The sequence below is a fragment of the Heterodontus francisci genome, chromosome 38 (genome assembly GCF_036365525.1).
Source record: "Heterodontus francisci isolate sHetFra1 chromosome 38, sHetFra1.hap1, whole genome shotgun sequence".
In the NCBI taxonomy this organism is placed as follows: domain Eukaryota; kingdom Metazoa; phylum Chordata; class Chondrichthyes; order Heterodontiformes; family Heterodontidae; genus Heterodontus; species Heterodontus francisci.
The window spans coordinates 41,701,510-41,845,688 of record NC_090408.1 but is presented as its reverse complement, the minus strand read 5'-3'; the positions used below and the strand labels follow the sequence as shown (position 1 = coordinate 41,845,688).

Sequence of the window (144,179 nt, the reverse complement as noted above, 5' to 3'; positions counted from 1 at the left end):
CCATACAGTATTTCAAGATTCTGAGCGTGAAGCCATGTGAAATTAGTCTCACCTGACGTCACTGAGGTTCGTTGGGGTGCAGTTCAACAGTGGGGTGGGAACCCTCTGATACCTTCCCAAGCAGCCATTCTTTACATATGAGCCACAACTAGGAGTGCCACAGGGTATTAAACAAGGATAGCATTGCAGTCGAGTTACCCTTCTTCCATCTGACACTTGTGATCCTGGAACACTTCCCTCCTGGTAGCTCAGGCTCTGAGGCTAGTTGTGGCACAACTACTGCTGGCACATGTTTTTTTTTTAGAGATACAGCACTGAAACAGGCCCACCGAGTCTGTGCCGACCAACAACCACCCATTTATACTAACCCTACAGTAATCCCATATGCCCTACCACCTATCTATACTAGGGGCAATTTATAAACAGCCAATTTACCTATCACCTGCAAGTCTTTTGGCGGTGGGAGGAAACCGGAGCACCCGGAGGAAACCCACGCAGACACAGGGAGAACTTGCAAACTCCACACAGTACCCAGAATTGAACCCGGGTCCCTGGAGCTGTGAGGCTGCGGTGCTAACCACTGCGCCGCCCCTATGTTATGTGACTCTTTAGTACTACATGTGTTGGTAGTGAAGAAATTATTTGAGCTTTCTTTTGTGCTGTGACCTGCTTCCTATGAAATTAGAAATGGGTCAAAGCAAAAGCTTCCTGGCTCCATGTCTGTGTTTTGGGGCTAAGCCTGCATATGTTAGGTTAGCAATTCTATGTTGTGCTGGCAGGTACAGTGGCGCCATGTTGGACCAGTATAGTTCACTAAACTTAATCCTGCTGTCATCTTTGGTAATGCTCAGACATCCCCATTCCTGCTTTATAATATATAATGCATATTCTTGAAGTTTATAAACCAATTGTACTGCCTCACCGTTGTTCCTCCATTCACTGTGATATTTCTGCATCTGCACTTTTGATGGCATTGTACAGAGCAAAACCTTGACTTTCTCCCACCCCAGTCATTCCCCCTTGTATGGCTCCTATCTCCCCAAGTCCAAGGGTGCAGACTTGAGTGTATCTGGTGCACAATTTGTTTAGCTCTGTATCACCAGGTACCCTGCCCACTTTCCCAGGGTCTTCCTGGAGAGCAAAGATAACCCTCTCTGGCTTCCTTCCTCCGCAACCAACCATCTCCTCAAAAAGCTTTCCAGGCTCACCTTCAACAAGTATGAAGAGCTCTTGGACTACTTTCTCACTAAGATTGAGACCATCTGTTCTGCTTTCTTCCCTATCCCCTTGTCCGCCAGTCCAAACCTCCCCTGCTCAAACACTTATTTTCTTTACAAAAGAAAAATATTGTGGATGCTGGAAATCTGAAATAAAAACAGAAAATGTGGGCCAGGCAGCATCTGTGGAGAGTGAAACAGAGTAAAGCTTCAGGCCAGTGACCCTTCATCAGAACTGGAAAAGGTTAGAGATATAACAGGTTGGAAGCAAGAGCAGAGAGAGAGAAATGTGGTTGGGGGGAGGTGGGGAGGGAAGGTAACAACCAAAGGGGAGAAAGAAAGACGTATTTCTGTAGTGCCTTTCACAACCTCGGGATGCCCCACATTGCTTTACAACTAATGAAGTACTTTTTACGTGTAGTCACTAGTGGCAGCCAATTTGTGCAGAGCAAGCTCCCACAGCAGCATTGTGATAATGACCAGATAATCTGTCCTTTTGTAATGTTGAGGGATAAATATTGGCCAGTACATCAGGGATAACTCGCCTGCTCTTCTTCGAAATAGTGCCATGGAATCTTTTATGTCCACCTGAGATGGCAGACAGGGCCTTGGTTTAACATCTCATCTGAAAGATGGCACCTCCAACAATGCAGCACTCCATCAATACTGCACTGGAGTGTCAGCCTAGACTTTTGTGCTTAAGTTCTAGAGTCGGATTTGAACCCATAACCTTCTCACTCAGAGGTAAGAGTGCTACCAACTGAGCCAAAGCTGACACAGTGATAGGTTGGAAGGCAGGAGTGATTAAATGACAAAAACGATAATGGTGGAAAGCAAAAGGGGGTGGTAATGGGACAAATAAACAAACAAAAGATGGGTCTAGAGGAGTTGTAAATGGCAACAGCAGAGCCATTGCCAGAACCTACTGTCCAATAAAATGGGAGCAGTGGTTTTGATGCAAAATTATTGAATCTGCTGATGAGCCCAGAAGGCTGTAAAGTGTTTAATCGAGAAATGAGGTGCTGTTCCTTGAGCTTCTATTGAGCTTCATATGAAAAATGTAGGAGTTTGAGGACAGTGGTCAGAGTGGGATGGAGAATTAAAATGGCAAATGACTGGAAGCTCAGGATCACTCTTGCAGACTGAATGGAGGTGTTCAGTAAAGTGATCACCCAATCTACTTTTGATCTCCCCAATGTAGAGAAGGCTACATTGTGAGCAGCAAATACAGTACTAAATTGAAAGTACTGCTGCTTCATCTGGAAGGAGTTTTTGGGCTCCTGGATGATGGGAAGGAAGGAGGTGAAAGGGCAGGTGTTGCAATTCCTGCTCTTGTATACAAAGGTTTTGTGGGAAGGGCAGCAAGTGATTGCAGAGTGGACCAGACTATTGTGGAGGGAATGGTCCCTTTGGAATCCTGGGAGGGGAGGGCAGGGGATGATGTATTTGAATGTGGAGGTTGGTAACCTGGAAGGTGAAGACAAGAAACCCTATCTTGGTTCTGGGATGGAGGGAAGGGGTGAGCAAAGTTGTGTGGAAAATGCGATAGATGCAGTCGAGGGCCCTGTCAGTCACAGTGGAATCCTTGGTAAGGAAAAAGACATATCAGAAGCACTGGTGTAGCAGATGGCCTTGCCAGAACAAATGTAACTGAGAAATTGGGAGAAGAAATGGAACTTATTTCCTTTAATTTGCTTGCGTTTGGTGGTATTAAGAATGTAAAGTAACATGTTTTAATGGAATTTTCTGTTGGTGAATGTGGAGACTTCAATCAATTTTGGGCTGGTATGTAGGTGACTATATTCCTGTAATACTTGATGCTACTAAAATGCTGAATCTGAAAGGCACTTGTTGGGCAGCAAGATGGCATAGAAGCAGAGAAAATAGGAGCAGGCGTAGGCCATTTGGCCCTTTGAGCCTGCTCCGCCATTCATTATGATCATGGCTGATCATCCAACTCAGTAGCCTGTTCTGGTTTTCGCCCCATACTCTTTGATCCCTTTAGACCCAAGAGCTATATCTAACTCCTTTTTGAAGACATTCAATGTTTTGGCCTCAACTGCTTTCTGTGGTAGCGAATTCCACAGGCTCACCACTCTCTAGGTGAAGAAATTTCTCCTCATCTCAGTCCTGAAAGGTTTACCTTGAATCCTTAGACTATGACCCCTGGTTGTGGACTCCCCCACCATCAGGAACATCCTTCCTGCATCTACCCTGTCAAGTCCTGTTAGAATTTTATAGGTTTCTATGAGATCCCCTCTCACTCTTCTGAACTCCAGCGAATATAATCCTAACCGACTCAATCTGTCAATCAGGCCCTGGGGATTTATCGGCCTTCAATCCCATCAATTTCCCCAACACTATTTCTCTGCTAATACTGATTTCTTTCAGTTCCTCTCTCTCACTAAGTCCTGTGTTCCCCAACATTTCTGGTATGATATTTGCGTCCTCCTTTGTGAAGACAGAACCAAAGTATGCATTTAGTTGGTCAGCCATTTCTTTATTCCCCATAATAAATTCCCCTGTTTCTGACTGTAAGGGACCTATGTTTGTCTTCACCAATCTTTTTCTCTTCACATACCTATAGAAACTTTTATAGTCAGTTTTTATGTTCCCCGCAAGCATGCTCTCGTACTCTATTTTCCCCTGCTTAAATTTCCTCCTTTGCTGAATTCTAAACTGCTCCTAATCCTCAGGTCTGTTGTTTTGCTTGGCAAATTTATATGCCTCTTCCTTGGATCTAATGCTATCTCTAATTTCCCGTGTAAGCCATGGTTTGGCTACCTTTCCCGTTTTACTTTCGCACCAGACAGGGATAAACAATTGTTGCAGTTCATCCATGCGCTCTTTAAATGTTTGCCATTGCCTATCCACCCTCATCCCTTTAAGTAATGTTTCCCAATCCATCATGGCCAACTCGCGCCTCATCTCTTCGTAGTTTCCTTTACTAAGATTCAGGACCCTTGTCTCAAAATCAACTACGTCACTCTCCATCTTGATGAAGAATTCTATCATATTATGGTCGCTCGTCCCCAAGGGGTCTCGCACCACTAGATTGTCAATTGTTCCTCTCTCATTACACAATACCCAGTCTAGGATGACCTGTTCTCTAGTTGGTTCCTCAATGTATTGGTCCAGAAAACCATCCTGTATACACTCCAAGAATTCCTCCTCTACGGTGTTGTGACTACTTTGATTTGCCCAATCTATATGCAGATTAAGGTCACCCATAATTACAGATGTCCCTTTATTGTATGCTTCTCTAATTTCCTGTTTAATGCCATTCCCAACATCACCACTACAGTTTGGGGGTCTATATACAACCCCCACTAACGTTCTTTGCCCCTTAGTGTTTCTCATCTCTACCCATACAGATTCCACATCGTCAGCTAATATCTTTCCTCACTATTGCGTTAATTTCCCCTTTAACCAGCAATGCAACTCCACCCATTCTAGCCTAACCCCACTGAGCCTTGGTATGCCCCTACTGTTATTTCTGGCATCACCTAACTAGGGACAGACTGAGGATTGAATCTATCATGGTTCTGTTTGGCTCAATATCAAATTGAGTAGTGTATTTGCTCACTAACTTAAGAAGGCAGCCTGCCTGTATATATATTTTTTAAAGATCCAAGTTGATGGTTGAATTATGATATCAGTGTCCTTTCATCCACAAAACCATATTGGAGCTGGGAGAAATTACTGCTGCAGGTTTCCCCCATGACATCAGGTGTGAACAATGTGATGTCTTCACATGATTAAAGGATTATGAACTTACAGCATTGTTAAGCTGTTTTGTGTTCACCAAATATTATTAAACAAAAAGATTTCCCTTTAAGGCAGATAGTCCATTTATCATCAGTGTTTGCTTAGTGTTGTGGTCTTGTTTTTGGTGTGTATTCAAGTTCCTTCAGGTTATGAAGCTATAACAGGTAGTTTTGCTGCTGGGGCCATCAGGACTCTCTCTTAGTATTAAAATGCAAGTTTCTACAAAGCAGTTGATATGATTTTTTTTCTCTCTTGCTCGGTGGCACATGATTTGATTCCAGGTTACTGTCAGCTACTTTGTATTTGGCTGTGAAAAAGGCTCCCAAGAGCTGATGCTTTGTGTCTGTCATTTAAAGATACTACTACTGTACAGTGCTTTGAAGTGTCTGCATGCTGTGCTCTTCCCTGAAATTGTAACCTTCCACATTTTTGTATCCATAGTGTGTACACATCTTATTCTAAACGTGGTGTTCAGAATATGATAGGATGAAGAGGTGACCCTGTTTAAAACCTTGAGAGTTGTAGTATTTGGATCAAGTCTTATTCTAGCCAAATCAAGACAGGAGGGTTTTTTTTTCTTTTTCTCTTGTTTTATCTGAATGCTGGTATGAATCCAGTGAAAAACTGCAACTCTTAAAGTGCATTGTAATGTTTTGAATTAATTTTATTTAAACTTTGGTGCATTGCTAAAATATAAACCCTTAATATACAGCAGAAATTTAATATTTATATACAACTCAGCTGTCACTTTGGCAATATTGGCTGAAAGTGTTTATTTGAAAGCCCTATGTAACATTCAGATGTTCAGTTTTAGAGGGGCTCTGACAATACCTATACCTTTTTAACTGTTTCAATTTTTGTTTCTATACAAACTAAAAGCTAGTGGACAGGTACAAAAGTTATTAAAAAGGCTAATGGAATGCTGGCTTTTCTCTCCAGGGGGCTGGAATACAATGTGGTGGAAGTTATGTTGCAGTTATATAAAGCTCTGGTTAATCCTCAGATTCCTGCTCCCCCTACAAAGCTATAGATACTATTAAAGGTGTGCAAAGGAAACCCGACCCTAGTTCGAATGCCGGACCTGCAAGCCAGACATGACCTGGCCCGAACCCGACACGTGTCGTCGGAACCCGTCGGGGTCAGGTAGCAGGCCTTTACATCAGTACGTGGGTAAAGGCCTGCTACCCGACCCGACCCCGATGGGATCCGATGACGTGTCGAGTTCGGGCCAGGTCATGTTGGGTTTCCGGGTCAGGCATTCAGGCTCTATCTGGTTTCCCTTGCATCGCTTTAGATACTAGGTCATATGAAAATTTCAAAAGTGAGATCAGTATATTTTTGTTAGGCAAGAACATTAATGGATGTGGAACTAAGGTGGGTAAATGAAGTGAAGTTACAGGTAAGTTGTGATCTAATTGAATGGTGGAACAGGCTTGAGAGGATGAATAGCCTGCTGCTATAATCTTACATATATGAAAAACTAGCTGGTCCATCAAGCCTGTACTATCACATATAATTCAGCTGCTCAAACCATTAACATGGCTCAGTTCTGAAGGAATTAATTAGTTAGAGTAGGATAAGTGGAAACAAGTAGCTACAGTAGGACAAGTGGAAACCAGTTCAGACTAGTACAGAGTAAATTGAAAACTAATATTAAGAAGCTTCATAGAAAGAGTGACCAACATTTGGAATGGTCTTCCAGATAAATAGTAGTGAAAATCCTGGTATCATTTAAGAAACCATTAAATCCTGAAGTGGAGGGGGAGGGAATTTCCACATGTTTCTGGATGGATGAATTAAGATGGGCCAAATGCTTTTTATTATCTGTAATTATATTGTGGTCTTGTTTCTCCAGCACTTGAGGGATCAATGTAACAGCCAAATATAAGAGTAATTTTATAACACTTGTATTAACATATTCTACATGACCCCCCCCCCCCCAAAAAAAACTCTGGCCCACCACTGGCCAGTTCACGGCCCAAACCCCCCAGCCCATCCTGTTAGATGACTGGCCGATTTATTACCCTCCCAGAATTGGCGATCTGCAGCAGGCTGCCTGTTTGGCACCAGTAGCATGTTAATGTGCTCGGGCTTGATGATTGCCTCCCATGAGACCAGGTGTAATCTATTGGTGAATTGGGTACATAAGATAATTGGACTGGGCGTGCAGACGTAATACACACCCCATTTTAGAGTCTTACATTTTGCCCCTGAATTAATATTCCCATTAAAAATAGATTTTATTTGTTCATGAGATGTCAGCATTGGTGGTAAGGCTGGCATTTATTGCCCATCCCTAATTGCCCTGGAGAAGGTGGTGGGTGAGCCACCTTATTGAACTGCTCCTGTCCTTGTGATGTGAATACATTCTCAGTGTTGTTAGGGAAGGAGTTCCAGGATTTTGACACAGCAACAATGAAGGAACGGCAATATATTTCCAAGTCAGGATGGTGTGTGACTTGTAGGTGAACTTACAGCTGCTGGTGTTCCCATGTGTCTGTTGCCCTTTGGTATTCTAGGTGGCGGGTTTGGAAGGTGCTATTGAAGGAACCTTGGTGAGTTGCTGCAGTGCACTTTGTAAATATGTATATATTTAGGAATTGCAAATTTTCTGACTGTTTTTGAACATTTGCAAGAGTCAAGAATTGTGGCTGGAGGTCTACATGATGCTAGTGTGCATTTGGTAATATAACCATGAATGTTTAACATCCTGTTTTAAATTGGAAGCAGGGCACAAGAGATGCCATTTCTACGGGCAAATGGAAGTTGTGGGCCCTGTACAATTTGCACTTGGAGCTGGAAATGTCAGGCACAGCCAAGACATTAACAGGCACAGTCAGTTATTGTAGTCAACCTTTATCTGATTCTTTAGAATCAATGTTAGTCATACCTGAGTGGGAGTTGATCTGTTTTGAGATTTTTATAATTGGTATTGGATATACTTGGGTAAAGTTGTATGTGTCCGATATTTTTATTTTGACTAATGAATTAACTACTAAAGAAGCCAGTGGAAGGTGGAAAAAAAGCTCCAAATTTGGTGATTGAGGTTGAAAAATGTACAGTTTTTATTCATTCATGGAATGTCAGCCTCGCTGGCAAGGCTGGTATTTATTGGCCACCTCCTAAGTGCCCTTGAGAGGGTGTGGTGAGCCGCTGCCTTGAACTGCAGTCCGTGTGGTATCGGGAGTTCCAGGATTTTAACCCACTGACGGTTTGTGACTTGGAGGTGGTGGTGTTCCTGTGCATCTGTACCTTTTTCTTTCTAGGTCAGGGGTCTGCAATCTTTGACCTGAAGAGCCTTTTTTAAAAAAATGCCTAAAATAAAAACTATTGGGAGCTGCAAGATGAAAATTCAGCATTTCTAAACCAAATACTTGGCAGATTGCCAAGTGTCTCTGATAGAATTAATAATTTGCATATATAATAAGTGTTGAATTTATGCATCAATAGGAAAAAAAATTTAAATTAAAATAGACCCAACTTGGTTATCACATTTTTTGATCTTTTTTACTATAATTTTGTCAGTAAAGTCATCTTTAAAACAAACTTTAACTTTAATTTGCCAGGCAAATTTATAAACAAGAATTGGCCAGCTCTTTAAAAAAGAATTGAGGTTCCTCCCTTTCTCTCCCTTCCTTTTCTCTCTTCCTCTGCCTTGCTCACCCAGAAAATATTTTTTCCCTCACTTCCCTGCATCACTCATTGTTCTCTGACTGGACAAGTGACCCAGGCTTCTGTCAGTTCTGGTTTGTATAAAGTTATAGTTACTGGGAATGTCTCTTCTATGGTTTTCTGTTTGTTTTGGAAAGTGCTGGCTATCCTCTGAGTGCTTTTGTGTGGGTGGTGGAATGAGAAGGAAGGAGAGGAAGAGTAGTAGCTTGCACCCTACCATTGTGGTTTATCAGGCTGCTGCTTGCAATAGATGGCAAAGAGCTTGCACTGCCAACTTAATCTCTTGGGTAAATATTCACAAGTAAAACTTCCACAAAGATGAGTTGAATTTTCTCTAACCCCAGGGTGTTACTAGTACAGTCCAAGATGACTCTGCTCTGAATGGTTGTATTCCACTAATAATGCACCCAACAGCTCTGCAACCATGGAATTCATTAAACTTGTGTAATTATAACTCCTGATGGTATACAGACCTGTACTTAAACAGATATTCATCCAGGTCCTTTGAAAGAGTTAATTGGCACATTATTAATTGTAGTTGATAGGTGCTGAGCTACCTTGTTTGAAGCTTAATGTAATCTCAAAGTGCTGCTTGAAGATGAAGTGGCAAAAATGGCAGATTGTTTTAAATATAGCTCTAAATCGTGCTATATATTTGTCCTAAAGACTGATAGTGTGATTTTGGTGACAGGAATATGGTACACCTGTGATCACCAACATACTATTTCAGGTAATCTCTCTTCCAAAGATACTCTGGACCCAACTTTTCTTGAATGCTGACAGTAGAGGTGTGATAAACAAACTTGCTTTTTTGAGTTTCCAACATGCCACATAATCATCTGCAGCATATGAATGTTGCCAATTAATTTTTAAATTCAGTTGTGTCATGGACAACTTTGGCCTTCTGGTATCTGCTTGATTATCGTAGGAAGTCGCAGAGGAAATTCCTAGAATTTGTCTTCACTGGACACAAGCTTTGTCGTAGATTTGCCTCTCCCAGTGAGGTTGATGTACAATGTTACACTGTTCATTGGATGGGGTGAGCTTGCTGGAGCTGACTTGACTTTTCTCACCCTTTTTGGAAGTTGGATAGGTGAAAAGGAGAGAATGACAATCCAAGACTGCGGGTCTTCACTTGAGCATCACTCTACAAGAACCCTGTGGAAATGTAGAAGAGTGTCAGTTAAAGCTATTTGTTCACATGGTAATCAAATGCCTTTTCATAAAACCCAGTGCTGTACTTGATTATCCTTATTGACAGCACTTGCTGGTGGGTACTTTCAGTAAATGGTGGACCATAGCCAGTCTATTAATGCCTGCATGACCATTGTCAGCAGTTCTTATCCACATCATACTTTACCAGATGTATATGCAGATTAAGTTCTTTTTTTTACCTTTCACTTTTAATCCAGTTCCCTTTAAATAATGCCAAACTATCCTGCACTGGTCATTTGGCCTTGCAGCTCTTAGCAAATGTTATAGTGTATTGGAAATGCAAAAAATACAAGAAGTTAGTGTGAAAAGTTGATGCATTATTTTCCTCATTTTCTTACGAACATACAAATTAGGAGCAGAAGTAGGCCATTCTGCTCCTCTAGCCTGCTCCGTCATTCAATAAGATCATGACTGATCTGTTTGTGTCTCAAATTCCACACTTCCATCTACTCCCGATAACCTTTGATTCCCTTGCCTAACAAGAATCTATCTACCTCCACCTTTAAAATATTCAATGACCCCGCCTTCTCTTGCTGTTCCTCATATGACTCCTGTTGAGGAACTGTTCCACAAGGATTGTTCGTAATGGGCATGAGCTTGCTGCCTGCAATGGCATCCACACCCAACTTATCATGGGCTGCAAGAATTGCTGTAGGAGATCCTGAAAAATGTGATCTTCCTTTCTATTGGCTTTTCATTGCACCAGCTGTAGCAAGCTGGCACTGAAGAGGAAAATCTCTGCATAGACCACAAGTTTTGAGTACTATTTTCCTTTTGTACTAATATAAAATTCTAGAGTCATACATGGCACAGAAGGAGGCCATTTGGCGCAACAAGTCCATGCTGGCTCTTCACAGTGCTATGCAGTCAGTCCTGCAACCCCGGCTCGATTCCTGTAACCCTGCAAGTCTTATTTCTCTCAGGTGGCCATCCAACTTCCTCTTAATTGATCATTGATCATCTCCACTTCCACCACCCGTGTGGGCAGCGAGTTCCAGGTCATTACCACCCGCTGTGTAAAAGGTTGCCCTGGGAAAGCTCTGCATTTGTGTCCTGGCTTTGTTTTAATCAGTGCTAGACCATCCCAATTGGTGATTGATATTTTCAAAAGGTCAGACTGAGGACCATTTTCTGTTCAGAGTTTTGCTATTGGTGCATTTTTTTGAAAATCAGATAATTGTGGTTGACCTGTTTTTTTGTTTAAATGACTGATAGTGACCCTTGTCAAGGGTGGTAATTTGAATGAGTCACTGAGTCCAATAAGTGTGACAGTATTAAATTATTGGTGGTGAACTTCACAGTACTTTGGTGCTTTTGTGTTTTCAACTGTTGTTGTAACAGCACAAAATCCTCACTGTACAGCAGCTCAACATTTTTATTTTTTGATATGGATAAAAAGAATCCAGTATGAGCTTATGTCCAGAAAATGTACATTAACTCAAGTGTGGAGAGTTAAAAGGAGTTGAGCTACTGTTGAGAGCTTCAGCACCTTTTCAAAATTCAAATCACATATATTAAATGGATGGGAGCTTCTTGGGTGCCCTATGATTAGACAAGAAATGGTATTGAATTTTATTTTAACAGTTAAGTATTGTATCTCCTGTGTATTATATGAAGATAGGGTGGCACAGTGGCGCAGTGGTTAGCACCGCAGCCTCACAGCTCCAGCGACCCGGGTTCAGTTCTGGGTACTGCCTGTGTGGAGTTTGCAAGTTCTCCCTGTGACCGCGTGGGTTTTCGCCGGGTGCTCCGGTTTCCTCCCACAGCCAAAGACTTGCAGGTTGATAGGTAAATTGGCCATTGTAAGTTGCCCCTAGTGTAAGTAGGTGGTAGGAGAATGGTGGGGATGTGGTAGGGAATATGGGATTAATGTTTCTTTTGGGCCTCCTTATCTCGAGAGACAATGGATACGCGCCTGGAGGTGGTCAGTGGTTTGTGAAGCAGCGCCTGGAGTGGCTATAAAGGCCAATTCTAGAGTGACAGGCTCTTCCACAGGTGCTGCAGAGAAATTTGTTTGTCGGGGCTGTTGCACAGTTGGCTCTCCCCTTGCGCCTCTGTCTTTTTTCCTGCCAACTACTAAGTCTCTTCGACTCGCCACATTTTAGCCCTGTCTTTATGGCTGCCCACCAGCTCTGGCGAACGCTGGCAACTGACTCCCACGACTTGTGATTAATGTCACAGGATTTCATGTCGCGTTTGCAGACGTCTTTAAAGCGGAGACGTGGACGGCCGGTGGGTCTGATACCAATGGCGAGCTCGCTGTACAATGTGTCTTTGGGGATCCTGCCATCTTCCATGCGGCTCACATGGCCAAGCCATCTCCAGCGCCGCTGACTCAGTAGTGTGTACAAGCTGGGGATGTTGGCCGCCTCGAGGACTTCTGTGTTGGAGATACGGTCCTGCCACCTGATGCCAAGTATTCTCCGGAGGCAGCGAAGATGGAATGAATTGAGACGTCGCTCTTGGCTGGCATACGTTGTCCAGGCCTCGCTGCCATAGAGCAAGGTACTGAGGACACAGGCCTGATACACTCGGACTTTTGTGTTCCGTGTCAGTGCGCCATTTTCCCACACTCTTGGCCAGTCTGGACATAGCACTGGAAGCCTTTCCCATGCGCTTGTTGATTTCTGCATCTAGAGACAGGTTACTGGTGATAGTTGAGCCTAGGTAGGTGAACTCTTGAACCACTTCCAGAGCGTGGTCGCCAATATTGATGGATGGAGCATTTCTGACGTCCTGCCCCATGATGTTTGTTTTCTTGAGGCTGATGGTTAGGCCAAATTCATTGCAGGCAGACGCAAACCTGTCGATGAGACTCTGCAGGCATCTTCAGTGTGAGATGTTAAAGCAGCATCGTCAGCAAAGAGGAGTTCCCTGATGAGGACTTTCCGTACTTTGGACTTCGCTCTTAGACGGGCAAGGTTGAACAACCTGCCCCCTGATCTTGTGTGGAGGAAAATTCCTTCTTCAGAGGACTTGAACGCATGTGAAAGCAGCAGGGAGAAGAAAATCCCAAAAAGTGTGGGTGCGAGAACACAGCCCTGTTTCACGCCACTCAGGATAGGAAAGGGCTCTGATGAGGAGCCACCATGTTGAATTGTGCCTTTCATATTGTCATGGAATAAGGTGATGATACTTAGTAGCTTTAGTGGACATCCGATCTAGGATGTAGGATGAGCATAAATGAGTGGTTGTTGGTCGGCACAGACTCGGTAGGTCGGAGGGCCTGTTTCAGTGCTGTATCTCTAAATATAAATATAAAAATATGGTTAGGTGGCTGAGAACAGTCTAAACATACTCGTGGTTATCTAAGTTCTTGAATATTTGTTTCCACCACCCCCACTCTGTTTAAAGAATAAACCATATGCAAGTGTTGAATTAGTGTGCTATGCACATTTCCACAGATTTATACAGTCTTTCACCCTAGCTCTAATAATCTATGTGGATAATACAGGCAGGCAATGTGTTCTTCCTGGAGAAGCCAATGATAATCCTAACTCAGGTGTGGTACTGTCGAAAGTATCCTGATGTTGTATCCTGATTTTGTTTGTCTTCCTTTCCCCTTTCTTTCTCTCCCCCACTATCCACCCTACCCCGCCCCTGCTCCCCCAGGGAAGGGGTGAAAGCCCAGAATCCATTCTGAATCTCTTAACTGCAGAATTACACACAAGCTGCCAATTAACATACAGTATGGTAACTAAAATTGGGGCCTTTAGAATAGTAAACCCCCCCCCAAAAAAAAGTTTTTAATATTTAATTGCTGGGTTCTGTACTCAAATTTGTTATCTGTAGTAATACAGTACCCTTTGAATCATTGACCCAGTGTAAAACAATAGTTTTAGAGTGTTATCATGCCTTCCTGCCATCTCCTGCTCCAAGTTTTTCCTCTTTTTTTCCTCAAATTTAGGGATATAATTAAAGTATCATATTTACTAGATTGATGTTGACCTTTTTTCTCAAGACTTGTTTTTAGCTATCACTTGAAGTTTCATCAGCTTACTAATAATTTCATTAACGTATGTGGGGGTAGGTCTGCTCATAATACCTGTAAGGCAGAAACCCACACATTGCAGAATGGAGTCTATGAGGGAGGCAAGAGTGAGTAAGAGGCCTCGGGTTTCTGAGAAGCTTTCTAAATAACTGATTTTATGAAACTACTTTGCATCAAATGTTTCTTATGACAACAAACTTTTAGGAATTCTGACATCCTTGGAAAACTGCCTGGTACTGTTATGAGGTGTCCATGTCATAAGAGTCATTTACAGCATTGGAGGAGGCCATTCAACCCATCGACTCCATGCTGGCTCTCCTCTGAGCAGTCCAGTCAGTCCCGCTCCACTGCTCATTCCCCGTCATAGGGATCTCAAATTTGGCTTTAGTGTTTGAAAGAAAAATGCAAGTTGGAGACAGCTCAAAAGAAAAAAAAAGAAATCTCCTACTCAGTGTTTAAGAATACTAATTGATTGAGTTTGTGTACAGATGGGGCAAGTCTACTTCCCCATTTTTGCAAAACTGTTTAAACGCAGCAGTTTTAGTAGCTGTTAATACCTAAAACTCATCATCCCAACTCAATCTGTCACGATGACAGGGGAAGGGTTCAATGTCTGTGGCAGCTGTATCGTGTTTACTTCTGAAAATGAAAGTGCCTGTTCCTTTCAACTTGTCTAAACTTGTCTTGTAAAGCTGAGGCAGGTGACTCAAATCCTGCCCTGGATTGCAACTTATTTCTATGACGCACATTTTTATGAATGAGTTCCACTCTATTCTAAAACCTGCATGTTGTAATCATAATTTTCATTGTTGCTCAAAAACCAGTTTCAGACTACCCTAGTTCCTGTCTATGCATTTGTAGTGAGTCACATCAGGAAAATCAAAAACATGCACAAATGGTCGACCCCATGTTGGCACAGCTTTTCCAGCCTGAGCCATCTGTAAATGACCCTGACGTCAAGACACTGGGAGAGACAGACCAGATGTTTTGGCATAACATCTGTGGCACTGCAGCTCTACAGTTACTAAAATATGATGGATTAATGAAAAAAATCTAAAGCTTTTTTGCCATATCCGTTTTACTTCAGCTGTCAGATATGAGCCATTAGAACAGCTGTTCTTAATTCTACAGATTCCAGTATCTTCCAACACTATACTTAGTACTGCAGATCTATCTGCAACTTCTGCAGAGTTTTTTTAGTGGGCATAACATTTTTGGAAAGTGACACATCTTCGTGTGACTGTAGTTCATTTTTATTCCTCGGAAGCTTGCAAAAGCACTTGCATTTATGAATTTATTATTACGCTTCTTTTGCAGTTGGATTTCTCTCTTTATTTTAGAAATGATATTGGTATGCAGGCTGAATACTTATTCTAACCTATGTAGGAGTGACAATAGGATGTTGACACTAGGATATCTAGGAATATGCTGGGAGTACACTATATTAATAACACTGGCATCGAACTGTCAATTGGTTTCTGTATTGACTGTGGTCTCTACAGTACTGAATCAGTCAAAATAAACTAACAAAATATTGCCCTGATTAGTTCTTATATAGTTATGAAAAGTCTGTGCTTGAATAAATTGAGCTATAAACATCAGTTATTAAGCATCACATCTTTTGCATTTCTTAGGTAAATGTGGATGACTTGGTATGGAATCTAATCTGGGAGCTTGGGATGAATCTATATTAAATCTCTTCTTTCCTCATTGGTTAATTGCATGCGCACTCTGACTCATTTCTATTTTTATCTTTTAACTTATTCGCCAAACACTGCATAATATAAAATTTTGCCCCAATGTGGCAGGAAACTGTTTTTGAGGAATAGCTGCCCTGACTTTTCCTACCTCGGCTAAGATTGAGAGGAAGTGCCAGTTCTGAACTTGGCTTGACAGGGTATAGTAGTGTAGTGGCTAGCACGAGGAAAAATGACTAGAAGCCAGAAATTGCAAGTTCCTATCCCACCATGGTAAGTTAGGAAATTGAATTCAATAAATCTGGCTATTTGAAGATTAGGACCAGGGGGAGAAAATTATCATGAAAGCTTGTGTAAAATTACAAGTGGTTCTCTAATGTCCTTTAGGAAAGGGAATCTGCCACCCCTACCCAGCCTGACCTACTTGTGATTCTAGTCCATTTGATGGTGAACTCAAGTTGTCAGGGCAATCGTGATGGACAGTAACTTCAGCCTTGCAGATATTGCCTACTCACCAAGAAAATCTTTTTTTAAAATCCCAATAGGAGATTTTTGTATGTACATGTGTGTATATTACATATGTATGTGGGCATAAACACATACATCCATAAATATTTGTGTGCAAATAAGTGAAGGGACTTAACAAGAAATTAAGTGCAGTATAACTAAATCTGTGTGTGTCTTAGAACTGTCAACCTTCTCTATTTGCTTCAAAATCAGATCCACTTTGATGACTTGCTTCTAATGGTAACAATCCTAGCAGCTTTTGTCTAAAGTAACTTGTCTGTCTCAGTCATTGTGATGAATTTCATTCCCAACATCAAAAATACTACTGCTGATGAACTCATTTAAACATATGTGTCTATTTTTATTTTTTAACAGGCTCTTGGCCTCAGAATGCATTATTTATATCCAACCTCCATGAGGCACTAGCCCAAAGGCTCATAACTTATCCACCACCTGAGCTGTTGATTCTCCATGCTTGACCTTTTTTCCAGCCTTCCAGCAACACCATGGGAGATCTTCTAGTTTAACTAAAGCTTACACCTTGTACATCATGCAACAAAAACAGGGAGAGACCTGAGTATGGTGCATCACTTAAACATGTCACTTGCTTTAGCTGTGCATTGCAGTTTCAGTAAACTGTGTTGTGCAGTTGAGCCTACTGGCCTTTCGTTTGGGTGTTGAATTTCAGCAAGCGTGCTCATAGAAAAAGGCCTTGGGGGGTAGAAGGTAGGGCTGGCTTTGTGTCACCAAACTCATACTGTAAAAATGAATAGGATTATCGAATCATATAGAACAACAGGAGGCCATTCGGCCTGTCATGTCCTTGCCAGCTGTTTGAAAGAGCTATCCAATTAGTCCCTTTTCCCGTAGCCCTGCAAATTTTCCTTTTTCAAGTATTTATCTAATTCCCTTTTGCAAGTTACTATTTAATCTGCTTCACCTGCCCTTTCAGGCAGTACATTCTGCATCATAAGTTACTGCATTAAAAAAAATTCTTCTCGTGGAATCTCTGGTTCTTTTGCCGATTATCTTAAATCTGTGTTATCTGGTTACTGGCCCTCCTGTCACTGAAACAATTTTCTCCTTACTCTGTTGAAACCCCTCATAATTTTGAACACCTCTATTAAATCTCTTCTTAACCTGCTCTACTTTAAGGAGAAAATCCCAGCCATTCGTCTCTTCACATAACTGAAGTCCCTCTTCTAAGACTTTGGCACCATTCCTAAAGTGTGGTGCGCAGAATTGGCCCCAATACTCCAGCTGAGTCCTAACCAATGGTTTTTCAAGTGTGCATACGATCTCTAGAGTCTTATTATCTCAGCAGTCGTGGGGTTAGGGAATTTTGGTGGTTCTATATTTGGTCTCACTTTCTACTGGAGATTGATACTATCTCTTCCCCACCTACCACCCACCCAACCAAGAGGAGAAAAGTCTGAAACCATTATCTGTGTATCCTCCCTGCAAAGTAACTGCTTTGTAGCGGCTTTATGTGGGCTGAATTGCTCCTCTGTATCTCAGTTTTGCATTTATATGCCAGATCATCATCTTGTAAATGGACCTTGCATCCTCTATGCACTAGAGTGTGCATTTATCTGCCCAACATCTAAGTAAATGCAACAAGACGTTGGGTTTAGCTTTGCCACTATACTCCTGCTGATGAGTATACTATCCTATCATGTGATCTGATTACTGCATATTCATCCACCTATCAGGCTGAGGCTCAGCCTATTAACCAATAGAAAAACCTACTTAATGCTAATTTAGTGAAGAAATATTGCTCAATGCAAAACAGTATGTTTGCATTAATTAGAATGTTTACTATTCTGTGTTAACTTTTGATGTAAAATTATCCTTGAAACATGCTCAGTCACTTGTTGCATGGTGAAACACTTGCCTAGCTCTGCCTAGTTCACTTTTATTGCTGACTTTGCATTGACTGGTAAGCTCAGCTGGGAAGCCAAATGTACACTCACAATTGAAAGCTGTGAGGCACAGAGCTGGGCATGAGGATATACAAAGAATCTCTAACCCTGCCTGTCATAGACCCACATTTTCAACACATACACTCATTGAAACAAAGACCCCAGGATGTCACATAGAGGAGTTTTGGCTTGTTTCCATAATCTATGCCAAAATAAGTTGAGCGATCGAATAGATGAGTTTCTATCCATGTACGATCTGAGTGATCAAACCATGCATTCCAAAGATTCCATGATCTACACATCTCTGTCTTGCCCTGAGATGTCAATATGAGCCAGACTGTGACTTGTAATGCTTGCAGAGACAGCTGCCACTACTAGCTTTAACCTCTTTTGTGTTCTGTGGTCACGAAGAATCTGATAAATAATCTAACTGGCAAAGATGCTTCATTTTTGTAATGCCCTATATTTAAAACAGAGCCATTGTTGTGCAGTAACTGAATCAGTCAAATTCTGTTTTCATTACACAGGATTTCTGGTGTTTTGAGGAATGTATTGCACGATTATGTCCTTGTTTCTATGAAAAGTGCACAATGGTCCAATACACCGAATAACTGAGGAGTCCAACTCAATCAGATGTACAGGAATTTCAAATGTTGCTAAGACTTCGAGAAATCTGCAAGTACTGAACACGCGCACTGGACTTCCATGAACTGAATGTGTACACTTCTGTGTCAAGAGTCGACAGGTTCACTCAGTATGCAGAATCTGAGCCTAACATGTAAGAACTTGGGGTGAAGATTCATACTTTGAGAGACCGAGGATGCCCAACCTTTTGGAGCTGGGGCTCAATGCACATGTCACAATCAGTGAGTGGGTTGCATATTGTAATGCAGCAATACGAGACTACCCCCCTACCCCCACCGCACCCCCATCATTCTTTTAGTCCTCATCTTTCTCATCCTTCAGATAGTTAGAATTTGACAAGTTCTCCAGTCCCGAGATCTTTAAAACGTTGAAGTCCAAAGCTGCTAAGTTGTGGTTTGCACACAAGCGTACAGGCAGTCAGGAGCTTCATGGAGCAGTTCACAGGAGCTCGCAGGTTGCAATTGGATTAATGAGCTGTCCTTGGATTCTCTGTTGGAGGAATCCCATGTAGTCAAAACTGTTCAGTCAGAGTAATCAGAATAAAACAATGCTCTTAATAGCTCCTTAAAATTTAGCTATAAGCAGGTTGTATGTAGGTGGTTAGCTGTGGTGATGAAGGGATTAAAAATGAAGGTGGTTGAGCATGTTTATCCAGTGAATTGTTGAATTATCCAGTGATTCTTGCTAGAAAGATGCATTTGATGACAGGGTTGGAATTGTCTGTGATTGTCTGCCTTGGTAATAGAGAAGAACTAGATTCATTTGTGAATATTCAATGGCTGCATGTGGGGGATACTTGATTGTAGCAATAGAGCTGCACCCAAGCATGACAGTTTGTGGGGGGCAGGGAGAGGGTTTTTTTTTTCTTTTAAATGGGAGAATGTAAATGCTGCAATTATTGGTATCCTACTTGAATACCTTGCAATAACCATGCTCGTTACATAAAACTTACGGCACAGAAACAAGCCATTCGGCCCAACAGTTCCATGCCAGCTCTGCACGAACCTCCTCCCATCCTTCTTCAGCTGACCCCATCAACATATGCTTCTATTACTTGCTCCCTCATTTGTTTATCTAGCTTCCCCTTAAATACATCTCCTCTGGTCACCTCAACCGCTCCTTGTGGTAGCGAGTCCTACATTCTAACCACTGTGGGTAAAGAAACTTCTCCTGAATTACCTACTGAATTTCTTAGTGACTGTCATATTTATGGCCCCTAGTTTTGGTCTCCCAGCAAGTGGAAACTTGTTCTCTATGTCCAACCTAGCAAGCCCTTTCACCATCTTAATGACCTCTGCCAGGTCAACCCTCAGTCTTCTGTTTTCTAGAATTACCTTGGAAATTTTAGATGCCATGATATGACAGCTATTGACAGTCTGAACTGGCTATTTCATGAACATGTTTGTTTTCTGATTGTTGCTGTCATTGTCATGATTGACTGACTAACCACCTACTCTACATTGAAAGGTCCATACTGGAAATTGTGCTTATTTTTATTTGCTGCAATGATTTTTTTGTATAATTTTCCTCTGTGACTTCATTCTAATTGTCTCTGGTGTGTCGATTTTTTTATTTGTCTCTGCATTTGGTGATTTTGTAACGTGTTTGCTGTATACTATTGGAAAAATGTTTCCTTTAATGATATCACTGTTTACCAGGAGGAGTTGAAGCAGACTTTTGGAAGTTAGAGTGAGAGGGGTGGGCGAGGGAGGCATGTTGGAGTGTCAGTACTTGTTACAGGTTCTCCACACAAGAGGTGGAAAGCTATAACTTTAAAATGTCTGTTTTTGGTCCAGATCAATAATATGTTGTTAGTCTGTTGCATGAACCGCACAAATCATGTTTTCTGCTAACTGCTCTTGTTAATGCAGCTAATGAAACATAACAAAGCTGTATCTTATTGTTTTGTGATAGTGAAAGTCATTGGTAAAATATGATCAAGTGTGTCTACTAAAACACCTCATCAAAGATTGGTGACAATTATCTAATGTGTGTTTCATTGCACTCTGAATTCTTCACCCTGGTTCTAATTCTTTCTGTTTCTAGGTTTCCCACCACGTGACTTGACTTGTTTCTGTACCGTGCTATTCACCTCTTCATTCCCAATGCCAAAATAAGCAGCACTCCTGTCCTGCACTATTTTCTTAGACTGTAAGTAAAATTTAATTCCCTGATTTTTGCCCATCAGTGTGGTGTTTCCTTTGGGAATGGCTCTGAAGGAACACTGATAACTGGAAGGAATGTATTTACAGAAGTAATGCTGCCTAATTTTTCTGTACTTTATAATTGCAGCACCAAAATTAAGACAGCTTAATATGAATAAAAATTACTTGTCACCCCAGCGTGCTTCGTTGAATGATGATTTTCTTTAATCCACTGACTGGAGACCTGAATTTATATTTTTTTTTAAAGAAGTTTAAAAATGAACTTTTAAAAGATGACGTTGCTAGCAGCTTAAGAGGGCCACCTGATTTGCAACACTGTAGCCTACATTGCAAGGCCTGTGAGGTGGAGACGAAATGACTGCTCATCCCAGCAAGAACCAAGATTCAGGAAGTTTAAGGGAACTGCCTGTTCTCTTTAACAAGAAGAAATACACAGCCAACTACCATGCTTGAATTACTGGGTGACTGTCATGTGACAAGCCCCCCCCACAAAACCCATCTGTGGTTTTAAGCTGGTATTTCTCTGCCCCAGGTTGAGAAGCATTTGGACTCTGACGTGCAGACCCAAGTGGGGGTCCCTCCCCCACCCTCCCTCTCTCCATTCCAGCTTGCAAGCTTCAAATGCTGCCTGCTGACTGACCGCCTCTACAACTTCTGCTACAATCAGAAACCCCTTTGGAGGAAATCATCCACATTGCTGTGTGAACCTCTAATATGTGTGTGCGTATGAAAGTTTGCATGCATTTTATTATTTTACTTAGTTTGGTTTAAGTACAATAAAGGTAACCTCTTTCTTTGTTAAACTCAAGAAAGCCTGTCCAATGGGTTCTTGTTATGATCATTGCAAGTAAGTAATCAAACACCTGCTGAGTTGGCCAGTACACCCACTTTAAAAAAAAAAAGAATTAAATCTGTTGTGGTCAAGCAAGGAAAGGGAGAAGAGGGAAGCCCTTCAACCCCTCCTCACCTGACCGTAACAGTCTTCATTGATCTATATGGTTTTCTGACTCAGTTTAATACAATTTCAGTCACTGGACTGGCACACATAGATTCAAACATTGTTTTGTACCCCTCTGGCAGCTGAGTTTTAAGTCTTGAACTGACTTTACTTGGTACTACATAGTATTTACAGCACAGAAACAGGTCATTCTGCCCAACTGGTCTCTGTTGGTGTTTAAACTCCACATAAGACTTATAGAATCAAAATGTTCATGTATCCCCAGTGAAAGGAATTTTACACCTTTGTCTGCTCAGTTGAAACCTGGAACTCCCTTCCTAACAGCACCGTGGGTGGACATGAACTGCAGCAGTTCAAGAAGGCAGCTCACCACCACCTTCTCGAGGGCATGGCCACCAATGGTGGAGCGATTAAGTTCGGGCATGCTCAAGGGGCCAGAATTAGAGGAGCACAGGTATCTCTGAGAGTTGTGGGGCTAGAGGAGATTACAGAGACAGGGAGGGGCAAGGCCATGGAGGGTTTTGAAAACCAGGATGAGTATTTTAAAATCAAGATGTTGCTTGATCAGGAGCCAAGGTAGGTTAGCGAGCACAGGGATGGTTGGGAAACTGAACTTGGTGCGAGTTAAGACATGGGCAGCACAGTTTTGGATGACATCAAGTTTACAGAGGGTAGAATGTGGGAGACCTGCCAGGAGTGTGTTTGAATAGTGAGTAGAGGTAACAAAGGTATGAATGAGGGTTTCAGCAGCAGCTGAGCTAAGTTACAGAGGTTGAAATAGGTGGTCTTTGATGCTGCAAATAAGGTCAGAAGCTTATCTTCAGGTCAAATATGACACCAAGGTTGCAAACAGACTGGTTTAGTCCCAGACTGTTGCCATGGAGAGGGTTGGAGTTGGTAGCTAGGGAGTTTTGGAGTGGGGATTGATAACAATGGCATCAGTCTTCCAATATTTAATTGGAGGAAATTTCTGCTCATCCAGTACTGGATGTCAGATAAGCAGTCTGATAACTTAGCAACAGTGGAGGAGTCAAGAGAGGTGGTGGTGAGATAGAGCTGGTTGTCGTCAGAGTGCATGTCACTGAGGGGCAGCATGTAGATGAGAAATAGAAGGGAGCAAGGATAGATCCTTGGGGGGCCACCAGAGGTAATGGTACAGGAGCAGAAAGAGAAACCATTGTAAGTGAGGCACTGGACACAAGTAGATAAGAGAGCAGTCATACCCCACAGCACAACAGTGGAGGAGGATGGTATGTTCAACTGTTAAAAGCTGTAGAGAGGTCAAGAAGGGCAAGGAGCTGTTTTGGTACTGTGGCAAGGGCAGAAATCTGATTGGAGGGATTCAAACGTGGAGTTCCAGAAAAGATGAGAACGGATTTGGGAGGTGACAACACATTCAAGGACTTTAGAGAGGAAAGGGAGGTTGGAGATGGAGCGATAGTTTGCAAGGACTGTGGGGCCAAGGGTTGGTTTTTTGAGGAGAGGAAGAAATGCATAGACCCTTCACCAAAAATAGCAACTTCCATGTCTTTAATTTAGCTGTAGCTTGGAAATGAGTTGGCTACAGTGATCGTGGAAATGGGAATAAAGGAACCTTTAACAAGGATGATTCATGGACTCAAAAAATTGAGTACTTACTGAAACATTTTTGCAATTGTAATGGAAATGGGGCATGTATTTCACAAGTTGAATGTTATAAATTACTCCACTTGTAAGGGATACTCCATAATGTGCATCAAAAAAACCTACAAAGCTGAAAAAGGGCCAACTTTGATTGGTACATAGTCTTGCCAAGCTATTGCTTTCTCACACAGTTCAGCTACCTTTGAATTCCACCCCACCCAACTTATTTCATTTTTTCAGGCACTTAATTTTCAACTGTTTCTTGTATTTAAAATCTATTACCTTTATATTTTAATCTGTCCTTTTACATTTATATTTTTGAATATTTTGTGGTTGATTTGAACATTATTTTTGTTTGTATGTTTTATAAATCTAAAATAGGCAATTTTGTCACCTCTGAACAGCTTAGTTGGAATTGTGTGGCTCTATTTTATTAGTGAAATGCTTGTGTGTTGATTTTGGGAGTGATCATATTCATATATAGATGAATCTCGGTATCTAGACCATTAATACTTCTATTTTCAGTTCTTCGACGGCTAAGGTTGCTCATCAGCAAACTGATGAAGGGTGTTATCATTTTGTTAGGTAGCTGACATTAGTGGTGTCTTGTTAACCTGTTTGAAAGATTGAAATAATACCGTAGTGGAGTCTGGTTTGACATGTTAACCTGTTCTAGCAATTTCACTGTACTGTCTCATTATACAGAAAATCTGATCTAGGTATCTCATAGCTTGAAAGCATTGTGGTACTTATCAAAACTTTTATGTAGTTGATAAAACAAAGATGTTCGTTATTCATGTATTGCCTTTGGAGCTCAAAAAAGAGTGACAGAATCAGACCACCATAATCCAGCAGCTGAAAGCAAATGATTTTGTTTTGCATCAAGTCTATTAATATAGCAAAACAGATTATAAAAGCTTTATATTCAAGAATGTCAGGAGGTGTTTAGTGCGAGGAACTAGAATGATTTTACTGGGCCAGTTCACCAGGTCTCACTTTCACTGTCACAGGTTCCATGCTGACTTTTGCATGGATTGATCAGTTGAACTGCCAGTGACTTTTGTGTCCATCATATTCATTTGATAACTAATTTCGGTTATATATTTTTCCTGTTTCTGCAGTTGTACATGTGACACCTTTCGAGAATGAGGCTGAGAATGCGAAAGGCTTCTCAGCAGACAAACCTTGTCCATGCATCACGAGCAGAAAAGACAAAGCGGAAGCGCTCTGATGTGGACGATTCGATACCTGTTATGGGGGCAAAACCACAGAAGAAGGAAACTGGTTTACTCTCATCAATTAAAAGGCTTATCCGAGGAACTGCAGCAAAGGTATGATAATCGAATAGCTGTTGGACTAGTGCTGCATGTCATAATCTGAAAGTTTTAGTTATCAGCCAGTCAGCTTATAAAACAATCTCCACTTTACACTGGAGCTCTGTAGGCAAACCAGAGTATAAGGAAGAGCTGGAAGGAAAAACGGACTGGCAAGGACACTAAGATAAATGTAGCCTGCAATATCTTAGTGCTGTGTTCAGTTGCCTTTGCTGCAAGATGTTTCTTAATCTTCTGTTTATGAGTGCTTTTAACCCTGGTTATTCACCTCTGTTTGGAAGTTAAATAAACTGGAGACATTCTACATCAGTGCAAATTTTGCACAGTACATTGGAAGGAAACTGTTTAGTCAGCTTGCCTTTTCTGATCCATGGTCGCTTTACCGTTTACCATTGCATTGCAGTATCAAAGTGTTAGAGGTGTACAAAGGAAACCCGACCCAAGTCCGAATGCTGGACCCGGAAACCTGACCCGACCCGAACCTGACACATGCCGTCGGATCCCGTCTGGGTCAGGTCGGGTAGCAGGCCTTTACCCATGTACTGATGTACAGGCCTGTTACCCGACCCGATCCCGACGGGTCCCAACGACATGTCGAGTTTGGGTCGGGTGAGGTCGGACTTCCGGGTATGGAATTCGGGCTCGCATCAGGTTTCCTTTGCACACCTTTACGAGGTGTTCTGTCATCTATCCAGGCGCTTGGTCAAGACCATAGTTAAATAATTTTTTTTTGTTAATTTATGTGCTTAATGTGGTGTGAAGGATTTCAGGGTTGGGGAAATGGAAGCCTTCCATTTTGGCTTCTTGTGTCAGGTACCAGGCTCAAGTGGAGTTGAGTCCTTTTCTGACCCAATCAAAAATGTGAAACTGACATTTGAGGAAAGTGAATTTTTCCAGTTTCTGTACCATACAATAAGTGTTTTTATAAACTAGTTTATAAAATAAGTAATATTGCCAATTAATTGACCTTTTGAACTGTAGTCCCCTATCCACAAGGAACATGCTTGGAATTGTTCATTTCTCATAGGACCCTATGGCCAGTAGATAGAGCAAACTTTCATCCCATCACTGAATTGGGTTTGAACTCCAGTCTCAAAGGAAGAAAGCTGTTATCAGGAGTTTTAACTAAGGTTCGGTCATAGATGCTTGCCTAGTGTGTACTGTACTCTTCCATCTCATTCAAGGCATGAATAGAAAAGAAGAGCTTAACGAGATGGGACAGTAGAATAATAATATTTGCAATGTTATCCAAGCTCAAACAAGAGAGGGGTAGAATTAGTGCCACAAGTCTGAAAAATCACTTCTAAGTGATACTGATAATTTTACAGAATTAAAAATTTGAGGACTTTCCTCCCAATTGCCACACATACCTCATGGTCCATCATTATTGATTTGTCTTGAATTAATTAAGTGGTTTTATTGTGGTTCCCTGTGTGCAAATTCTGAGAGTCAGCTGAGGAAGGCAAGCACATTTCCCAGAAAGGAGGAAGGAAGTTGAGAATGCATGCCAGCTTAGCCTACACTCTTATTGCTCCAAGCAGCCTGTTACAGAGTCACGTTGGATGCTGCAAGAAGGTTGTTTCCCTGTCCCCTTGGCTGGGGGCGGGTGCATATTAAAGGGAACTCTTCTAGCAAGAAAAGGGAACAAATTATTTCAATTTTTAAAAAAAAACATAAATTGGACGTTGTGATTGGAATGGGATGTTGTAAGATGCAGGAATAATTTCTTGCTGCAAAGTGATCATATTGCATGCAGCAGAGAGAATTTGATTTATTGATAGAATGAGAAGTCAGACAGTTCCAGATACTAGATTTTGGTTGCCTAATAATATTTTTGCAGTTGTGAAGCAAAAAAAAAATGCCTTTGATTAAGTTTGCTGAATGTAATCCATTTCTTATTTGGCTTTACTTGACCCATTTCTTGGCAGGATTTTGATTGAAATTGGACATTGCAAAAATGAACCGGAACTGAGTTTGTCATTTTTAAAAGCTAGCTATTGGAGAAGGTTATGTTTGGAGAACTGTGCCATAGATTGGCACTACACAGAGATTAAACTTAAGAGGAAAATTTAGCAGAAAGCATTAAAATCTTTGCCCTGAGTGCCTTTGGTATTGACCTGCTTATTTATACTGATTAAAAGCCTTGGAACTTAATCAATGCTGCAGCTTTTTTATTATCTTTTATACATAAATGCTTTATTGCATTATTTAGATGAAGGATTTAATCATTTGATGGTTAATAATATGAAATTCTATTTTAATCATGCATGATACTGTTAGTGCCATTCATCTCTGTGTGCATGTAACCCTGTTTAAATCAAAATATGGCAGAAGCTTATAGATATTGCAACACAGAATGAAAGCACATTGGTTAGTGACTTTTGATCCCAGTTATATTCAACTGTGCTTTTGCAGAAAACCTAGACTTCTCCCGCATCTTCCTTCACTAGTAGGAGAGGGAAAGTCTAGAGAGTTTAGGGCGGCACAGTGGCGCAGTGGTTAGCACCGCAGCCTCACAGCTCCAGGGACCCGGGTTCGATTCCGGGTACTGCCTGTGTGGAGTTTGCAAGTTCTCCCTGTGTCTGCGTGGGTTTTCTCCGGGTGCTCCGGTTTCCTCCCACAAGCCAAAAGGTTTGATAGGTAAATTGGCCATTATAAATTGTCACTAGTATAGGTAGGTGGTAGGGAAATATAGGGACAGGCGGGGATGTTTGGTAGGAATATGGGATTAGTGTAGGATTAGTATGAATGGGTGGTTGATGTTCGGCACAGACTCGGTGGGCCGAAGGGCCTGTTTCAGTGCTGTATCTCTAATCTAAAAAAAAGAGTCACTCCAAACTATGCTCAAATACCATGCCAGTCTCAATGGACTCGCATGCAGCCATCCTGTTGGAGATGGCTTGGAAATCGAGAAAAACCTTGAAAAGTGCATCTCGTTCCAAGTGCTGTTGGGGTAGGGGGAGAAATAGTTAAAAATTCTCATTGACTTTCAGATTGCCAGAGTTGTCTTCTATAATTTAAATCAAATAGAATGAGTTGTCTGGAATTTGGGAAATTTGAGACTATTTAGATACTGTATGTGACTGTGTTTTTGCGGTTGCTCTGGGTTTAGCTGAGGAGCCATGTGTTCATGTTGGAAGTGTGTTTCTGAATGAGGCGCAAGTAATGCCAGAGTGGGAGTAAATCAAAGCTCATTTTTGTGTCCAATCACAGGCAGAAGCAGAGAATCCTCCGAAGAAAAAATGTAGACTTGACTGTGACCTAGATGATAACATGATAACGTCAACGCCCCATACCGGTTCAAAACCCAACAAACCAATCTCCAGAGTAAGGCGGAAAAGTCAGGTGAATGGAGGTTAGTGAGGCAATTTCTCTTACTCAATGTAAATGTTCATGTCCATTTCATAATGACACAGTAGAACCATCAGTCTGTGCAGTCTCACAGAAGAATGACTTGCAAAGTTACGAGGTAGCAATATTCTTCAGTATTTACAGCATAGAAACATTCGGCCCCATAGGATCATGTTGGTGTTTTTGCTGCACACGAGCCTCATCTAATACCATCAACATCTCTGAAGAAGACGTCTGATCGACTTGATTGGATGTATCAAGGGCCCAGCAGTGTGGTGAACAAAGAAGAATACTTGCTGGGTAGACCTATTGACAAGTATGCTACAGATAAGATGGTGGATGAAGAGTCTGGGCCGCTTTCTGATACTGGGTTGCTCCATTTTTTTCAGCAACGGGGGCTAACTCTGCATTGGATATGGCTTCTAAAATATCGTGAAGATCCACTTTTTATGATCAGGAAGCATGAGGAAGAGAAAAAGAGGGAGGTTTTAACTAATCCCATGAAAATGAAGATGATCAGACAAATGTAGCACCGCAGCCTCTCAGCTCCAGCGACCCAGGTTCAGTTCTGGGTACTGCCTGTGCGGAGTTTGCAAGTTCTCCCTGTGACCGCGTGGGTTTACGCCGGGTTCTCCGGTTTCCTCCCACAGCCAAAGACTTGCAGGGTGATAGGTAAATTGGTCATTGTGAATTGCCCCTAGTGTAGGTAGGTGGTAGGAAAATGGTGGGGATGTGGTAGGGAATATGGGATTAATGTAGGATTAGTATAAATGGGTGGTTGTTGGTCGGGTGGGCCGAAGGGCCTGTTTCAGTGCTGTATCACTCAATGACTATAACATATCCACCTTCCTTCCTTCCTCATGTGTTTATTTGCATTTCCATAAATGTATCTATACTATTCACCTTAATTACTCCTTGAGATAGCGAGTCCCACATTCTAACCACTTTCTGGGTAAACAAATTTCTTCTGAATTCCCTGTTGGATTCATTCGTTTTTTTTTTATTTCCAAAATATACTTTATTCATAAAAATCTGTAAAAATTACATTCCCAAACAGTTTAAAACAGCATCAAGTCAAAAAATACAAACGTTGCAAGTTTCCTTCAATACAATCATGAGTTGCTTCACAACCCTTCCATTTCACATTTGTCATGCCAATTACAGTTTTACATTTACAGCAAATGAAAATTTTCCCGATACAGTTCGAGGGGTTTCCCATGGATCCAGCCCCTCAGTTCAGCTTGGTGGGGGGACCTTACACTGTGGTCTTTCCCCATTGAGTCTTTGCTGCGGCTGTTGGATTCATTAGTGACTATCTTATATTTATAACCCCTAGTTCTGGTCTCCCCTACAAGTGGAAACATCTTCTCTACGTTTACCCTATCGAACCCTTTCAAAGAAAGTAGAAGTTGAGTAGGTGAATTTTTGTTGGTGTAAACCATCTGCCTTTTCACATATTTTAGATTATAATCTCTTTCCAATGTTTATATTTTCCATTTTATTTATATTTTTTCTCATTCTTTACATCTTTGATTTGTTTTATTCTCATTAGAATGAAACATGGAGCATTTTCCACTTTAAGCACTCCATTCCAATATTGAGGACTCCCAGGATAGTTCTAACACCACATATGTGTAGAGTAAAGCTTGCCTTAGTATAAAATTTGCACTGTTCCAAAAAGAATTGCCTTAATTCAAACTACAGAAGAGTATCACTTACTAAATGACATCGATTTTGTACTCTAATCATCCTATGTACCATGTTAAATTTACCACGTTACGTTTGAATTTGATATATCTTTGCTCCATATTAGGTTATGTATATTTTTGGGCAGGGCTTTAGTGTTGCAATTGGAAAAGAGTGGTATAGAACATCTAAAAGAATTGTGCCAACCCTTTGAACAGTGGATCTGAAGGTGGTACCCCACTTACAAAGTTACACAGCTCCACAACATGGTCATTGACTACAATCCCATTTATAAGTTATCATCAAAGTATAGGTCATGCTGTCTGAGGAAGACTGGATGTACAGCTCAAGAAGGCAAAATCTACCTTTTGACTCCTGTACTGAGTAAGATGTGTAAAGGTTTCGCTGCGCGTTGAGGCTGGTGACCCAGCTCTAAGAAAGAGATTCTGAAATTGAGAGAATATGTAGAATATCTGTATTGCATGCACTTGGTAGAAGATTACAGTAGCTTAAAGATGTTCCAGATGACCATGACCTCACAACCACTTAAAGTGAAATTTATTAAAAATAATTTTTGTTATGCCCTTTAAGTATGAAGCTTGGGAATATATACTTGTGTTGTGCATGTTATATGTTCTGTAGGTTGTACAGTCCAGTGCAGCGTAGCAGCTTCAGTAGTAGTTGGAGTAATTAAAGAGGATTGCAGTCGGAAAAGTTTTGTGGGCACTCACAACATAAGTGAAACCACAGTGTTGATCAGCTGGTAGGCTGGTTTAGATGCAACAAGATTTTGCCCTCATATTCTCCCCTGCCAGGTACCTGCCCCATTGTGACGATTTATTCAGAGATTGCTCCTTACTTTACTGGCAAACATACCCACTATTTTCCATGGAGTAAAAACATGCTGCACAGAGTTTTATACTATAAATCCTGTGTTTAATTAAGATGCACATGTTGGCCAGTTTTTTCAACAGTCAACATGTTCTTAACAGGGTTTCTGTCTTCCACTATCTGAAACCAAGGCTGACATCTGAGAAAGGAAATACTAAGCATACGGATTATCTGCACATGTTAGCTTACAGCTCTGAATAACTGTCCCAAAACTAAATATAGTCTGACCAACAAAGAAGTTTCCCTATCCTACGTGCTGAATGAAAAGAGCGGCCCACAGTATTTGGTTCTGCTTCTTGTTTATAAATCCACCAGACTTGGAAATTAAACTTACTGAATGTTTTACTCGAGCAAGTTTGTTCTGTGTAAATATTCCCTCGTTCATTCAGTAATGCTTAAGGTGCTGTTAAAAGTGAGTTACATTTGTTGTAAGCAAGCTTGTATCCCAATTGGACTGCATAGGCTGTTACCACAGACTGCGCAGTTCAAGAAGGCAGCTCACCACCACCTTCTCAAGGGCAATTAAGGATGGGCAATAAATGCTGGCCTTGTCAGTGACAGTGATCCTGTGAATGAATACATTAAAAAAATCAAAATATCTAACTAAATCCCAACAGATTTTGCCATAGCTTTTGGAGGTTGCTGTGTTTTCTTTCAAATTAACACATTGTAGGTTGGATAAAATCTTACGGTAATTCCTGATTGTGTTTGAACCTCAATAGTGAGCGTCTGAAATGTTTTAGTTGGGAGGTTTTCAGTTGGTTAGTAAAATGTGTGGGTAAATTCAGGATTTTAAAATTTCCACGGTAATTTTTTTAATAGACCAACTATAATTGACCTTTTTCCTCAGAATGATTGTTGCTTATCCTCTCTAGATTGTACTGTAAAACTGGTTGGCATCCTGTAGCATTACTTACAAAGATTAAAAATAAGTCTCCCTCATTTGTCTTCATCTTTTTCACCCAAGTTGTCTGACCTCTCTCTGTACCACTTACCATAAACCTTTCCTACTGACACCCCTTCTATGTGCCTTACACATTTCCCCTGCTATATGTCTCCCACTCTAAATACCTTGCATGTGTAATCTGTCAGTGAGTGATTCCATATGTTGAGTCAGCTGTCATTTGATTATTCCATACATGCAGTCTGTCAACAATATAATAAATTATTCTATATGTCTGATCAGTCAGGTGAATATCTTGTGTACCGTCTTTCACAGTCAGATGATAAATTCTTTGTTTTTAAAAGAAAACGAAGGACTTGCATTTATATAGCACTTTTTATGACATTGGACGGATGTCTCAAAGCGCTTTAAGCCAACGAAGAACTTTTGAAATGTAGCCATTGTTGTAATGCAGGAAACGCAGCAGCCAATTTGCACACAGCAAACTCTCTCAAACAGCAATGTGATGATGTCCAGATAATCTGTTCTTGGTGATGTTGATTTGAGGGATAAATATTGGCCAGGTAATTCCCCTGATCTTCAAAATAGTGCCATGGGATCTTTTACATTCACCCGCGCAGGCAGCTGGGGCCTTGGTTTAATGTCTCATCCAAAAGACAGCACCTCTGACAGTGCACCATTCCCTCAGTACTGACAGTCAGCCTTGATTTTTGTGCTCAAGCCCTGGAGTGGGACTTGAACCCAGAACCTTGTGACTCCGATGTGAAAGCGCTACTTAAATAATGAACTCTTCCAATGTTTGCAGTCATGCCAGCTGAAGGTCTGGGGATGGGTGAGCAATGGTTTAGGGGACCCCCCACCCAGACATTTCTGAGCTTTGTGCTATTCTATAGTAAGCAACCACACTCTTAGATGTTTGAGGAACTTTGGGCTAGGCGGGCAGTCTGTAGCCAGGCTCTCGGATGGCTCTGTTTCTGAGGCCAAGCTGTATCAGAGTGGGAGAAAGTTGAGGGCCGTCACAAACAGTTGGTCCACAAGTGTGTAATATGGATCCCCAGTGCGTACATGTAGGATTGGAGCAGAAAGAGAGTAATAGCCTAGCAACAGATACCAGTTGGAATGGAGATGTGAACTTAATTTAAGATTTATTAATTACAGTGTGCAGTTAACTAATTTACAACTATGTTAAATTTTGCCATTAAATAGTGTTATCTATTTAATAGTGGTCAAGATACTTGGTACTGTCATTATGGTTGGGTGTCATAGATGGATTTTTGATAGAATGTGTGATTGGTTCAGTCTTAAACAACGAGTGATAGGCACCAACATGTTGCATCACGGACACTTGATAGAATTATTAACTCAGCCAAGGACATGGGGGCAATTAAATTGTATATAAAGTGTATTGCCAACCTAATGCCATCAAAACACAATCCTGTTTAAAATGCATTTCTCCCTATTTAGTGAGTACCAGGCATGGTTTTTTGCTTGCACAATTAGACAATGTCTGCCTTCACACTTGGTGTAGCGATGCAGCGAATCCAGATAGATGTCCATCTGTTCCCCACCCCCACCCCTCTCTCTCCTTCCCCCTCTCTCTCCCTCCCCCTCCCCCTCCTTCCCCCCTCCCCCTCCTTCCCCCCTCCCCCTCCTTCCCCCTCCCCTCCCCCTCCTTCCCCCTCCCCCTCCTTCCCCCTCCCCCTCCTTCCCCCTCCCCCTCCTTCCCCCTCCCCCTCCTTCCCCCTCCCCCTCCTTCCCCCTCCCCCTCCTTCCCCCTCCCCCTCCTTCCCCCTCCCCCTCCTTTCCCCTCCCCCTCCTTTCCCCTTCCCCCCTCCCCCTCCTTCCCCCCTCCCCCTCCTTCCCCCCTCTCCCTCCCCCTCCTTCCCCCCTCTCCCTCCCCCTCCTTCCCCCCTCTCCCTCCCCCTCCTTCCCCCCTCTCCCTCCCCCTCCTTCCCCCTCTCCCTCCCCCTCCTTCCCCCTCTCCCTCCCCCTCCTTCCCCCTCTCCCTCCCCCTGACAGTTGCAGAGAGCGGGAACTCTCCCCAGAGCAGCTTTGTGATTGGTCACTTTTAAAAACAAATTCACAGCCATCAGTTTCACAGCTAACAGGAACTGGAACAGCAGCGACCCAACTCAGGACAGGTTCTGGGTTTTTAGCAAGCTTTTTTTAAAAAAAAAATCAGATTCCACCAGAAAACCCCAAACTTGTTCCCTCTCCCAGCACCTGTTGGTGTGAAACTGAGACTGCCAGCTATGAATTTCTTTAAGTCGGACTCTGGAAAGAAGTAGTCAATGGGAAATTTCTCGTTCTTAAAATTACCAGTCACGGACTTCTTTTAGCACGGACACTGCTGACCCCTGCAAACAGCTGTAACTAATTAGTAATGATACTGGGATTTGATAGGTGTCTGACCATGTTGTTAATATGGGATGTTTTACTACAATATAAATTCAATTTGCTGTTATGGTGCAATGAGCAACATTTCTGGTTTCCCACAATCCTGTGTTTCTACAGATATGTGGTAATGTGAATGTACATGGAGCCAGAAATCTTAGGTTCCCAAGTAATACAAGTATTGTACAAATTTAATATAAGAAATACGAGCAGGAGTAGGCCATTCAGCCCCTCAAGCCTGCCCCGCTGTTCAATAAAATCATGGCTGATCTGTCCCAGGCCTCAACTGCTCTTTCAGGCCTGCTCCGCATACCCCTTGAACCCCAAGATTTCAAAAATCTATCTACCTTCTCCTTAAATACATTTAGTGACCTAGCCTCCACAACACTCTGAGGTAGAGAATTCCAGAGATTCACCACCCTCTGAGAGAAGAAATTCCTTCGCATCTCAGTTTTAAATGTGTGCCCCCTTATTCTGTAACTGTGTCCCCTAGTTTGAGATTCCCCCACCAGTGGAAACATATTCTCAACATCTACCCTGTCAAGACCCCTTGAAATCTTTTATGTTTTAATAAGATCATCTCGCATTCTTATAAACTCCAGTGAATAAAGGCCTACCTGTTTAATCGTTTATCCCAGGAATCAGCCCAGTGAACCTTTTCTGAACTGCCTGCAATGCTAGTATATCCTTCCTTAAATGCGGGGACCAAAACTGTACGCAGTACTCCAGGTGTGGCCTCACCAACACATATACAGTTGTAACAAGACTTGCCTATTTTTAAACTCTAACCCCCTAGCAATAAAAGCCAAAGTTCCATTCGCCTTCCTAATTACTTGCTGCACCTGCCTGGTAACGTTTTGTGTTTCATGTACAAGAACACCCAGATCCCTCTGTACTTCAGTATTTTGTAGTTTTTCTCCATCTAAATAATAATCTGCCTTTTTATTCTTCCTACCAAAGTGAATGACCTCACACTATCCCACATTACACCTTGCTCATCTATTATTGTTGAGATGTTTATAGTGTCCTCCACCGTGAAGACCGATGCAAAATATTGGTTTTAATTATCTGCCATTTTCCTGTTCCCTGTTATTAATTCCCCAGTCTCATCCTCTAAGGGTCCCACACTTACTCCTGCTACTCTCTTCCTTTTTATAGAAGCTCTTACTGTTTGTTTTTATATGTTTCTTGCCAATTTACTCTCATAATCAATTTTCTCCCTCTTTATTAGTTTTTTAGTCATCCGCTGCTGGTTTCTAAAAAAAAATTCCCAATCCTCTGGCCTACCACTAGCTTTTGCCGATTTGTACGCCTTTGTTTTTGATTTGATACTCTCCTTAACTTCCTTTGTTATCCACGGGTGGTTCATCATTCTCATTGAATCCTTCCTTCTGACTGGAATAAATGTTTGCTGAGTGTTATGAAATATCTGCTTAAAAACTGCCTCTACTGACATTTCCTGTAGTCTATTTTCCCAGCCCGCTTTAGACAACTCTTAGAAACAGTCCCTGATGCACTCTACAAATTCGTCTTCCATGCTACCCTTGCCAATTTGATTTGTCCAGTCTATATGCAGATTAAAATCACCCATGATAATTGCAGTGCCCTTCTTACACGCCTCTATTATTTCCTGATTAATATTTTGTCCTAAAGAGAGGCAACTCCTCAGGTGCCTATAGACCACTTCCATCCATGATCTCTTTCCCTTGCTATTCCTTATTTCCACCCAAACTGATTCTACATTCCGATATATTACGCCTATATCATTACTCACAACTGCACTGATCCCTTCCTTTAACAACAAAGCTACCCCACCTCCTTTTCCTTTCTGCCTGTTCTTCCGGAATGTCGTATTTCCTTGAACATTGAGTTTCCAGTCCTGGTCGTCCTGTAACTATGTCTCTGTGATAGCTATCAAATTATATTCATTTGTTTCTATCTGTGCCGTCAGCTCATCTATCTTGTTACAAATGCTACGTGCATTGAGATAAAGAACCTTAAGCTTTGACTTTTTACCATTTTTACCTACTCTGGTTCTAATTTCTGCTGTACTCTTATGCTTGTATTCTCTGTCCCTGCCTGTCACGCTCTGATTAATGTATGCCCCTTCACTACCCTGCACCTCTGCTCTCGCGTAACTTTTCGACTTTTTAAACTTCCCTTCAATTGCACCCTCCCCCCACTATTTAGTTTAAAGCCTTATCTACAACCCTAGTTATACAATTCGCCAGGACACTGGTCCCAACGTGGTTCAAGTGAAGCCCATCCCAATGGAACAGCTCTCTTTCCCCAGTACTGGTGCCAGTGTCCCGTGAATCGGAACCCATTTCTCCCACACCATGCTTTGAGCCACGCATTTACCTCTCTAATGTTATTTACCCTATGCCAATTTGCATGTGGCTCAGGTAGTAATCCGGAAATTATTACCTTTGTGGTTTTGCTTTTTAATTTAGCCCCTAGCTGCTCATAGTCACTCAGCAGAACCTCTTTCCTATTCCTACCTGTGTCGTTGGTACCTATGTGGGCCACGACAGCTAGATCCTTTCCCTCCCACTCCAAGTTCCTCTCTAGCCCGGAAGAGATGTCCTTAACCTTGGCGCCAGGTAGGCAACACAGCCTTCAGGACTCTTTATCTTTGTTTCAGAGAACAGTATCTATTCCCCTAACTATGCTCTCCCCTATTACAACTACATTTCTCTTTTCTCCCCTCCCCCTTTGAATGGCGCTCTGAACCATGGTGCTGTGGTCAGTTCGCTCATCCTCCCTGCAGTCTGTGCCCTCATCCACACTGGGAGCAAGAACCTCCTACCTATAGGGTAAGGGCACTGGCTGAAGTTCCTCCCAAGCTAAATTCTGGATCCCCATACCTGCCTCACTCACAGTCACACCCTCCTGTCCCTGACCATGGTGCAAATTGGATGTAATTAATCTAAGGGGTGTGACTGTCTCCTGAAACACAGTGTCCAGGTAATTCTCCCCATCCCTGGTGTGTCGCAGTGTAAAGGCCTGCTCAGGTCGGGAAAAAGAAACGGATCCAAACCCACCCGATCCACAACCCAACCTGAGCCCGACCCGACCCAAGTCCCTTCAATTCTGACCCGACCATCCCTTTCCTTACCTTCCGACTGGGAAGTTCCACGAAGCTGCAGCGCATGCGTGATGACGTCAATCGCTCACTGAGCAGATTCCGTTTCGTCCCGGACTCCCAGCTTAGCTAAGTTTTTTATTTTTAATACTTAACGGCAGAGCACTTACCGTGTGTGTCCAGCCCGACCCAGACTTGGCCCAACCCAATCCAAGCCCTAAAGCCGAAGGAAGAGGGGCCTGACCCCACCCGAACCCGACACGTCATTGGGTTCAGGTCGGGTAGCAGGCCTTTATCGCAGTGTCAGCAGCTCAGACTCTAGCTCACCAACTCTGAGCCGCAGTTCCTCGAGCAGCCAGCACTTGCTGCAGATGTGGTCACTGTGGATCACACCGGCGTCCACCAGCTCCCTCACTACAGCTGCAACACATCGCCTGCCAAGCCATCTCTATTCTATTTAATTAATTAATTTGGGTCTCCGTATTTTTTTTAAAATGAATTATTTAAGTGTACTCTTAATCTGTAATGTCTCCTGGTTTAAATCACTCGGCCAAAATAAAAAAGAGACGCGGAAGAAATACCCACCAGTCACTTGCCAGCTCTCTTGTGACATCACACTTCGATTTTGTTGGTCAAGCAGGTCCACTGTTCCGCTGAACAGAGCACTCTCACCACCGCTGCTGCTTCTGGTCTCGGGCCTCGGGACTCTGCTGTTTATATCCCGGCTCCCCTGTGCTGTCTTCTTTTTCTCCCCTCTCCCTGCCCCCATAAATATGCTTTACTTTGTTTCATGGAAGACTGAAGCAACAATTAACAATCATAATCATTTGCCCCTCTGCAAAGATTATGGCACATATTAAATCTTATTATTTTTTTTTTTTAGAGACTGGAGGCTACAGCAGTAAACAGAATGGGAAACTACCGATTGTTAATGATGTGGTCAGCCCTCCACGAACTGCCTTACTGGGGACCATCTTTTCTCCAGTGTTCAGTTTCTTCTCACCAGCAAACAAAAATGGTAAAGTATTAAGTACCTGTGTCTTTGGGGAAAGGGGCACATGCAAAGTCTTTGTCCGGCAATATTAAATGAAGTAGTGTAGTGAATTTGTACAGGTTTGTTTTAAAGTGTCTTGGCAATGTCAGGAAGCAGCACATGTAACGTTTCTTTTAGAATATATTTGATGCAGTGGACTTTAAGTACATTAGGATCATACAGCAGAGAACAAGGCCATTTGGTCCATACTGCATGTGCCAGCTCTTTGAAAGTGCAATCCAATTAGTCCCACTCCCCAGTATTTTCCCCATAACCCTGCCGTTTAGTCCTCTTCAAGTACACGTCCAATTGCCCTTTGAAAGTTACCTAGGAACCTGATTCCATCAAACTTTCAGATAGCGCATTCCAGATCTTCTCATTTCCCCTCTGGTTCTTCTGCTAATTATTTTCAATTTATGACCTCTGGTTACCACCAGCTTGCTAGAAGAAATAGTTCCTCCCTGTTTGCTCTGTCAGAACCTCTCATAATTTTGAATGCCAAATTATTTGTATGATGAAGTGGTAGGATATTTTCTCCAAGTGGGAAGTTCCAGTTCTGGGCCTTATTGTTACATGCCATGTGTTTCCTGGAGGAAGAGAGAAGGGATTTGGAGAGTACAGGCTGCTGTAGCACAGCTCCTAGTGGCTAATTACAGCAGTGGCAAAGGTCTGCGAGTAGGTCAACTGCCAGCTCAATTGGTTGGGGACAGTATGCTGGGGGGAAGTAAAGAGAGAAAACGTCTTTTCTAAAATTTAATTGTGTTCATGAGGCAGTGAAAAGCTTTGTGTTGTAGACTGTGCTGTAATTGGAGATAATCTAATGAAAGGGGTACGCAATTTTTAACAAAGAAATAGGATAATTCTTTTCTTTCTTAGTCTTTTTATCTTATTTTTTTTTCCTTCAATATAGCAATTGAACCAGGGCTAGGAAAGATCATTTTAATGCAATAGCTGCTTCTTTGGCCAATGACTATGGAGCCTCATGGGTTGGTTGACTGATTCCAGCAGTACAGTCCTGGGGCTAACTCTGAATTTGTTTCTTATAGCTTTTTCTTTTACTTTTGAAGCATCTTGACCATTTTATGAGGCAAAATCAGATTGATTCAATTTTTTTGGCACTGTTTACCAGAAATAAATGTGATCAAACATTCTGTCGGTCAAGATAATATATATCTAACTTTGTACTTTTAGAATATTGGTGGACCACCCGCATCTGAATTTTGCAACAGTAATTGCACCTGTAGTGCAAACACAAAGACACACTTTTCAGGAAAACCCCTCTGCACATTTCACAAAATGTGTGTGAACTAATTTTATACTTGTAATTCCCAAATCTTTCTAGGACTTTGGGCATCCAGAAAACCAGTGTCCTTGTGTAATTTGATTTTTTTTTTTAATTGTAAAGCAATGAATGAAATCGAAATTCTTCATTAATTCTTTCCCAAATACCTGTTCATTCATTGAATTGTAATATTTTTGAATGTAAAATATAGAAAATGCTAGAAGTACTCAGCAAGTCTGGCAGCAACAAGGGTTAACATTTCAGGTCTATGATCTTTGGTCAGAATTGGTAAAAGTTAGAAATGCAACAGGTTTTAAGTAGATACAGAGGCAGGGGAGGAGGACAAGAACAAAAGGGAATGCCTGTGATAGGGTGGGAGGCAAGAGAGATTAAATGACAGCAAAATACTGCGGATGCTGGAACTCTGAAATGGGAACAGAAAGTGCCGGAAATGCTCAACAGGTCTGGCAGCATCTGTGTAGAGAGAAACAGTTAACATTTCAGGTCTGTAACCCTTCATCAGAACCCATGAAAGGTGATATCAGGTTGCAGACCTGAAATGTTAACTCTGTTTCTCGCTACACAGATGCTGCCAGACCTGTTGAGCATTTCCGGCACTTTCTGTTCCCATTAAATGACAAAATGGCTATGCAAGGCAAAGGTGGATGGTAATGGGACAAATAAAGAAAGAAAAGATGGGTCTAAAGGAGCTGTAAATGAGAAAAACAGAATCATTACCAACAGCTGCTGTCCAAAGACAAAACCAAAAAAAAGAGAAACAAAAAAAATGTGAACAGAGGTTATGATCTAAAATTGTTGAATTCATTGTTGACTCCGGAAGGCTGTTAAGTGCCCAGTCAAAAGGTGAGGTACTCTTCCTCGAGCTTCCGTTGAACACCATTGAAACAGTATAGGAGGCCGAGGTCAGAATGGGAGTGGGCGGAGAATTTTTTGTTGTTGGACATTCTTATTGCTTCCTATATAGTGTGTAAGAGAAAAATTTTAATTTATAACATTGTTATATACATTCTCCAACATTGTCTCAAAAGTACTTAAAAGTGACATAACTTATGTTGGCAAATGTGCCAGCAGTTTTGCATAAAGCAAGATCGCACAAATTATTGAGGGATTAGTGCCCAGCTTGACCTTTGGGTGTTCTGGGAGGATTTTGTCCCAAGATTTCTAGACAGACTGATCATCTTTGAATAGTGTCATGCGATCAGCTCATCTGAAGATCAGTGCATGTGACAGCTCACCCATGCTGGACATATGAACATACGATTAGGAGCAGAATTAGGCCATTCGGCCCTTCTAGCTTGCTCTGCCATTTAATAAGATCATGGCTGATCTGTTTGTGTCTAGAATCCCACACTCCCATTGACCCACAATAACCTTTGATTCCCTTGCCTAACGAGAATCTATCTACCCGGTCTTAAAATGATTCAGTGACCCCGCCTCCGCCACCTTCTGAGTCAAAGAGTTCCATAATTGCTTAACCCTCTGAGAGAAAACATTTCTCCTCATCTCCGTCCTAAAAGGGCGACCCCTAATTTTAAAACATTGCCCCCTAGTTCTGTCTTTTGGGCCTCCTTATCTCGAGAGACAATGGATACGCGCCTGGAGGTGGTCAGTGGTTTGTGAAGCAGCGCCTGGAGTGGCTATAAAGGCCAATTCTGGAGTAACAGGCTCTTCCACAGGTGCTGCAGAGAAATTTGTTTGTTGGGGCTGTTGCACAGTTGGCTCTCCCCTTGCGCCTCTGTCTTTTTTCCTGCCAACTACTAAGTCTCTTCGACTCGCCACAATTTAGCCCTGTCTTTATGGCTGCCCGCCAGCTCTGGCGAATGCTGGCAACTGACTCCCACGACTTGTGATCAATGTCACACGATTTCATGTCGCGTTTGCAGACGTCTTTATAACGGAGACATGGACGGCCGGTGGGTCTGATACCAGTGGCGAGCTCGCTGTACAATGTGTCTTTGGGGATCCTGCCATCTTCCATGCGGCTCACATGGCCAAGCCATCTCAAGCGCCGCTGACTCAGTAGTGTGTATAAGCTGGGGATGTTGGCCGCTTCAAGGACTTCTGTGTTGGAGATATAGTCCTGCCACCTGATGCCAAGTATTCTCCGAAGGCAGCGAAGATGGAATGAATTGAGACGTCGCTCTTGGCTGGCATACGTTGTCCAGGCCTCGCTGCCGTAGAGCAAGGTACTGAGGACACAGGCCTGATACACCCCTAGTTCTGTACTCCCCCCATAAGAGGAAACATCCCGCCACATCCACCTTGTCAAGACCGTTCAAGATTTTATATACTTCAATCAAGTCTCTTACTCTTCTAAACTCCAGTCAAAACAAGCCCAGTCTGTCCAACATTTCCTCATAAGACAATTTGCTCATTCCACGTTTCAATCTAGTAAGCCTCCTCTGACCCACCATCAACACATTCACATCCTTCTTTAAATAAGGAGACCAAAACTGCACACAGTATTCGAGATGTGATCTCACCAATGCCCTGTATAACTGAAGCATAACATCCTTACTTTTACTTTCAATTCCTCTTGTAATAAAGGATAACATTGAAATAGCCTTTATTACTTGCTGTACCTGTATGCTAACCTTTTGTGACTCCTGCACTAGAACACCTAGATCTCTCTGCACCTTGGAGTTCTGCAGTTGTTCGCCGTTTAAGTAATACTCTGCTTTTTTTATTCTTCCTGCCAAAGTGAACAAGTTCACATTTTCCCACATTATGCTCCATCTGCCAGATTTTTGCCCACTCACTCAACCTATCTATATCAGTCTGCAACCTCCTTATGTCCTCTTCACAACATACTTTCCTACCTATCTTTGTGTTGTCAGCAAATTTAGCTACCATGCCATTGCTCCTCTCATCTAAGTCATTGATATAAATTGGAAAAGGTTGAGGCCCCTGCGGTACTCCACTCGTCACATCCTGCCAATCAGACAAGGACCCATTTATGCATACTCTGTTTTCTGCCAGCCAGTCAATCTTCTATCCATGCTAATATGTTGCCCACTACACCATGAGCAATAACCTTTTATGTGGCACCTTATCAAATGCCTTCTGGAAATCCAAGTACAGAACGTTAACGGGCTCCCCTTTATCCACAGCACATGTTACTCCTTCAAAGACCTCCAATAAATTGGTTAAACCTGGTCTGCCTTTCACAAAGCCATGCTGACTATTCCCAATTACCTCGAATTTTTCTGTGCCCAGCCATAGCCTCCTTAATGATCAATTCTAACACTTTCTCCACAACAGACATCAAGCTAACTGGCCTATAGTTACCTGTTTTCTGCCTCCACCACCCCCACCCCCCCCCCCCCCCCCGCCCTTTAATAGAGGGGATATATTTGCTATTTTCCAGTCTGATGGAGTGTCAGCTTTGATTACGTTCGCACATCCTGGAGTGGAACATCTGACTTGGAGGCAAAAGTGCTATCAACAGACCAAAGCTTTTCTAGTATTGTTTCTTCTTGTCTATCGTGGCTACAGTGCTTTAATGAATACACATAGTTTGTGAAGTCTTAATTTCATTCAAAGAGTGATGACACTGCAGTGAGTAATCTTTCTTTTTTTTTAGGAAATGTGATTTAACACTTATGATTGTATTTGCAGGAACATCAGGTTCTGACTCTCCAGGTCAGGCAGTAGAAGCTGAAGAAATCGTCAAACAGCTGGAACTGGAACAGGTGGACGAGATCACCACCAGTACGGCAACGTCGGCCACTGGAGGACTGTATTCTGGCCAAGCAGTGACAGCGCAATCACCGTCTCCTGACAGCAGTTCAGATGATGCAGAGGATGAAGTCACCAATGACCTTCACCCTATGCCAGGTACAGTAAACTTTTTAAGTGAACAGTTCTTTGCATTTGCAAATTCTGGTAGAAAATGAGCCTTGTGGGCTGCTGGGGGGTGTTGTAGGGAAGGAATCATACTACACATATCCACCTCAGAACCCAAGTGACACAAGACTACCCTCATGGATGTGTTCTGAAACCTCTTACCTGTGGTGCTGTCTGTAGTCAATTTGGCCAGGCTGCTGAGTGATTGGGCATTTTGCATGCGTGCATACAGTATTGCTGTAAAAGTATTCGTACAAGCGGCTCTTTAGAACTAGCAGTTAGAATCAGTAGTTTGTTGATTCCCATCACTGAGTTTAGTGAAATGTTAAATTCGGAGTTGCTGGAATTAGTGAAGCAATGATGTTATGGCCCTAGATGTTTGTTCATGTGCTGTCAGTGTTATGCAGTGGTTATTGAAGAATTACTGGCAGAGCATCAGTAATAAACGTTTTTTTACATTTGGCAGATTGCCCAGTACCTTTTGATTTTTTTCTGATCAACTGAGACATGATGAAATTCATCATCATGCTTCAGAATCCCAAACTACTGAGAAATCCACATGAGTTTCTGTTTGCCTGACCTGCTGTGCACACCCTCTGTCCCCATAGACCCAGAGCCTACTTCTCTCAGCCTAGAGAATTTGGCTACAGTTTGGCAAGAGCTAAGACTTGAGGACCCCTAAATATACTGAGCAAGGTACTGCTGGAGTTTATACTGTTAAAGTTGCAGGTTACTAGCACAGCTGTTTTAGAGCAAGGACCACGCTTCCCATTCAGGTGTTGGTTTGCAGGGTTTATGAACTGTTTCCGGCGAGAGCCAGCACTGGCACTGGGCGAAGGAGGAATTGCAGCTATCAGTAATAGATCTACTCTGCAGGCACCACCAATAAACTAGACTGGCTGGTCAATTGTCCACAATGAGTTGGAGTGCTGTGGACTTTTCTACCTCATCTGTTGGATTGCCAAGTCTCATGTATATAATTCATACCCTCCCAATTTCATTCAGCTCAACCACAAAGACTTTGCTTACCTTCCACCACCTCCACCCTAAAAAAGAAAATTGAATCACGCAGCACAAAAGGAGGCCATTCGGCCCATTTTTCCTGTGCCAGCTAGAGCTATCCAATTAGTCCCATTCCCCTGCCTTTTTCTTTCCCCATATTGCTCCAAATTTTTCCTTTTTAAGTATATATCCAATTCTGTTATTACACTGCCTGAAGCAGATTCAATAGTATCATAACTCGCTGCATTAAAAAAAATCTTATCTTCCTTCCTTCTGGTTCTTTTGGCAATTCCCTTAATTCTGTGTTTTCTGGTTACTGACCCTCCTGCCAGTGGAAATAATTTCTCCTTAGATACTCTATTGAAACCCTTCATAATTTTCAACACCTTTGTTAACTAGTCTGTAGTGGTCATTGGACAGCTGACGAGAGTAGATTTGTCTGTTTCCTGGAGATCTTTAGGTGCCAAGTAGACCTGCTGAGGAGTACAGTGAGCAGCTGAGCTTACCATGGGCTGTGTAACTGTATCGTCTCACCACAGCATGCACATGTGTGTGAATTAATTAGCTGACTTAGCACTGGTCTAGGTTCCTGTTCGTACTGCTGGCATAGAGCGCATTAAACATTTTTACACTGATAGTACAGTGTAATTTCTAAGCTACAGACTATTCAGAAGTATTTGTCCTGTAATCAGAAGTGCATACATAAAAATGAGGTGTCAGCCTGGTGAAACTACAACACAGCACTTCTGGCATGACAAACAGGGGAAGCAGCATGCGATAGGCAGGGCTAATTGATCCCACAACCAACGAATCAGATCTAAGCTCTGCAGTCCTGCCACATCCAGTCGTGAATGGTGGTGGACAATTAAACAGCTAACAGGAGGAGGTGGCTCCACAAATAGCCCCATCCTCAATGATGGGGGAGCCCAGCACATCAGTGTAAGAGATAAGGTTGATGCATTTGCAACAATCTTCAGCCAGCAGTGCCGAGTGGCTGATCCATCTCGGCCTCCTCGTGAAGTCCCCAGCATCACAGATGCCAGTCTTCAGCCAATTCGATTCACTCCACGTGAAAACAAGATGTGACTGAAGGCACCGAATCCTGCAAAGGCTATGGGCCTTGACAACATTTCAGCAATAGTACTGAAGACCTGTGCTCCAGAGCTTGCAGCGCCCCTTGCCCAGCTGTTCCAGTACATCTGCAACCCTGGCATCTACCCAGCAATGTGGAAAATTGCACAGGTATGTCCTGTACACACAAAACAGGACAAATCCAACCCATCCAATTAATGCCTATACTAGTGACAATTTATAATGGCCAATTTATAATGGCAGGTTGATAGTCTACTCTCGATCATCAGTAAAGTGATGGAAGGTGTCGTAGCTATCAAGTGGCATTTGCTTAGCAATAACCTGCTCAGTGATGCTTATTTTGAGTTCCGCCAGGGCCACTCAACTCCTGACCTCATTACAGCCTTGGCTCAAACATGGACAAAACAGCTGAACTCAAGAAGTGAGGTGAGGGTGACTGCTCTTGACGTCAAGACAGCTTTTGACCGAGTATGGCATCAAGGAGCCATAGCAAAACTGAAGTCAATGGGAATCAGGGGGAAAACACTCTGCTGGTTGGTGTCGTACCTAGCACAAAGGAAGATGGTTGTGGTTGTTGGAGGTGAATAATCTCAGCTCCAGGACATCACTGCAGGAATTCCTCAAGGTAGTGTCCTAGGCCCAACCATCTTCAGCTGCTTCATCAATGACCTTCCTTCAGTCATAAGCTCAGAAGTGGGGATGTTCGCTGATGATTGCACAATGTTCACCATTATCCAGCCATGGGCCTGATAAGTGGCAAGTAACATTCGCGCCACACAAGTGCCAGGCAATGACCATCTCCAACAAGAGAGAATCTAACCATCGCCCCTTGACATTCAATGGCATTACGATTGCTGAATCCCCCACTATCAACATCCGAGGGGTTACCATTGACCAGAAACTGAACTGGAGTAGCCATATAAATACTGTGGCTCTAAGAGCAGGTCAGAGGTTAGGAATCCTGTGGCAAGTAACTCACCACCTGTCTCCCCAATGCCTGTCCACCATCTACAAGGCACAAGTCAGGAGTGTGCCTGGATGGGTGCAGCTCCAACAACACTCTAGAAGCTGGACAGCATCCAGGACAAAGCAGCCCGCTTGATTGGCACCCAATCCAGAAGCATTCACTCACTCCATCACCGACGAACTGTGGCAGCAGTGCGTACCATCTACAAGATGCACTGCAGTAATACACCAAGGCTCCTTCGACAGCACCTTCCAAACCTGCGACCTCTACCACCTAGAAGGACAAGGGCAGCAGTTGCATGGGAACACCACCACCTGCAAGTTCCCCTCCAAGCCACACATCACCCTGACTTGGAAGTATATCACCATTCCTTCACTGTTGCTGGGTCAAAATCCTGGAACTCCCTTCCTAACAGAACTGTGGGTGTACCTACCCGACTTGGACTGCAGTGGTTTAAGAAGGTGGCTTACCACCACCTTCTCAAGGGCAATTAGGGATGGGCAATAAATGCTGACCAGCCAGCAATGCCCACATCCCATGAATCATGGGAAAGCCACACACCATCCTGATTTAGAACTGTAATGCCGTTCCTTCGCTGTCGCTGGGTCGAATTCCTGGAACACCCTTGATAACAGCACTGTGCGGTACTTACACCCCAAGGACTGCAGCGGTTCAAGAAAGCAGCTCACCACCACCTTCTCGAGGGCAATTAGCAATAGGCAATAATGCTGGCCTAGCCAGCGATATCCACATCCCACGAACAAATAAAAATCAGTAAATAATCTCTTAATTCAAAGTTGCTGAATTCAAATTTGTTGTACTAAATTCTCAATTTCTTTTAGCTCAATTCACATTATTGGATAATTCAGACTATTTCAATGTAGAAAATGACTGATTAAGGTTGGACTAACTGCTACTCAAAAGATGTTGTCCCTGATCCAGTCTGATTAACGGACAGAGTGCTTCCTCGCTGACTAATAGAATACCAAATTGTACTTTGAGAAACAAAGACTACACAGTAGCTCAAAGGGGTTCAGAGCTTGACAGATGACCAGATGTTCATGAGACAAGCTGAGACAGGGTACTGCCTGTGTGGAGTTTGCAAGTTCTCCCTGTGTCTGCGTGGGTTTTCTCCGGGTGCTCCGGTTTCCTCCCACAAGCCAAAAGACTTGCAGGTTGATAGGTAAATTGGCCATTATAAATTGTCACTAGTATAGGTAGGTGGTAGGGAAATATAGGGACAGGTGGGGATGTTTGGTAGGAGTGTGGGATTAGTGTAGGATTGGTATAGATGGGTGGTTGATGTTCGGCACAGACTCGGTGGGCCGAAGGGCCTGTTTCAGTGCTGTATCTCTAATCTAATCTATATACCTTAACAAATATACTTATTTGGGTGCGTTGGTAGACCAATTACACTATCGGAATTACTATAATGTGGTTTGCACTGTAAATGTAGATCACTTCGTGCCAAGAGGTGAGAGACAAACTCCAGGGAGTAAGCCCTCATTAAGGTGACAATGCAGTGGTTTTTGTCGAGGTTCATCCCAAGCAGCTCTGTAACACAGGAGTCTGTGCTCTACGGGCTGTTCCCAGGGACGCACACCGAGACAAACATCAACTGCTGCTGGAGGACTATCAATTTGGTGAAAGACGCCCTTTGGTCTGCCCGAAACTTGCTGGTCTTCCAGCGCAAATGGTTGTCCACCACCGAATGTTGCAGACTGGCACATTCCAAGGTCCAGGACTACGTGCTGAGGGACGCACTAAAGCTTGGGGCAGTCGCAGCAAAGGCTCAATGGGGAAAGACCACAGTGTAAGGTCCCCCCACCAAGCTGAACTGAGGGGCTGGATCCATGGGAAACCCCTCGAACTGTATCGTTAATATTTTCATTTGCTGTAAATGTAAAACTGTAATTGGCATGACAATTGTGAAATGGAAGGGTTGTGAAGAAACTCATGATAGTATTGAAGGAAACTGATCTCCCTTGCAATGTTTGTATTTTTTGGTGCTGTTTGAAACTGTTTGGCAATGTAATTTTTACAGATTTCTATGAATAAAGTATATTTTGGAAATAAAAAAAAAATTAAGGTGACATTAATGTGGGCTTGCTCCCTGAAGTTTGTCTCTCACCTCTTGGCATGAAGTGATCCACATTTAGAGTGAGTGCAAACCACTTTGTAGTAATTCTGATAGTGTAACTGGTCTAGTTAAAATCTAGTTTTTGTTTAAGCTCATCAGTGTGCCTGGGAACAAATTTTAATTTGAGTGGATTCAGCCCTGTAAAAATGTAACTAGCTTTTAGCGGCTTGAGAATTGGACTTCTTCACTTGGCTGCAAGAATAATTTCCATAAAGTGAACGCATTTTCCATATGTTTTGCCAGCCCAAACAGTGCTTTTTATCGCAACTTAGCCAAGCCTGGGTCCCTGGAGTATAACAAACTCCTGAGTTGACTTTTAGTAAAGCCTTTCAGTGAGTTATTGGTTCACCTAGTTTCTTTTGTAACCCTCCTCTCGTGATACTTATACATCAAAAGGCAAGATTAGAATCCGAGCACAGTATGTTAGTATTGAAATGCATTGTGCTTCTTAGTGGGAGATGGATAGGCCTGACCTCTACATGCAGTTGGGGAATTATATGGATGAATAAATTTCCTCAGAATCCATATCTACATGGTTCTAAAGGAGTGGCCATGAGAAGCAAATGCTGGATAACTCCTTTACTGTCGTCTTCTAAGTGCTAGGCAGTAACAAAATATTTCCATTCTAGTGCTCTGACTGGTAGAACAAGCATGTCCTATGTCAATTGTACTCTATATTGTTGAGTCATTTAGAGGTCTGGTTGGACCGTTTTAGCTGCATTGGCCTACTTTAATTGTACCTTTTGGAGAGAGAAATAAAATTGAGAGAGGACTAGGGAGGTATGCATTTTGCAAAGTTGTTAGGTAAAGCAAATGTTAAAGGAATGCGTTATAAGTATTTCCTTTAGATTGAGTAATTTCAGGCAGTATGCTGTCTTCAAAACATTTTTAACAGCATTGAAAAAATTTGTAATGTTCACTTCTTAATTTTTAGCACCAGAATTGAATGTGTCGAATATAGAACTGTGCAAGACAATATCTTCTCCTGACTCTTACCCAGAGCCACCTGCTCACCCGGAGGCAAGCTATGAAGAGGACTGGGAAGTTTTTGATCCGTAAGTGTCTGTCAACAGTTGCCTGTTAGAAGTTGCACATCATTTATAAATTCTGTAATTCTGAGCGCATTGGCTCACTTGCCTCTGAGTCGGAAGGTTGTACATTCAAGTCTCACTCCAGGACTTGAGCAGAAAAGTCAAGGCTGGCTCTGCAGTGCAGTACTGTGGGAGTGCTGCAATGTTGAAGGTGCAGTTTTTTGGATGAGACATTAAATCAAAGCCCTGGCTATTTCTCATGTGGATGTAAAAGATCCCATGACATTATTTTGAAGAAGAGTAGGGGAGTTACCCCTAGTGCCTTGGCCAATATTCCCTCAATCAACTTCACAGAAACAGATTATCTGGTTGTTATTACATTGCTATTTGTGGGAACATGCTATGGACAAATTGGCTGCCACATTTCCGACATTACAACAGTGGCTACGCTTCAAAAGCATGTCATTGCCTGTAAAGTGATTTGGGATGTCCTGAGGTTGTGAAAGACGCTATATGAATGTGAGTCTTTCTTTCTCGGGGTCTTTCTTTCTCGGGGTCTTTCTTTCTCGGGGTCTTTCTTTCTCGGGGTCTTTCTTTCTCGGAGTCTTTCTTTCTCGGAGTCTTTCATAAGAACATGAGAAATAGGAGCAGGAGTAGCCCATTCAGCCCCTCAAGCCTGCCCCGCCATTCAATAAAATCATGGCTGATCTGTCCCAGACCTCAACTCCTCTTTCGGGCCTGCTCCGCATACCCCTTGACTTCCCGAGATTTCAAAAATCTATCTACCTCCTCCTTAAATACATTTAGTGACCTAGCCTCCACAACTCTCTGAGGTAGAGAATTCCAGAAATTCACCACCCTCTGAGAGAAGAAATTCCTTCGCATCTCAGTTTTAAATGTGTGCCCCCTTATTCTGTAATTATATCCCCTAGTTCGAGATTCCTCCACCAGTGGAAACATATTCTCAACATCTACCCTCTCAAGCCCCCTTAAAATCTTATATGTTTTAATAAGATCATCTCTCATTCTTCTAAACTCCAATGAATGAAGGCCTAACCTGTTAAGTCGTTCTTGATAAGACAACCCCTTCATCCCAGGAATCAGCCTCGTGAACCTTTTCTGAACTCCAATGCTATTATATCCTTCCTTAAATAAGGGGACCAAAATTGTATGCAGTACTCCAGGTTTGGCCTCACCAACGCCCTGTAGAGTTGTAACAAGACTTCTCCATTTTTAAACTCTAACCCACTAGCAATAAAGGCCAAAATTCCATTTGCCTTCCTAATTAATTGCTGCATCTGCCTGGTAACGTTTTGTGTTTCATGTACAAGAACACCCAGATCCCTCTGTTCTGCAGTATTTTGTAGTCTTTCTCCATCTAAATAATCTGCCTTTTTATTCTTCCTACCAAAGTGGATGACCTCACACTTTCCCACATTGAACTCCATCTGCCAAGTTTTTGCCCACTCACTTAACCTATCTATATCCCTTTGCAGATTCTTTGTGTCCTCGTCACAACATGTCTTCCCACCTATTTTTGTATCATCAGCAAATTTGGATACACTGCACTCTGTCCTCCTGCAGGTCATTGATATAGATAATTAATAGTTGAGGCCCAAGGACTGATCCTTGTGGCACCCCACTAGTTACGGCTTTCCAACCTCAATAAGACCCATTGATCCCGATTCTCTGCCTTCTGTGTGTTAGCCAATCTTCAATCCAAGCCAACACATTACCCCAATACCCTGAGCTCTTATTTTGTGCAGTAACCTTTTATGTGGCACTTTATCGAATGCCTTCTGAAAATCCAAATACACTACATCTACCGGTTCCCCTTTATTGTCTCTGCTTGTTATATCCTCAAAGAACTTTAACAAATTTGTCAAACGTGATTTCCCTTTCGTAAAACCATGCTGACTCTGTTTGATTGCATTATGTTTTTCTAAATGGCCTGCTGCTTTTTCCTTAATAATGGGCTCTAGCACTTTCCCAATGACAGATGTTAAGCTAACTGGTCAGTAGTTCCCTGCTTTCTGTCTCCCTCCTTTCTTGGTAAGGGGCGTCACATTAGCATTTTTCCAATCCGCTGGTACCCAACCGGAATCCAGTGAGTTTGGTATATTATGACCAATGCCTCCACTATCTCTGCAGCCACTTCTTTTAAAACCCTTGGATGCAGGCCATCAGGTCCTGGCGACTTGTCTGCCTTTAGTCCCATCAGTTTGTCCGGCACCTCTTCCCTCGTGATAGAGATTGTTACAAGTTCCTCCCTCCCATTTACACCTTGCTTATCTATTATTGTTGGGATAGTGTCCTCCACCGCGAAGACCGATGCAAAATACTGGTTTAAATTATCTGCCATTTCCCTGTTCCCTGTTATTAATTCCCCAGTCTCATCCTCTAAGGGTCTCACACTTAGTCCTGCTACTCTCTTCCTTTTTATAGAAGCTCTTACAGTTTGTTTTTATATATTTCTTGCCAATTTACTCTCATAATCAATTTTCTCCCTCTTTATTTTTCAGTCATCCGCTGCTGGTTTCTAAAAAATTCCCAATCCTCTGGCCTACCACTAGCTTTGCTGATTTGTACGCCTTTGTTTTTGATTTGATACTCTCCTTAACTTCCTTTGTTATCCACGGGTGGTTCATCATTCTCATCGAGTCCTTCCTTCTGACTGGAATAAATGTTTGCTGAGTGTTATGAAATATCTGCTTAAAATCTGCCACTGCTCCTCTGCTGACTTTCCTTGTAATCTATTTTCCCAGCTCGCTTTAGACAACTCTTTCTTCATACCTCTGTAATCGCCTTTGTTTAAGTTGAAGACGCTGATTCGAGACCCAAGTAGCTCACCCTCAAACTGAATTTGAAATTCTACCATGTTCTGATCGCTTCCCCCTAGAGGATCCTTAACTCCGAGATCTCTTATTAATCTTACCTCATTACACATTACCAAATCTAAAATAGCCTGTTCCCAGGTAGGTTCTGCAACATATTGTTCTAAGAAACAATCCCTGATGCACTCTACAAATTCATCTTTCGTGCTAACCTTGCCAATTTGATTTGTCCAGTCTATATGCAGATTAAAATCACCCATGATAATTGCAGTGCCCTTCTTACACGCCTCTATTATTTCCTGATTAATATTTTGTCCAACAGAGAGGCATCTCCTCAGGTGCCTATAGACCACTCTCATCCATGATTTCTTTCCCTTGCTATTCCTTATTTCCACCCAAACTGATTCTACATCCCGATCTATTGCACCTATATCATTGCTCACAACTGCACTGATCCCTTCCTTTAACAACAAAGCTACCCAACCTCCTCCTCCTTTCTGTCTATTCTTCCGGAACATCGTATATCCTTAAACATTGAGTTTCCAGTCCTGGTCATCCTGTAACTATGTCTGATAGCTATCAAATTATATTCATTTGTTTCTATCTGTGCTGTCAGCTCATCTATCTTGTTACAAATGCTACGTACATTCAGATAAAGAGCCTTAAACTTTGACTTTTTACCATTTTTACCTACACTGGGTCTAATTTCTGCTGTACTCTTAATGCTTGTATTCTCTGTCCCTTCCTATTACACCCTGATTAATGTATGCCCCTTCACTACCCTGCACCGCTGCTCTCTCGTTATTTATTGACTTTTTAAATTTCCTTTCAGTTGAACCCTCTCCCCCACCCCGACTGCCGCCACTGCTTCTGGTCTCGGGCCTCGGTTCTTTTATATCCTGGCTCCTCTCGCCTGTTCCCGCTGTCACCGCTACCGGCCCTGCTTCTGGTCTCGGGCCTCGGTCCTTTATTTCCCAGCTTCTCTCGCCTGTTCCCACTCTCGCCACTGCTGCTTCTGGTCTCAAGCCTCAGCTCTTTTATATCCTGGCTCCTCTCGCCTGTTCCTGCTCTCACCACTGCCGCCGCCATTCTCGGCGTCTCTCATTCTCGGCGTCTCTCATTCTCGGCGTCTTTCTTTTGTTCGAGTCTTTCTTTTTCCAAGACTCTCTTTTAACACATCAGTTGTGATACTTTTATTTTTTTATTCGCTGATTTGAAAGAAGGCTGGATTATAAAACTGTAACCTGCAACAAGCTGCTGTTAATTATAAAATTTTACAGCATAGAAAGAGGCCATTCAGTCTATTGCACCTATACTAGTATTCTGGAAGAACTATTCACTTGGACCCCACACCTTTTTACATTTTCTTTTTCAAATATTTTGATTGAATATGCTTTAGGTTATTGTAAAGCCTCTGGTTCCGGGGTCAGTTCAGCCATGATCTAATTGAATTGCAGAACAGGCTTGAGGGGCTGAATGGCTGGCTCCTGTTCCTATGTTCTCTCATCTTGAACCAAAAAGTCTCTTTTGTGCCTACAGAAGACTTGGGCATAACTGGGTCATAGACTTAGAATAAGGGATTGCCCATTTAGGATTGAGATGAGGAAAGATTTCTTCACTCAGAGGGTTGGGAATTCTTGGAATTCCCTAACCCAGAGAGCTGTGGATGCCCAGTCTTTGAGTATAATCAAGACTCAGATCCATAGATTTTTAGGCACTATGGGTATGGGATAGTGCGAGAATGTGGTGTTAAGGTAGAAGATCAGCCATGATCTTATTAAATGGTGGAGCAGGCTCAAAGGCCATGTGGCCATTCCCTGCTCCTATTTCTTATAATCTGGGTGCTATAGATTTTAAGGCAAAATGGTAATTCTACAGGCCTATCAGTGTAACTATAGTTAAGCTTTGCGTTATTGTAAGAATTGGACACTGAAGTGGTGCTATCTAGTGGCCAGTGTGTGCACATATTTTGCAAGGTGAATTAGAAACCATCATTGTTGAATGTGAATTAGAATATGTAAAACACTTTAAATAAAGTCACATCTGACCTGCATTGTTTTTTTGGAGATTGCAGCAGTTTGGGAGCAGAGAGAAAGGTAATAAGGTTACTACAAAAATGTGTCATATGGTGCCGAGTGTCTCTTCACTCCACCATTTGTTTTGGGCAGTCCCATCATTTCAGTTTTTGTTGTGCTGAGCACTTATGTTGAGGGTCTGCATTTCTGTGGCAAATGTGAGAGAGGCATAGATTTTCTAACTTTGTCAAGCAATTGAGACTAGGAAAAATCTAAGGTTCTTCAAAATGAGAACAGAAAATGCTTGAAATGCCTATCAGTTGTTGAAATCTGGAAGAAGAAAAAAAGTCCTCTTTTGAATGCTGTTGGTCCTTGTTTGTGTTTCCAGCATTTATTAATTTTCTTTTGGTGAAATTGAAGTGCTGTGGGATTTTTTTGTGCATGCAAAAACTAGTGCCAATTCACAGTGAGGGCTGGGATTGCTGCTGTCATTATAGTAAGGTCTGGAGCTGTGGACTTTGACCATAGTGCAGCAGCAGTGAAGTAGCTAACATATAGTGCACGTTGCTTTAAAAAAAGGATGTGATTAGATTAGATTAGAGATACAGCACTGAAACAGGCCCTTCGGCCCACCGAGTCTGTGCCGACCATCAACCACCCATTTATACTAATCCTACACTAATCCCATATTCCTACCAAACATCCCCACCTGTCCCTATATTTCCCTACCACCTACCTATACTAGTGACAATTTTTATAATGGCCAATTTACCTACCAATCTGCAAGTCTTTTGGCTTGTGGGAGGAAACCGGAGCACCCGGAGGAAACCCACGCAGACACAGGGAGAACTTGCAAACTCCACACAGGCAGTACCCAGAATCGAACCCGGGTCCCTGGAGCTGTGAGACTGCAGTGCTAACCACTGCGCCACTGTGCCGCCCCATTTATAAGAGCATTTATAAGAGTGCCTCTTGTGACTTCGGGACGTCCCAAAGCACCTTACAGCCAATGAAGTACTTCTGAAATGTGGTCACTGTTGTAATGTAGGAAATGCAGCAGCCAGTTTTGTGCAGGGTCCCACAAACAATGTCCAGATAATGTGTTTGTTGTGATAATTCTCCTTTCTTCTTTGGAATACTCCCATGGAATCTTTTACCATGACCTTAAAGAGCAACTGGGGTATTGTTGTAACATTTTATCTGAAAGATGACACCTCCAACAGTGCTACACTCCTTCAGTATTGCACGGCAGTGTCAGCCCAGCTTTTTGTGCTCAAGGCTCTGGAGTGGGACCTCTACTAACAACCTTCTGACTTAGAAGCAAGAGTGCTATTAACCGAGCCATGGCTGACATAGGAGTTTAGGAACATAACCTGTGTCTGATCTGGCAGCCAAAGCTCAGAAGCATGCCTGCTGTTGCTGCAATTTGGTACTTAAAGAACAGTGACTGAACTTGTAGACAAATTCCTGTGACTAATTTTAATTGTGTTAGTAGTTAACCATGCTTAATCTTTTGCTACAGTCGATCAAGTGAGTCGAATTGTGGCTCTGATTGTCTTTCCTGTCCGTTTACCGTCTCCATCATGCTATCAGATTCCTGACCTGCTGAGCGTTTCCAATATTCCCTACTTTTTATTTCCAGCATCTGCAGTATTTTGCTTTCCGCTTTTAACTAATCTTCCCAGTCGCCTGTTTTCATTAGGCCATTTATGGCTAAACCGAGAATCATCACAGTAACTCATCTCAATTTATTTTCTTTCCCTTTCATCAGTGGTTCCTGCACCATGTGTTACCTCATCCTAGGTTGCTGCTAATGCTGCTAGCTGTTTGGAAGTTAACACAAACTGCTTGTAGTGATTGATATGTTTCCTCTGTGTGGACAAAAAACTGTCTGCTGCTCAGCAGCTCCTGATGGTTTAAATTATTATTTAGCATGGATGAAATTGTGGATGCTCATCAGGGCACTATTTGCCCTACCTCAGTCATCTTAAATAAAAAAGCACTTTGAGCAAACTTCTGACTTTCTTTCACAAACCTTTGAAATTAGTGATTGGTGATATAGTCTTTTGTAGACATTATCATGTCGCTGAGTATTCCAGAAAAACAAAATGGTCTTCTGTTTCCCCTCCTGACTTTTTTTAAATTGACCATGAAAGGTAGTACTATTGTTGTACTGAATACATTCTGTATCCTACAAGGAGGTCGTAGTATTTGATGGATTCCATAAACATATGTTCACGTACTGACTTTAGTGTCCCAGCAAGCAGTTTCCACTTCACTGATGATGTGACGCTTATGGCTGTGTGTAAGCATTGTCAGATCGTTAATCTCATCAGGAATTTTAAAATGAAACCCTTGGCACCTGCAGGTTTTTAACTCAAACTCCTAGTGAAAACATGGATACTCACAGCGAGTTTGAGTGATTTATTCTCTGCAGTGTAAATACGCCCTAAGTGCCCAGTTATTTTTGAAGTTGCCATCTGGGAGTTGCTACCTACTGGGCTTAATTTCCATCAAATGAATACTTTTTTCATGCGTTTTAACCATTTGTTTTTGTTTGCTTGTTAGTTATTTCTTCATCAAACATGTACCACCACTAACAGAGGAACAGCTAAGTCGGAAGCCAGCCCTCCCACTTAAAACCAGAAGTACACCTGAATTCTCTTTGGTCCTAGACTTGGTGAGTGAAATTGTGCTTTAAAGTGTATGTATATGTACATTATATGCACAACATTTTAATGAATAAAATAATACTAAGTTTGATTTATAAAATAAAAATTAACAGACATTGATGCCCAGTTCAATATGTAAAACATCAACATCATAGAATATGGTACCAATATTCTAATTACCTGTGTGATTTAGCTTTTTGTATCTGTAAGATTAATGAGTTTAGTTTTTTAAAACCTATGGAAAAAATGGGAAGGGGTACTGTCTGCCAGCATAGGCATCTGTGACCTCAACCAGCAGAACTTCTGGATCCAAGTATGTTCTTGAGTTGTTTCCTCTTCTGTAGTTGATTTGGACTGGAAGTATGGGAGGTTGGTTGTATAATCTTTAATTGTTAAAAAAAAATCTACCATCTTTTTAATTGGACTTCTCATGACACATTCTGGCTTGAGTTGCAGTTTGTTAAACTGACGATGTGCATTTACTTTCCACATTCCCTGAAGTTTCACCACTGTTTTATGATTCTTGCAAATGTTCTTTCCTGGCAGGATGAAACATTGGTGCACTGCAGTCTCAATGAACTGGATGATGCAGCACTTACCTTTCCTGTCCTTTTCCAAGATGTAATTTACCAGGTAAAAGAAACTTGTCCAAGTCTAGCTGGCAAATTTGGGAAATGCCTGGCTGCGTTTGATCTTTTATGTTCCTCCTTCAAATTCAAAAACTGCGTCTGCTCGTTCACGCTTGACAGGTATCTCTGAAGTCAAGATTCAGCAGTGGGCAGCCTAGCATGTTTCATTGGGATATCCTGCACGTGGCATTACTGAATATTGTGCAGGCTTCCACATAAACAGTCACCACGTAGGCCAAGTAGCCGAGCAGGAGATCAGTGCCTGCAGAGAGGAGAGGGAAGAAAATGTTTTAATTAACAATGTGACAGTAAGGATGTCTGATTTGTACTGATCGAATCATGCTTCACCCAAGCCATTTCTAGGTTGTATGAAGGAGCCCCTGAACTCCTAATTATCTCTATATAATACGTCTCATTTTAAACCTAGCATTATGGGGCATATTCAAAGGAAAATGGTTCACTTTAAAGACCTCATATTTTCCTTCATTTTCCTACTCTTCCTCCCTCATACCCTGAAACTGATATATTCTTATGGCCTTTAAAGAAATGACTTATCCATTGGTTATAGTACTCATGTTACTTTAGTCCTTGGTATGTAATCCTTTATGTATTTTTATTTAAATTGTCACAATACTCACTAACTTTTTCACGTCGTGCTGTAGGTTTATGTACGGTTGAGACCCTTCTTTCGGGAATTTCTGGAACGAATGTCTCAGATTTATGAGGTAAATTTGAAAGAGTTCTGTAATGAATAAAAAGACGCTGTATGGTCAATTATAGCAGTCACTTGCCCTTAGATCATTTAACATCACTTCAGTATGTTGCGACAGCAGAACTGCACAATCCTTTTTTAAACTAATAAATTTCTGCAGCTTGGCTTAAAATAGCATACTAGGAAACTAAGCAATATATTTTCAGCAGAATGCATATTTTGAGTTTTGCAAAGCAGTTACACTTTTTCAGGTTTCTATTCCCTCTTTGCCCCAGATTCCCACCCAAGGTGTTTCTCTCTACGTTGCTGGTTTACAACAGCTATGTAGCCACCATATAAATTGAAGGTTGTGCTTGTGAAATAAAAGGGTGTTCCGTAGGCTACTTAGAAAATCAGACAGATGCAAGAAATCTAGTTTGAAGTTCCAAATTGAGGGCCTGAAGGTTCCTGGATTGCTAGGTGGCCTATTGATCTCCACCATGATATTGGTGATGAATTCTTGAAAAATCTCTATATTTGCATATTCTTTAAGATTTGCTTTGCTCTTGGCTTAAATTGATTTTTCATGAAGTTTGGATAAAGTTTCTTGCATGTAGCATTTAAAAATATTTTGAAAGCATCTACTTGTACTGTATACGCTATGTTCAAGGCTGTTGTAAATTATTAAATACAGAAAATCATACATTAGCAGATGCAGCATTGTAATGTTTCCTGATCTTGCAGATTATTCTGTTCACTGCCTCTAAAAAGGTCTATGCAGACAAATTGCTGAATATTCTGGACCCTAAAAAACAGTTGGTCAGGTAAGTGTTTCATTAAATGTTTGTGGTATAATGAAAAAGAATGTTGAAGAGAAAAGGAGCAGTTGATATTCTCGTCATTGTTGTTCATCCCCATCTTCAGCCCCTGCCCTCCACAAATAAATACTGCCATCAGGATTGGAGTCTTTTAAATATCTTAGAATGATGCATTCCTCTGTCTTGTAACCTTTCTATCTCTGTAACCTTCTCCAAGATCTCTGCACTCTATTTCTGGTCTCCTGTGCATCTCTGATTTTCATTGTTCCACCGTTGACAGCCATGCCTTCAGTTGCCTGGGCCTTAAATTCTGGAGTTCCTTCCCTAAACCTCTCCTACTCCTTTAAGACGTTTCTTAAAACTTACCTCCTTGATCAAACATTTTGGTACCTGTTCTAATATCTTCCTATGTTGGTCATTATCAAAATTTGTTTGACAACACTGATGTGAAATGCCTTTGGGATGTTTTACTATGGTAAAGGCGCTTATTTATTTATTTAGAGATACAGCACTGAAACAGGCCCTTCGGCCCACCGAGTCTGTGCTGACCATCAACCACCCATTTATAATAATCCTACATTAATCCCATATTCCTCCCACATCCCCACCTTTCCTCAATTCCCCTTCCACTTACCTATACTAGGGGCAATTTATAATGGCCAATTTACCTATCAACCTGCAAGTCTTTGGCTTTGGGAGGAAACCGGAGCACCCGGCGAAAACCCACACAGTCACAGGGAGAACTTGCAAACTCCTCACAGGCAGTACCCAGAATTGAACCCGGGTCGCTGGAGCTGAGAGACTGCGGTGCTAGCCACTGCGCTATATAGAATAATAGAATGATTACAGCACAGAAGGAGGTCATTCGGCCTGTCGTGTCCATGCTGGCAACTCTGCTCGTCCCGCTTTCCCTGATGTTCCTGCAAATTTTCTCTCTTCAGTTCCTTATCCAGTTTCATTTTGAAAGCCACAATTGAATCTGCCTCCACCACACTCTCAGGCAGTGCATTCCAGATCCTAACCACTTGCCTGAAACACCTAAAAACATTTTTCCTCATGTCACCATTGGTTCTCGAGCCAGTCACCTTTAATTAGTGTCCTCTGGTTCTTGACCATTCTGCTACCCAGAACAGTTTCTCTCTATCTACTCTGTCTGGATCCTTCATGATTTTGAACACCTCTGTCAAATCTCCTCTCAACCTTCTCATCTCTAATGAGAACAACCCCAGTATCTCCTCATCTCAGCAACCATTTTCATAAATATTTTCTGCACCCTCCTTCCTGAAGTGTGGTACTAAGAATTGGACACAATACTCCAGTTGAGGCCAAACCAGTGTTTTATAAAGGTTCATCATAAGTTCCTTCCTTTTGTACCCCATGCCTCTGTTTATAAAGCCCCGAATCCCATATGTCTTTTTAACCACTTTCTCAACTACCTTTCTGCCATCTTCAACAATTTGTTGTCATATACTCCCATGCACCCACAAATAAATACAAGTTTTTGTATAATGAAATAATTGAGGTTTTGATTGTTGCTGGTTTGTTCATGGCAACTAACCAAAATCTGCAGATAAGTAACAAAGTTCCATCAGAAGATCAATACTTTTGAGTATTGACATGCAGGGTTTGGAGTGAAGTGCTAGGATTTTTGGTGGGGCTGTGTTTCATTTAACTGGAACCTGGAACAATGATCCCAACTTGCTATTCTGAATCTGCTGTTGTAAAGCAGCTTCAGAAGTACCCTGCCTAACTCCACTCTGTAAATGATAGCCTCAAGAATACAGTCAAGTAGGTTTTATCTTTTATCTTTTGTTATTTTTAAATAGGATGATGGAGTTAGCCAAACTGACAAATAGATTAACTGTTAGGAAGCTTGTACTTGGCTTGCAAAGCTGGAGGTTTTTTTTCCCCTTCTCTCTATCCACTCCTCACACGCCATTTTCCTCTTGAAAGTGCTGAAGTTTACTGAGATTTGCATAGTGTCCTTCCTCCTTGCAAAGTGACCATTCTTTGCCTGAACTCAAACTGCAGGTTTGATTGGCTGTTTGGCCACAAAGCGCCACACTCAATCCTGTCCTTGCCTAGTGTGCACTGTTCAAAGGTCAATGAGGTAATCAATATGGTGTTAAACCTGGCTGATTTACATCTGATTTTAACCCCTGCAGGCCTTGTTTTCCACTGATAATCAAGTGTGGCTTTGTGTTTTACTCCGATCTCCAATTGTGATTAATTGGCTGAGACACCAGTGAGTTTCTACCCCAAGGCTTCTCCCAGTGCTGCTCTTACTGCCTGCCAGGAGAATTGCAGGACTGGCTGGGACAACTTGCTACCTGTTTTCCCCATCCCCCCTTACAGAGAAGCAGTTGGCCCCAGGATGACACAATTGCAATTCAGTGCCTTGTAGAGGATTGAATTTACACTTTCATCATATTGGAATATGAAGAAAGGAAGATCTTGCACTTGTATAATGCCTTTGATATCCTCCATGTCCTGAAGCGCTTTGCAGCCAGTGAATTATCACTGTTGTAATGTAGAAAATACAGCAGCCAACTTGCACAGAGCAGGGTCCCATAAAATGTGAGATAGATGAACCAATAATCTGTTAATGTTTGCTGAGAGATAGATGTTGGGTAGGGGACACTGGGAGAACTCCCTGCTCTTTGAATAGTGCCATGGAATCTTTGATGCCCACCCGCACAGCGTCTTGATGTAGGATCATAGGAAATAAGTGCAGGAGTTGGCCATTCGGCCCCTCGAGCCTGCTCTGCCATCAAACTGATCATGGCTGATCATCTACCTCTAGGCCATTTTCTTTTGATTTCTGTCTTGAACATGCTCAATGATTGAGCTTCCACAGCCCTCTGGGGTCAAGAATTCCACAGATTCACCACCCTCTCAGTAAAGAAATTCCCCCTCATCTCAGTCTTAAATGGCCTGCCCCGTATTCTGAGACTTTGTCCCCTTGTCCTAGACTCACCAACCAGAGGAAACATCCTATCCACAGCTACACTGTCACGCCCTGTAAGAATTTTGTAAGTTTTATTGAGATCTCTTCTCATTCTTTGAAACTCTAGAGAATGCAGGCCCAGTTTCTGAAATCTCTTGTCATAAAACAATCCTACCATCCCAGGGATTAGTCTGGTGAACCTCTGTTGCACTCCCTCTATGGCAAGTATATCCTTTGGTGACCAAAACTGTACATAATACTCCAGGTGCGGTCTCACCAATTGAAGCAATACGTCTTTATTCCTGTACTCAAATCCCCTTGCAATAAAGGTCAACATACCATTTGCCTTCTTAATTGCTTGCTGCACCTGCATACCAGCTTTTAGTGACTCATGAACAAGGACACCCAGGTCTCTGGACATGCAGACGATGCAAATTATAGCCGTCTGTCAGATAGCGAGGAGGATAGCTGTAGGCTGCAGGAATGTATTGATGGTCTGGTCAGATGGGCAGAAAAGTGGCAAATGGAATTCAACCCGGAGAAATGTGAGGTGATGCATTTGGGGAGGTCAAACAAGGCAAAGGAATACACGATTAATAGGAAAATACTGAGAGGTGTAGAGGAAGTGAGGGACCTTGGAATAAATGTCCACCGATCCCTGAAGGTAGCAGGACAGGTCAATAAGTTGGTTAAGATGGCATATGGAATCCTTTCTTTTATTAACCGAGGTATGGAATATAAGAGCAGGAATGTTATGCTGGAACTGTATAACTCATTGGTTAGGCCACAACTTGAGTACTGTGTGCAGTTCTGGTCACCTCATTACAGAAAGGATTTAATCGCACTAGAGAGGGTACAGAAGAGATTTACGAGGATCTTGCTGGGACTGGAAAAATGCAGCTATGAGGAAAGATTGGATAGGCTGGGGTTGTTCTCCTTGGAACAGAGAAGGCTGGGGGAGATCTGATTGAAATGTACAAAATTGTGAAGGGCCTGGATAGAGTGGAGGTGAAAGGCCTATTTATCTTATAAGAGAGGTCAGTGACTAGGGGGAATAGATTTAAAGTGATTGGTAGAAAGATTAGAGAGAAGATGAGGAAAAATGTTTTCACCCAAAGGGTGATGGGGGTCTGGAACTCACTGCCTGAAAGGGTAGTAGAGGCAGAAACCCTCAACTCATTCAAAAGAAGTTTGGATATGCACCTCAAGTGCCGTAATCTACAGGGCCATGGACCAAATGCTGGAAGATGGGATTAGAATGGGTGGATAATTTTTTGGCCGGCAGAGACACAATGGGCCAAGTGGCCTTTTTCTGTGCTGTAAATCTATGATTCATTGAACGCTTCCCAACCTTGCACCATTTAAGAAATACTCTGCTTTTCTGTTTTTTCTGGATCACTTCACACCTATTCACATTATATTCCATCTGCCATGTTTTGCCCATTCACTTAACCTGTCTAAATCCCCTTGAAGCCTCCTCCTATCCTCCTCACACTCTCCTAGTTTTGTGTCATCTGCAAATTTGAAAATATTACAATTGGTCCCCACATCCAAATCATTTATATAGATTGTAAACAGCAGTGGCCCAAGCATTGATCCTTGCGGTAACAACCTGCCATCCTGAGAATGACCCATTTATTCCTACTCTCTGCTTTCTGTCTGTTAACTAATTTTCAATCCATAGCAGTATTATACCCCGAATCCCATGTTAATTTTATTTACTAACCTGCGTGGGACCTTATCAGAAGCCTTCTGAAAACCCAAATACAGCACATCCACTGGTTCTCCTTTATCTATGCTACAAGTAACATCCTCAAAAAGCTCCAACAGGTGACATCTCATTCATTGTTGACAATGTAGCATTCCCTCAATGCTGTTTTGTGGTGTCCACCTAGATAATGTACTCAAGTCCTCAAGTGGACCTTGAACCCATGACCATCAGACTGGGAGGCAAGAGTGCTAACACTGAGCCAAGGTTGACAATAGACGCTAAGTGGTAGAGGTATGGAGCAAGAGAATGGAATTAGAATAGGTTAATGGTGGGTAAGTTCTGATACAGGCTTGCAGGGTTGAATGGCCTGTTTCTGTACTAACAGTCTATGATTCTACAGTACATGGTAGCCTGTTGGAACATTGTCTTATGTCACCACCCATTTTATTGTCCTGTTTTAGCACAGGACCATTGCAGACTAGAAGTGCACAGTGTAGCACAGGATTCTGTGAGTGTGTAAAAATGTTTGCATGCGTACTTAGGCATGCAAGATATATTTTGGGCGCTAGTGCTACTGTTTGCACAAACTGCACTTTACTTTCTGCAAATTTGCCAGCATCTAGTGCAGTTATGCACATGTGATAGGCTCACTGTCGATATACATGCAACAGGAACCACACTTCATGCCTTGGATGATTAGTTTTGTGTCTGTCTTTAAAATACATGTGCATTCAGGCTTGGAGATTTTTTTCTCTTTTAAAGTATCCTCCTCTTAATCTTCACTCTGGTTTTAAGTTTGTTGTTACGCTTAATCGGCAATGTATTTTGTTACCTAGGCACAGGCTGTTCCGTGAGCATTGTGTGTGTGTGCAGGGAAACTACATAAAGGATTTGAATATCCTTGGAAGAGACCTTTCAAAAACAATCATCATTGACAACTCTCCACAAGCCTTTGCGTACCAGGTCAGTGCAAGAATCATTGGACAGGGGTGAGAGACAGAAGGCATAGAGAACTCAGTGTTGTGTTCTGACTATTTTGGTGCATACTTCGTAGTATGAAAAGAATTTAGTTTCCAAATGAATAGCTGAGTGCCCTTGTGAGGTTGGAAATGGCAAGTGGTACGGCTCTTGTATCTTAAGCATAATCCTATTTCCCATCTATAACGTTTTCAGTTTTAAGTTTTCATCTGACTGCTAAAGTTTCTTAGTGGCACAGGTTCCTGATCCCAACTAGGATTCTGTGGGGAGACCAGGCTTCCCACCCGAGAGATGTCCAAGAAATTTCCACTAGCCTGCTATCTCACAGCTGGCAGCTAGCTACAATTGGCTGTGATCTGCAAGTAACCAATTTCCTTAAATTCATGGGTGCAAGAGGCATGGAATTGAGGGGAGGAAAGGGGACGAAGAATACACAAAAATATTTCTTGTCTTCAGTGGGGACAGAAAGGGAAAAGTGTCCCATTGTCCAAAATTAAAGCTTTTATTTTTCACCCTTAAGATGTGAGCTCAAAACTTAAATCTTTTGAATATTAATTTACAGATTGCAATCATCTATATTTTAATTTTTCAAAAATATTTTGTGGCATAATTCCCTTCTATTAGTTATGTTGCACTAATTCCACTGGTTGGGATGGCAGGGCCAGTTGAGCTGTTTACTGCAAAGTAAAATTTGTTGCATTAACAAACCAGGATTATGAAAAACCTTGCCCAGAAGCCACCAATGTCACAAAAGGTTGCAGCTTAAACCATATACCAGTACTAAGAAGACTGAGGGGTGACCTGGTAGAGATCTTTAAAATTATGAAGGAATTGACAAGGTAGACATAGAGAAGATGTTTCCACTTGTGGGTGAGACCAGAACTAGGAGCCATAAATATGATAGGCACTAATAAATCCAATATGGAATTCAGGAGAAACGTCAGGAGAGTGGTTCGAAAGTGGAACTTGCTACTACAAAGAGTAGATGAGGTAAATAGCATAGATGTATTTTAAGGGGAGGTTAGATAAGCACATGCGGGAGAAGGGATAGGATATACAGACAGGGTTAGATGAAGAGGGAATGGGAGGAGGTTCTTGTGGTGCACTAGCACGAGCATGGATCCGTTGGCCCAAATGGCCTGTTTATGTGCTATATATACTTTGTAATACCATTGTATCTTTAAGGGGAGGGAAACTTGGGTCAGGTGTCTGCCCACGCGTGCACATCATATGGGGGCAGTTAGTGTTGGCCTTGCAGTCGTCTCTCGCTGCCTTCCTGGTTGGGAATGATATGGCATGGGGGGAAATAGAAGAAAAAAGCCATAAATTGAGCTTAAATCCTAGGAATATTCACTGGTTTTATGAGGGTACTATGATTTTTTTAAATTTGCACACATGTTGGTCCCTTTTGAGTGAAGAACTTGGCTTGTCCAGTTGAAGGTATAATTGGTGTGAAAGTCGGGAGTTGTTGTAATGCAGCTATTGCTGTAGTTGGTGTAATACCTGACGCACATTGCAGACATGGTAAAATGTTCTTTCACTCCTTTTCTATCAGCTGTCCAATGGAATTCCAATTGAGAGCTGGTTCATGGATAAGAATGACACGGAACTTTTGAAACTGATTCCATTTTTAGAGAAACTTGTAGAACTGGTAAGTTACGATGCCTGTAATTAGGTCAGTTTGATTTTAAATTTTAAAAAATTCTGTTTTCATACAAAAGAATTCCCTAATAAGAGGAAGATCCCACATTTGATAATTGGTCTTTGCCGAGTTAACTGATCCAAGCTGGGTGGTATTTGAGCACTTTAGTTGGTCTCACTGCATTTGGATGATGGGAAAATCCCTCAGTGTCTCTGGTCCTGATTTCTACCCAGTGACCCTTACTGGAAATGCATATAGGGATGTTCAAGGGCAGATTTGGACTTACTGTGCTGCCCTCACTGGTCGAATAGTTCTGCTGGGATCTGTGGAATCATATGGCACAATAAATAAATAAATATTCGCAGAAGTAAATGAGTACTCTTTAAGGAAGGCTCTCAGATTATATTTTTTTAGCCATCTGGCGTTTGTCAAGGCCATGCACATCTATATAAGATGTTAAACTTGCTGTTTTTGCCACAAAGTACATATTTGGGCATCATTCATTCCTTGATGCTTGCAGCTGTACACTTCAGTCACGAGATGATGCTTCATAAACTCCCCAAACCTACATTAGAAGCAGCACCGAGGCACTTTGAGGGAAGTTGCTTTGACCTGAACACCCTTCCCCCCTACTCCAGGAGCAATTCCACAGGAGATTCCACTAGCTGGTAATGGAGCAGAAGTGTTACCATCAGAACCAAATATTAAATTGACCTCATTCTTCTTTAATATACTGTTCTCAGAATGAAGATGTTCGACCTCACATCAGAGAGAAATTTCGTTTGCATGATTTGCTCCCTCCGGATTAAGAACTTGTTGCCAACACCATCTCTGAAGGGGGCGGAGAAGACAAAAGCAGGACCCTTTGGACTACAAGACATTGCCATTACTGTTGAAATTTGCATTTTTGTACCTCGTCTTGCTTTTCTTGTCTTGGGCACCCACAGTTAACCAAGGGGTTGCAGAAAATGAACTCAGTCTTGAAGTTTTAGGTGGGTCTGAACAGGAAAGGATATTGCAGGGTTTTTTTAATCAAAAAGGAAATGGGATATGCAGTGCAAAATCCGAACACGCAGATCCCAATAGCACATATATAGCACGCAATAGATGTTCTGTTGTCCCAGTTGGTGTGCTTCTGAAGACTGTCTGCTGGATAACAAGTGTGAAATGCTGTGGTCTGTTGCAATACATGTTGATGAGACTTTCTGACTGTATCAGCTATAAATGGTTGGCGCTTTTCTTTGTGACATACAAAAATCAACACTTTCTGTTTCTGCCACCAGCATTTTGTTTAACCTGTATTGTCACAGGTTTACATAAGAGGAGAAAACTGATTAAATGTTTCCTCTGTGTGGTGCTTTTTAAAGTGGGTGTGTAGCCGCACTTTAAAATGTAGGTCTCATTTCAACAGGAATGGCCAGTATATTAAAGAAATACGAAATTTTACAGTTCAGGTTTTAGGCTTTTATATTTTTCCTAGCATATAAAATAATATCCAATTATAAAAGCATTCCTTTTAACTATAATGTATTGTAGATTCCCCCTTCAGCTCCCCTCCAAAACAAAAGAGAATCTTGCCTAATTTGAACCATCACCTTCCCGCTTTGTCTGCCTGTGAAGTAATGTACATTTGTTAAAATAAAGAATCTATAGGTTAGTCGAAATTAAATCGGATACGTAACATACGAGTTTATTTATATTAAAGAACAGAAGCATTCACCCATAGTAGCTATAATCTTTTAAAAGATGGGGTGAAGGCACAAGAAAGAGGAGAGACCGATACAGAAATTCTAAGTATAGCAATGAAATTTTAGTCACAATTTGAAATTCATAAACTGCACAGTCTCTGCTCGGCTGTCAATTGTACTTCAATTTTTTGTAGAGGGGGTGGGGAGAGAGGACTTAGGGCAGGGAAGAAATGAAAGAAATTATAACAAAATTAACAGGCTCAAGATCCTCTAAATGTCTGATCTGCTTTTCAATATCTGTACTATTGCAATACAACATTCGTGCCACTGTATTTCAAAAATTCATCAGGCAAGCATGATGGAAACAAAGACACTGGTGACAGGTTCAGCGGGAGAGTGGCAGTGTGCTAACTAAACTTGTGGGCCTATTTTCTGTCTGTTCTTCTCTCTTCTCCTCAACTGCTCTTTTCATCCCCACAATCCCCAATCCAAAAAATTACCTTGTTGTAGATCCCAGGCATCTGGTCCCCTGTAAAAATGTATCCACCCCAGTACATTTGCTGGCTTACTTTTTCCGCAGTATCGTTTTCTCACAGGAACATAGCATGAATTGCCTCTAGACTGCATCGAAATGCCACAGGCATCGCCATGGATTCATTTCCTAAAAGGAATTTGGAGAAAGTGGCACTTTTTTTGTGGAGAGGAGCTAGATGTATTTTCTTTGGTTTAAAACTCTAGAAGATTGTTCAGGACGAGTATGTGGTCGCAAAGAAAAGGTGAGCAGCACATGAATGAGGATGCCAGTTCAATTTTTTTATGTATATTACCAGTTTACCTGTACAAAACTTTCTTGTACAAAACTACATGCAGCTTCATTTAAAAAAATCCTTAAAATAAGGAAAGATCTTTTTAAAGAAAGCGGTTTAATTTTTGTATTTTTGATTTTACAAAAGGCATGAGTTATGTCTACTTTTTCAGTGTATTAATGAAGATTTTAACTTTTCATCAGGTTGAGCGTTTTTCTTACTATTATCTATTGTGTATGTAGTTAGCACATTGTGACACTGAAACGTTAAAAGCTAGCATGTAGAAATAAGCCTGTTTTTTGTCGGGAGGAAGAAAACCCTTTTATCCTTCATTAAAATATTTTAATCATGGCAGGTTTTTCTGCAGAAAATAATTTGAAAAGCGTTTGCATTTCAGAGAAATACTGATTTTGTATTTAAAGAAAGGTATTTTGCTTGCAGGAATCTATTTACTACAGATTCACTTTAATGATAACCTTTGAGATGTATTTAAATACCTTAGGGCATCTGGGCATCTTTCTTTATGCTGTTTGTCATTTTGTCTTTATTGAAATAAAAATGTACAGAACATTACTTTTACAAATGTTACAAACGTTTTGAAGTTTTACAAACTCTGCGTCAGAGTAATCCAGACTTAATTCCACGGCCCCTTCTATCTTCCCTTAACCCTGTATCATCTTCCTCTGCTTCAAATAACCCAATTTTTCTTCAAAAGATGCTATGGTCTCAGCCTCAACTGTTCCCTGTGACAAAACATTTCATGCTCCAACTTTGTGTTTTGCACTTAATGCCTTAAGTAGGCAGCAAAAGTAGGAAGATTGACGATTTTCTTATTTAGGGTTGGGGCAAAGAGTCAACATGAGTTAATAAGTTGCCCCTTTTTGGGGTGGGGGGAATGACAGGGAATTTATCTCCTCTTCACTCCCCTCACTTTAACCTATAAAAAGTTCTGCTAATCAGCTGCATGGATGGAATTCTGAATGCTATTGATATTAATCTGGACTCAAATGCCGAGACTGCTCCTTTCGTGGTGAAGCATGCTTTATTCAGTGTGTAGCTGAACTAGATAGAACATGGACATCCAATGGTTTAATTTCCCTGTTCGATGTCAATTAGCTATAGTGGTGGGTTTGCTGCAATTGGCCTTAGTTTTGAGCCACCCCATGAGTTGTTGATGAAGGGGTCAGAATCACGCAAGGTTTCCCATTATCCAGAAACATGAGCTGGAATTGGATGTAAGTGAATGTTTGAGGGCTCTGATTTGTTCCACCTTTGCCAACACTCAATAGTCACAGCTCCATCATGAATAATGGGCACCCAGCAGAGGTACCATTTGTGTGTTCACGCTGGTATTTGGAGTGTGTTTGAGTCCTGCTGAAATCAGACCTTGAGTTTGTTTACATTTGAGTCACGTTATTAATTAGTGGAAGCTTCATGTAAAAGCACCTTGTGCATCTGTTTCATTCCAGGACCGAGTTGAAACTGTGCCAGATTCCGAATACCGATCACAGGCTGGTGTATGCAGGGTGTAAAAATTTCTCATACAAGTCTGACTTAGTCCCTTGGAAGTTGGACACTAATTCTGATTGAATTATAGAATTACATAGAATGAACAGCATAGAGACAGGTCATTTGTTGCAACTGGTCCATTCTAGTGTTTTTTTTCTCCCACCCTACATCATCTAAAATAAAACAGGTTCATGGTTCCTGAACTGAAACCCATGTTATGGATAACTATTAAAACTTTTCCCAAGTTTCTCCTGCTCTTCAAAAGCCTTCACAGGTGGTTGCAGGTCGAGAAACTTGCATGGAGTACATGTACTGGGGGAATCCTCGTTCCCCTGATAGCTTGATGATTAGCCAGTGAGCAGATGACTCACGCAGACTAGGTATTGTTTGTGTTCAGTTAGAGGGGGTGGGAGGCGTGCAAGTTGCCCTTAATGAGAAAAAGGAAAATCATCTAGGGTTCCTGCTCTAATAGCTATCAACGTGAGTGTGGATGTCTGATGAAAGCCGGATTGGCCTTGGTTGGTGGTGCTGACCATCATTGAATAACCTGCAGGCTCACATGTAATATTCACTTAGGCAAAGTGGTGTGGGATTGTAGCCCATCAAGGAGTTAACATCTTGAGGGATAGTGAAAAAAATATTGTTGAGGCTAAAAATAAAAACCATAGAGAGCGAGTGAAACCCTTCATTCAGACTCTACCATCTTCCTTTGCCACTCCAGGACTAGTTGTGACAGAATTTTTAAAATCTTTTTCTTGCCCTTTGTATTTGCTAATTCTGATGCTTTGCTTTAGCTACTTTGTTTTAAGAATTATATACTGCTTTTCATTTCTGCAGGCCATCTCTACAAACTAACATCTAATTAATTTTAAAGCTGTTAACTTTTCACGCCTTTTAACTTGACTAGGAATTCCAAACATCTTTGGTACCACTCATATACTTTGTGCTGGTTGTTCTTGGTAGAACATTTGGCAGTAACTTGAGACTGTAACACTGGCAACAGTGAATATAAAACCTGGATTAAGGAAAAGATCAATCAGTTCATCCTTCCAAGAAATTATGTTTTGCATCGACGTGGACTCTGCAACTTTACCCAACAAAGGGTGAATAGCCACAGGCAAACTGCTGAGCTTTCCGAACAATGCTGTCTTCGTGGAGTAATCGAACAAAGTCCATGATAAACAATGTTTGCTTTTGTTTCTATTGGAAAGTATATACGATCAATAAATTTTTTTAATGAAAGACTCCTGCTTCCTCACTCACTATGCCTTTTGTTTTATTCTGATTGTCACCCTTTTTTGGCTTTACATTGTCCTCAGATTTGAAGAGCCATGGCTCAGTGGATAGCACTCGTCACTGAGTCAGAAGGTTGTAGGTGCAAGTCCCAATCCAGGGTCTTGAGCACAAAAATCTAGGCTGACACTCACAGTGAAGTACTAAGTGCATTGTCAGAGGGTGCTGTCTTGCGGATGAAATGTTAAACCAAGGTCTCTTGGGTGAATGCAAAAGAGTCCATGACTACTTAGAAGGAAAGCAGGGGAATTCTCCCCATTCCCATGGTCAATAATATCCTTTAGTCAATATCACAAAAACAGATAATCTGGTCACTATGTTATTGCTATTTTTGGGAGTTTGCTGTGCACAAATTGGCTGCCATGTTTCCTAGATCACACATGTGACTACGCTTTTTTTTTAAAAAAGTGCTTTGTGACATCCTCAGGTTGTGAAATGTGCTATAGAAATGTAACTTATAGTTCAGTCCCAAGGAGGATGGTAATTAGAGGAACTAGTTAAGTGGGGTAATTGAAGTTAAAAGCTTGGAATAAGTAATTCCACATGGTTTGCTGTTGAGATTCCAGTAACCGTTTTTCTGTTTACTCGTATTCTTTCATTGGAGATGTTGCACCATCTAGTGGTATAAATTAAATTCTTCAATAGAGACCTGTCCATGTCTCACGTATTGATAGTTCCATTGCCACAAGGAAACCTGTTGGAAAATGAAAGGCTATGCGGTCCATTAAACCTGTTTGAGAGGGATATTGATGGTGACATGTAATTTCTCTTTGTTATCTGGCACTTACAGACAGAGTGATGGACAGATCTGCAAAGGCAGCTCATAAACAAGTGCTATCAGCTCTCAATGAAAGTTGTCACAAAGAAGAATACTGTTACTAGTGCACGTAAGCTATGTGAAAGCTTGATCATTGGTTATGTTTTAAGTTTCCTCAATGACCTGCTGGTTAAAGGCAGTGTCATGTTAAGGCATACAGCTGATCAAGACAGCAAATCTTAGTAAAGGGGACATCCTGGCTGTGTATGATCCTATTCTCATCTGGTGTCTGTGCAAATGTACTTGCTGGTCGGAATCACTTGGTTAGTGCTTTCATTGATGCTTTTCCTCCCTCTCCCTAGGGTACTGAAGCTAATTATAGCACCCCAAGTGCTGTTCCTCAGAGAGCAGGTCAATAAGCAAACCTGGGATCTCATACATCTCCACCAATTACTGCCTTCATCCACTGAGCCCTGAGGTTTATAATAACCACAAGCATAATCTTCAATGACTGCTGTGCAGAATTTTTTAAATCACAAAATGGAGGTTAATTTTCATAAGCTACTTGCTGTCATTTTAAATCTACAAAGGGAAAACCAAATAGAACAAAACCTGTGTTGGACAACATGATGAATGAAAGAAGTCCTGCCTGGTCTTAATTCCTAATCAACACATCACAAACCTTCTAAAATAAACTCAGCTTCACTCCAGTCACACAATTTGCAATTAGTTTACTAATGGACAAGTTCATTTTGACCTGTCACCAGTACTGTTGTCAGTTCAGGTTCCACCCTTTTCCAATACTGAACTGTTAACAGTACATGAGGACAGTGAATGACTGCTAGCAAGTTACAGACCCCTTTCCGATCCTGAGTGGCATGAAACAGGGCTGTGTTCTCGCACCTACACTGTTTGAGATCTTCTCCCTGCTGCTCTCACATGCGTTCAAGTCTTCAGAAGAAGGAATTTTCCTCCGCACAAGATCAGGTGGCAGGTTGTTCAACCTTGCCCGTCTAAAAGCAAAGACCAAAGTATGGAAAGTCCTCATCAGGGAACTCCTCTTTGCTGTCGATGCTGCATTAACATCTCACACTGAAGAGTGTCTGCAGAGACTCATCGACAGGTTTGCGGCTGCCTGCAATGAATTTGGCCTAACCATCAGCCTCAAGAAAACGAACCTCATGGGACAGGACGTCGGAAATGCCCCATCCATCAATATCGGCGACCACACTCTGGAAGTGGTTCAAGAGTTCACCTACCTCGGCTCAACTATCACCAGTAACCTGTCTCTCAATGCAGAATTAAACAAGCGCATGGGAAAGGCTTCCTCTGCTATGTCCAGACTGGCCAAGAGAGTGTGGGAAAATGGCGCACTGACACAGAACACAAAAGTCCAAGTGTATCAAGCCTGTGTCCTCAGTACCTTGCTCTACGGCAGCGAGGCCTGGATAACGTACGGCAGCCAAGAGCGATGTCTCAATTCATTCCATCTTCGCTGCCTCCGGAGAATCCTTGGCATCATGTGGCAGGACCGTATCTCCAACACAGAAGTCCTCGAGGCGGCCAACATCCCCAGCATATACACACTACTAAGCCAGCGGCGCTTGAGATGGCTTGGCCATGTGAGCCACATGGAAGATGGCAGGATCCCCAAGGACATATTGTACAGCAAGCTCGTCACTGGTACCAGACCCACCAGCCGTCCATGTCTCTGCTTTAAAGACGTCTGCAAACGCGACATGAAGTCCTGTGACATTGATCACAAGTCATGGGAGTCAGTTGCCAGCAATCGCCAGAGCTGGCGGACAGCCATAAAGCAGTCTCAAACCATCATCTGAACCTCTGTACTTGGGGTCTTTGAAGGGCAACGTTATAATCCAGCATATTGCAACTCCAATGTGTTGTGATACAATAAAGCTTACATTTGTGGTTCCAAACATAGGGAGGCATAAGTGTCAGCTGTGGCTTAGTGGGTGGCACTCTGACCTGAACCTGAAGGTTGTGGGTTTAAGTCCCATGCCAGAAAACCCAAGTTGACATTCAGTGGAGGTACAGTTTTTCAGATGAAGTTTCAAACTGAACCCCTCAGGTGGACATCCCCTGGCACCATTTTGAAGAAGAGCAGTCGAGTTCTCCCTAGTCACCTGGCCACTATTAATTCCTCAATCAACATTGATAAAAACAGATTATCTGCTTGTTATCACAATGCTGTTTGTGGCCAAATTCGCTGCTGTGTTTCCTACATTGCAAACAGTTATTACACTTCAAAGTTATTTATTGGCTGTAAAGTGTTTTGTCACATCCTGAGCTTGTGCAATAGAAATGGAAGTGCTGCTCTTTAAAGCACTGACTGCCAGTTTGACTGATAGCATCATATCTGCTCCTCACTGCACACAGGTGCACTTTCTGACGGAGGACCCCAGAAAGCAGGAAGACCACTAGTTAGTAGGGAGGGTTGCTAAATAGCAATCAGGAGCAGGAACCCTGGTTGACTTGACTTTCCTCCTCACCAGTCAGATTGCAGTATTGGATCTGTATAATACCCTTAGCTAGACCAGGGAACAACCCGGGGACTATTTAGTTTTTTTCCCTTCTGAGAGGCTTACTTGTTTAAGTTTCAGGTTGTGATCACCTTCTATGGGACAGGAGCAGCTCACAGTTGGAAGGCATAAAAAGTTCTCGTTTTTTTTTCAAAACACAAAGTAAATAGCATCATTTTAAATACACAGTTTCTCAACCCTTCTTCCAACTCATTGGATTACATGTCAGATATGAGAAATCACTGTTTAATATTTTAAGCAGTTCCTCTACCTTCTGTCCTGTCACCTGATAGTCTTTTTTTTAAATAAAACTCCATGCAATTAAGACAAATGAAAGCTAGAAGAACTCAAGTCTGTAATCATTTTGTCATAATTTACAGAATTTTAATGAAGATGCAAAAGACAAATCAGTGGATAAACTTAATCATGTTATTGTGAAATGTATTATTTCTGTTGAATTTTTACTGCTTAAAACCTTATTTCTGACATGTAAATTGCCGTTACTGAGGGGAAAAATTGACTTTTCAGAAAATAATTTGATTTTTATGGAAAAGGTAACACTGCACTGACTGGGGATCATAACAGGTCAGTGTTGGCACTTAACATTGGAATTCCCATCAGACATATTTACATGGTGATTTTCAATGGTGAACACACTAGGCAAGATTTATTGTCAGATGTAGTTGGAGTCAACTTTTAATTTTTTTAAAAATTCATAAGTTTATTTTCAATAAAATGTTTATCTTGTGCAACAAATAGAATCATACATATAGAATCTAAGCAGGCTATTCGGCCCATTGTGCCTGTCCTGGGTTTTTGGTACAGCTATCCAATTAATCCCACTCTTGCTTTTTTCCCATAGCCCTCTACATTTTTCCCTTCAAGTATTTATACAATTCTTTTTTGAATGTTGCTATTGAATCTGCTTCCAACACCCTTTCAGGCAGTGCGTTTCAGATCACAACTCGTGGTATTTTTATTTTTAAAAAGGTTCATGATATTGCCTGTTCCTTTGGCCAATCACCTTAAATCTGTGTCCTCTGGTTACCAATCCTTCTGTCAGTGGAAGCAGTTTCACCTTATTTACTCTTATCAAAACCGTTCATAATTTTGAACACCTCCATGAAATCTCCTCTTCTCCTCAGAGCAGAGAATGTTAATTCCAGTTTCTCCAATCTCTACACTTAATTGAAGTTCCTCATCTCTGGTACCATTCTAGTAAATCTCCTCTTCACCCTTTCCAAGGCTTGGACTTACTTTCTAAAATGTGGTGCCCGTTTATTGAACACAATACTTCAGCTGAGGCCTAACCAGAGCTTTCCAAAGGTTTAACATAACTTCCTTGCTTTTATACGCTATTCCTCTATTAATAAAGCCAATGATCCCAAATGCTTTTTAACAGCCTTTTCAACTTGTCCTGCCACCATCAAAGATTTGTGTCCATACACCCCCAGGTCCCTCTGTTCCTGCACCCCCTTTACAATTGCACCTTTTAGTTCATATTGCGTCTCCTCATTCTTTATCACTTTACACTTCTCTGTGTTAAATTTCATTTGCCGTGTGTTTACCCTTTTCATCAGTCTGCTATATCCTCCTGAAATCTGTTGCTATCCTCCTCATTGTTTACTACATTTCAGATTTACGTATTGTCTGCAACCTTCTAAATTATGCCCAAGTACAGTTCATTAATCTATCTCAAAAAGAGGAGTGGTACCAATAATGACTCCTGGGGAAACCACTGTATAACTTCCTCCAGTCTTGAAAGCATCCATTCACCACTACATTCTGCTTTCTGTCCCTTAGCCAATGTAGTATCCATGCTGCCACTGTCTCTTTAATCAAGTGGGCTTTCATTTTGCTAACCAGTCAGCTATAATATATGCATATATATGTGCACACACACACCTCAAAGTATTTACAGCACAAAAACTGTCCATTTGGCCCAGCTCATCTAAGCTAGTGTTTATGCTCCACATGAGCCTGCTCCCACCCCTCTTTATCTCACCCTATCAACATATTCCTCTATTCCTTTCTCCCTCATGCACTTATCCAGTTTCCTCTTAAATGCTTCTGTGCTAGTCACTTCAGCTACTGCCTGTGATTGCAAGTTCTATGTTCCAACCACTCTCTGAGTAAAGACGTTTCTCCTGAATTTCTGATTGAATTTATTAGTGACTATCTTATATTTATGGCCCCTAGTTCTGGTCTCGCCTATTAGTGGAAACATCATCTGTACATCTATCAAACCTGTTCATGATATTGAAGATCTCTATCAGGTCACTCTTCTCTTTTCTAGAGATAAGAGTCCCAATCTTTCCTGATAGGTATAACCTGTCAGTTCTGGTATCGTTCCAGTAAACCTTTTTTGGACCCCCACCCCCCACTCTCCATGCCTCTATAATCTTTTTATAATAAGGAAATAGAACTGTTCACAGTACTCCAGAAGTGGTTGAACCAAGGCTCTATCCAAAAAATTTTGATCTATTGCGTCCAGTGACATTTCTAAAAATGGTATTACCTCACCTTTAATTTGTTACGCTGCCCCACCCCTCCAATCCTTAGATACACTGGTGATATAAAATACAGCCAACTATACTTGTGTGTATATATACCCACACACAAACAATGAATGGCATTAAATTAGGTTGAACCTGAGCTTTCGAGGGGGAGATAGTATGTTCTGAACATCTACAGGCAGTGTTGGGATATTGTGTCTTAATCATCCCTCAAAACGCCACAGGCTAATTATTGCACGCTCCACGGTGCTTCTCATTTAGACTGCACTACACCTTTTAAGACAAGGGTGCGACTCTTTGGCTCGAACTTGCTGTTTGGCTCCTTTTATGTTTTAATCATCCTGAAAACCGACTGGGTTACAGTTTAACGTGATATCCTTCCCATTAGCCCTGGAAAAGAGGCTATTGAGAATGGGGTCAGAAGCAAGTCAATGTATTATTCACATGTCGCGTTTTGTAGCTGCCTTGCTCATTCAAAGCATCTTTACAGCTCATCTCTGGGTTTAATTAGCTGAGGTTAGAATTACGCCATGTATAAGATTACTTTATGTAAAGTCAGTAATTGTTTCTTTTTCCAATCTCCACTTTACATCCATGTTAAATGGGGCGAGTTTGTTTTTTTCCACCTGCTGCAGGACTTGATCCTTAACATTGGATCACATGATGTCAGAAATAATTTTCAGACAATGGCACTTAGTAAAAGGGTCTGAGAATGGAAGCAGAGGGGACGGACTGGAGCCCGCCAGCTGGGAGTCTGCAGTGCTGATCTTAGCCAAATCCAGAGTAACACTAAACAAAATCATCTTCTGTCTGGGAATAATCATCACTTCTGCCTTGAATGTCTGAAACAGGCTAAATCTTTGGTGAGTTTTTTTTTAGGCTCACAGTTTAAATTGGGTTAAAGAAGAAATAAAAAATTAACAGTCTTTCTAATTTTAAGTTATTCTTGGGCAATGGGAGGTAAGTTTTATTTTATAAAATACCCTTTTAAATCGTTTGAGCTAATCTTCCCATGCTTTGTGGATAAGGATAAGAGTAGTCCTCGGGTGAAGGTGCTAAATTGGGGGAAGGCTAATTATAACAATATTAGGCAGGAACTGAAGAATTTAGATTGGGGGCGGCTGTTTGAGGGTAAATCAACATCTGACATGTGGGAGTCTTTCAAACGTCAGCTGATTAGAATCCAGGACCAGCATGTTCCTGTGAGGAAGAAAGACAAGTTTGGCAAGTTTCGGGAAGCTTGGATAACACGGGATATTGTGAGCCTAGTCAAAAAGAAAAAGGAAGCATTTGTAAGGGCTGGAAGGCTAGGAACAGATGAAGCACTTGAGGAATATAAAGACAGTAGGAATGAACTTAAGCAAGGAGTTAGGAGGGCTAAAAGGGGTCATGAAAAGTCATTGGCAAACAGGATTAAGGAAAATCCCAAGGCTTTTTATACATATATAAAGAGCAAGAGGGTAACCAGGGAAAGGGTTGGCCCACTCAAGGACAGAGATGGGAATCTGCGTGGAGCCAGAGGAAATGGGTGAGGTGCTAAATGAGTACTTTGCATCAGTATTCACCAAAGAGAAGGACTTGGTGGATGATGATCCTAGGGAAGGGAGTGCAGATAGTCTCAGTCATCTCATTATCAAAAAGGAGGAGGTGTTGGGTGTCTTGCAAAGCATTAAGGTAGATAAGTCCCCAGGGCCTGATGGGATCTACCCTAGAATACTGAGGGAGGCAAGGGAAGAAATTGCTGGGGCCTTGACAGAAATCTTTGCATCCTCATTGGCTACAGGTGAGGTCCCAGAGGACTGGAGAATAGCCAATGTTGTTCCTTTGTTTAAGAAGGGTGGTAAGGATAATCCAGGAAATTATAGGCCGGTGAGCCTTACGTCAGTGGTAGGGAAACTATTAGAGAGGATTCTTCAGGACAGGATTTACTCCCATTTGGAAACAAACGAACTTATTAGCGAGAGACAGCATGGTTTTGTGAAGGGGAGGTCATGTCTTACTAATTTGATTGAGTTTTTTGAGGAAGTGACGAAGATGATTGATGAGGGAAGGGCGGTGGATGTTGTCTATATGGACTTTAGTAAAGCCTTTGACAAGGTCCCGCATGGCAGACTGGTGCAAAAGGTGAAGTCACACGGGATCAGAGATGAGCTGGCAAGATGGATACAGAACTGGCTCAGTCACAGAAGACAGAGGGTAACAGTGGATGGGTGTTTTTCTGAATGGAGGGATGTGACTAGTGGTGTTCCGCAGGGATCAGTGCTGGGACCTTTGCTGTTTGTAGTATATATAAATGATTTGGAGGAAAATGTAGCTGGTCTGATTAGTAAGTTTGCGGACGACACAACGGTTGGTGGAGTTGCGGATAATGATGAGGATTGTCAGAGGATACAGCAGGATATAGATCGGTTGGAGACTTGGGCGGAGAAATGGCAGATGGAGTTTAATCCGGACAAATGTGAGGTAATGCATTTTGGAAGGCCTAATGCAGGTGGAAGGTATACAGTAAATGGCAGAACCCTTAGGAGTATTGACAGGCAGAGAGATCTGGGCGTACAGGTCCACAGGTCACTGAAAGTGGCAACGCAGGTGGATAAGGTAGTCAAGAAGGCATACGGCATGCTTTCCTTCATCGGTTGGGGCATAGAGTATAAAAATTAGCAAGTCATGTTGCAGCTATACAGTACTTTAGTTAGGCCACACTTAGAATATTGCGTGCAATTCTGGTCACCACACTACCAGAAGGACGTGGAGGCTTTGGAGAGGGTACAGAGGAGGTTTACCAGGATGTTGCCTGGTCTGGAGGGCATTAGCTATGAGGAGAGGTTGGAAAAACTCGGATTGTTTTCACTGGAACGACGGAGGTGGAGGGGCGACATGATAGAGGTTTACAAAGTTATGAGCGGCATGGACAGAGTGGATAGTCAGAAGCTTTTTCCCAGGGTGGAAGAGTCAGTTACTAGGGGACATAGGTTTAAGGTGCGAGGGGCAAAGTTTAGAGGGGATGTGCGAGGCAAGTTTTTTACACAGAGGGTGGTGAGTGCCTGGAACTTGCTGCCGGGGGAGGTGGTGGAAGCAGATACGATAGCGACGTTTAAGAGACATCTTGAAAAATATATGAATAGGAAGGGAATAGAGGGATATGGGCCCCGGAAGTGCAGAAGGTGTTAGTTTAGGCAGGCATCAAGATCGGCGCAGGCTTGGAGGGCCGAATGGCCTGTTCCTGTGCTGTACTGTTCTTCTTTTATTTGTGTATTGAAGGTGTTAGAGGTTCCAATAGAGTGAGATTCCCTCAGTACTGATCAGCACAGAATTCACCAGAATGAGATTAGGGCTTAAAGGGTTCCGAAGAAGGGTCACTGACCCGAAACGTTAACTCTGCTTCTCTTTCCACAGATGCTGCCAGACCTGCTGAGTGAATCCAGCATTTCTTGTTTTTGTTTCAGATTTCCAGCATCCGCAGTATTTTGCTTTTATTGTATGAGATTAGGGCTTAAAGGGTTAAATTATGAGGACAGATTGCATAGACTTGGCTTGTATTCTACTGAGTTTGGAAGGTTGAGGGGTAATCCAGTTGAGGTGTTTAAAATGAAAAAGGAATTTGATAATTTTAAAGGGGCTGCAAAACATGTACACAAATCTTTGCAGGTGGCAGGACAAGTTAACAAAGCAATTAATAAAATATATGGAATGCTGGACTTCCTAAATGTAGGCATAGAGTAAAAAGCCAGGACGTTTTGCTAAACCTTTATATAAAACATTAGTTCAGCCCGAGCTGGAATATTGCATACAGTTCTGGGCACCGCACTGTAGGAAAAACATGAAGGCTTTGGAGAGGGTACAGAAGAGGTTTACTAGAATGGATTTCAGGAATGAGGAATTACAGATGCATGGATAGACTGGAGATGCTGGGGTTGTCTCCTTAGAGCAGAGAAGGCTAAGAGGAGATTTGATAGCGCGTTTAAAATCATGAAGGTTTTAGATAGAGTAAATAAAGTGAAACTGTTTCTAGTGGCCGAAGAGTTGATAACCAGATATTTAAGGTAACTCGCAAAAGAACCAGAGACGACATAAGGAAAAACATTTTTATGCAACAAGTGGTTAGGATTTGGAATGCACTCTTGATAGGATGGTGGATACAGATTCAACAGTAGATTAGATTAGATTAGATTAGAGATACAGCACTGAAACAGGCCCTTCGGCCCACCGAGTCTGTGCCGAACATCAACCGCCCATTGAAACTAATCCTACACTAATCCCATATTCCTACCAAACATCCCCACCTGTCCCTATATTTCCCTACCACCTACCTATACTAGTGACAATTTATAATGGCCAATTTACCTATCAACCTGCAAGTCTTTTGGCTTGTGGGAGGAAACCGGAGCACCCGGAGAAAACCCACGCAGACACAGGGAGAACTTGCAAACTCCACACAGGCAGTACCCGGAATCGAACCCGGGTCCCTGGAGCTGTGAGGCTGCAGTGCTAACCACTGCGCCACTGTGTTTCAAAAGAAATTGACTAAATACTTGAAGGAGGAAAAAAATAGCAGGGCTATGGGGAGTGGGTCTAACAGGATTGCTTGAAAGAGCTGGCGCAGACTCGATGGGCTGTATGGCTTCTGGCTTTGTTTCTGTGTTCCATTAGAGGCACTACATTTTGCCCCAGTGTCTTAGATACTTCAGTGGCATTTTTAAAAAAAGTTCTAAACTCTGATGGCAGGGATCATAGCAACACGAGGAGGCTACTCAACCACCTTTTAATTAGATTGTGGCTGATATGTACCTCAACTCCATTTTTCTATCTTTGCTTCATATCCCTTGATACCTTTATCTTAGTCTGAAAAGCATCCCCAGCCTTTTGGGGGAGAAAATTCCAGATTTCCACCATCTTCCTGATTTCTCTCCTAAATGGCTTGGCTCTAACTTTAAGATTGTGCTGCTTTGTTCTGGACTCCCCTGCCAGACGAAATAGCTTCTCTGTTTCTACCCTATTAAATGTCTCAGGGTTTATATTCCTGATTGCTATTGAATGACTTCCTGCAGCACGTGTGTATGTACATCACGCGAGCAGGAACAGACCCGGAAGGAGAGGTGGAGAGGTTTAGAGAGGGAATTACAGAATTTAGCACACAGGCAGCTGAAGGCATGCGAACCGATGGTGGAGCGATTAAAATTAGTGATGTGTATGAGGCTAGAATTGGAGCAGAGATCTCGGAGGGTTGTAGGGCTGAAGGAGGTTACAGAGGTAGGGATGGGTGAGGCCATGAATGAATTTGAAAACCAGGCTGAGAATTTTAAAATCAAGGCATTGCCAGACTGGGAGCCAATGCAAGTTATGAGCATGAGGGTGATGGGTGAATGGGACTTGGAATAGCTGAGTCTAGAAGTAATAAAGGCATGGATGAGGTTTTCAGCAGCAAATGAGTTGAGGCGGGGGTGGAGACAGGTGATGTTACGGAGGTGGAAGTAGGTGGTCATGGTAATGGAGATGACATGGGGTTGGAAACTCAGCTCAGGGTCAAATATGATGCCAAGATTGTGAACGGTCTGATTTAGTCTCAGTCAATGGACACTTAAAGGTGCACGAGCACATACACATAAAAGTGTGTGTGTGCATATGCTGTGTTTAATTTATTGTCTTGTCAAAATACCATGTTAGTAATTTTAGTAGCTGATTGCAAGCAGTTTCATTAGGAAACATTCTACTGAAAGAGCATTTATCTGGAAAAGAATAACTGTCAAAATCTAAATATCACGGTAACAGGTTTACTTGCATCAGGTGTGTGTACTATGATGAGCGTGGGCAATTTTAATCAGATTAAGAAGGGCCCTGTTTATGAATGGCAACTGAACTGACATTAAGAACATTTCCAGGAAACAAATCTGATTGTGTTCAATTGTGGGTTGTACTGCATATCCTGTAACAACACAGCAAGCAGCAATCTTATGAAAACAAAGTTATCTGACCTACACCATCCAAACAGTCAATGTGAGTTTGGGAAGGTGTTAAGAGGTGCAAGATATAAGTCATGGATCATGTACTCTCTTTTTAAGAAATATACAGCCGGTGTAAAGCCATAAAGAGTTTAAATTGAGGGTCTCAACTGATTCCTGCTCCTATTTCTTATGTTGTTATAACTCAAAGTCCTCAGAATCCTGCCCATCGCGTACAGGGCACACATACGTAAGTAGGCTGTCTCTAGAATTATGTGTTTCTTTGTTGCATATTTTGGTTCTTTCTTGATTTACCAGCATGTCAGTTCTATTCCTGTAATACTAATTAAAATAATCATTTTCTGCAGTGATAGTGCTGAATTCCTTTGGGTACCAATACGCTTGTTCAGAGATTAGGGCAGGATCTCCAGGACTTTATTTGCAGGGGATAGCCCCACACAGAAAAATAAGATGAATCCAGAGGTTATTTTGGTAAAGATGGGTGCTGGTTATTAGTTGAATAGTACTGGGGTTCCAGTGGGCAACACATTTACTGGTCACTCTAAAACATGTCCCTGGAACTGCAACTCTAGCAGAGTCTCACTTGTAACATGTCTGGCAGGGCACAATGGGCCAAATGGCCTCTTCCTGTGCTATATGTTTCTTTGGCTGGGTTTCTTGTGTCAAGATCAATCAGATCATCAGTCACTAAATACATATATTAGTGCAGTAGAAATTCATTGTCTCTTTTATCATTATTCCTAAATCTCTAATTATCAATATGTACTGTAAAGGATGGTCTCTAAAAACCTACAGAAGATTGACTGTGTCCTACAAGTGACAATGACAAAGAAAGGATTGCATTTATATAGCACCTTCCATGACCTTGGGACCTCAAAGTGCTTCTCAGCCAAGTGAAGTACTTTCGAAGTGCAACCACTGTTGTAATGTAGGAAATGTGGCAGCCAGTCTGCACACAGCAAGCTCCCACAGACAACAATTTGATCATGACCAGATAACCTGTTGATTAGTGATACTGGTAATGGCACCAGGGAGAACTCCCCACTGTTCTTTGAAATATTGCCATGAGATCTTGTGTCTGCCTGAGAGGATGCCTTGGTTTACCATCTCATCCAAAAGATGGTATTTGTTCATTATTGCACTGGATTGTCAGCTTAGACTATGAGCTCAAGTCCCTTCTCTGTCAGAGGCAAAAGTTCTACCCAATGAGCCACAGCTGACACACAGGAAAAATAGTCTCAATAATTGTGATATGGTACAATATATTTTCCTTTTGAGGTGTCAATATATGGTTGATACATAGTGGAATAAATACCATTTTATAACTTTTTTCTAATTTTCTCTCCTGAAGTTGTGACTCTTAGTGGGGTATAGTTCTGTGTGCACCCATTCTTCATGTGTTAGTCTAGGCTATGGGTCTTAACAGGCTGTTCAACTATGTGGTCCATCACACTGAACCTAATGTGCCCTTGCTTGCCATCCATACACACAGGCTTCCGACTGTGAGTCACTGGATAGTGATGAAGAGTGGGAATACTGGCTGACATTTTCCCCTCTACTCCCAGGAGGGTCAAAGCTAATCCTAGGGCCCAATTGCCGCTGGGTTGATTTACTCTGCACAGACTAGGGATCAAATCTGCAGCCAGCTGGCCTATGTGGCTCAAGACCACATTGAGAGAATTCTGGTATTGTCATATGTTTCCTCAATTTGGAGTAGGGAATTGCAAAAATGTGATCCAAATGCTGGTTGAATATTCAGATGTGCTTTACTGCCGCAGGACTTTTTTTTAGTAAGTTTGAAAGGACGCTTCCTGATTATTTCCTGTCTTTTTTCAAGCCCATGAGCCACTGACTCATCCACCTTTCTACAACAGTAGCAGCAGCAGGAGGCACAGGTTACAACTCGGAGAGTAGTGGGAGCATTCACTAATATGAAGAAGACAGTCATTCTTGCTCTCCTTCTGTTGTGTGCATTAACAGGTAAAGAAAGAAAGAACTTGCGTTTCTATAACATCTTTCACAACCTCAGGACGTCCCAAAGCACTTTACAGCCAATGATGTACTTTCGAAGTGTAGTCACTGTTGTAATGTAGGCAATGCGGCAGTCAATTTGTACAAAGCAAGCTCCCACAAACAGCAACATGATAATGACCAGGTAATCTGGTTTGTAGTGAAATGAAAACAGAAAATGCTGGAAATACTCAACAGGTCGGGTAGCATCTGTGTAGAGAAAAGCAGTGTCAACATTTCAGGTCGATGACCTTTCATCAGAACCCCCTCAGTAACGCACTGGGAGTGTCAGCCTAAACTTTGTGCACAGGTTTCTCATAACCTCTGTGTTTTCAGTTGTCATCAGTGGTGGCTTTCAAGTTTTGCATGTGGGAACTGAAACTTTGGCGTGGTACTGAGTCACATGAACCAGCTTTAATCCCTGGTCTGTGCTGTGTTACCTGATAAGGATATGACCAGGATGGGCTCCTTCATGGTTGAACATCCTGTAGACACTTGGTGTTAAAGTTCATACATGACAACCGACCACTTGGGAGAAGTATCTGACAAATGTAGCCCGCGTTCAACAGAAGAGGGGAGAAAATTCCATAGATTATGATAAAATACCCACTCAAATGGAAACGCCGTTGTGACACAGTGGGACAAAAGTGAATAGGAGGATAGGAACAGGAGGAGGTCATTCATTCCCTTGAACCTGTTCCACCATTCGATTAGATCATGGCTGATTTGTATCTTAACTCACGCTTTGGTTCCATGATCATTAAAACCCTTGCTTAACAAAAATCTATCAGTCTCAATTTTTTAATTTTTCAATTGACCCCCAGCCTCAATAGCTTTCTGGAGGAGAGAGTTCCAGATTTCCACTACCTTTGTGTGAAAAAGTGCTTCCTGACTTTACTCCTGAACGGCCTAGCTCTAATTTTAAAGTTACAGCCGCTTGTTCTGGACTTGCACACCCTAGCGACTGCCAACACCCCCCTGCCGCCCCCCCCCCCCCCCCACCCCGGGCCCCCACCAGCAGAAATAATTTATTTTCTATTTACCCTGTTGAATTTTTTAATCATCTTAAAGCACTTCAATCAGGTCATCCCCTAATCTTCTATACTCAAGGGGAGGGAACATGGTATCATTTGAATATGGTTTAAGTTGATCTTCATATGGAGAGGTATTGAAGGTTTTCAGAAACTAATGTGACTTTTATCGTGTGTTATTATTTTTGCTCAGTGTCTTTTGCTGGGAAACCACAAGATTCTGAAACCAAGCAGCACTCTGTGAACACTATACTCAGGAAACACACCAACACAGAAACTTCAACGAAGGAGGTACAGGGAGAAACAGAGAGGAAGATCTCAAACAACAGCTCCCAATTCTCTCCGAAAGTAAATCAATCCAGTCACCATAGCTTCAGCAGATCTCTGTGGAGCCTTTTGGATCCTGATCTTCATGCTAGGACATCTCAGGGCGATTCCGCTATACTGGAGGTCATCCAAATAGCAATGTCCAGTGTTACTGCAGAGAACAATTGGAAATTTTATTACATGATCTTACAAGCTCTGACCAGTATTCAGGTTGGAGGCACAAGTTCAGAGCTGCACCAACAATTGCCCCAGCTGCTTTTGTATCTTTCTCAGGCAACCGAAGGCTCTGAACCTTTTGTTGCACTTGTTGAAGAGGTGTTGACTCCATTGGGAGTCAACTGGAATGTTCTACTGAAGTCCATGCAGGATGAAGCCTGTTATTTTGCTTCAACTCTGAACAGAAGATCCTTCAGTGATTATGTCCGAGTGCTTCGTGCACCCAGTAGATCAACGCTGGGGAATGATGGCTTCAATATTCAAAATATGCTGTTGAGTTTCATTGGGAAGGTGCATAAGGCCTTTTATGGGTTAAAGCCCATTTGGTATTTCTTTGGTAAGACTGTGTTCCCATTGTTTGAATCCTATGTTGGTCGTGTTACGAAACAGATCCTTTTGAAGATAACGGACTTTGTCTTGGAGCAAATGTTATTGTCGAGCAATATAATTAAACTGGATGGAAAAGGACAGTGTTCCCAAGGTAAGAAGTCACATTATATTAGTTCACTTTTGTTCCTCCAATTTTCTCCCTCCTGAAGATGTTGATTCCTCCTAGGATTCTTCATGTGAGGTCAGATGGTGAATGTTGGGTTATTTCAACATGGGTGCTAATCAAACTGAGCCCAATATTGTGTCTTCCCTCAATATCTTACCTACTCACGCACTTTCCAGGACGAGTCACTGAATAGTAACTAGGGGTGCTAACCATAGTTGAGCATCCATTTCCCCCCGACCCCTCACCCTGGGCACTGAGTCCAATTGCCTCTCCTTTACTGTCAACCAGGTGAAACTAGCCCATTCCGTTCCCAGACCAGGAGACACAGTAGGATGATGTTTTTCCCTCTCTGTTGACTGCAGGGAGCTTACATGATTTGAGCTTGAGTGGTCTCGTCCTAGTCTAGAGCATCTGAGTCTGCAGCATGTACCCAGTATTTGTCAATTCGCTGATTGGCAACGGTGGAAGTGGATATCGGAGAGTGGTCCAGTAGGGTTACTGTTTTGAGGATGGGATTAAGACACATTGTAGAGGTTGTATAATTCTTCCTTTATTATTACATCCTTCACTCGTCATAACACAGGGCAGTTTTGGATAAACTGGCTGTGGCCCAAAGAGGGGAATCAGCCGGAAAGGATCACTTGCCAATAGCGAGTGGATCCTGATAATTTCTTCTGTCCGATTAAATCAAGGAATGAAAAATTGGAATGGGGTCCCTTTGAGGTGCATGATCCTAACAGGTGTTAGCCATGTCTCAATGGACTCTTGGCTCTGAGTCAGGAAATTGTAGGTTCAAGTCCCACTCCAGAGTCTCGAGCACAAAACCGAGGCTGACATTCTCAGTGCAGTATTGAGGGAGTGCTACCCTGTTGGAGGTTCTGTCTTTTGGATGAGACGTTAAACCCTCAGGTGGATGTAAAAGATCCCATAGCACTACTTTGAAGCAGAGCAGGAGAGTTTTCCCTGCTGTCCTGGCCAATATTTGTCACTCAGTCAATATCACTGAAGAAAAAAATCATCTGGCCATTATCACAATGATGTTTGTGGGAGTTTGCTATGTGCAAATTGGCTGCTGTATTTCCTACAATACAACAGTGACTACATTTCAAAAATACTTAATTGGTTGTAAAGTGCTTTGATGCGTCCTAAGGTCATGAAAGGCGCAATAGAAATGCAAGTTATTTTCTTTTTACCTGTTTGATTTCTCTCTCAGCTGTGCCCCGGCAGCAGGAACTTGATAATCTGCCCCAGTACTATTCCTGTTATTTCTCCCCTCATTATAACATTACCTCTGTTCCCGCCACCCCTTCCATTGTAGTCATGTCTCTGTTAAACTTCCACTCTCACATTCCTTTGGCTGCTTCTGCAATCAACGCCTTCTGTCCTTTGCCCTAATCTTCTTGGTGTCCAATCTGCACCTTTGTTCAAATGTTTCTGTATATAAGTGGAAGTCCCATTATAGTTTGATTCCTTATGCCTGCTTTTTATGTTCTGTTTAACTCTTAATTCACTGTTTTTACAGGGAATCTGAACCAGCTCCTCTTTTGGTGAGTTACAGAGCAGTATACTTTAATTTTTTGAGTTTTATAGGAGTTTCTGATTTCTCTCACATAGTGTGTTTGTAAATATATGTACCTCCACCCACCTCTCCCTTCATATTATAGGGCTCTTTATCTAATCTGTAAACTTGTAAAGAATTTTCACTGGCATCAAAACCTTCCTTTGAAATTTTCTTTCCATACTGGGGTACAGGACACTGTAAACACTGACTCCAAACTGGGGTACAGGTCACTATAAACCCTGGCCCACACTGGGATACAGGTCACTATAAACCCTGGCCCACACTGGGATACAGGTCACTATAAACCCTGTCCCACACTGGGATACAGGTCACTGTAAACCCTGGCCCACACTGGGATACAGGTCACTGTAAACCCTGGCCCACACTGGGATACAGGTCACTGTAAACCCTGGCCCACACTGGGATACAGGTCACTGTAAACCCTGGCCCACACTGGGATACAGGTCACTGTAAACCCTGGCCCACACTGGGATACAGGTCACTGTAAACCCTGGCCCACACTGGGATACAGGTCACTGTAAACCCTGGCCCACACTGGGATACAGGTCACTGTAAACCCTGGCCCACACTGGGATACAGGTCACTGTAAACCCTGGCCCACACTGGGATACAGGTCACTGTAAACCCTGGCCCACACTGGGATACAGGTCACTGTAAACCCTGGCCCACACTGGGATACAGGTCACTGTAAACCCTGGCCCACACTGGGATACAGGTCACTGTAAACCCTGGCCCACACTGGGATACAGGTCACTGTAAACCCTGGCCCACACTGGGATACAGGTCACTGTAAACCCTGGCCCACACTGGGATACAGGTCACTGTAAACCCTGGCCCACACTGGGATACAGGTCACTGTAAACCCTGGCCCACAGTGGGCTATCGATCACTGTAAACACTGTCCTGTACTAGGCTACAGGTCACTATAAACCTTGGCCCACACCGGGATACAAGTCACTGTAAACCCTGGTCTCCCACCCCACTGTGTTACAGGTTGCTGTAAACTCTGGTCTATACTGGGGTACAGGTCCACAGTAATTTTGCCACTCCTGCCACTCATGTCCTCTGTTCCAGAGCCCAGGGTTGCTAAAACCAATAGTGTAAGGCCAACTGATGCCTCAGTTTGATCAAGTAGGACTTGAATCCTGAACCTTCTGGACTGCATGGCTTGGTGCTACAATAGGCAGTGTCTTTGTGCTCTAGACATAGGGCAGCCTTTCAAAAGCCTATGTTAATGCTAATCTATATTAGATACTTATAGTAATGGGTAAGAGAGGATTGGAGGGGGAAAGGACTATTTTTTTGGTGTGAGTAAATGCCTGAAAATGTAAACCATTATATATTATTTAAAACATACCAAGGCATGAGATTGAAGCTACAATCTTGATGATCAGCTACTGTTCGGGTTTCACTCTTACAGGTTATGGCACTGATCAAGCCTGTTAGTCAAATTACAATTTTGTAGCTCCGTCCCATTATTCTCCATGCATTGTATGATCTGTGTGAGGTGGATGAGTTACTGAAGATAGTGTTGCATGATTGCATTAAACAGAAAAATGAATGAGAAGGATGTGCGTGGTTGTAATCGAAATGGGTATTCCTTAATGCTATTGTGTTTGAACAAGGGGATCAGGGTGTTGAGTGACAGGCTAGACTCGGCTTGATTCTGATTAAATAAGGAATAAACAATCTTGTACTTGTACAGCATTGATCACATTTCAGAGACATCCCAAAGCACTTGACATTGTGAAGTTACTGTTGCTGTTAGTAAACACATACGATGTTTTATGCACAGAGAGATCCCACAATCACCATTGAGATGAATGAACTGTTTTTTTTTTTGGTAGTAATGTTTGAGGGGGAACGTTGGCAAGGAACACTGCAGGAAAACTCCATGCTCTTTTTCAGGTTTTTCTATATAGAATCTTACAGCACTGAAGGAGGCCATTTGGCCCATTGTGCCTGTGCCAGCTCTTTGAAAGAGCAATCCAATTAGTCCCATTCCACTGCTCTTTCCCCACGGCCCTGCAGATTTTCTCCTTTCAAGTATTTATCCAGCCTGCTCAGTTCTGTTACATCCTTTTGATGTCGGCTGTAGCTCAGTTGGTAGCATGCTTGCCTACGAGTCAGTAGGTTGTGGGTTCTAGTCCCATTCCAGGAAACAAAATGTAGGCCGGAACTCCCAATGCAGTGCTGAGGGAGCGCTGCATTGTCAGAGGTGCCATCTTTCAGAAGAGATGTTAAATGGAGACCTCCGTCTGCCCTCTCAAGTGATGTAAAAGATCTCACGGCACTATTTTGAATAAGGGTCGTGGAGTTTTCCCTCAGTGTCCCGAGACCAATATTTCATCCCTCAACCAACATCCCTAAAAACAGATTATCTGGCCATTATCTCATTGCTGTTTGTGGGAACTTGCTATGTACAAATTAGCTGCTGCATTTCCTATATTACAACAGTGACTACACTTCAAAAAGTACATTATTGGCTGTAAAGCACTTTGTGATGGCCTGAGGTATGAAAGGCACTATAGAAATGTAGGTCTTTCATTCTTTCTTGGGTCACAAGTGATGGGAACAAGTTCTGTGGGGTTCAAGGTTTGGTAAACAATCAGCTGGCACTCTTAAATGCATAGTTTAATTTTTTTTTTAATATTTTGTGCTACACAGGGGCCTTCTTCACAACCTGACCTGGAACTTTGAAGCTGTTACACTAGACGCTATGCAAATCTTCAGCGATCAGTCTCCCACTGAACTGTCCAGGACTGCTAAAGTTTTCCAAGTTGTTTCCGATTTCCCTCAACTCCCCCTAAGCTGCAACAAGCAAGTTTTGCTTTTACTTAACAGAACCTTTTGCAACAAAGACTTGCACCAGCATTTCAATCTGACGTGGCTTCCTGTGTTTTGCGGTATCGTAGGAGACTTGGCGGGAAAAGGTCCCCTGGTTGATAAAGTTTGCAGTAAAATGAACTTCATGTTCATGCATCTTGCCAAAGGATTAAATTCTTATGTCGATTACTGTGAGAACACAAGCCCAAAAACAAGGTTTTTTTCTCCTTCAAGTGACACCCGACAAATTGAAGATCTGACGTGTATCTACGATACTTGGGTTGCTACAGATTTTTTCAGCTCTTCACTTATTGGTTACTGTTCTGTTATGGACGAAGTTGGTTTTAGAAATACTTTCTGCACTAATACTTCACTGCTGGAAACCATCATGAAAAACCCAGCTCACATCTGGCTGAAAGCCTTCTGTGCCAGCAACTCCAATACTATGCTTACCTCTACATTTATGACCGATATGGCCAGTGACAGCACACATGGTGACTCCACGATCAGTCCAGCCACCATCAAAACTCTAGTGAATAGAGTGGATATCCACTGTCGTTATGAAGAATGGACAGACTTCTCCTCAGTAGATGATACAGTGATCACATTCTGTGCCAGTCATGATGGTGACCATTTCATCAGCGTGATCTGCAATGATCTCTCTGCACTTGAGCAGTTCATAAAGCGCAGTTTCTGGCTGGCTGACTTTTGCAATAATTACTCCATCTTGAACACCAACACTGAATTCTGCATGTACAGCAAGTGGAAAGAGGATCCAGTAGATCCATCGATAGTTGCATTGTGCTGGAGTAGTGACCAAGTAAACTTCAATAAATCTGTCTGTAGTGATGGGATTCTCCTTAATAAACTGAAGCAGGATCCTGGGAATGCTTGGCTACTATCTACCTGCAATACTGAAAACAGTTGCAACTATGAAGAGTGGCTGGATGCTCTTTCTATAGCCTCTGGTATGGTTGTGCTCTGCAGGGATACTGATCAAGCTGCTTTTAACCAAACTGTCTGCACCACTGCATCACTCTTGGGGAGTCTGCTGAATAATCCAGAGAACTCCTGGTTGAATGACTGGTGCACCGGCATTTCAAGTTCCACTGTGGTCTTCAGTGTAATTCCAGAGGAGGGCAGTGACAACATGCTGCTGGGTTCCACTGCCAACCCAGCAACTCAGGATAATCTCATGACTGCTGTGGGAAATCTTTGCCGCTATGAAACTTGGACATACCCTGCTATGGTGGATAGCACTGTGGTTGCGTTGTGTTTCAGTAGTGACAGTGAGCAGTTCAACATCAACATCTGCAAGAACCCAGCAATTCTTCAGGAGTTACTAAAGAATGAGTACAATCTTTGGTTGATTAACTTTTGCAATAGTCCTTCCATCTTGGAGAATAACAGTACTGATGTGGCCACACACTGTCACTACAGCCAGTGGACAGAAGGGCCAGTCAATCCTTATCTAGTCGATTTTTGTTGGATGAGTGACAGGACAAATTTCACTCAATTTGTTTGTCACAATGAGGTATTGGTTAGCGAGCTGTTGCTGTATCCTGAAAATGTCTGGTTAAAATCTCACTGCAACATCCAGGACAATCCTCACACAAATGATAAGAACAAAACTTGCAGATATGAAGAGTGGACACATCCCTCCTCTATAGACCTTGCCACTGTTGAATTCTGTAGTCAGCATGACCCAGACAATTTTGTACAAGCTGCATGTGACAATTCAACACGACTGTGGGGGTTACTCATCAATAAGAGCAGTACCTGGCTCTCTGGCTACTGTTCTTATGTAGAGGCAGATGGAATAAATCCCACTACCATGTGTATTTACAATTTCTGGAAGGAACAGCGAGTGGATTCAACGACTGTGGCACTCTGCTTTGACTACGATCAGAGCAATTTCAACAAATATGTCTGCCAAGATCCTGGAGTGCTTCATGCATTGACCAGCGATCCAGAGAACTCTTGGGTTGAGGCAGACTGCATGTCGATCAGTAACGCTACCAATTCTACGGAGATCAAGGTCTGCCCAGTACAAGATCTGATCTCACAACTCCAGTGGACATGCAGTCTGGGTGCATCAGAGATATGTCCACACAAACAATTCCGGTTAGGAGATATTCCTCCTCTCATTATATGTGGTTTGGAAAACATTGGTCTGGTATTACATAGCACAGCTGTTGAGGACCTAACAACAGGTCTTACAGAAGCAATAAATAAGATCATCATGGTCATACTGGCCTTGGAAGATGACCGAATCTCATTGCTTCAAGTCATTCATAATGCCAGAAGTAGTGTGCTACACACTGTTGTAAACTACCTGCAATACAAGAATAGCTATAGAATCAAGAAAGAGTTGCTCCAGTGTTTTGGGGTAAGGCATAACAACTAACACTAATTGTAAAAATGGAACTAAGTTGCATTTCTCTACACGTGCTTCCCTTCACAGATTTGGTGACACCTCCCTTTTTATAACATCTTGTGGCAATTTGTGGTTATGTGCCTTGAAATGGGCCTCATCTAATATTGTAAGAATTCCCAACCCAGTTAAAGTAAGTACATCAATGCAGTCACAACTAATTCTTTTGTTGGTCTGTTAGGTTAGAGCCTCTTTTAAAACAACAAACTAAGCAACTTGGGCAGTGGTGCAGTAGGTAGCACTCTTGCCTCTGAGTTAGGATGTTGTGGATTCAAGTCCAGAACACAAGCACAAGACCTAGGCTGACACTCAATGCAGTACTGAGAGAGTGCTGCACTGCCTGAGGTGCAGATGAGTTGATAAACTGAGGCCCCTCTTGCCCTCTGAAGTGGACTTGGAGATGCCACAGCACGATTCAAAGAGCAAGAGAGTTCTCCACAGTACCCTGACCAATATTTCTCGGCTGCATATAGTGACCCTGCCATTCCCTGCTGGAATGGAGATGATTCGCTAATTCCCCTGTCAATCTCACCTGGAGACTGCACTGCTGTAAGTGACTGGGATTGATTTTATGTGCATAGAGTCATTTACAGCACAGAAGGAGCCCATTCGGCCCATCAAGTCCATGCTACATCATTTATATGATGCAACTATCCTCCACTCACTGCTTTTTGCTGGAGAAATCATTCTGCTTTTATGCTGTAGTTTTGGTCATGGGTTTGCCATTGTTTGTAGAGACTCCTTTTAAAAAGACTTTGTAGAATGTTTGCTGTAGCATACTGTTTAAGCAGACTCTGTTTGCTGGAAAATTGATTGTTTGCTGTGATGCCTGCCTTAAGTCCTGTCCCGCCTCATTAACTGACACAGTGATGTCAGTAGACACTCTGATATTTAATGCTTGATCATCTTTTACTGCATCTTTTCTTGTGTATTTCCTTAGTCTGTCCTATTGGACTTGGCGCAGAAGGAAGGAGGATCATCAGGTGTGGACCTAATAAAGGTATTGTATCAGTATTAAACAAATATACATAACTCTTCTCGTGTGGGGAGCACTATTGTACACATTAAAGAGGGAGTCTTGCATTTAGAGGCACAAATGCATTTTAAGGGGAAGTTAGATAAACACATGTGGTAGAAAGGAATACAACAGTAGCTTGATAGGGTGAGATGAAGTAGTTTGGGAGGAGGCTTATCTGTAGCATTATCACTAGCGTGGATCAGTTGGGCCGAATGCTTGTTTCTTTGTTGGATTCTATATAAATCCCAAACTGAGCAGCATATTTATTCACTAAAGCATCAGGTCAGCTAGGACTCCTGTTAAAGTGCAGAGGAGACATAAATGAACTACATAGACCCAAAACTGTTGCATTTTCTCAGTGTATACAGCACGTGGGTAATTAACTGAGCACATCCTGAGGCCAGAGGACCATCCCAAGGGCAGAGAGTGGACCCTGTGGTCAAGAGCACATCCTGAGGCCAGGGAGCTTCACCTTCCAGTGGAATATGGCAGGCATTGTGCCTGTGAGCTTCCGGTGTGCATTGTCAGTCAGTTAGTGGCTTCCTAACCGCCATCCTCTACTTGGATAAATTACTCCAGGGCGTACAAGGGATACCGTAGAGCCAGCGAGACAGAACCGTGGTCGCTGGGCCTTTCCAATCCAGAAGTCCACGCACCTCAATTCTAGTTGCTCTTTGTATTTCTTGTTTTATGCCTTGGCCTGTTTTTATATTACATGCCTAGAGGTTTGAAAAGGGCTGTTGTCTCAATGGTGGATAAATTCTAAATCAGAAGCCACAATCTGTTTGTGTCGGCAACTTGATGTACGTGGAGGTTTAGCGGTGGGGCATTGATTTAACTTTTGTGTGTAGCTCGCAACACTCCATGCTATACACCTATACAGCTCAGCAAAACTAAAACCTCTGACCACTGTCATAGTCTATATCAGAGGAGATACAACTGTTTGTTTTTATCCAACTACTAACCCTGTGCAGAAATATGTTTTGGTAAGTGTTTTCCTCAGAAATCTCTTTCTTCCCCTCTTTCCAAAAACAGGAATACCTGAAACTTTCTGCAGTCGATCTTCGAGGGGTGCTGTTAACAATTGACAATCAAACTGCAAAACAACTACTACAGCTCTTAAACGCAAACTGGTACAGTTTGCAGGTAAACAATTTCATACCGTTTAGCATTAAACTCTCGAGACACTCTGGCATTCCATTAACTAGAAACTCTCCTACTGCAATCTCACTGCTAAAGAGAATTATAGAATAGGTGAATTTTTATATCCACTTTATGTATTGAGTTATTGGTTTCTCTCTTCCTAATGCACCTTTCACAACCTCAAGATGTCTCAAAGCACTTTATAGCAAATGAAGTTTTGAAGCATAGTTACTGTTGTAATGTAGGAAACGTAGCAGCAAATTTGTGCACACCAAGCTTCCAGAAACAGCAACATGATAATGACCAGATAATCTCTTTTAGTGCTGTTGGTGGAGAGATAAAATTGGCCATGACACCCGGGATAACTCTTGTCGTCTTCAAAATAGTGCCATGGGATATTTTACCTTCAGATGAAAGGGCAGATGGAGTCTCGGTTTAACCTGTCATCTGAAAGACAGCACCTCTTATAGTGCAGCACACCCGCAGAACTGTACTGGGAGTATCAAGTCTCTGGAGTGTGACTTGAATCCACAACCTTCTGACTCAGAAGCGGGAGTGTTACTCACTGATCCACAGTTGACACTTGAGCACATTTGTGTGACTCACCCACTGACTTTCTTTCTTTCCCTGGCTTGGCTCTGTCTCTTGGCTTCTTTCTGTAACAGCTTCACTGAGTGAGGGATCCTTGTGCAAAGGTTCATTTTGGGAGGCCCTATATGTTACTAGACATCAGATTAAGTCGATAGTATTGAAGAGAGTCATGGCATCAGTTTACTTCAACAGAATCCTGCTTGCCCACCCAAATTTGTTTCCAGAGTTTGTTCACTTTCTATCTCTCCACCAACGTCACTAAAACAGATTATCTGGTCATTATCATGTTGCTGTTTCTGGGAGCTTGGTCTGCGCAAATTAGCTGCTACATTTCCTATGCTGCAACAGTAACTATGCTTCAAAACTTCATTGGCTATAAAGTGCTTTGGGACGTCCTGAGGTTGTGAAAGGTGCTTCAGGAAGAGAGAAACCACTAACTCGATACATAAAGTGGATAAAACCTGCACATGTACAAATGTTGAAAGGCGTTAGGTAATATAAAAAGAGTTGACGCCAATGGATCAAGTGTTAACATTGAGTAAGCAGGCCTGCTTCTTGGGGTATTGTGTGCAACTGCACAATCCCAACACTCCCATTATTGAGATATGTATCCATCTGGTCTGGGCCACCTCGTCAACCATGGAGAATTTCTTCCATTGAAGAAAAGCCAAATGATTTGTATAGCTGCTTAGTCCTGAATGTTCTAAAGCAGTGGTACACTTTGTACAGTAGCAATTAATGACTTGTCTTTATGACCTGCCTTTTCACTACTTATGATTCCTTGGCAGCCTTGTTGCTCCTTGTACTGCTTAGCTCCCTCATGGATTGCCTGTCTGTGGGTTGTTGACTGAGTGGGGATTTGACGTTATCTAGCTAACCAGAGACAGGGAAATTTTATTTGAAGGGAGAATTATCCCCAGTGAGTGAATGAAGCCCATTAAAATCACATGAAGGAATCTTAAGCCCTCACATCTAAACATTAAAATTGTTCTACATTAAATTAGTATTAGTTTTCATTTTGAAGTAAGTTGGATTTTTCTGATTCTGAAGCAGTGATTTCTGGTTTAACAATTCTGGTTTTAATTTCAGATTCGGAATGATTTGAAGAGAGTCATGGCATCGGTTTTCTTCAACAGAATCCTGCTTGTAGACCCAAATATGTTTGCAGAGTTTGTTCACTTTCTACCTCTCCTGTCGGTATCCGAGGTCCAAGTTCTTCCAGCGATCTTGGACAAGGAGCATGTGTGCGTCATACATACCTTCAGCAGTTATAGATCTTTAGTTAATGCCTTTGATTATTTTCCTGCTACACATCTTCCAACAGTGGGAAATTTGCTGCATTTCTTTTATGTAACAACTGCATAAATGTGTTCACAAAGATTTCCTTTGGACAATATAGCAATCAAAATCATAAATACTTTTGTGATATAAATATATTTGTAAATACATTTAAAATTGGTGATGTAAAAGAGGCCAGAATTAGAGGAGTGCAGATATCTGAGGTTTGTGGGGCTGGAAGAGATTACAGAGATAGGGAGGGGTGAGGGCATGGAGGGATTTGTAAACAAGGATGAGAATTTTAAAATTGAGGTTTTACTGGGAGCCAAGGTAGACTAGCAAACACAGGGGTGATGGGTGAGCGGGACTTGGTGTGGGTTAGGATACGGGCAGCAGAGTTTTGGATGAGCTCCAGTTAAGGGAGGAGAACACAGGGACATGTGTGTGTCTGTGTGTGTGTATGTGTAGCCAACCCTGTTATAAGGTTCACGGAAGTGGAATTGCTTCTCTTCATATCAGCACAGGAGGCGAAGGTGCTTTATAATACCCAATGAACGTACTTCAACCCAAACTCAGAAAGCACTTCCTGCCACATCCAACAACTGCAATTTTTGTGTCCTTTTGTGTTAGATGGCCAGTTTAGTATCAATTAACTAAGAATTGCACTCTGCATTTATGCCAGATGGAATTACTTGTTTTGGTAATATCCTTGCTTTGTAAATTGTTTCCCAGTTACTGATTGGTATCAAAGGACACCCTGCATTGAAGTATCTTCCATGTTTACAATTGTCTGTTTTTTTATTAATTCTAGATTGTCCATGGTTAATCATGTCTTTGGGAAACTGTCTGATGACCAGAGAAGGGCCTTTGCCCAATGGGCAGTGGATTCTAGGGGGTATAGCAATGTCACTGCGTGGCCTATGACATTCCTGCACCGAGTTGGTAGCCTACTGGTATATCTACCGTTTGAAAAGTTTCAGTCTCTGTCCCGTTCACAGGTACAACAGCACTTAAAGGAAAAGAAAGAACGTGCATTTCTGTAGCAGCTTTCACAACATCAAGAGGTTCTAAAATGCTTTGCAACTAATGAAGTGCTTTTGAAGCTAGTCAGTGTTGTGATATAGGAAGTGCGCCTATAAATTGTTGTGCAAAGCAAGATCCCACAATAGCAGTGTGATAGTGAACATAAATCTGTTTTTGTGATGTTGATTGAGGGATAAATATTGGCCAGGACACCGGGGAGAACTCCCCTGCTCATCCTTGAAATAGGGTCATGGGATCTTTTGCATTCACCCAACCAGGCAGCTGATGCCTTGGTTTAACATCTCATCCAAAAGACAGCACCTCTGACAGTGCAGCACTCCCTCAGTTCTATACCGGAATGTTAGCCTAGATTTTTGTACTCAAGTTTGCAAGGAGAGTTCTGCTTTAATGCAAGTTTGACTCTACGATAGGGTGAACATTAAAAAAAAAGGTTTTAGAAGGAATCTATTGCTGGTTTGAAGTAAGTTTAACACTGGGTTGTGGCAGAAGAGCCAGGACTTGTGTGTTTCGCAAGATGGCTCATGTGGGTTAATCAAAGACATCTATCACCCAGGTAGATTTCTTTTATTAGCAGAGAAAGGTGGAGCCCTTCTGTTCTTTCATAAGATCATAAGAAATAGGAGCAGGAGTAGGCCATTCAGCACCTCTATCCTGCTCTGTCATTTAATAAGATCATGGCTCGTCTGATTGTGGCCTTAACTCAACTTTCCTGCCTGTCCCTCATAACCCTTGACTCCCTTGTAGATCAAAAATCTGTCTGACTCAGCTTTGAATATATTGAATGACTCAGCCTCCACTGCTGTCTAGGGAAGGGTATTCCAAAGATTAACGACCCTCTGAGAGAAGAAATTCCTCCTCATCTCCGTTTTAAAAGGGAGACCCCTTATTTTGAAACTGTATCCCCTAGTTCTAGATTCCCTCACGAGGGGAAACATCCTCTTAGCATCTATCCTATCAAGCCCCCTCAGAATCTTACATGTTTCAATAAGATCACCTCTTTGTTCTAAACTCGGATGTGTATAGGCCCAACCTGCTCAACCATTCTTCGGTGGATATTACCTCTGAAAGGTATATTAAACAATATAGGGTGACAATATAAGTAATATTGTGGAAAAGGTTTGGTATTAATCCTCGTGCAATTGCCCCTTGCCCCCCTCCCCCCCAGCCATTCAGGTCCTCCTGTGGTGCAAATGTTTCCCCGTCCAAATGCTCCACCACGCAAATACACCCCACCATCTTCACACAAAGGAATGATTTGCTGTAAAGTTCATATCCGTAATTTGCTTTTCCAATTGCGAGCTCTATCAGCCATCTAGCTGTTGAAGTTATTTGTTGTAGAGACTGGATACAAATCTCTGAAATACAAGTACTGAGTGAGCTGAATGCTTTCCTTTTTCTCTCTTTTGCTGATGTGTTTCCCAGATTCTCACCTCTTTGGATGTACTTTTGAATAATGATTTAACTGCAATCCGGAAAAGATTTGTCATTCACAACATCTTAAAAGAGGGAAAAACAATGGCAGCTTCCGACTTTGAGAGGTGAGTCTTGCAGTCAGTAAAGAGACGATTGATTTTTAACTGGAGAAGTGTAGCAAGGCACCTCAGAGTGCTACATACTGTGTTGAAAGAAATTGAATTGTGTTGCACCTTATGTAATGCCAAATTTGAACTGTTTGTAATGTATTTTTGATAAGTTTTATGAATAAATATAGTTTTTGAAAAAAAAATCTACAAGTTGGATGCACAAGCATTGGAAAGGTTACAGAGAAGAAAGAGTGACAAGAAAGTTTCCAAAAGTATAGAGAATGTGCCAGAAGGAAAGGTTAAAACCCTCAGTCTCTCCAGGCTATGGAGGAGGCAGTTAAGAGAATCTTGTTAAAATGTATTTAAAAAATCAATGGCTAAGATAAGCTAAATCCTGAGTATTTAAAATAAATCGGGGTAATAGGACTAAAGATTAGTATAAAATAAATTTAAATCAGCTGCTGAAAAGAACTTTTGGCAAAGACTGATTGGTCTGGGTATAACTGGGGTAGTCCAGATCCAGAACTTTGGGGTATTCAAAACAATATTGGATGCCCTTTCAATTGAAAATAATTGAAAAGGAAACTTTTACAGGACTATGGAGGAAGAGCAGGAGCAGTGGGACCAATTGGAAAGCTCTTTCAAAGGGGAACACTGTGTGGAGTTTGCAAGTTCTCCCTGTGTCTGCGTGGGTTTCCTTCGGGTGCTCCGGTTTCCTCCCACATGCCAAAGACTTGCAGGTTGATAGGTTAATTGGCCATTATAAATTGCCCCTAGTATAGGTAGGGAAATATATAGGGACAGGTGGGGATGTGGTAGGAATATGAGATTAGTGTAGGATTAGTATAAATGGGTGGTTGATGGTCGGCACAGACTCGGTGGGCCGAAGGGCCTGTTTCAGTGCTGTATCTCTAAACTAAACTAAACTGGCACGAAGGGCCAAATCTTCTCCTTCCACGCTGTATCGTTCTAAGATATTCTGGGCTTGGAAGAGTTAGGGTACCAGGCGAACCAGCCTCAATAGACAATGTGCTCTTTCGCAACCCTTGATTTTTCTTAAATTTCTTCCTACACAATTATTCTCTCCATTTTTGAGGGAGGGAATGAGTGTGTATGCAGTTGAAAAACAGATGCATATTCTTTCCTCCCTAATTGTAAAGGTCTGCGTCACTGGCACTTTCTCCCATTTCTAGATTGGGCAGATTGATATGTTCTGCAACCACCCAGGACCTGATACCCTACAAACAGAATCTACAATTGTTTGATATAATCAAGAAACAGCTGCTAAACTGCATTGGGGATCAAATCTTTGTTCCTAATGAATTGGTGAGTTAACTTTATACAACTAACATTCTTGCTAGAAATACGAGCTGATAATGGCGCAGTGAGGCATTGGGGGCCTTAGTGATCGATGGGACCAACAGTCTGTCTATCTCACTAACTCATGAGATTTAAGGATTGAGAAATAAACAGAGGAATGATGGAGAAGGGAATTGGGTGAATTAGTCAAATCTGGTACAGAAAGGGACCTAAAGAGAAGGAAAGACTGGCTCAAGAGAGGAATAAAAAAAAGACGAGTAAGAAAAAGTTTAGAATTTGACTTTTAAAAAATCTCTAACAGCAATTTACTACCTGCAGGAATGAGATTCAAAAATTTAAATTTTTTCTTTTCGGAGCCAGCCAGATTGATTGGCATTGCATTAACAATGATCATTTTGTTAAAATGATGCTTACGCTGTTAATTATGAACCCCAACTTTCCACAGTGAGCTTAATGTGCGATTAATGTGAAAATCCAGCATGTTCTTGAAAATAACGGGAAGGCTAAGAGTGAGATTTTATTTATTTTTATTTTATTTAGAGATACAGCACTGAAACAGGCTCTTCGGCCCACCGAGTCTGTGCCGACCATCAACCACCCATTTATACTAATCCTACATTAATCCCATATTCCTACCACATCCCCACCTTCCCTCAATTCCCCTACCACCTACCTATACTAGGGACAATTTATAATGGCCAATTTACCTATCAACCTGCAAGTCTTTGGCTGTGGGAGGAAACCGGAGCACCCGGCGAAAACCCACGCAGACACAGGGAGAACTTGCAAATTCCGCACAGGCAGTACCCAGAATTGAACCCGGGTCGCTGGAGCTGTTGTGCGAAGCTAACAGCAGAGCAGCACAAATCAACCAGCTAGTTCTGGAGATTCGCAACTCATGGAGGATCTCTTCATCTCTTGAACTTGCTGGCTGATTTGTGCATCAACCCCGTGCGTTATTAGCTAAACAAAAGCTTTTATATATACACCTCTCATATATTGAAGAGGCATTTAGTTTTCTTAACTTTCACGTCAGCGTGGGTGCCACAATGAGACCTGCCACAGAGGGTCTATCTACATGATCACAAGCATAGCAAAACAACTTATCTTCTGATTCATCATGAGCCACACTGTGGTGAGTTACCAAAACAGCTTGTGAATAGTGACCGTCACACTTATTTCCAGTTTACTTTCCCTGTCACGCATTTCCTGTCATGCTTTGTTATAAAACAGCATACACTCTGACTTGTGATGAGCAATTCCACAGAAGATTTAGTGGTGTATGAAAATATTCTTGAAAAGCCTGATGCAGTTTGCGTTAGTACCTCCACTAATACCCCGTTTTTCTTATATACAGCTTACAGAGTTTTTGGTCAGAACAACCAGCGTAACCAACCAAGGAGTTTTGATAAGCGATGAGTTATCAAGTATGGCTGGTCTTCTTCCAATCCTAGGGGTATCCTTTATAAAACGGCTTCATCCTGTACAAATACAAGCAATGCTCCCAGAGCTCAGTGAAATGAATTTCTCTCCTGTCCAGGTAATCTTTCCTTCAATACACTTTAGTACTATTACGCACAGACCCAAGTATATTTTTACAATTGTGTTTTTAACTGATGCTCACAAATCTGTGTCTGGGTGGAGGGAAGAGATAAGGGGGACTTGCTGATGTGGAATATTGGGGGAGGAGAAGGAGAGATAGAGACAGGGGCTGGGATTTTGTTGAGCTCCTGATGTTGGGCTCTGCGGCAGGGGTGCGGGGGCTGGAAGATCGCACCGACAGTGGCCTACCACAGAGCCCGATACCGGGATTGTCGGGCCCGATCTTCCCGGCAGCGGTGAGGCTCTGTGGTGGCCTGCTCGGTGAAGGGACCATACTTCAAATATTTAATTAAAGGAAATGAATAAATTAACACACCTCTCACTGCGTTCTTGCCAGCTGTCCACGATCTTCTGTGGGGCAGCTGGCACTTGCGCCTTCACTTTCCCATCCAGGGAAAGCTGACGCCACCGAGGTGGGGAAGTGGGGGGGGCTTGGGATTTTGAGTAGTGGGGAGGGGGAAACGTAGCTAAATCTGCATGTGTAGTGTAGGGGGTTGGGGGGGAGAAGGGGTGATCTCTGCACTTTGTGCAGTTGTTGGGGGGTGTGGGGGGGAATGTCACATCTTAAATGTAAGTGTTTTGGTGGGGGGAGAATGGAGCAGCCGTTTTCCTTGTATTGGGTGGGGGGAAGGAGTATGGGCCAAAAATCGATTTACAGTGTTTTTGGGTGGGGGGTGGAGGGTATGGGCTTCAACCGTGCAGGTCTGGCAGCCCTTTAAAAATGGCACCAGCGCCTGCACAGAGGCAGCTGACACTTGCTAGCATCACAGAGCCTGTCCCCGCTGCATGATTGGGTTGGCCGGCCGGGTGGGAGGGGGGGCCGCCCAGCGTATGCAGATGGCCCGCCACACGCTAGATTGCGGCGATGTGCGGCCTGGCATTTTTTTCGCCCGCCGCCGCCCTGGCAGTGGAGTTGTGTGGAAGTGTCCAAGAGAGAAGAGAATAATTGACTGATAATGAGTTGGAGGAGCAAAAACAAGAAATGCTGGATTCACTCAGCAGGTCTGGCAGCATCTGTGGAAAGAGAAGCAGAGTTAACGTTTTGGGTCAGTGACCCTTCTTCGGAAGTTGAAGAGTTCCGAAGAAGGGTCAGTGACCCGAAACGTTAACTCTGCTTCTCTTTCCACAGATGCTGCCAGACCTGCTGAGTGAATCCAGCATTTCTTGTTTTTGTTTCAGATTTCCAGCATCCGCAGTATTTTGCTTTTATTATATGAGTTGGAGGAGGTTGAGCAGCAACATCAAAATGGTGGTACAGCACCTGACAGCCATTTGGACCATGATTGTTTGGGCTAGATAGACTTGGTAGTACTACCCATTGTGGAGGTGACATTTTTTTAAACAGCAAATCAAATTATTGGGAAACTCATTAGATTAATTAGCAATATTGGTAGGTTTACATCTGTTAAACATCCTGGTGTGTTTCTATAATTAGTGAATGTGGTGATGGTGGGATTCCTTTTAGGTGGAAGCAGCATCTACTTTCTAGTTCTCGCCTGCGTTGGGTAAGAGCACTGTAGGTTGGCCTAAAAGACTGGTCAGAAGCTGGTAACGAGCAGCTGAGATCCAGTGAACTAGATCACTGCCTAGGTTTCCTGGCCCCCGGCTTGTATGGAGTAGAAAATCTACCCTTAAGTGACCCAATCTATTTTGAAATAAACGTCATTACAGTTACAAACGATTAGTTTAGACTGATTTGATACAAGCCCGCTCTCTATCGGCTGTAAGACCCTGCGGGCCCAATAGAATTCCATTGAAATGATGTCTTAGAAGTTTATTCATTAATATTTATAACATTTATTTCAGGCAAGGGAAATAATCGACAGGATACTTCAAAATGTGTCTGTAAGTATTGCACAGATCTGAACTAACTTGGCATTTGCCATCTGTATCAGTTTGGGTATTTGGTTTGAAGCGCTGCTCACAGTCTATTTCTGTTTGTTGCTCTGTAGATTACAGAGGAGTTGCTGAGCAGCCTGGGGTCGACAGTGATTGGTCTTAGCCCATCGATTCTGCGAGTCATTCCAACAGCTTTACTAGTGCACGCTTTGCCCAGCATGGCAGAGCACGAACGTAAACTGAGTCCTGTTCAGAAGCTGATCATTGTAAATAAGCTATGGGTTGGTATTTGAAGAATTCTCACCATTTTCTCTCTCTCCCTCACTGTCCTTGTAGGGCTTTTTATCTCGGTGTCAGACTTGGCCCAGTGGGTAGCACTCTCGCCTCTGAATCAGAAGGTTGTGAGTTCAAGTCCTACTCCAGAGACTTGAGCACAAAATCTGACACTGAGGGAGTGCTGCACTGTTGGAGATACTGTTTTTTGAATGAGACCTTAAACTGAGACTCCATCTGTCCTATAAAGTGGATGTAAAATATTCCATCATACCAGTTGAAGAGGAGGAGTGGAATTCTCTCCAGTGTCCTGGTCAATATTTATCCCTCAACCAAAATCATATCTGGTCACCATCACAATGTTGTTTGTGGGACTTGCTGTGTGTAAATTGGCTGCAACGGTTCCTACATTACAACGGTGACCAAACTTAAAATACTTCATTGTCATAAAGTGCTTTGGGATGTCCTGAGCTTCTGTAAGCACTATATAAATGTAAATACTTTATTTTCCTTTCTATGCATTCCCCTTTGACTTGGATTGTTGCAATCCCAATCTCAGCATTCAATTATTTATCACCTTTCAATCCATGACCGAAGAGATTTCATTCTAATCCCAAGAAAATTCCAACACCATTCTTAATAGCAACTCAATGAACAGACCCACATTTGACTGTTTGTTTGTGCTGGTTTAGCTGGTGTCAGCTGGGATATCGGGCTCCAGGTTTAAGGTGGCTCAATGTCCCTGTCCAGATTACTGGATTATGAAGTCGTGCTTGAACCCACGACCTTCTGATCTAGAGGCAAAAGTGCTGCCGCTGAGTCAAACTAACATTTTTAAGAGAGGACGGGAGAACGCTGGAAGGAAAATTGCTGTTTTAAGATAAATAGCGACCCAAAGGATCTTGAACAGATAGTTACAGGAGTTAATGAACCGAGATAAGATATTGAATCATAGAATGATACAGCACAGAAGGCCATTGAGTCTATCGTGCCTGTGCCAGCTCTTTGGTAGAGCTATCCAACTGAGCCCAGACTCCTGCTCTTTCCCCATCGTCCAGTAATTCTTTTCCCTTTAAGTATTTATCCAATTCCCTTTGAAGGTTACTGCAGGCGCCCTTCCAGATCACAACAACTTGCCGCATAAAAAAAATTTCCTCGTGTCCCCTCTGGTTCTTTTGTCAATGACCTTAAATCTGCTTCCTCTAGTTGCCAACCCTTCTGCCACTGGAAATAGTTTCTACTTATTTATTCTATCAAAACCATTCCTGATTTTGAACACCCCTATCAAGTCTCTTTTAAACCTCTAAGGAGAACAATCCCAGCTTCTGCAGTCTCTAGTCTCTCCAAAGGGAACTGAAAGTATTAATCTTTGTCTCCGGGAAGTCAGACCACCTCCTTCTCAATTCCAACCTTCTGTGTATTACAAGGTAATGATTTTGACAACATATTAATCGCACTAGGGAATTAACAGTTAAAAGTAATTTAAATATTTGATTACATTAACATCCAGCATTGGTTGATAAATGTGTAGTAGAGCAAATGACTTTGCGGCTGGATAGATCCTGAATAATAGATAAGTCTGTAGTTTGTAAAGGGATTTTGACAGTGTGAAATTTCATTAAGAAATGATATCTGAACCTGGTAGAGATGAGTGATTGGCTAAAGTATCCTGACACCTTACCTGGACCTGGGCCAAGAACAAGTTTGAGTTTACATGAAGACAGTAACCTGAGCCATTCAATTGTGAGTTCGCTAACGTGGACTGTTTGGTAACCTGACCACAGAAATCCGTCTCCTAAATCAGGCTGGTCATCACTTTGTTAATTACATTTAATGATATCATTTCTTAATTATTTTTGATTTGGGTACTCTTTTGCTGATGTTTGCTGTTAAATAAGTGTTTGGTTCAGAATGTTATTCTGCTCTCTCTTCTGTCCTCCAGTTTTCACCCTTCCTAACCTGAAGATGCTGACTCTATGGACGGGAGATTGCACTCACCAATGCTGAACTCTCAGAAGCGTTCATGCTTGATGGGAGTGAAGGTTGGAGATAGGCTAGAGTACTGTACAGGCAAAAGTTTTAACCCATCCTGCCTTCAAGTGTAGTTCCCCACTGGGACATGGGAGTTATGGCTCAGTGGCTAGCATTCTCGCATCTGAGTCAGAAGCTCATCAGCTTAAGTGCCACTCAGCAACTTGAGCACAAAAATCTAGGTTGACGCTCCAGCGCAGTACTGAGGGAGTGTTGCACTGTTGGAGGCGCCGTCTTTCGAACGAGACGTTAAACCGCAGCCCCGTCTGCCCTCTAAGGTGGACATAAAAGATCCTGTGGCACTATTTTGAGGAAGAGCAGGAGAGTTATCCCCGGTATCCTGGCCAGTAGTTATCCTTCAATTAACATCCTAAAAAAACAGATTATCTAGGCATTATCACATTGCTGTTTGTGGGAGTTTGATGACAATTCAGAAGTACTTCATTGGATGTAAAGCACTTTAGAATGTCCTGAAGTTGTAAAAGGCTCTGTTGGAAATGCAAGTTTGTCATCTTTACCTCATGGTCCACAGGTGCCAGCTCTCCCCTCTCATAGAATCATAGAAAGTTTATGGCACAGAAAGAGGCCACTTGGCCCACCTCACTCTCACGTCACCTTTCCTAGGTATCAGCTCTACATCTATGAACTGAGGCAGTGATTGCTGGCAAGCTTTTTGATCTTGGGGAACATCACAGCCGAGGCTACTATTATTCTCATATTGTGTCCGCATGTGCAGATCACTGGATAGCAATCAGGAACTGGAACCCTAGAGCTTTTCCACCTACAAGCCCTGTAGCACTGAGGCCCCTTTACCACAGTCCCAACTGAGATCAGTTAAAAACAGGCAGAGTGATGCTGTCCTTCAGGTGATTCCACACCTGATGCACAATTGCGACCTGATGCTAAGTTAGACTGGAGTCATATTGCATGCTTTGCACATCTGTGATGCCAAAACTATTTTATTGAGTGTTGCAGCATGCACTGTGTAACTGCTGTGTAACTGATCTGTGTGTTAATGTTGCATTAAGTCCAGAGGTGTATATTTTAGAAGGGTGCAAAATAGACAAAATGTATTTTTATTTTTAAAGAAATGCATTTCAATTTGTCATGTTAATTTTTTTGTTAGGATTCTGACAATATGAAGTGGATCAAAGATTTGGATTCCCTTATAAAGGACATTCCTCTAATATCTTTGAGGTCAAAGGTGAACATGTTATTGTCCGATGCCAATGACACAACCCAAATGAAATGGTCTGTGCAACAGGTAATATCTTCAATTTGACAATGATCTTTTAACTAACCCTTTCTAAAGTCCTGTTGTAAAGTGTAAATAAGTGACTCTTTGCAGTAGGCCAACTGGTTAAGGCAGGAAGTATCTGGATTAAGGAGGGGGAAACCGGGCAGGGTTCCTGCAACTGAATTCTGTCCTGAAGTCCATGTTGGAATTGTGTGCGTGTGCATTCTGGGTGTGGACAAGATTGAGTTTTGTGGTGGTGTACCTTGTTATCGAATAGCTGCTGAACCTCACTAACTGGATGTACTAATGAAGAGTGGCCCTTTGGGGAGGTTCAAGATGGTGGCAGATGCCTTCTGAACCATAACCAATAAGAGTTATGCTTCAGGAGGGGATAAAGTTTGAGAGGGTTTTTAAAAAAATAGAAGCTTAGTTTGTGTTTGGAGAAGTATGCATGGAAACTAAGAGAAGGTATTGCTGTGCCATTTGATGCTTCGAGATTTCTTCCCATGTTACAGGCACAGATGCTTTTTGGGAAAGTTTTTGAAGGAAATGACCACAATTCGACAGAAGACCTTTTCAGGTAAGTTGCTCTGAGTTTGTTTTTCTAGTGATGAAGTGTACAACACAATGAGCCACAGAGCTTGTTGAAGATTTGATACCGTGTCATAGGACCATGTCTCAGCCTAGAGATAGTGACAGTCATTGGGTTATTCTGCTGAATGTATCCCAGCCAAGTCTGAATCTAATGTTCACACTCTTCAACAGTCTTTACTGCCTGGAAGTCAGGAGTGGGGATCTTAACAGTTTCTTCCCCTCCATATGATGTGGACATTGAGGACAGTTGCAGAGCTCCCACTGCTGCCCTGATACACACCTTGAACCTTACACCTACCTGGTCAGGAGCATTATTTACACATAACCTATTGAGGAAGCTTTTCAATTAGTTGCATATACTGTATATATTGCAAATGTCTGGGTGTAGATACTTCATGTTAATTGGATGCCACCCTGCAGTTTACAATGCTGGTTTCGTATATAAACTTTTTAATCGCTTGTTGAAATTGATGCCTTTGATTTATTTTAACACCTTGTGCATTCTTCAGTTCTCTTGGATTTGTGGCACATGGTGTGGATTGCCAGACTCTGAAAAATCTAGTGACACCCAATACATTCCTGACACTCCTACGATTTTTCCGGGATTTGCCGATTGAAATGCCAGTGCCCCTGGTAAGTTCAAATGACCTCTGCTTGCGTCACAGGCCTGTGACTGAATAAGCTCACTGGCTGATGTATCTGCTGGTGGTATCCCTGTTGTTCCTCCTAGGCAGTTCTTTTTTAACTACACTTCCTCACTTGTTCAGTAATTCCTCCAAACAGGTTTCCCCAGTGTTCGTATTAATTAAAGTTTGAACTCCCCAACTCAGTAACCTTGCTCTACAATCCGTCCTATCTTGGTACAAATATTAAGTGTAAGTGTCATTGGCCATGCTTGCATTGCACTTCATCATGTCTCTCAGAAACTTTTCAAAGCACTTCAGCTGGAGTATTGTGTCCAATTCTAGGCACCACACTTTGGAGAGAATATCAGGGCCTTGGGGGGGAGACTTACTAGAATGGTACCAATGATGAGAGATTTTAGCTGTGTGGAGAGACTGGAGAAGCTGGGATTGTTCTCCTTAGAGCAAAGAAGGTTAAGGGGAGATTTAATAGAGGTGTTCAAAATTATGAAGGATTTTGATAGACAGGGAGAAACTATTTTCACTGGCAGGAGGGTTAGTAAGCAGAGGACATGGCTTTTTTGCCAATTATCTGAAATCTAAGTGGGAGCTGAGAAAAACAATTTTTTTACTCTGAGTTGTTGAGATCTGCAATGCGCTGCCTGAAAGGGTAGTGGAAGCAGATTCAATAGTAACTTTCAAAATGGATCTGGATATATACTTAAAAATTTGCAGGGCTATAAGGAAAGAGCCGGGGGCTTAGGACTAATTGGATAGATCTTTCAAAGAGTTGGCACAGGCATGGTGGCCCGAATGGCCTCTTTCTGTGAGTTAAACCAGAGTGAGACTCTCTTTAATCAAACATGAAAACATTGCCATTTTTTTGTAAATTTGTTACTACTAAAACCAGTGTCTAAACATTTAAAGCAACACCATGCCCTTATTTTGACAGAGGAATTGCATTTTGGAAGCAATGAACAGCTTTGTCCTTTCCATGGAGACCATGCAGAGCATGAGACCTCAACTGCTGTTCGACCTCCAGTAAGTAGCCGCTTGCAGTCAACTGGGGACTAGCAGAAGTGAAGTTCTGCACATGTTTCATGAACAGTTATTAAAAAGTATTTACTGCACTGAAAGAGGCCATTTTGCCCAACTGGCTTATGCCAGTGTTTATGCTCCATATGAGCCGCCTCCTATCCTACTTCATCGCATCCCATCAATATATCCTTCTATTCCTTTTCTCCCTCATGTGTTTAGCTTCCCTTAAATGCATCTATACTATTTGCCTCAACTACTTTGTGTGGTAGTGACCTCCTCATTCTCACCAATCTGGATAAAGAAGTTTCTCCTGAATTCCCTATTGAATTTATTATTGACTGTCATAGCTTAATAGCCCCATAGTTCTGGTCTTGCCTGCAAGTGAAAACATTTTCTTTGTATCTAACCTATTGAACCTGATGATAATATTGAAGACCTCTCTCTATCAGGTCACCCCTCTGTCTTCTCTGTTCAATCTTTCAAGTTAAGATTTTTTTTTTGTAGGCTATGGAAAATCAGAAGATTTTCCATCAACATGACACAGAGATTGCTACAAATCCTGGTAGAAAATCCAATTCCTTTCTTAAAGATCCCAAGTTCGAAGCAGAGTCTGATGATGGACTGGATTGTACAAGTACTGGTAAGATGTGAGCTCTGTCACCACTGGTGAGACATCTGGGTATAATGGGGAAACAATGTAAGGTTTCCCTATTTGTCCATTTCAAACTTAGATTGACTGAACAAGATTTGGATGTAACAACTTGCATTTATATAGCACCTTTAAGATAGTAAAATATCCAAAGGCATTTCACAGGAACATAATCAGACAAAATTTGACACCAAGCCATAGAAGGAGATATTCAGACAGGTGACCAAAAGCTAGGTCAAAGAGGTAGGTTTTCAGGAGAGGAGAATGTTATGTCCTTTTCATTGGCGCTAGGCTCAACCAGGATAAGGGGACTACCACACCTGCTCCTTGGACCATAAGGCCTGGGCAGGAATACCCAGTGGCATTATTGCTTCTGTCTAGTACCAAAACACAATATCTACCCTGTAATATTCTCTGTGTTTTTTAAAAATTCTTTCATGGGATGTGGGCCTCCCTGGCAAGGCCAGCATTTTATGTCCATCCCTAATTGCCCTTGAGAAGGTTGTGGTGAGCTGCCTTCTTGACACACTGCAGTCCATGTGGTGCAGGTACTCCCATAGGGCTGTTAGGAAGGTAATTCCAGGATTTTGACCCAGTGACAATGAAGGAATGGTGATATAGTTCCAAGTCAGGATGGTGTGTGACTTGGACGGGAACTTGTAGATGGTGGCGTCTGCTGCCCTTGTCTTTCTAAGTGGTAGAGGTCACTAATTTGGAAGGTGCTGTCCAAGGAACCTTGATGAGTTGCTGCAGTGCATCTTGTTAATGGTATACACTGCTGCCACTGTTCGTCGGTGGTGGAGGGAGTGAATGTTTAAGTTAGTGGATGGGTTGCCGATCAAGCAGGCTGCTTTGTCCTAGATGGTGTTGAGCTTCTTGAGTGTTGTTGGAGCCACACTCATCCAGGCAAGTGGAGAGTATTCCATCACACTCCTGACTTGTGCCTCTTAAATGATGGACAGGCTTTGGGGAGTCAGGAGGTGAGTTACTCGCCTCAGAATTCATGGTCCCTGACCTGCTCTTATAACCACAGTATTTATATGGCTGGTCCTGTTCAGTTTCTGGTCACTGGTAACCCCCAGGATGTTGATATTGGGGGATTCAATGATGGTAATGCCATTGAATGTCAAGGGCAGATGGTTAGACTCTTTTGTTGGAGATGCTCAATGCCCAGCACTTCAGTGCCACGAATGTTACTTGCCACTGAATGTTGTCCAGGTCTCGCTGCATATGGACACTGACTGCTTCAGTGTCTGAGGAGTTGCAAATGGTACTGAACATTGTGCAATCATCAATGAACATCCTCATTTCTGACCTTATGATGAAGGCAAGGTCATTGACAAAGTAGTTGAAGATGGTTGGGCCTAGGATGAAAATTCATTCCTAAAAACTTAAAAATGAAAGAATTGCATTTCTATAGCGTTTTACCCAAATTCAGGACTTTGCAAAGTCCTTCAGAGCTTATTAAGTACTTTTTGAAGCATAGTCACTGTTGTAATGTAGGAAACGCAGCAGCGAATGTTCGTACAACAAGCTCACACAAACAGCAATGTGATAATGACCAGCAAATTTGTTTTAATGATATTGGTTGAGTGGGGTAGGTATTGGCCAGGACACTGGGGAGAACGCCCCTTCTCTTTGAAATGGTGGCTTAAGATCTATTACATCCACCTGAGAGGGCAGCTGGGGTCTCAATTTAACGTCTTATCCTAAACACATCACCTCCAACAGGGCGGCACTCCCTCAGTATTGCTCTGGAGTGTCAACCTGGAATTTGTGCTCAAGTCTCTGCAATGGGACTTAAACCCACAGACTTCTGACTTAGAGGCGAGTGTGCTACCCACTGAGCCATGGCTGACACCTAAATAACCAATGGCTGCACCTCACAGATCATAGAACTGGTGGGGGGGGGGGGTGGATTCTGTTGTGGGAAGTAGACTTTTGGTTACATTTTTGACAACCCACTCAAAGGTTGGATGTTAGCCATAAGCATACTCACTATCCCTTCCTTCCTAGCTGAATCTTTAATCTTTGGAATTCTCATCCCCAGAGAGCAGTGGAGGCAGGACCATTGAATATATTCATGGCTGGGTTGGACAGATTTTTGATCTATAAGGGAGTCAAGGGTTATGGGGGGCAGGCAGGAAAGTTGAGTTAAGGCCACAATCATATCAGCCAGGATGTTATTGCATGGCAGAGCAGGCTCAAGGGGCCGAATGGCCTACTCCTGCCCCTATTTCTTGAAGACGTGTGACTAAACCCTCCCTGGGATCTGTTTTCACAAATCTCTGGATGAAGTTCAGAATTCCCAAGGGAATTCTTGATATGGATCGAAACAGATTTGAGGTAGTATCACAGTGAAGGTGAAGGAATCATCTCTTGGGATGAAAAGTTTTGGCGAGACCAGTTACTTCTGCTTTCATCATATGTGCATTTGAATGTTAAACAGATTAAACCCACAAATGCTCTCAAATATTTCTGACTGACTGATTGTCTCAAAGTATCTTGAGATGAATTAACATTCTGATAAATTATGTATTAAAAAAATGCTTGTCTCAATTTTTAATCAGGCTGATCTGGTGCTGATCATTTCCAAATATATGCTTTTCTTTTAATATTCAGAATTTATACGATAGTGGGTTTTCCAAAGTGGAGTTTGATTTACTGGGATCTGCACTAGCTTTTGTTTCTGATGAAATATTCATGGCGATCTCCCACGCGGAGATGAAGGAAAACCTGCTGAAGATGAAAGATTACTGTTTTGACAGACGCAAGAAGTTTCTGCTGGGAGACATGCTAACTAAAGACACCGTGTTTGGGTAGGTAATGCCACAGGCTTGGGAGTTTCCCGTTTCACTAAGGTAGGGTTAGTCATATTAAATGGACTACCTAATGATGGAATGAAAAAAGACTACATAGAGTGACACCACAAGTCTCGGGCCAGAATAGAGACGATTAGGTAATTCCCCCGTCAATCACGCCTGCAGACCGCACTGTTGTAAGTGACCTGGGATTAATTTTCTGCACGTAATTTCTATAATGTAACCATCCTCCACCCGCTGCATTTTGCTGGAGTAATCACCCTGCTTTTATTGGGAGACTTTACTGTAGTTTCGGTCAGGAGTTCCATTTGCTGCATTTCATGAGACTCTGTAGACTATTTGCTGTAGTTTGTAGAGACTGTGGGCTGCATTTTACAGCTCCCCAGACGTCCGGTCGTGGCAGGAGGAGCCAGAAGATGCCTCCAGCAGGGGCCCGCTATGGGCCTCGATGCCAGGAAGGCCCGGCCCGATACGTTGTGGCAGCCCGCTCGGTGATGGTAGCAAAATTTACATATTTAAATAAAGGAATTAATTACCTGCTCGCCTGCACTTTCTGTCCCGCTGCGATATTGGTGCTGGTGGCTGGTACTCCCATGCCTTCAGATCCCTGATCAGGGATCCGAGGCGGGACACTGGTGGGGAGGGGGTTGCAGGTAAGTTTTTCAGTGCGGGGATGGGGGGGGGGGAGGGGTAGATGGGAGCAGTGTCAAAGAAATTTCATTGGTGGGAAGGGGTAAAGTTTATAGTTTATGAACTTTGTCGGGGGGGGGGGAAGGTCAGGTGGGCAGGGGAAGTGGTTTGGGGGGAAGAGAGCAAGTAGTGCATTGCATAGTTATTGTGGGGGTGGGACAGGGGCAAATTAAATGTTTTTAACATTTTTTGCAACCTCTCTTTTTAAATATTTAAATTAAATGGAAGGGCTCGAAGCCCTTTAAAAATAGCGTCAGTGCCTGTGCAAAGGCTGCTGACGCCATTGCCGGGGATGAACAGCCCGCTCCCTCCATGCCACTGGGATGGGCAGTCTACCCCGGCCATTTAAATGAGCGTGGCAACTCCATGAAATGAAGGCCGCCATTCATGGTGGCGGCAATGTAAAATGTGTCCTGTGTTTAAATAGACTGTTGCTGTGTCATAAGTCCCATACTGCCCTCAACTCATTGGCTGACATAGCGGTATTAATACTCAGTTGGGATAAAAATATTTAAGATGTTAAGAATGTTTATTTTAGAAGGTATCCCGAGTTGTTTAAGCATAATATATCCAGACAATACAGAGAGGCAGTGAAACAAAATGTGAACTTGGCTGTAGTCCCTTGAGTATAGGAGACTGAGGAGTGATCTGATTGAGGTGTTTAAAATGTTAAAAGGATTCGATAGGGTAGGTATAGAGAAATGATTTCCTGTGGTGGGGGAATCAAGAACAATGGAACATAATCTTAAAGTTAGACTTAGGTCGATCAGGAGTGATATAAGGAAGCAATTTTTCACAGAAAGGAGAGTGGAAATCTAAAACTCTCTTTCCCGAAAGGCTGTGATGTTGGGGGTCAGTTGGAGCTTTCAAGACTGAGATTGATAGACGGGTAAGGTTTTCAAGGGATATGGAGCTGAGGCAGAAAAATGGAGTTGAGGTACACATCGACCATGGTCTAATTTAAAGGCAGAGCAGGCTTGACGGTGGTTAATAATTAAACCAGTGCATGCAGGCATAAATCAGTCCTCATTTTAAAGTCATACATTCTGTTCTCATTTTTATATAATACTTCAATTTGATATTTAATAGTTAAATAGTAAAACATACTACAGTTTGGAAAGTGGAGTAGGTTGGATCTTCGAAGCTTTCCTGCAGGCTGAGAAACAAGTTGGGGAGATGGCTCAGAGGTAGATTTTAAGGGGCGTCTTAAAGGACGAAAGTGAGGTAGAGAGGCGGAGAGATTTATGGAGGGACTTCCAGGCAACTGAAGGCATAGCTGCCAGTGGTGGAACGATTAAAATTGGGGATGCTTGAGAGGCCAGAGTTCGAAGAGCACAGATAATCTTGTAGGGTTTGGGGCTGGAGGAGGTTACAGAGATAGGGAAGGGCAAGGCCATGGAGGGATTTGAAAACAAGGATGAGATTTTAAATTTAAGGTACTGCTTAAACAGGAGCCATTGAGCACAGGGTGATAGGTGAGCAGGACTTGGTGTGAGTTAGGACATGGGCAATAGAGTTTTGGATGACCTCAAGTTTACAGAAGGTAGAATGTGGCAGCCTGGCTAGCAGTGTTAGAATAGTCAAGTCAGGAGGTAACAAAGGCATTAATGAGGGTTTCAACAGCAGATACGCTGAGACATTACTAATATTACACAGTGGGTTCTAGCAGTGATGTTCAAACTTCAGTTTAGCTGCTCTGTAACCACTTCATTGAAATTAAGAGAGAGGTTTAATGTTAATGCATGACATAAAATTGCCTAAACCAGTTCCATTGTTGAATATATTTAAGGCTGAGATGGACAGAATTTAATTCTCTCGAGAATCCAAGAATTTGGGGAGAAGTTGGGAAAGTGGAGTTGAAGACAAAGATCAGCCATGATTGTACTGAGGCGGAGCTGCCTCAACAGGCTATACAGTCTACTCCTGCTCCTCTTTCTTATGTTCTGTAGTTATATGTAGCACTGCAGTTAAAGCGATTTAAACATTTATTTTCTTTTTTTGAGTGCTACCACAAACTGGACCTCACTGATCTTGGACAAGATAGACCGCTTGGTTTTCTTTCTTTCAATTGATGATATACAGAAGCTTCCTAAGGTAGGAGTCCCTAATAATAATTAAAGTATTGTATAAAGCTCTGGTTAGATTGCATCTGCACTAACTGCATTGAGCTCTAGGCATTGCATCTCAGGAAAGATATATCGAACTTGGAGTGGAGGGGGGGCAGCATAGATTTTAGCAGAATGATACCAGGTTCTTAAAGGGTTAAATTATTAGGACAGGTTACAAAAGGTGGCTTCTATTCCCGTGAGTATAGAATATTAAGTGGTGATATAAGTGGGGCGGCACAGTGGTTAGCAACGCAGCCTCACAGCTCCAGCGACCCCGCATTCCATTCTGGGTACTGCCTGTACGGAGTTTGCAAGTTCTCCCTGTGACCGCGTGGGTTTTCGCAGGGTGCTCCGGTTTCCTCCCACAGCCAAAGACTTGTAGGTTGATAGGTAAATTGGCCATTGTAAATTGCCCCTCGTATAGGTAGGTGGTAGGAGAATTCTGGGGATGTGGTAGGGAATATGGGATTCATGTAGGATTAGTATAAAATGGGTGGTTGATGGTCGGCACAGACTCGGTGGGCCTGTTTCAGTGCTGTATCTCTAAATAAATAAATAAAAATAATTGAGGTGTTTAAGATGGTTAATGGATTTGATAGGGTAGATAGAGAGAAATTATTTCTTCTGGGTGGAGAGTCCAGAACAAGGGGACAGAACCTTAACATTAGAGCTTGGCCATTCAGGGATGATGTCAGGAAGCACTTCTTCATACAAAGGGGAGTGGAAATCTGGAAATCTCTCCCTCAAAAAGCTGTGGAGGCTGGGGCTCAATTGCAAATTGAAAATTGAGGTCAATATATTTTGTTAGATAAGGATATTAAGGGATATGGAGCAAAGGCTGGTAAATGGAGTTAAGGTAGCGATCAACTGTAATCTAATTGAATGGAAGAACAGTGTCAAGGGGCTGAATGACCTCCTGTTCTCTGTTCCTAAGAATATTTAGCACTGCTGATCCACTGACTGGCTGAGCCCTGCAGTAGACCAGGAAGGTTGAATGTTCAGTGCTGCAAATACTATGTAATATGGCTCAGTAGTTAGTTTTATCTCTAAGTAAAGCCTAGGGTACAGAGGAAGGTAGTGCAGAAAGATAGGAGGTACGTTGTAGCAGTACAGGGAAAAGGGAGCACCATTTGGATTGGTAGTGTTAGGATTTGATTTTTGGGCCTGGGGGGATTGAAAGTGGGGGATTGTTCATGTGGAAAACTTTGGGGGCAGGGGTTGGTTGCAAAGATACAGCAGAATTGGGAAAGGGTTTGCAGGATGTGGGAGTGTTTGGAGGGAGCAATTATATTGTTTGGGAGTATTGGGAAGGAGGTGCAAGTGTACATGAATCAGTTACTCAGCACGATTCAGGAGAGGAAGCAGGGGTAATTCAGGGAAGGAGGAAACAGTTAGATTTGTAACCAATGTGCTTGTTGACTGATCACAGTAAAGCTTCCCGATCACAGTAGTGAGAGGATTCAATTATCAAAAATAGCGAGGAGTTAATACAAACCCTTTTGCCACTCTTATGGTTTTAGGATATTTTGATCTTGGAGAGGATTGAATTGTTGTTTCACAGTCAAAAGCAGTGGGAAGAAAGTGAATTTGGATCTACCTGCCAGCAAAAAATGGAAAGTTCTGATCTTGATGAGCTGTTTAGAAAACAGCAAATATTATTACAAACCTCAGTTGGACTTATCAACACCAGGCGGTTACAGACCAAAAACGGTGAGCACAGGTCACTCCATATTTGGCAGGCGTGCCTTCAGATGCCTTGGCCTTAATCTCTAGAATTCCCTCCATAAACCTCTGCCTTTCTCTCCCTTAAGATGCTCTATCCCATCTGTAATGTTGCGTTTATGTGAGGAGCTAGGGCAGCAGTTTGAATCAGGGTTTATCCTAAAAGAAAAGTGTTAATGTTTCTAGTTCTGTCTGTATGGGCCACACATGTCGTATAGGTCGGTAGCTGGTCTGCTATCTGGGTTCTGCCAATGCTACTATGCAGCACTGGGCTGCAGAGTAAGGGGAAGGAATGGAAGGGGATTGAGCTTGTTAGCAGGTGGCCATGGCCTGGAGAACAGTGCATAACGGACAGGGAGACACAGATAAAAGCACTTGGCAAGAAATAACTACTAATACTGCTGATTTTGTACTAGATCCTGTCCTTACCTGCAGCGCAATCCGGACCACCGGTCCCTCTGTGTGGACCATCGATTTGTTGACTGGCATGTCCAATGATGACTTCATCAGTTGCTTGGAGATGATTGGTCAAGATCCCCACTTCCAGCCGTTCGAACTGTTTCAGCTACTGGAAAGGGTTAAGCAGGTACAAATCTTACACAGTGAGGCATTTAGCTGTACAAATCATAATTTGAACTCAATGCATTTAAGCAGGAGCTACATATGTACGTGAGGGAGCAAGAAATGGAAGGTTATGCAGATAGGATAAGATGAAGTAGGGTGGGAGAAGGCTCATATGCAGCATAAACACTGGCATAGATCTGTTGGGCCGAATGGCCTATTTCTGTGCTTCTATATACTTGACTTTTTTCGTAGTAATTGGCTTCGCTCCTGATAGTTATTCTTCACATGTGAGCCAAGACCGTGAGTGTTGGGAGGCTCTTCCACTACGTGATATCCATGACCAACGCAAAATCCACAGTTTCCGATAGAGATCAGTCAGGAGTGGGAACATTGGCTGATATTTTCCCTCCCCAGAGGCAGTGAAGCCGAATGTAGCTTTCCAAGGGTTGCTTCATCTGACAAACCCCAATTCATCCCAGTGTGGTAACGAACCTGGCAATTTTTTAGTTTGTGAGTTTTAGAACCACACTATTTAATTCATGTACCACCTAGGCCATCAGGGGAGCTAAGTGCTCTGGTGCTGATGTTGTTGCGGATGCGGTTTTGTGCTGACAAGAAGCTTTTATTCCTTTCTCCCTCGTGTACTTACCTCGTTTCCCCTTAAATGCATCTGTGCTATTTGTTGCAACTATCCAATGTGATAGCAAGTTCCACATTCTCACCACTTTCTGGGTAAAGAGGTTTCTCCTGAATTCCCTATTGGATTTATTAGTGACTATATTATGTTTATGGCCCCTAGTTCTGGTCTCAGCTGTAAGTGGAAACATCTTCTCTACCTCTACCCTCTCAAACTCTTTCATAATCTTAAAGACCTTTATCAAGTAACCCCTCAGACTTCTCTTTTTGTAGAGAAAAGAACCCCAGTCTGTTAAGTCTTTCCCGATAGGTATAACCCCTCAGTTCTGGTATCATGCTGTAAAATTCATAGCTGCCTGCTTGTTTTATTACACAACCATTGCAGAATAATTCCACTCTATTAGATTTATAGACCCGTGTCAGCGATGCCGCCCAAAATGATTGAGCAGCTTGGACGAATAGCGACCCAGTTCACAGAAAAGGATTTGACAAAGCTGGACTTGTCGGATCTGGGAGCCTTGGCAGCCCTGGGTAAAATTGCAGAGTGGAACAGCAAAAAGGTACCTAATGCCAGTTGATCAATGAAAAAGACTTACATTTCTGTAGCGCCTTTCATGTCCTCAAGACATCCCAAAGTGTTTTACAGTCAATGAAGTACTTTTGAAGCATCGTCACTGTTGGAATGTAGGAAATCCAGCAGCTAATTCGTGCATAGCAAGCTCCCATAAACAGCAATCTGATAATGATCAGATCTTTTTTTTTTTAGTGATGTTGATTGAGGGATAAATATTGCCCAGTACACCAGGGAGAACTCCCCTGCTCTTCTTCGAAATAGTGTCATAGGAATATTTAAGTCTACCTGAGAGAGCAGATGGGGTCTTAGTGTAGCATCCCATCCAAAAGACGCACCTTCAACCGTGCAGTTCTCCCTTAGTACTGCACTCGAGTATCAGCCTTGATTTTTGTGCTCAAGTCACTGGAGTGGGACTTGAACCCACAGTCTTCTGACTCAGAGGTGGGAATGCTGCCCACTGAGCCGTGGCTGACATGATGACATTCTGGCAGTGCCAAAATGAGTCTGTGTACTCAGATACCAAGGGGGGAACTTCATGCTTCTCCCCCGTGGCAGGTTTGGAGGCAGGGAGGGCGTATAATCAGGTGAGATGGTGGCGGGATGGGGGATCCCCCCACTTACCCACCTCCCCTGAAATTGTGCAGGGCGGGATGGCCTGTGAACGGCCGTCCCGCACGCCGCCAGTTGAGGCCCTTAAGTGGGCAATTAATACCCAGTTAAGGGCATCATCCCACTGCCACCGCAAATAGCTGAGTGGCAGGCAGAACTGTCGCCACATGGGAAGCATGGCAGGAAAAACCGTGCGGGCTACTTGCCGGCTGCAGGGTGGGAAGGGTGGTGGGGTTCCTCGATAAAAGGCCCCACATCGGGAAGGAGGGGGCCCACTGAGAGCCACCCTCCTGCCCTTGCTGCTGACCCTCCTACACCACCCCGCCCTCACCCTGACCTACCTGTGGCCTGGTTCCAGCACCACTCCGTCGCCTTATTGGCAACAGCCACCACCTACACTGCGACACTGCTCAGTTAAAGAGCTGCTGGCCTCTGATTGGCCGGCAGCTCTGAGGGCAGGACTTCCGTCGCCAAAGGCCCACCACTGTCCATTTAATAACTACTTAATTTGGCGGGGCAACGCAGTTGAGATCCCTGTCACCCGGATAAAATCCCGGCTTATGTGCGCACAATGGAAAAACAAACCTGTTGCTATGTGTCCAAACCGGGGGTGTTTAAGGCACGATCATACAGCCTAATGTGCATCTTTAAAACAATGTGGCTATTGTGCCAACTATTGCGATGTTCCTCTATTTAAATTTTTATGATTTTCATGGTAGCTCAGCTGGTTACGTCAGTGGGTAGCTGAGCTGGACTGACCAGCAGTGACCCCACATTTGATCCATGGTCTGTCCTGAATGAGCTGATTTCTGGCAATGTGGATATTACAATTGGCATTCGTCCACTGAGTGGCGATGATGATGATCTAGGGATCCCGGTCCTGATTGCTATCCAATATCCATCAGAGGAGGATGGGACTGATCTGATTGGTTGCCATTGGCAGGCCTCCCTTCTGTCTAGTCCCTAAACTCCGGAATTCACTCCTTAAACCTCTCCACCACTCACTCCCTCCTTGTTTAAGACACTCTTTATGATCTGCAACACTCTGCCTGAAAGGGCACTGGAAGTACATTCAATAGTAACTTTCAAAAGGGAATTGGATAAATACATGAAATTGAGAAACTTGCAAGGATTTGGGAAAAGAGCAGGGAGGTGGGTCTAATTGGGAAAGCTCTTTTAAAGTGTCGGCATAGATATGATGGGCTGAATGGCCTCTTGTGCTTTATGATTCTATGACATGGGCTTTGAGCCACATCATGGGTATAATGGGTACAAACCTGTTTTGCTGCAATAGCAATTGAACAAATTTTTGCCGTTTCAACACAATTATGTACCCTGATTTTGAATAAAAGGATAATCTAATCTTTGTTCCAGCTCACTGTACTGTTTACATCCTTCCTACGGGTGAACAGGCACAGGGTGGATGAGCTGGATTCTGTCACCCTGGTAGCTCTAGGGCACATCATCTGTGGCATCAAAGCAGCAGACATGTCTGCAATAAATCCAAGGCAATTCAGGTAGGCATCATCAAAGTTACGCTATGGGGCTGGCATCTGGTACAGTGAGTTGGAAATCCCGGAATTCCAGCATTCCTGTGTTTTCACATGTTGCCAATTCAAACACAAGGCAAATGACAGGGTGGAAACTGGACTGGGCTGGGATCATGGTTCAATTTCTGATAGAAACAGGAGTAGGTCTTTAAGCCCCTGGAGCCTGTTCTGCTGTTCAGTGAGATCATGGCTGATCTGTAATCTATCTCCATAGGGCACGATGAAGTAGTTGGGAGTAGGCTGTGTGGAGCATAAACACCAGCATGGAACACTTGGGCCAAATGGCCTGTTTCTGTGCTGTACATTCTGTGTAATTCAATGCAACACCTGTTGGATATTAGTAATGAACATGTTACTGTGTTTGTGTCAAATTCCTCTCTCCTCTGTTCTATCTAATGGTTTAAAATTTTACTGTTCTGTTTCTTTTTAATTTAAAAATACTTTATTTCTAAATTACACACCGGTGCCTTGTCACATTGTGCTGGTAAATCTCAGTATGGCTGTTCTGTGGATCGGAAGACTGAGCCTGTCCTGTGACGAGAAGCAGCTGGCAGCCCTGGCCAAACACGTCACTCACTCGCAGACATTTGGAGAGGTCAGTCAGTGGAAATCTGAAGAATTCACTGAAATTGGTTCTATTACAGGTAAGCAACCGCTAGATTTATGGTTAAGTATTTCACAAATATGCCCCTTTATGGGACATTAACACAGACTTCCACACTGATTAATGCTGGAAGGATCTTACCATGTCTAAAGGAACAGATTGTGTGGTGATTTATCATATTGTTGTTTGCGGAGTCTTGCTGTGCACAAATTGACTGCCACGTTTCCTACATTACAACAATGGCTACATTTCAGAAAAGTACTTCATTGCCTGTAAAGCTCTTTGGGATTTCCCAAGGTTATAAAAAGAGTATATAAATGCAAGTTCTTTCCTTTCATAGGGCTGCATATTCATTATTGCTAGAACAGACCTATAGTTTTAAAGGCCTTTATCCATTCAGCTCTTAGAGCCTGTCCTGTCATTCAGTTGGATCTTCGCTGATCTGAACCTCCACTACATTTACCCACCTTTAACTTTTGTTACACTTACCCAACAAAAATTCTGTTAATCCCAAGTCCTGATGTTCTAATTGAGCTCCAGCATCCACAGCCTTTTGGGCAAGAGAGTTCCAGATTTCCACTACCCTTCTGTGTAGGTGTGCTGCCCAGCAGACCTGAAAGAAACTTAGTATCATTTGAATGATCGCTCTCAGCAATGAAGTGGGACCTAGGGGTTTCCCGGAGGGGTGGTAATAGCAGAGAAATTGCAGTATGTGATGTGTCTCATAGAAACATAGAAAATAGGAGCAGGAGTAGGCCATTTGGCCCTTCGAGCCTGCTCCGCCATTCATTATGATCATGGATGATCATCCAACTCAGTAACCTGTTCCCGCTTTCTCCCCATATCCTTTGATCCCTTTAGACCCCAGAGCTATATCTAACTCCTTTTTGAAAACATTCAATGTTTTGGCTTCAACTGCTTTCTGTGGTAGCGAATTCCACAGGCTCATCACTTTCTGGGTGAAGAAATTTCTCCTCATCTCAGTCCTGAAAGGTTTACCCCGTATCCTTAGACTATGACCCCTGGTTCTGGACTCCCCCACCATCGGGAACATCCTTCCTGAATCTACCCTGTCAAGTCCTGTTAGAATTTTATAGGTTTCTATGAGATCCCCCCTCACTCTTCTGAACTCCAGCGAATATAATCCTAACCGACTCAATCTTTCCTCATACGTCAGGATCATCCCCATCATCCCAGGAATCAGTCTGGTAAACCTTCGCTGCACTCCCTCTATCGCAAGAACATCCTTCCTCAGATAAGGAGACCAAAACTGAACACAATATTCCAGGTGTGGTCTCACCAAGGCCCTGTATAATTGCAGCAAGACATCCCTGCTTCTGTACTCGAATCCTCTCGCTATGAAGGCCAACATACCATTTGCCTTTTTTACCGTCTGTTGAACCTGCATGCTTACCTTCAGTGACTGATGTACGAGAACACCCAGTTGCATGTTCCCCTCTCTCAGTTTATAGCCGTTCAGATAATAATCTGCCTTCCTGTTTTTGCTACCAAAGTGGATAACCTCACATTTATCCACATTATACTGCATCTGCCATGCATTAGCCCACTCACTCAACTTGTCCAAATCACCCTGAAGCCTCTCTGCATCCTCCTCACAACTCACCCTCCCACCCAGTTTTGTGTCATCTGCAAATTTTGAGATATTACATTTAGTTCCCTCATCTAAATCATTAATGTATATTGTGAATAGCTGGGATCCTAGCACCAATCCCTGCAGTACCCCACTAGTCACTGCCTGCCATTCGGAAAAAGACCCATTTATCCCTCCTTTTTGTTTCCTGTCTGCCAACCAATTTTCTATCCATCGCAATGCACTACTCCCAATCCCATGCGATTTAATTTTACACGCTAATTTCTTATGTGGGACTTTGTTGAAAGCCTTCTGAAAGTCTAAATAAACCACATCCACTGGCTCCCCCTCATAAACTCTACTAGTTACATCCTCGAAGAAGTCTAGTAGATTTGTCAAGCATGATTTCCCTTTCGTAAATCCATGTTGACTCTGTCTGATTCTACCACTGTTCTCCAAGTGCTCTGCTATAAAATCTTTGATAATGGACTCTAGAATTTTCCCCACTACCGATGTCAGGCTGACTGGTCTATAATTCCCTGCTTTCTCTCTACCTCCCTTTTTAAATAGTGGGGTTACATTAGCTACCCTCCAATCTGTAGGAACTGTTCCAGAGTCTATAGAATCTTGGAAGATGACCACCAATGCATCCACTATTTCTAGGGCCACTTCTTTAAGTACTCTGGGATGCATACCATCAGGCACTGGGGATTTATCGGCCTTCAATCCCATCAATTTCCCCAACACTATTTCTCTACTAATACTGATTTCTTTCAGTTCCTCTCTCTCACTAAACCCTGTGTTCCCCAACATTTCTGGTATGATATTTATGTCCTCCTTTGTGAAGACAGAACCAAAGTATGCATTTAGTTGGTCAGCCATTTCTTTGTTCCCCACAATAAATTCCCCTGTTTCTGACTGTAAGGGACCTACATTTGTCTTCACCAATCTTTTTCTCTTCACATACCTATAGAAACTTTTACAGTCAGTTTTTATGTTTCCCGCAAGCTTGCTCTCATACTCTATTTTCCCCTTTTTAATCAATCCCTTGGTCCTCCTTTGCTGAATTCTAAACTGCTCCCAATCCTCAGGTCTGTTGTTTTTCCTGGCAAATTCATATGCCTGTTCCTTGGATCTAATGCTATCTCTAATTTCCCTTGTAAGCCATGGTTTGGCTACCTTTCCCGTTTTACTTTTGCGCCAGACAGGGATAAACAATTGTTGCAGTTCATCCATGTGCACTTTAAATGTTTGCCATTGCCTATCCACCGTCATCCCTTTAAGTAACATTTCCCAATCCGTCATGGCCAACTCGCGCCTCATACCTTCGTAGTTTCCTTTTCTAAGATTCAGGACCCTTGTCTCAGAATCAACTACGTCACTCTCCATCTTGATGAAGAATTTTATCATATTATGGTCGCTCGTCCCCTAGGGGTCTTGCACCACTAGATTGTCAATTATTCCTCTCTCATTACACAATACCCAGGATGGCCTGTTCTCTAGTTGGTTCCTCAACATATTGGTCCAGAAAACCATCCCGTATACACTCCAAGAATTCCTCCTCTACGGTATTGTGACAATTTGATTTGCCCAATCTATATGCAGATTAAACTCACCTATAATTACAGATGTTCCTTTATCGCATGCATCTCTAATTTCCTGTTTAATGCCATTCCCAACATCACCACTACAGTTTGGGGGTCTATATACAACTCCCACTAACGTTTTTTGCCCCTTAGTGTTTCTCATCTCTACCCATACAGATTCCACATCGTCAGAGCTAATATCTTCCCTCACTATTGCGTTAATTTCTTCTTTGACCAGCAATGCAACTCCACCGCCTTTTGCTTTTTGTCTGTCCTTCCTAAATACTGAATATCCCTGGATGTTCATTTCCCATCCCTGGTCACCTTGCAGCCACATCTCCATAATCCCGACTATATCATACCCGTTTACATCTATTTGCACGATTAATTCATCCACTTTATTGCGAATGCTCTGCGCATTAAGGCACAAATCCTTAAGGCTTGTCTTTTTAACATTACTTGTCCTCTTCCCAATATTTTTCACTGTAGCCCTGTTTGATTCTGGCCCTTGATTCTCTTCCTATCACTTTTCTTATTCCCCTTACTGTCTTTTGTTCTTGTCTTTGATTCCCCCCTCCTCTGACTCCTTGCAAAGGTTCCCATCCCCCTACTATTTTAGTTTAAACCCTCCCCAACCACTCGAGCAAATACTCCCCCTAGGACATCAGTCCCGGTCCTGCCCAGGTCTCAGGGATTTTAGGGTGTGTTTGTCACACAGGAACAAGCAACATGCAGAATATACTAGTAAAAACAAAATACATTTCCTGGAAATCTGAAATAAAAGCAGAAAATAATGGAAACACTCAGCAGGTCAGGCAGCATCTGTGGAGAGAGAAACGAAGCTAACACTTCAGATGACCTTTTATCAAAACTGGAAGAAGTTAGAGATTTAATAATTTATAAGTAAGTACAGTGTCAGGGAAAGGGTGTTGATGGGATGGTGGGGGGGGGGGCGATGGGGGTGAAAGAACAAAGAGGAAGATCTGCAATTGGGTATAATAATTGCTGGTTAAATGAATGTACTTACTGTATTATATTTAGTATTTTGTGCTCACTCTCTCTTCCTCACCTCAATAGCTGGTCTGCCAGATATTGTACTGTCAGCTCTGGTTAAAGAACAGATTGAAGGACTCACCACTGTTGCTGTTGCTACTATCCCACCAAAGAAATTTTCAGTAAGTACATAATATTCTACTTCAATCCATCAAAGCGCATCATGTGGGAAATGTCACAACTACTTCCTCCTGTCTGGATTTACCACATTCCATGCTGAAGTTCAAACGGGGGATTTTTTTTCCCTCTAGCCCTTCCTTTCCCTCTCTCCCAAAGGTATTGACTGCTTGCTGGGAAGACATTTCTCAAACCCACAAAATAATTACAGATGATTAAGGTTATTTGGCCTATCTTAGTTTGCCTATTCAGAAGACCCTACAGTCCTCAACTGGAGAATCTAATTGTTCCTTAAATGACTCCAGGGTTTTTCCCTCCATTGCACCACCTGGAAATCTATTGCAATCATTGCTCACTCTTTCCTGATTATCAGCCCTAAATTTACTTTTTATTAATTTGGACTTGTGCCCCCTTGTCCTACTCTCACAATTTCATTTCAAGTAATATTCCTGATTTAGCTTTTCCATTTCCCGTAACTATCTTTTTTCCGTAACTATCTTTTTTTCGTCTGTAAATTAATGGTTAGATGCCTTCTCCTCCAGGCTAAAAAACCCAAGTGTCTCCAGTCTGTCCTCATAACTGAGAACTTTTATATTAAGGATCAACACTGTGGCTCTTCGCTGCATTTTCCCCAACCCTTGAATGTTTCCGTTGTGTCTTGTTGACCTGAACTGAACACAGTGCTCAAGATATGGTCAGATAGAGCATGGTACATTCCACAGATAACAATCACCCTGTGGTCATTTGTCATCTATGACCTTGAAGGTGAGTGTTAGTAGGCTCTTCACCTTCGTATGCGGCTGCATCAAGCTGTGTGTAGACCTCCAGTACGCAAACTCCAAGTGTCACTACGTGCTGAGGTTCTATCTGTCCCCGGTGTTGCGAAGGATGGGCTTGGCCACATTGCCACGGAACGCTCCATGCAGTTGGGCCGTGCCGTACCACCTATCCTTCGTGGAGCAGTTTCTGCGGGAAAACACCTTTGACCACCGGTCCATCAGGCAGTGGTCTGCACGGAATGTCCTCAAGGCCCTACGGGAAAAGGAGACGGTGGATCCTGTCGGATGGTTCCCCGAGCAGACCGTCAAAGTCATTTGGCGGAATGCCTCATCACCAGAACTTTCAAACAAGCACCAAGACGTAGCTTGGCTGGTGGTGAGAAGGGCCCTTCCTGTCAGATCCTTCATGCACACCCGAAGTCTTGCCCCCTCCGCACAGTGCCCCCGCGTTGGCTGTGGTGGGGAAGAGACGGTCGCCCACCTCCTCCTGGAATGTGTCTTTGCAAAGCAGGTGTGGAAAGAGATGCAGTGGTTTTTGTCGAGGTTCATCCCAAGCAGCTCTGTAACACAGGAGTCTGTGCTCTACGGGCTGTTCCCAGGGACGCACACCGAGACAAACATCAACTGCTGCTGGAGGACTATCAATTTGGTGAAAAACGCCCTTTGGTCTGCCCGAAACTTGCTGGTCTTCCAGCGCAAAGAGTTGTCCACCACCGAATGTTGCAGACTGGCACATTCCAAGGTCCAGGACTACGTACTGAGGGACGCCCTAAAGCTTGGGGCAGCCGCAGCAAAGGCTCAATGGGGAAAGACCACAGTGTAAGGTCCCCCCACCAAGCCGAACTGAGGGGCTGGATCCATGGGAAACCCCTCGAACTGTATTGTTGATATTTTCATTTGCTGTAAATGTGAAACTGTAATTGGCATGACAATAGTGAAATGGAAGGGTTGTGAAGAAACGCATGATAGTATAGAAGGAAACTGATCTCCCTTGCAATGTTTGTATTTTTTGGTACTGTTTGGTGCTGTTTGAAACTGTTTGGCAATGTAATTTTTGCAGATTTTTATGAATAAAGTATATTTTGGAAATAAAAAAAAAAGTTAGTAGGCTCTTCAGCCGCCAGGAACATTACAGCCAAGTACACAAGTTTCCCAGTAGGGATAATGATTAGGGAACAGAAACCATAAGCCAATTTTCACCTAAGTAACCCAATAGCTTTAAGGTCAATGGCAGCAACCCTACTGTTGAATTGGTTGAGATCAAACTACTCTGCACTGGTCAAGGATCAAACCTGGATCTGCCTGGTTATTATTCTATCCTTAACTCCAGGGTCAATTTTGTGAGACGTCTTTAAAGTTGCTTCCAGCCCAATTTGTCACCAGATGTACTGGGATCATTGGTTCCTTTCTAAATTTGTGTTTTCTCTGTTTTATTAATTCCCTGTTGCCTTTCTGTGACAGGTTGTATTCAGTCCCACCCAGATTCGCATGTTTAATTATCAGCAGGCGGTAGCTGTGACTGCTGCTCAGTTGAAAGAACTCGGTGGCTTGCAGAAGAAAGCGCTGGACATGGTCCTCACATCATGGCACAAAACAGCAATTGACATAAGAGGTAGAACAATGGCCCACTGCCACCACATTATATAAAACATACAGTACAGAAACAAGACATTCAGCCTAACCGGTCTAAACTGGTGTTAATGGTCCACATGAGCCGCCCCTTTCCCTACTTCACCTCACCCTATCAGCATATCCTTCTATTCCTTTCTCCATAGTGTACTTATGTAACTTCCCTTAAAGGCATCTATGTTACTCATTTTAGCTGCCATTATTTCATTGGGTAATTACCAGGAGTGTTGCCAGGATCGGATGAGCTCTTGATGATGTTAGACCGTAGGAAAAAGCTGGACAACAGATGATGAATGTTCAGATCAAATCCAGATTAGACAATTTCAGAATATTATGAAGCCACTAATCCGACAGGAGGCACCTGACACGCTCCCTTGTATTAGTGGGCGCAGGGCTGAGGCATACAAAGTGCCTTGGGGAGCCTGGTATTCCCCAATAATACTAGATACTCGGCAATGCCTCTATTTTAAAATTCTCATCCTTGTTTTCAAATCACTTCATGGCCCTCGCCCCTCTCTATCTCTGTAACCTCCTCCAGCCCTACAACCCTCCTGGCCTCTTGCACATTCCCAATGTCCGTCACTCCACCATTGGTGGCTGTGCCTTCAGCTGCCTGGGCCCTAAGCTCTGGAATTGTCTCTTAAACCTCTCTGCCTCTCTACTTTGTTAATTGTATATTAGTTGTATTTAATTATATGCAGGTGGTGGGCATTAACTGGGGATTCACTTGTGGCTTCAAAAGAGGTATAAAAAGGAACAGACTGAAACTGTTTGGGTGAGGAGGTGCATGCTTGTAATGCGTAACTTTAAATGAATGCTTATCAAAGTGTGTAAAGACGGGCTCCTGTTCTATCCTTCACCTCCTGCATTTCTGAAAAATAACATACCTCCCTCCTCATTTTAAAATGCTCCTTAAAACCTACCTCTTTGACTTTTGTTCACTTAATATCTCCTTATGTGGTTTGGTGTCAAATTCTGTTTGATAGCACTCCTGTGAAGTGCCTTGGAACGTTTTACTATGTTAAAGGCACTATATAAATGCAGGTTGTTGTCAGCGTGAGGATATAGGAGTCTGGAAATGAGGCTGCTCAGCTCCTATAATGAAACTGAACACCAGCTTGGAGCAGGCGCTGTGGAGGAGGCCATAGTTTAAAAATAAAGCTCTGGTATACTCCTGGAGCGTCAGAAAATAGAACCATAGAAATATTACGGCACAGAAGGAGGCCATTCAGCCCATCGTGTCCTTGCTGGCCGAAAGAAAATAGCCACCCAATCTAATCCCACCTTCCAGCACCTGGTCCATAGCCTTGCAGGTTCCAGCACTTCAGGTGCATGTCCAGGTACCTTTTAAAAGAGCTGAGAGTTTCTGCCTCCACCACTGATCCTGGCAGTGAATCCCAGGCACCCACCACCCTCTGGGTGAAAAAGTTTTTCCTCATGTCCCCTCTGATCCTTCGACAAATCACCTTAAATCTATGCCCCTTGGTATTTGACCTCTCTACTAGGGGAAACAGGTCCTTCCTGTCTACTCTATCGAGGCCCCTCATAACTTTGTATACCTCAATTAAGTCACCCCTCAGCCTCCTCTGTTCTAAGGAAAACAACCCTAGCCTATCCAATCTTACCTCATAGCTGAAACATTCAATCCCTGGCAACATTCTTATCAATCTCCTGTGTACTCTCTTCAGAGCTATTATGTCTTTCCTGTAATGCGGTGACCAGAACTGTATGCAATGCTCCAGCTGTGGCCTAACCAGCATTTTACCTTCCTTGTCTTTCACATAAATTGACTAGTTCAAACTGGTTTTTACCAGCACAGGCCAGTGTCTGAGCTCAGGTTACTTTAGTTCACAAGCTGTGCAACAGTTTGTAACAGATTCAGTACTTCTTGCAGCCCCTAGCCAACAATACAGTTCCAGCATTACGTCCCTGCTTTTGTATTCTATACCTCGACCGGTAAAGGAAAGCATTCCATTTGCCTTCTTCAGTATTCTATCTACCTGTCCTGTAACCTTCAGGGACCTGCACTCCAACGTCTCTCACTTCTTCTACCCATCTCAATATCCTCCCGTTTATTGTGTATTCCCTCACTTTATTTGCCCTCCCCAAATGCATTATCTCACACTTTTTCTGGAATGAATTCCATATGCCACTTTTCCGCCCACTCAACCAAACCATTGATATCACTCTGGAGTCTCCAGCTATCCTCTTCACTATCAACTACACGGCCAATTTTTGTGGCAGCAGCAAATTTCCCAATCATGCCTCGCACATTTAAGTCCAAATCATTAATATATACCACAAACAGCAAGGGACCCAACACTGAGCCCTGAGGAACACCACTGGAAACCACTTTCCAATCGCAAAAACATCCATCGACTACTACCCTTCGTTTCCTGTCACTGAGCATATTTTGGATCCAAGCTGCCACATTCCCCTGTATCCCATGGGCTTTCATTATACTGACCAGTCTGCCATGTGGGACCTTGTCAAATGCCTTACTAAAATCCATGTAGACCACATCCACTGCACTACCCTCATCAATCCTCCTTGTTACTTCCTCAAAAAATTCAATCAAGTTAGTAAGACATCACCTTCCCTTAACAAATTATGCTGACTATCCCTGATTACTCAGTACCTTTCTAAGTGGCAGTTTATCCTGTCCCTCAGAATTGATTCTAATACTTTACCTGCCACCAAGGTCAGATTGACCGGTCTATAATTATTTGGCCTATCCCTTGCACCCTTTTTAAACAATGGTACAATGTTTGCAGACCTCCAATCCTCTGGTACCTCGCCTGTATCTATTGAGGATTTGAAGATGATCCTCAGAGCATCCACTCTTTCCTCCCTAGCTTCCTTTAACAGCCTGGGATGCTATCCATCCGGCCCTAGCGATTTATCCACTTTCAAGGATATCTGCTATTTCCTCTCTCATTATGCTTATAGTATCTAATATTTCACACTCCTCCTCTTTAACTACAATGTCTGCATCAACCCTCTCCTTTGTGAAGACAGAGACAGAAAACCCATTAAGAACCCTGCCCACATCTTCTGCATCCATGCATAAGTTCCCTTGTACATCTCTGATGGGCCCTACCCTTTCCTTAGTTATCCTCTTGCTCTTAATGTACTGATGCAAATGATTTAATATCTTAGTGGGCGGGGCCAGCTCCTCCATGTGCAGAGTGACACCACTCTGACTGGCACCAACACCATCCATGTATTATCCTCCCCCTATATGGAAGGGATATCATATGCTAGGAGTTGGGTTGCCAACCATCCAAGACTGTCCTGGAGTCTGCAGGAATAAAAGATTAATCTCCAGGTCACTGCTGCCATCAACCCAGGAGAAAAACCATTGGGGCGTTAAGAAATTGTGCATTTTCTTTGAACAGTTTTATTTTATAGTTATAAAAATATTGGTGATGGGGAAGGAAGGAGAAGAAGCTCTTTGACTGGGTGAGGGGGTTGGAGGTGGGAGGTCTGGTGATGAAATCTCCAGGAATATGTCCAAGCAGAGTTGGCAACTCTGGCAGGGAGTAAAATCAAAATTAGTCTGCATCGTTTGCACTGTACTGAATTTTTATTAAATAAAAACCTAAGTAAAGGGGTGAGACCCATAGTACAGGACGTCGTTGAGGTTGAAAAAAGTAGAAGGGACACCAAGATAATTTGAGAAGTGTGATGTGGTGATGCTATCCTGTACATTGAGGAAGGGAAGGCTGAGGGAGGTGAGGAGTTCCAGAGTTTCAAGTCCTGAGAGAGAATAGGTTAGAATGGAAGACAGTGATATTAGTTCCAGTTTATCATGGACAACATTTAATGAGGTCATCAGCATTATATATTTTGCATCTCTGGGGATAGGCTGTCTACTAATATCCATTATAAACCCACTGACTCCCACAGCTACCTCAACTACACTTCTTCACACCCTGCCTCCTGTAAGGACTCCATTGCATTCTCCCAGTTTCTCCGTCTCCGACGCATCTGCCCTGATGATGCTACCTTCCATGACAGCGCTTCTGATATGTTTTCCTTTTTCATCAACCGAGGATTCCCCCCCCCCACTGTGGTTGACAGGGCCCTCAACCGTGTCCGGCCCATTTCCTGCACCTCTACCCTTACCCCTTCTCCTCCCTCCCAGAACCGTGACAGGGTTCCCCTTGTCCTCACTTTCCACCCCATCAGCCTCCATATCCAAAGGATCATCCTTCGCCATTTCTGCCACTTCCAGCGTGATGCCACTACCAAACTCATCTTCCCCTCCCTTCCCCTGTCAGCATTCCGAAGGGATCGTTCCCTCCGTGACACCCTGGTCCACTCCTCCATTACCCCCACCACCTCATCCCCTTCCCACGGCACCTTCCCCTGCAATCGCAGGAGGTGTAATACCTGCCCATTTACCTCCTCTCTCCTCACTATCCCAGGCCCCAAACCCTCCTTTCAGGTGAAGCAGCGATTTACTTGTACTTCTTTCAATGTAGTATACTGTATTCGCTGCTCACAATGTGGTCTCCTCTACATTGGGGAGACCAAATGCAGACTGGGTGACCGCTTTGCAGAACACCTCCGCTCAGTTCGCAAGCAGGACCCCGATCTTCCGGTTGCTTGCCATTTCAACACTCCCCCCCCCCCCCCCCCCCCCTGCTCTCATGCTCACATCTCTGCCCTGGGATTGCTGCAGTGTTCCAGTGAACATCAATGCAAGCTCGAGGAACAGCATCTCATTTACCGATTAGGCACACTACAGCCTGCCAGACTGAACATTGAGTTCAATAGTTTGAGAGCATGACGGGGCCCCCCATTTTACTTTTATTTTCAGTTATTTTTTTCTTTCTCCGTTTTTTAATAATTTTTTGCGTTTATTTTATTTTATTTCATCTTAGTTTGTTTAGTTTGCTTACCACTGTTTTTTTCATGTTTGTACTTGTGGCTGTTCAATTTTAAGTCCGTTAACACCCTTTCTGTACTAATACTTTGTCTTTCAACACACCATTAACATATCTTTAAAATAAAAGCAAAATACTGCGGATGCTGGAAATCTGAAATAAAAACAAGAAATGCTGGAAATACTCAGCAGGTCTGGCAGCGTCTGTGGAGAGAGAAGCAGAGTTAATGTTTCGGGTCAGTGACTCTGCTTCTCTCGCCACAGATGCTGCCAGACCTGCTGAGTATTTCCAGCATTTCTTGTTTTTATTAACATATCTTTGCTCCATGACCTTCTGGTCTATTGTGTGACCTCGTCCTATCTACACCTTCTCCTTTGTTATCTCTTGCCCCACCCCCACTTTACTTAGTCATATAGTCGTAGAGATACAGCACTGAAACAGGCCCTCCGGCCCACCGAGTCTGTGCCGACCAACAACCACCCATTTATACTAATCCTACATTAATCCCATATTCCTACCAAGTCCCCACCATTCTCCTACCACCTACCTATACTAGGGGCAATTTACAATGGCCAATTTACCTATCAACCTGCAAGTCTTGGCTGTGGGAGGAAACCGGAGCACCCGGCGGAAACCCACACGGTCACAGGGAGAACTTGCAAACTCTGCACAGGCAGTACCCAGAACCGAACCAGGGTCGCTGGAGCTGTGGTGCTAACCACTGTGCCGCCACTTGCTTATAACCTTTTACATTTCTAATATTTGCCAGTTCTGAAGAAGGGTCACTGACCCGAAACGTTAACTCTGCTTCTTTCTCCACAGATGCTGCCAGACCTGCTGAGTATTTCCAGCATTTCTTGTTTTTATTTCAGATTTCCAGCATCCGCAGTATTTTGCTTTTAATTATATATTTTGTGTCTTGTATGCCTTAATGCATTTCTTTAAAAAAAATTCCTCTGACTCTTGATGAGCAATGCTATGGGAGGATAATAAAGAAGTACTTGCATTTATATAGTGCCTTTGATGACCTCAGGATGTCCCATAATGCTTTACAGCCAATGAAGTATTTTTGTTTTGAAGTTTAATCACTGTTGTAATGTAGAACCATTTGCAGCCAATTTGTGCACAGCGAGCTCCCACAAACACCAATGTGTTTTATTTGCGTGATGCTTATTTAGTGAAAATTAATATACATTGGATATTTTTCCACACGCCCAGAGCATGTATCACATAATTACATCGTGCCAGCCTGTGATTTTAGGTGACTACATTTCTCAACAGAAGAACATTTTCACTGGCATTTCTTGGGATGAATATTTCATTCTTAAAACTGAAGATTGCTTGACCTGGGAGGCAAAAGATATTTCCATTTCTGCCCCACTATTGGAATCAAGTACTTTCATATTTCTCCCTGCCTCAAGAACCACAACTTCACTCTTCCTTATTGTAGCAGTGCAACATTTAATTTCAACACCCAACTATTCATAAGGCTTTGCTAAGCTGACAATTTGTTCTAAAGTGCATTTTAGGCCCCATATAAGTTGAATTCCCTCCCTGAACTTGCTCCTGTCTATCTTCCTCTTTCTCCTCCTTTACGACCTCCCCTTGAATCCCGCCCCTTTGACTGACCTGCTAGTTATCCCTCCAAGTTATTCCTTTAGCTCGCGTTCCATTTTATTTCCTTGCCCAGTGGTGAGAAATTGATATTTTAAAAAAACTTAATTAGAACTGTGGCATGGATCATATGTGGCTGGCTATTAATGAAATGTTCTCTGTTTGTAGGAAGATCATCTGGAAGAGTTATTTCTGGGAGTTTTATTGGAGTATTGCTGTGTGTTGTGTGCAATCTTTTACATTCAAGAGGAGAAGCTTATCTGTAGCTATTAAAATACATTTTATCCTTGTGTTGCTCTTATGTCTGTTTGCCTAACATTGCATAAGTGAGTTTTCATTTCTGTGTTGAACTGACTGCAAACATTCCACATTGAAGAGATATATTGTTCATGTCATGCATACTTTTCCATATTTGCGTGCTGGTCCTGTCCAACCTTTGTTTTACTGAAATTGTGTGTGGTTTAATAAAGAATTGTTTTCTGCATTGGATTAAATTCTCCATCTGAAATAATTGAGTGCTTTGAATCCTCCAAATGAGTTCTCTAATTCTGGCCTCTTCCACATTTCTGATTGTCATCGCTCCGCCACTGGTGGCTGTGCCTTCAGCTGCCTGGGCCCTGAGATCTGGAATTCCCTCCCTAAACCTCTCCACCCTCCTACCTCTCCCTCTTCCTTTAAGAAGCTCCTTAAAACCTACCTCTTTGACCAAACTTTTGACCACCTGTCCTAATATCTCCTTATGTGTCAAAGTTTGTTCAATAGTCACTCCTGTGAAGCGCCTTTGGTCATTTTACTGTTAAAGGGGCAATATAAATGCAAGTTTTTGTTGCTGTTGAATGTGGCTTAGTCTTTTCTCCCCCACCCGCACTCTTCTGAAGGTGCTAATCTTTACTGGCATTTGATTCTACAAGTGCTAATAGTTCTCTAGTGCCTCACCCAAGTGGAATTCTTCAAGAATGTCAATGAAGGCAGTGTAAATAAGCTTTGCTGAGCCTTACCAGCTCGCATAAAGTCATTAACTGGCCTACAGATTCCTCACAAGAGTGAAATCCATCATGCTCCTTTCTGAATACACTGCAAACCTCCAAAGCATCCAAACTGTGACTTTGCCTAACTCTTATCTTGCAGCTCTCACCTTAGTTTTGAGCATATATTCTAGGCTGAGGCTTCAGTGAAGTACTGTGGAAGTACCACATTTGGATGAGATGCTAAACTATTGCCCTGTTTACCAGTTCAGCTGCACATGCAAGATTACACGGTACTATTCAAAGTAGAACAGGGGTTCTCATTTCTGCTTGCCAACAAGCTACCTCAAACAACTTCATCAAAAGAACAATTACCAAGTCACTCACCTCATTGCTGTCTGTGGGACTTTGCTGTGTGCAAAATATCTGCAGAGGTTGCCTACAGAACAGCAGTGTCTCATATCTAGAATACTTTGATTTGACAGCTTTAAGATGTTCAGGGGAAGGTGCTGCAGAAATGTAAGTTTGTTCTTTCTACAAAGTGCCTTTAATGTGGCAAAGTAGAGGATAAGTAACATCAGAGGAATGTATGATGGCATTAAGAGAGCTTTTGGGCCAACCATCAAGAAGATTGCCCCCCTCAAGTCTAAATCAGGGTACATGATCACTGACCAACGCAAGCAAATGGACCGCTGGGTGGAGCACTACCTAGAACTGTACTCCAGGGAAAATGTTGTCACTGAGACTGCCCTCAATGCAGCCCAGTCTCTGCCAGTCATGGATGAGCTGGACGAACAGCCAACAAATCGGAACTCAGTGATGCCATTGATTCTCTAGCCAGTGGAAAAGCCCCTGGGAAGGACGGCATTACCCCTGAAATAATCAAGAGTGCCAAGCCTGCTAGACTCTCAGCACTCCATGAACTGCTTTGCCTGTGCTGGGATGAGGGAGCAGTACCACAGGACATGCGCGATGCCAATATCATCACCCTCTATAAGAACGAGGGTGACCGCGGTGTCTGCAACAACTACCATGGAATCTCCCTGCTCAGCATAGTGGGGAAAGTCTTCGCTCGAGCCATTTTAAACAGGCTGCAGAAGCTGGCTGGGCGTATCTACCCTGAGGCTCAGTGTGGATTTTGAGCAGAGAGATCAACCATTGACATGCTGTTCTCCCTTCGTCAGCTACAGGAGAAATGCCGCGAACAACAGATGCCCCTCTATGTTGCTTTCATAGATCTCACCAAAGCCTTTGACCTCGTCAGCAGACGTGGTCTCTTCAGACTACTAGCAAAGATTGGATGTCCACCAAAGCTACTAAGTATCATCACCTCATTCCATGTCAATATGAAAGGCACAATTCAGCATAGCGGTGCCTCATCAGACCCCTTTCCTATCCTGAATGATGTGAAACAGGGCTGTGTTCTCGCACCTACACTGTTTGGGATCTTCTCCTTGCTGGTCTCACATGCATTCAAGTCTTCAGAAGAAGGAATTTTCCTCCACGCAAGATCAGATGGCAGGTTGTTCAACCTTGCCCGTTTAAGAGCAAAGACCAAAGTACGGAAGGTCCTCATCAGGGAACTCCTCTTTGCTGATGATGCTGCAGAAGGCTGTCTGCAGAGACTCATCGACAGGATTGCAGCTGCCTGCAACGAATTTGGCCTAACCATCAGCCTCAAGAAACCGAACATCATGGGACAGGACGTCAGAAATGCTCCTTCCATCAATATCGGCAATCACACTCTGGAAGTGGTTTAAGAGTTCACCTACCTAGGCTCAACTATCACCAGTAACCTGTCTCTCGATGCAGAAATCAACAAGCGCAAGGGAAAGGCGTCCGCTGCTATGTCCAGACTGGCCAAGAGGGTGTTGGAGAATGGCGCACTGACACGGAACACAAAGGTCCGAGTGTATCAAGCCTGTGTCCTCAGTACCTTGCTCTACAGCAGCGAGGCATGGACAACGTATGTCAGCCAAGAGCGACATCTCAATTCATTCCATCTTCGCTGCCTCTGGAGAATCCTTGGCATCAGGTGGCAGAACCGTATCTCTAACACAGAAGTTCTCGAGGCGGTCAACATCCCCAGCATATACACCCTACTGAACCAACGGCGCTTGAGATGGCTTAGCCATGTGAGCCACATGGAAGATGGCAGTATCTCCATGGATGCATTGTACAGCGAGCTCATCACTGGTATCAGACCCATCGGCCGTCCATGTCTCCGCTTTAAAGACGTCTGCAAATGCGACATGAAGTCCTGTGACATTGATCACAAGTTGTGGGAGTCAGTTGCCAGTGATCGCCAGAGCTGGCGGACAACCATAAAGGCGGGGCTAAAGAGTGGCGAGTCGAAGAGACTTAGCAGTTGGCAGGAAAAAAGACAGAAGTGCCAGGAGAGAGCCAACTGTGTAACAGCCCCGACAACCGATTTTATCTGCAGCATATGTGGAAGAGCCTGTCACTCTAGAATTGGCCTTTATAGCCACTCCAGGCGCTGCTTCACAAACCACTGACCACCTGCAGGCGCTTACCCATTGTCTCTCGAGACAAGGAGACCAAAGAAGAAGAATTCAAAGTAGAACAGGGGTTCTCATTTCTGCTTGCCAACATTCTACCTCAAACAACTTCATCAAAAGAACAATTACCAAGTCACTCACCTCATTGCTGTCTGTGGGATTTTGCTGTGTGCAAAATATCTGCAGAGGTTGCCTACAGAACAGCAGTGTCTCATATCTAGAATACTTTGATTTGACAGCTTTAAGATGTTCGGGGTAAGATGCTGCATAAATGTAAGTTTGTTCTTTCTACAAAGTGCCTTTAATGTGGCAAAGTAGAGGATAAGTTGGGGAAGGTGTCAAAAGGTGCCGTTGAAGAGATAGGTTTTAAGACTTTTGAAGGTGGGAAGAGATGATGTATGAGAGGGAGGATGGAGTTCCAGATGGCTAAAGAGTCTGCATTGATGGTAGAAGGCATTTCATAAAAATTTTAAACGAGAAAGAATCCTTAGATGAAATGCGAGGTTTTCTTTGTTCCCAGGATGGCCACATTTATTGCCCATCCCAAATGGCTCTCAGAAGATAATGGTGGGTCTTCTCCTTCAATCATGTCAGTCTGGGTAATGTTGATGCCCCCACAATGGTGTTAGGTTGGGTATTTCTGCTCAACAATAAGGAAGGAACAGCGATTATGTGTCTACGTCAAGGTGCAATGAGACTTGGAGGAGATGGTGTTCCCATGATCTTTTAAAAATTCATTCCTGGGATGTGGCAAGGCCAGTGTTATGAACGCTGGACTTTGTAACATGATTATGTTTTAAGAGAGTAGAGGCAATGGATAGGGTAAAAATTGAGAGGGGGTAGGTACTAAAAAGGCTGGCTTTGCTTAGTTTAGATAAGTCACCTCGACCAGATGGCTTGCATCCCAGGTTGCTAAAGGAAATGGGGGTGGAGATAGCAGAAGGGCTTGCCATAATCTTCCAATCTTCCTTGGATATGGGGGAGATGCCAGAGGACTGGAGAGTGGTAAATGTGACACCCTCATTCAAGAAAGGGTGTAAGGACAGTCCTAGCAACTACAGGCAAATTAGTTTAACATCAGTGGTAGGTAAGGTTTTAGAAACAATAATCAGGGAAAAAATCAACAGGCACTTTGGAGAGGTTTGAGTTAATTAAGGAGAGCCAGGATGTATTTGTAAAAGGCAGATCATGCTTGACAAATTGAATCTTTTGATGAAGTAACAGAGAAGGTTGATGAAGAGAATACGGTGGATGTTGTTTATATGGATTTTAAGAAAGTGTTTGATAAGGTACCACATAAAAGGCTGATTAACAAAATTGAGGCTCATGGACTAGGAGGGTCATTGTCTAATTGGATATAAAAAAAAAAATTGGCTTAAGGACAGAAAACAGCAAGTCATAGTAGATGGTTGTTTTTCAGGCTGGAGGACAGTAAACAGTGGTGTTCCCCAAGCGTCATTGCTGGGACCACTGCTTTTTTTGCTATATATAAATGACTTGGATCTTGGAATACAGATTAGAATTTCAAAATTTGTCAGTGACACCAAACTTGGTGCAGCTAACAGTGAGGATGATATACAGGACATAGATAGGCTAGCAGAATGGACAGAGAGGTGGCAGAGGGAATTTAATACTGACAAGTGTCAGGTGATGCATTTTGGCAGAAGGAATGGGGAGAGGAAAGATATACTCAATAGTACAGTTCTAAAGAGTGCGCAGGAACAGAGGTGGTGGGGGAGGGGTGTGGTGCATGTGCATCGATCTTTGAAGGTGGCAGGACACATTGAGAGGTTAGTAATGCATATGGGATCTTGGGTTTCATTAATAGAGGAATTGAGTACAAAAGCAGGGAAGTTATGTTGAACCTTTATAAAGCTCTGGTTAGGCCCCAACTGGAGTATTGCATCCAGTTCTGGTCGTCAAGAATGTGAGGGTCGTTGAGAAGGTGCAGAGGAGATTTCCCAGAATGGTTCCAGGGATGGGGGATTTTAGTTACAAGGTTAGGTTGGGAAAGTTGGGGTTGTTCTCCTCAGAGCAAAGGTGATTGAGGGGAGATTTGGTAGAGGTATACAAGATTATGACAGGCTTAGATAAGTTAGAGAAGGGAAACTGTTCCTGTTAACTAATGGTACAACAACCAGGTGACACAGATTGAAGGTTTTGAGCAAGAGATGCAGGGGGAATATGAGGAAGAACTTATTTATGCAGTGGGTGTTAATGATCTCGAACTCGATGCCCACAAGGATGGTAGAAGCGGAGACAATCAATGACTTCAAAAGGAAATTGGATGGCCACTTACTGGAAATAAACTTGCAGGGCTACGGGGATTGAGTGGGGGAGGGAGACTGATTGGTAGCTCTGTGGAGAGCAGGCATGGACTCGATGGGCTGCATGGCCTCCTTCTGTGCCGTAAATGACTCGATGATTCTATAATGGTGATTTTTAAACATTTAAGATGGAGTCTGAGAAGTCAGGTGACCTCACATCTACTCTGCTTAAGGACAAGACAGCAAGCTTGGTTACCAGGACAACAGAGAACACAGATCAAAGACTTTTTGAAAAACAGAGACTGTAGGGGTAACACCTGAAGAACAATGGGTTTCACACTCCCAGCCTTTCGGATTGTAAACAAGGTGTCAGTGATTCTGAGCATGCAAATGTACCAGGCAGCTGTTAACACCTGGAAATAAAGGAAGACCCAGGTGTCTTTGTGAAACCAGACTTCTGGACTTTGCATATCGGAAAAGGACAATAAGCTATTGACGTTTGATTCCAAATATATTAAACAGATTTTCTGAAGGCAGACAGGCTGCACAGAAGACCAGCGGTGGCAGCCTTAGAGCAGGCTGTAAGAAAGGAAGACAACCATTGGTGGCAGCCTCGAGGGAGGGAACGCCTACTCTCAGGGAATACTGATACAGCGAAAGGCTGCGAAGACTTGAACCTCTTTTGAAAGCTGAAGTTTGAGGAGAAGTAAAAGCCCAACAGGATCACCAGGAATCACCTTATTTACGAAAGTCCATGTCAAAAGTGCTTGGAGAAGGGAGTGAAGAGGACATTGACTTTGAGAAAGGTCTGCGAGATCCAACCCATTGTAACAGAAGAGTTTGGGACTTTTAACCACAAGGATTTTGAATCAAAGAGGACTCACAGAATCACAATAATACAGTGCAGAAGTGGCCCTTTGGCCCATCGAGTCTGCACCGATGCATTAAAGACCTCACAGTCTCTCTCTCTAAGTTCCATATCTACATTCTCATTTTCTTGGGTGAAGACAGATGTGAAGTATTTGTTCAACACCCTACCAATACCCTACCTCTGGCTCCACCCACAAATTTCCCCCTTGGTCCCTAATGGGTCCTACTCTTTTCCTGGTTATCCTCCT

The 144,179-nt window shown here is 42.7% G+C and overlaps 2 protein-coding genes across 6 annotated transcripts in view; both read left to right on the top strand.

The window, feature by feature from the left end:
- The window catches only part of LOC137352568 (CTD small phosphatase-like protein 2), an 87,954-nt gene extending 16,333 nt beyond the window's left edge, over positions 1–71,621 (top strand). For 2 of the 5 annotated variants that reach the window (XM_068018216.1, XM_068018214.1), the window contains 14 exons: positions 18,517–18,767; positions 20,681–20,785; positions 24,502–24,711; positions 27,928–28,069; positions 37,909–38,043; positions 42,980–43,198; positions 49,343–49,463; positions 56,857–56,968; positions 57,507–57,593; positions 58,252–58,314; positions 59,025–59,104; positions 64,593–64,719; positions 66,290–66,385; positions 67,120–71,621. In XM_068018216.1, the coding sequence (XP_067874317.1) occupies positions 24,526–24,711; positions 27,928–28,069; positions 37,909–38,043; positions 42,980–43,198; positions 49,343–49,463; positions 56,857–56,968; positions 57,507–57,593; positions 58,252–58,314; positions 59,025–59,104; positions 64,593–64,719; positions 66,290–66,385; positions 67,120–67,185 (1,434 nt within the window). In that variant the 5' untranslated portion in view covers positions 18,517–18,767; positions 20,681–20,785; positions 24,502–24,525 and the 3' untranslated portion in view covers positions 67,186–71,621. The other 3 variants (XM_068018215.1, XM_068018213.1, XM_068018217.1) reach the window with 2 other exon arrangements.
- A 15,552-nt stretch (positions 71,622–87,173) lies between these two features.
- On the top strand, positions 87,174–137,754 carry strc1 (stereocilin 1). Its single transcript, XM_068018364.1, has 27 exons — positions 87,174–87,510; positions 89,048–89,072; positions 91,775–94,322; positions 95,308–95,367; positions 96,421–96,531; positions 98,209–98,363; positions 99,209–99,395; positions 100,864–100,979; positions 102,158–102,290; positions 103,642–103,824; positions 105,693–105,731; positions 105,839–106,006; positions 109,156–109,293; positions 109,782–109,846; positions 110,370–110,493; positions 111,436–111,524; positions 112,026–112,161; positions 114,793–114,989; positions 117,686–117,776; positions 119,311–119,500; positions 119,929–120,098; positions 121,117–121,272; positions 123,270–123,412; positions 123,941–124,089; positions 128,304–128,401; positions 130,637–130,787; positions 137,479–137,754. Exons 1-27 carry the CDS (start codon positions 87,174–87,176, stop codon positions 137,574–137,576), a joined length of 6,057 nt encoding a protein of 2,018 aa, XP_067874465.1. The 3' UTR covers positions 137,577–137,754.
- Positions 137,755–144,179: the final 6,425 nt, after the last annotated feature.

Coding starts and splice junctions, on each gene's coding strand:
- strc1 (XM_068018364.1), top strand. CDS start 87,174: ATGCAGGATGAAGCCTGTTATTTTGCTTCAACTCTGAACAGAAGATCC. Junction 106,007..109,155: donor TCATTGTAAATAAGCTATGG/GTTGGTATTTGA, acceptor TTTTTTTGTTAG/GATTCTGACAATATGAAGTG. Junction 124,090..128,303: donor TGAAATTGGTTCTATTACAG/GTAAGCAACCGC, acceptor TCACCTCAATAG/CTGGTCTGCCAGATATTGTA.